Source organism: Gavia stellata, chromosome 19 (genome assembly GCF_030936135.1).
Source record: "Gavia stellata isolate bGavSte3 chromosome 19, bGavSte3.hap2, whole genome shotgun sequence".
NCBI classification, from domain to species: domain Eukaryota; kingdom Metazoa; phylum Chordata; class Aves; order Gaviiformes; family Gaviidae; genus Gavia; species Gavia stellata.
Genome location: NC_082612.1, coordinates 6,500,198 through 6,644,376, shown reverse-complemented (window position 1 = coordinate 6,644,376; position 144,179 = coordinate 6,500,198). Strand labels below are relative to the sequence as shown.

At 37.7% G+C, this 144,179-nt stretch overlaps 1 protein-coding gene across 2 annotated transcripts; it reads left to right on the top strand.

Moving 5' to 3' along the window:
• Window positions 1–24,775: 24,775 nt before the first annotated feature.
• On the top strand, window positions 24,776–112,141 carry PRDM5 (PR/SET domain 5). 2 transcript variants are annotated; one of them, XM_059826951.1, is made up of 15 exons: window positions 24,776–24,868; window positions 29,987–30,070; window positions 41,306–41,428; window positions 53,146–53,329; window positions 54,023–54,197; window positions 55,747–55,868; window positions 58,195–58,274; window positions 64,709–64,793; window positions 66,099–66,256; window positions 71,440–71,533; window positions 76,352–76,512; window positions 79,832–79,925; window positions 93,988–94,073; window positions 106,528–106,632; window positions 111,977–112,141. In XM_059826951.1, exons 1-15 carry the CDS (start codon window positions 24,776–24,778, stop codon window positions 112,139–112,141), a joined length of 1,809 nt encoding a protein of 602 aa, XP_059682934.1. The 2 variants fall into 2 exon arrangements, with proteins under 2 accessions (XP_059682934.1, XP_059682935.1); XM_059826952.1 differs by lacking the exon at window positions 106,528–106,632.
• Window positions 112,142–144,179: the final 32,038 nt, after the last annotated feature.

The window sequence follows — 144,179 nt, the reverse complement described above, 5'->3', positions numbered from 1 at the left end:
CACACAGAGATTGTCCCAGATCTGCACAGCACAGCCAGTAATTTGGTTTCTCAGTACTACATCTGTTAACTCAAATTACTGTGACTTCAGAGTTATTTAGAAGTAAAGACACATTTCAATAAAGTGTATCATTTACACTTGACTTGTACTGAGTAGAGAACATGAGGCTGAAGGCTGGTGTACACTATGAAAAGCTTTTACCATAGGTTAAAGACTGGCAGTCATCAAATGTTACTTACATACTAGTAAGCTGTTGGTCTTTGACAGAGCCTTAGGAAAAGTCAGTATTCACCCACCCCTGTTTGGCTCAGTTAGAAAAGCCGTCTCTTCCATTTTCTACAAGTGGTACTCATTTTTATCTTGTCTTGTAAAAAACATACAGCTACTAATAAAACTAGCAACAAACCATGTACTCGTGAGTGCAGTGTTTAGTTCCAAATGCCACTTGTTATGCAGTTCTGCTAATCTGGCCAGCGAGCCTTCTCAGGTTTTAAGGCCACTTTCAACAAGCACTTCAGGTCAAAGAGTTACTCCAGGGAGACCTTCTTTTTATGTCTCAGATAAAAGAATTCAAACCCACAGTTTCAGCGTGAATGCGTATTTTACCTTCTCGCTTGGCCAGCACCAGGAACATAATTCATGTTTGAAAAGTCCAGCATCTCCTCGCAGTGTTTTTGTCTGCTTCAGAAGTGCAAGCCCATTTCCCAGAGAAGTCAAACAAACTCACTCTTGGCATAATGAATGAAATTAGCAAACGAAGAAACTATGTTGGGAATGGTTACTTTGCTGAAAGCACTGCATACTGGCTTTTGGTCCAAGGGACTATTCTCAAAGCAGCCTGTCTGGCAATTTCTCCTGGTTTGTGTATCAACTTAATTAGTAGCTACCTGGTACAATTAATGTCAGTTGGGTCCCCGTCTTGTAACGTGATGCTCTGTGTCCACACAGGGACCTGCTGTGGCTGGAAGTCAGTGTAGGGGTTGCCCTAAGCAAATCTGATTTCAGGATTTGGGCTTTAAACTATGAGACCCTCTAGAGAGTAGAAGGACCGTGTGAATTGACAGCATTTGGTAAATAATGTGTGTAGACTTATTTAAATTGTTTCTTTGGCCAAGAATGTATTTGACTATTTGGGAAAGGGAGGTTGTTTGGCTTCTTTTTCCACCAATGGTAATCTATATTCTTCTTAACCACAAACTAATTGCTTACGGTGAAATAAAGTGGACAATTTAATTGTGTATTTCCACTCTCGTTCCCTTTTTCCAATTTCACTGTGCAAGCATTCCTGTAGGTCCAAGCTAAAATGAACAGATAAAGTCTTGGCATATGGAAAGAAAATATTTGATATGATTCTGGATGCCAAAGTACACATGAAGTTCTTGCCCTTGTGCGGGAAGTTAGGAAGGATTGGAGTACTCCTGAGGTATTAACATTTTCTTTTATGTCCTCTTCCATTTCATAATGTTTGCTATTACTGAAAAGGCCTCCTGGCATTCCAGCGATGTTAGAAGGAGGCTAGAGGAACGTGAATGTTTTTTTCTTGCCTGTTATACACTTGCTATTTTTCTGCCTGTTACTTCTTGCTGCTGGTTTTCACTCAAACATATCTGCTCAGAAGGTGCAGCAGAACAAGATGCACAGTTTGGCCCAATAAACAAACTCAGAGCAATTTCACTTCCTCTTCTGGGAGGCAAGTAACAACGATCGTGTTAAAAAACACGGGACTGTGGCATATCGGCAAAGCCACCTACTGAGACCTGAGAAAAACCCTATACAAAACCCTTTCTCTGCTGGCCTTCCCTCTTACATAGACTTTTTACGGCGATATGGGTACAAAATAAAACCACACGAAAGAAGATGGCTTTTTCCATCTGCTTTTACCTCGCTTTCACTGATTTGAGTGGCTACACAAAGGGCAAGTCAGTTCCACAGGGACCTGTCAGCCTGCTCTCCAGAGCGTTCGGCTGCCCCTCAGCCCTGCAGAGCCCGGGAGGATGCAGCTGGGCTTCATTACCAGCCCCACCACTGGGGCCAAGTGACCCTGCTTCCTTTAACAAGCCTTTTAACATGAACTATAAAAGATGCCTGTCCTGCCTTAGGAGGAGGAAAGATAAGAATGAGTTGTTAGAGGTAGGTGAGTCAGTCTGTCTTTGACTTTTTAAGTTTGTTTTTAAGTAAAAGGATCATTTTCAGGTCTGTAGGGCTTTGGTTTTGTTTTAGCTCTGCCAGGGAGAATTATTTTTCTTATTGTGATACTGGAATTTTAGCCAGTTGTTTGTGAGTGATTTGTAAATGTGGCCCTATTAAAGAAAATAGTTCCCTCTTCTTCCCTCCTTTGGTCTGAAAAATGTATGTATTTCTTACCTGTATTAGGTCTCCTGAGCCAGCAAACTTCATGTATAAGAGGTTTAATATAAACTATGATGTCTTCTTACTTCAGAAAACAAACAAATGCAAGAATCCTGGAAGTATTTCTCTGCTCTGAGTAAACAATGAATAAGTACTTCATATCATAAATGTGTGTTGACAATATAATGGCAAAGCTGTTAAAAGGCTGATACAGACGAAATAATTAATTGCTGGGTTTGGGGGGTTTTAATGCTGTGTTGATACACATGCTGATTCTCATTACCTGTTCTGTCCACCCTGCTATGCCTGTATTTTAATGCTGGGTTCAGATGGTAGTTCAGACTTTTCTTATGTGGCAGTAAGGGTAGGCTCTAGGCTGCTTAAGGCTACAGGTATTCAGAGGCTTAATTTGTTTTGATTTGAATAGGACTAAACATACCTGTGTGATCTGTATACATGTATTTGTATTGCTTGGTTGTTAAATTACAATGCTAACTATGTCCTTAGTGCTTGAAATAAGTCAGAAAAATGTAAAGTAAACTTTCTTAAACATATAAAATTTGTCTTAGCTTTTGCTGTATCAGGCAGAGGTGTGAGCATTTTCTCTGATGTTGTTACAGCTTCTAAGTATTACTGGGAAACAACCTTTTGCTCCAGACAGCTGAAGTGAAATCTTCAGCCTTTTGAAGTCAATGGACTGCCTTCTTGACTACATCAGTCTTGTACTTTTACAAATGGTTTCAGTGTAGGCAATCCAAAAAGGCCACATCCTAGATTCAGCAGATGCTAACGCATCTTCCCACTACAGCAAATCATGTTTGGTATGTGTGGACTAGTTTTACGTGAGGCTTTTCCAGAAGGCATTAGTTCTCATCAAACTTACTCCTACTAATCTTGATGATAGGAGGGTCCAGCCATCACTGAACTTTTTTGAAGAACCTGCTCTAGGTGCTCTCGATGCCAAGTAAGCGATGGCAGATACAGAATTTGACAGGGGAGGTTACACACTATTTGTGTCATGTTGCAAGTGAAACCTCTCAGTTATTAGTAATATGTAGTGTAACACCTGCTAGAAGTAAGCAGGCATGTGCTTAGTTGTTTCACTTTATTAAGAGAAATGTGTATTTGTAGCAACAGGCAGCTGAAATAGTTGTAAATTTTGGCTCCAATGGCTTAGCTTAAATAAATGTTGACAGGATTATTAACTATTAATCTTATAATGCACACCTTCCTAAAGGACCTGAATTCTCATTTTAATTGTGTCAAAATTATTTTTCTAAGTCTAGCAAGTCTGGTAGTGAAGGGTCTGACTGACCATGTGAAATCTGGTTGTAAGATGCGAGTAGGACTACTTCTTCATTAAATCACAAATGGGAAACACTGCTTTAGCTTGCTTTGTGTCTAGAATGAGAGAAGAGAAATTATTCTGCTTATTCTTGAAGTAAAAGTATGGGGGTTTTTGCACTGGGGGGAAAAAGATCAGAAAGTCTGGATTAGAAAATGATCTGATGTCTGGTGTTCAGTGGTTTAACTTAATTCCTAATTCATACCTATTTTGTGACCTGTGATGTTCCACACCTGGGATTGCACACTATTTCAGGTGGAACAGAGGGATATAGAACAAAACCTGAGATTTAAATGTTTTGTAAAGGAAAATATTTAATTATACTTTTTCTCCTGATTTCTTCAAGTGTTAACGTTTACAGCACACTCGTTTCTACTTGACTTCCCCACCCCCTGGCCTTTTCAAGCTGCTGTTTTACAAATGTTGCATTCTCCTATTGCACTGCAGCAGCTGTTTCTGGCTGTGTAATTAAACTATATGTAGAAGAGAAGCTGGGCTTTTCACATCACTTCTGTATTAAACCTTTTCCCCAGTAGCTCTGTGTTATGGAGGAAAGTCTTGCATTTGTTGTCTTTAGGTACTCTATGGATTTTAGAGCCTGAGATCGTCAGTGAATCTGTGAAAGGCTATGATAGCAACTGATACAACTCAGAGATGGCTTAGTCTTCTAAATAAGTATCTAGACCGGTTTATAAACCTGTGGTATTAATCCTGTCAGAGATAAAAGTTCTTACTTTGTTTCATCTGTTCAATGGTTCCAAAGCCTACTTTGGAAGAATGATTCTATTGCTTCTTGAAAGTCCATATAACTGGTTATAATAATCAGAATTCCCAGCTTGCCTGGACAACCAGTGCTGATACCAGAGTGTGTGGGACATACTCCCCCCCCCTCTTTTTTAAGCCATTTCTTTTAAAGATAAATGTTTATAAATGCAAGTTTAAGTGACCTGATAACACTGATTGATAGGTTTTTGAATGTGCCTAGTTATTACTTTCCAGCACAACTTGCTCTTTGATAGTAGGTATCTGTCCGTTTAACAAAAAAGGGACTTATCTACCTCATAATAGCCATGAGTGAATAATTGAATGTGTAGCTGGCATTCTGAGGCATTCTGATCTTGCAGCCATTATGTATTTTGGAAAGTCCACTGATAGACAATTTGACTTCTGCCTGCTAAAAAGCATAGAGTTGAGGTACCTTTTGATGAACTGTTAGATAAATGTTTATCATTCACTTCAAAAAGATATCCTCTCCTCCTCTGAAGATGTTCCTTACTGATCCTATCTGCCGTGAGGAAAACTGAAAAAGAACAGGTGGAAATGTTATTACTTGAATACTTGCTGTTTAGAGACATAAAATAGTATGCCTATTAAAAAGGATGTTACATCTCAAAGCCATATAACTTATCATCAGGGAGGGAGGGTGTTTCCTTTTGGGGAGTTAAGCATGGTTCTTATTCTGCTCCTTGGTGGAATCAGGACTTGTTCATCCTCTGTGTCCTGGGGAATTAATTAATTCTTTGAGGACACAAGGATGAAGACCCTGCTGAGCGTAGGCAGGGCTTGCACATAGGCTGTGGGCACTCTTGGTATTTTTCCTCCCACACACCCATGCATATGCCAGCTGCAGTCTGGCCCCATTATTATTACTGTGTTTATTGTCCTCAATTTCCCATCACACAACTGGGAAGTTGAATGAGAAATAGATAGATTTACTTAAAGTTGTTTTGCATAGCATTATAATTAGAAGCTGGAGACAACTCTCTCCCTTCGTCATTCAATAGCAAGGCATTGTTTCTCCTCTCTGTTTTTCTTTTCCCAAGTACTGTCTCTTCATAGCCATTCTTTCACAGACCAAAAGTTTAAATTTTTTTAAATGTTTGACATGTTTAAAACTAATGGGCAGGTACACTAAGCTAATGCATGTATTGTGCTGTTCTAGAGAACTGGTTTAGTCTGCCTTGAGACCAGGAGCAGCTGCAGGCCGCCCGCAGATGTTGAGTGGACGGACAGTTGCTCATGAGTGATTCCATTATGTTTCCTCAGATCCCTTTTTGAGTCGTGTTGGGCAACTGCTCCTAACCTCTAATGGCTTCCTTATGGTCTTTCACCCTCTGTTGTTCAAACTGTGCAGCTGGCTGCCAGGGAGGACAGCACAGTGACAATGGCTGGTGCAACACAGTTTGCAAGCAGATGATACGTGACAGTGTATAGAAAATACAGTGGTTCTGTTTTCTCTGTAATTGGTGGCTGCTGAGTGCTGGGTAATTTGTCTCATGCCCTCTCCAGAGAGGGTGGAGCAGACCTAAAGGACATGAAGAAAAGGCAGTGCCTGCTGCTTTGGTTTGAGCAGTAGGTTAAAGCAAGTTACAACTGTTTCTGGATCCTGTTTAGTCACAGGTTCCCTGTTGGTATTGACAAAGCCCCTTTTCTCATTGTGTTTTGGAGATGTTTGATCACTTTCCTCTGGCCTTGCTCAAGTAGCATTACAGCTGATTGTATAACTCAGTGTAGCGTTCATAGCATGCTTTGCAGGAGGCTCTGCCCAGAGGTTTTGATCAGTAGCTCCTCATTCGGATGAAGTATGGGAGAAATGGAAAAAGACTGGAAAGTTATGAAATCCTTTTTACCAGAGCCTCATGCTGACTTTATATCCAAGTGTGAAGGAATTGCTTCTGAGATCATAGCTGTTTCTGAGCTCAAATTGTGTCCTTGTGCATAACCCTTTTCTAAGAGGTACGGCTTGACAAAGCCACTACTTATATGCTGCACATAGTAGCTAAGTACTTGTCATCATTAAAATACCTCTCTCATTAAAAAAAATACCTCTGACCAGAGCTTTGAGGTAGGTCTGTCCAGACCTTCTCCCTCAAAGAGCTTTTAAACTCAAACCTCAGGTTTTCTTTGAACAAAGCCTACATCAGACAAACCTCTTACAACAGAGACAAGAGAGAAAAGACAGACTAGACATGGGGAAGGTTTTATAAACAAATCTCCTGCTGCTCACTTTGTCCTTGCTTCCAGTCTTAGTTTCAGTCAGCTCTGTGGCTTTCGGGGTTGAAGCAGACTGCAAGTTCACTCTTGTCCCTAGTGATTTTTTTTCCATTGTCACTGGGGCTTCTCTTGCTGCTCTCAGCTGTCTCCTGAGCCTGAACTGCATGCTTATGTCTCCTTGCTGTTTGCTTCTCCCCCCTCCAGCATGCCCAGTAGCTCTCAAATGAAGACACTGCATCCTTTCCCCTGCAGAGGGGCCCAGTTGGCTCTGTTGCTCTCTTTAAAGGAAGATAATATATCAAGAGAAACAAATGAATTGGATACTGTCTGTTCCAGTCCCTAAAAGAGACATTTTTCTGGAAAAAGAAGGGGATGTTGTGATAAATGTGAAATGTACAATATAGGTATCTAGCTACTGTTAACTAATCTGTTAACATTTCCTGGCTATCTTTTCAAAGTTGTTTGTGTGCTTCTTTGTATGATTTTTCTAATATTCTTTTCCATCTCAAAATACAAAAGGCAGGTTTTTGAGTTCTTATAATGGAGAAAACATAGTTATCCACACCTCCAGTTTGTGCAAAGGTTAATTAGGAGATCTCTTTGACTGCCTTGTACCTCAGCTGGAATTTGTGCTTTAGAGTCCTTAATTGCTGTTTTTTTGTTGTCTAGGCTGCTTATTTCTGCTAGTTCAGCAGATGTGTTCATAATGAAGACTGGAGGTTCAGTATTTGGTGTAATTTCTGCATGGGATGAATAACTTTTTTCTCACATTTGGTACTGTTGTAGTAACCTCCTGTGTGAATGCAAATGTAGGTGTCTGCTCAGTGTAGGTGCTTAGATCAGATTAAGAGGAAAGATCTGATGGGTAGCGACCTGATGAGGAATTCCTGAGAACTATAACAAGTCTTCGTCTGCTAAAGTAATGCAGCTCCCACATTGTTCTGTGCAATGAATATGGTTGCTTTTATCCTATTCCAGTCTAAAACTTCCTAATGAGTTCAGAGAAGTTGCTATGGCAGAAACATACTCATCTGTAAATTAACTGTTAGTGTCATGAAAAGTTATACAAATCTATATCTAACTAGTCCCATGACAACTAGAGGAACAGCAAGATACTTCACAATACGATGACAAACAATGATATTGAGGAGGAGGAACATACACGAAAGAAACAATCAAACAACAATAACAAGAATAGAGGCACATTTTCATTAAATGAAAACATCTTAAACAATGACCTTTCTGACAAACCACAGAAATAGCAAACATGCAGCCTTTTTAATAATGGTTTCATACTGGAGTTCTGCACACATACCCCCTGGAAGCTTAATGCAGTCCAAATGTCTATCCCTTGGACAAGACCTGTGGGTATATGCTCTTTGGCTGAATGAACAAGTGAAAGCTTGCAGGTTACTCAAACCTGCAGGGAATCCATGTCCTCGACTATCCTTCTTCCCATTTGAATGTGAGTTTTTCTCATTTGATGTGTTCTCCATCCCTGTTGTTTTTATGGGAGGGAAGTGAGGGGGAACAAAATTGTTAGTAAATGATCTGTCAGGAAAGGTATCCTTAGAGTCTACAAAAAATGACCTGTCTTTGAATTTAGTTCAAGCCAGCTCTAGTTCCTACTGATGTTGGGCTGCTGTAGCACTCATCAATGTTATATTGCATTTGAAATGGATAAATGTCTTGATTTATGATGATGGGGTTTTTGGTTGCTTTGTCCCATTAGGCAGATACTGTAAGCTGGAGAGGGGGGACAAAATATCATGTGGGATGATACCAAAATGAGTAGCTGTTCTTTCCTAGGCTTCTCAAAGCAGCAGATTTCTTATGAAGAAAGTATTTCAGATAGATTTTTATTTTTTTTTTAGTTTATTGAAACCTCTTTAATTCTCACTTATTGCTAACATCTTTCATTGATGGGATCTATCAGGTCACATAACACTCTGGTTCTTAATCAGGCAGTTATTATGTGACTTTAATCTGTCATAACAATATCTATTAATAACAAATTTTAAAAAGCCAATTCAAGAGCATTAGAGATTAATTGCGTTCAATTAAGTGTAGACTATTAAGAGTTAAAATCTCTGCAATGGACAAATGCTTCACCTACATCGATTTAATCTTTTGCTCCCAACCTTTTGGACTGCTCTAGTTTGAACTATCATAAAAGATACAGGAAAAATGTTATTTATTATAAACAGTCTCCAACCTTCAAAATTTCATTAGAAATAATGATTATGCCTACTGCCTGCAAGTCCGTAAAGATGCAAAACTCCATGAGATGAAAATAAACTACTGCCATTCTTACTTGATGGTGTTTTATCAGAATGAAAATGTATGGTATATAACCCAGTAAACTCCTACTGCAGTTTGCAAACAAAATGGAAATAATGCAGTGTCAAGAACTATTGCACAAATGATAAAATTCAGCAACTCCAAATAGAAAAAAGATGGTTTCTTTCTAAGAAAGCATGAGAAGGGAAGTGGAGACTATGCTTCTGTTGTTCTTTGCTGGGGGCTCTGTGTGCATAGATGTGTGCCTGTGCCTACATGAGGAGCAGGTTGGGTGGGTTCAAAAATCCCCTGGTTAGATGGACAGGACTGTAGCAGCAGCAGCATATTGAGTGCTCTGCATCCACTGTGCTTGCTTTTCTCCCACTTCTCTCTTAGGATCCCTTCATGCTGTAAGAATACCCTTGCTTAGGCACAGATCCGGCAAAACCATGTTAGTTGTGTTGTATCCTGTGACTCTGCGCAGGTTAATGCTTTTCATCCACATTAACAGAACAATGAAGTGTGTTCAGCATGCAGGTTGGCCACAGCCATGTTGAACAACAAGGGCTAACTATGACTACTTCTTAAGTGTAGACAGAGCTTCATTCAGCCTTCATTCATCATTCATGATGAATTATTATAGTTTGGGCAGACTTTCATATAGTTTCAGAAGGGGCATGTTAATGTCTTGTACCTCTTGCAAGACACACTTTTAAATAAGATGCAGCTGCATTGTATTTTCAGTCCATTCCCTTGCTGCTTTATGAGAAAAGATGACTAACTCATTTACGGCAATACTGAGCAGTAATAACTTTAAATTTATGGGGCACCCAGTGTCTAGATGCCTTAGGGCGCCTGACAGGCTATAACTTAAAACGTAACTTTAAAAAAAGCAGTGTTATTTAACACAATAGAACTGATGGAGAAACAGAAACCCTATTGTGTGATAAATAGAACAGCGTCCCACAAACAATATCAAACCCAAACTCTCTGCAGCCTGACCCAGAGGGGTGCCATTGTTTCCTCTGAAATGTCACAGAGGAGTACATGCTTGAGCCAAGAGGGAGCATTTATATAGGCAGGCTTTGCACATGGTAAAACAGAACCAGCTACAGCTTTAGACTGAGTGGTAGGATTTGTTCGTCTTGTTAACCAAGGATGAATACTTCAGAAAGGAAGCAACGTAGTGGCAGACATCTTTCAAATGTCTTTCTATAGCTGTTACTTTCTTCGAAAAGTGTCCTTTTCAAAGCACACTTGTCCTCTTATTAATCATTAATCTGTACATATATACACATACTTTTTTCTATTGGTCACTCTCCTCTACTAATTTCAGATAGTTACAGGACTCCTTGCTGACTTTAACCTGCTCTCCAAATCAACTTCGGCCCCAAAGTGTAGGTTTAACAGGCTTGTATCAAGCTTTTGTATCAGCCTCCGTTCTTGGTGAACAGTGAAAGTAGTTCCTGAGAGGGTGCCATGTGAGATCCTTTCCCCCAATTATTTCAGAGTCTCCAGACATCTCTGCTTTGTGAAGCTAAGTAGACCTGTAAAGTTTAAAAAGAAGGCTTTGTCTGATAGAGTGAACTTGTTTGAATCATTCTACCATTGCTTGTAAGGAAGAACATATTTCTTATTTCTGTCTCAATTTTGAAATCGTAAGAATAATGAAGGGAATAAAAAGAAAAATTATATTCTTGTCTGTAATACTTCTAGTGCTTTCAAAACTGAGTAAATTCACTAAGTGATGTTAAGCTGCACAAAATATTTGTAATAAGACAACTTCATCTTTGAAATAGCTATCGGTTTTCTTAATTTTTCTTTTATTGTTTGCTTGTTTTTCTCATGTACTTAAGTAATTTTACAGTTGATCCTTATAGACATTGGCAACAATATCTGAAAATCATTTGAGTCAGGGTTGTATATGTGATGATTGCAGCTTACATTTTTTTTTTTAGAGTTTAGTCTGACATCTTGTATAATACCGACTTGGAAATAAGACTCCTACAGTTAAATAAAATATCCTACTATGTATTGTGAAAAGACTATCATGTCTAACTTTTCTTCTAATAATGACAGAAGTACTATGTATGTACTTCTCTTATTGTGACTGTATCCATGGTGTGGGGGAATGGAGTTAGGCAGTCTCTAGAGTCTGGCATACAATTTCCAAACACAATCTTCTATCTACCTCATGGCACCCCAGTTAAATAATGCTAATGAGAAATACAGTGCCCAAGGAGTACAGTAGCCAGAAACTTGCATATTATGGCTTCAAAAAAATTTCTATTTGTCTGATGGATAGTGAAATTTTAGATAGTTGCAATCTAAAAACAAGTGTTATTTACAAAGATTAGAGGATATGAGAGGGCATAACTTAATTTTACAGAAATTGATGCTATTCAGTGGGTGGTCATAAATCAGAACAATAGTTACTGAAATCAGTTCTTCAGAATGACACTTGTGTTTTAAATATTGCCAATACACAACTGCAATTTTTAAGATGACTCTTCCCTGTTTATTTGAAGTTCTGCAAAACTATAGGCTATATGGCTGGATGTGTTGCTTTAAAAACAAAATGAACCCCACAAGCATTTTGTTAGGCTCAGTTCATTCTAAACAGATGCATATGGTACCCCTGATTGTGCAGGTCCTTAAGCCATATAAAGCAGCTTGTGACCATGGGTGTTGGAGAAGCTGGTTCTGCTGAGGCCTATAGGTGGAAAACTCTCAGAATTTTTAAAATTTTTACATGCAGGACTGACTGCTGGCTTCTTTTTCAGAATACAACATGTATTTGGATGGAGTGAAGGGAAGATCCACGGAAGAATTCAAGTCTCTGTCCTCTAGGCCTGTGTTAAAGCAGTAAGAATTTCCCATTCTTCTAGAGGCATTTCTTACAGCCTTGAGAAGTAAGCATTTTCTGGGGGAATATGTCAACTGAGAAAGTGACTTTAGTGGAGGACAGGCAGGTAGGAGACTGAAAACCAAGGAAAGCACTAAGGTGTGTTTAAGATAGTTCTTGCCCATCCGTAAGTAGTAGCTCTCATTTTGGTGTATGCTCTAAGGAAACGTTCTTTAAGAGTTCACATAACACTTCCAAAAAGGTTTAGAACAGTATTTGATTTTTTTATTTGGATTTTAAAAAAACCCACATAACTTGTCAAGAAAAAAAATCTGTATTCTTAAAATTAACTAGAAGATAGATTCTTGTTGATGCAACCTTCCCAAATCTCTTATTATAACCTTGCAATTTACAGATGGCACAGAATTACCAGAAACCTAACATAATTTAAAATAAAGTAATTACAGAATAACTAAGGAACGATATAGTAATGTGTTTCAGACTAGAGTCAAAGCAGAGCTTAATACAGAATAACCCTACTTCACAGAAGTAGTCACAGGACACAGTGCTCCTTGCAATTTTGTGCATAGGACTCAAAACCCAAAAAAACCCCAACATTCCATTTATGGGGCTGAATGTCGTACTGCCTCTTATGAGATACACCTCAAATTACACGGTGTGCTGATTTCAGCTGTTCTAAAAATAACCAAAACCCAGGAAAAAAAAATCCAACAGCCTTCTGAATAATACTCTCAGATACTATACCCCTGAAGTCAATGAGAATTCTCCTTGCATTTCAAATCTACTGCCTCTACCCCTAATGTTTTGGCCACCTGGGTTTTTGTCTAATATCTCAAGTCAAATACCATTGATAGCTGTGAATTCAACACTTCATAAAAGGGGACGAAAAAAATAATCAGGGTCTGTAAATACTGGAGGCATGTGCCAGTCCTTGAAACATGTGATCTCTCTGAATTCAAAGTCTACAAGATAAACTGAAGTGGTGCTGATGGCAACACCAGTGGTGCATTGAGGAAGATTCATGGAAAAAGAGTTTTAAATTCTTTGAAGGGGGGTGGGGGGATGTATTTGGTGGCTAAAAGGTGAGGGTGTTTTCCCAGCAGAAAGGAATACTAGAAATGCCAAAATGAAGCAGGAATGAAGACAAGATATGCGTAAAGAGGCTGGAAAGGTGTCAGAAGGGAAACTAGTAGGTATGCAGGCTGCAGTGCAAGAAGGTAATACTTGAACATGACACCTGGTCTAAGATGATTAAAGCTATGTAAGTATTGCCTCTTAGGTGGACCTGGGAGTTAGGGTTAGGTCCCCAACTAAGTGGTGTAGATCTGTTTGTGTTCCCATTTCCTGTAGGCCTTAGAGCAAACTGTTCTCTTCCGTGACCATGTTTCTTAACCAGGGGAATTAAATTACTCCAGCTTACAGTTCAGGAAGAAACTAACAAGTATGTAGTGTGGGTAATCAGGAGGTTTAAGCCCTCCACTGGTGGTTCAGACACAGCTAAACAGAATACTGCAAGGTAGAAGGTAGTGGGCATTTCATGCAGTTGAAAAGAGGGGTAACTCAAGTGCTGTTTTTCTGAGAGTGGAAGACAGTGAGACCAAAGAGCATAATAATTATTGGAAAGATGACCTGAGACAAGTCTCTGAGCAAAGGACAGGACAGATTTTGAAAAAGTGCTTAGAGTGCCAGAATGGATTTTCCATAGCTGGCAGTTCTGAGAAATATCTTCTTCATGTATGTAGCTGTTCTCCAACGACTTAAAAACATTCTGTGTAGCAGCTTTATGATACCCTACATAGTGGAGTGCTAAAGATTCATGGAGAAGTGAAAATATGAATACCAAACACCAAGTGGCAGACATGAAAGGCAGAGGTCAGTAATGAGTTGTCATCCATCTGCGACGATAATATTAACAAACCACTGTAAGTTCTTAGTACAGTAGTCAGCTGTCTTCCTGCTACAGGAAAACATAACATGGTGTTCCAGTTTCTGTGTCCTGTTCAGGAATGGTGGAAAAATACTTCACAGCATTAAAGCTCTTTCAAGGTTTTATAAAGAATTTATTGTGTGGTTGGGCTGCCAAATATGATGAGTTAAATGATAGGCACAGAGCAGGTACTGAAAGGGGCCTAATTTCTTTTTTCAACAAAGAAAAATAGTTGTAGAGAATAGGAATCAACTTGGTGATAAAGTTTGTGTTACATGAAGACCCCTCCCAAGATTAGGTTGCAAGTAGGAGAGGAAGTAGGTAAGTTTAAGACTTATTGCTCCCAGAAGAAGCATATGATCAACTCAATGCAAGGCCTAAGGGAAATGGGGCCTGAGAAGGTAGGACCTTTATGCAGTGGGACATGTATGTGAATGGTGAGGATTGAAGGAACTAGCTTACCAGGGAGAAGCTGGATCTGGAAAGTCACTTTCTATTAATGAAGGAAAAAAGGGTGAGCTGATCCTGAAGGGGCTGACAGGAAAATCAGGGTGGGTGAGATCAGTTTAGGAAGTCACTCTTAAGCTGAAATAGGATATCACCAAGCTGAGGAAGATGCTTTTAGAATGTGTAGGGATGTGGCAGCCTATTCCAATGTTTCACTAAACAGGAATAGGCTGGAATAGGCTGCCCAGGGAGGTGGTAGAGTCACCCTCCCTGGAGGTATTCAAGGAGCGTGTGGATGTGGCATTGTGGGATGTAGCTTGATGGACATGGTGCTGTGTGGTGTTGGATGGGTTGGTTTTTGGTGTGTTGTGCCTTGTTGTTGTTGTGTGGTGGTTGGCTTGCGTGGGTTGTTTTTGTTTTTTTTTTTTTCAGGTTGGACTTGATGATCTTACAGGTCTTTTCCAACCGTAGTGATTCTGTGATTCTGTGGCCCAGGAGTTCATTTGCTACTGCATAAAGTGATTCTGGCAGTTCCTGTCACTGAACAAAATAATGGAGATGGTTTACACTAAATGTTTTAAAATAAGTATTTTGGAGTTTTGTGCTCTAATTTCTGAATTTCCAAGATTCCCTAAGTTCATGTTTTTCTGGGTTCTTTTATATCAGCGCATAACATGTGAGTATACCAGCGGTCACTCCATGGCAGAGTCCTATAGCAGGTGTCTAGGAGAAATGATATGACTGGGTCAGGTGCCCCTGGGTACTTGTCCAGCCTCCAAGTATTTAAGGCGTGGAGACTTTCTTAGCTAGACACAGCTTCTATGAATGTAATAATCCTCACAGGCTTTTTTTACATCAGCCTGTTGAATAGTCCTTTGAACCTGAGCAAACCACCAGAGCTATGAAGGCTGGAGAGGTTTATATTTTTTCCAGTTAAAGCTGACCGACTGACACCAACAACAGGGTAGGAGTTAGAAAGAGCAACAATGTCAAATCAGAAAAGGTAAAAGCTGGGGCCTGAGGTCCTTGTTGGATATCAGAAAGCTACCTGAATTTTTTTCTCTAAGTACTGATACTTTATATATCAGTCTGCCATCACTTTTTCTGCCTCTCACTTTAAACTCATACAATCACAGGAAATGGGACTAGAAAAGAGCTCAGGAAATCATCTGGTGTAGGGCTATGTCAAGCACCAGCTGTGCCTGTGTCACTTCATGTGCTTGCCTAGCCTGTTCTCAAAGATCACTGTTGATGAAAGCTCAGTGACCTCACTAGGCAGTCTGTGCAAGTACTTTACTCTTTTAAAAGTATTTTCAATGTCCAAATTCTGAATTGCTTCAGTTTGTTTATTCATTCTTCTCATGTCCATAGCGGTCACTAAAAGAAAGTTTTTTTTTTCCCTAGTTTTCTTTTAAAGTAGTCTTAATGATCTGAAGACTCTTATTACATAGACAGAAATTTAGTCCAGAGAACACTGGAATGTCTTCAATCTTTCTTTTGAGGCTATATCTACTAGACTTTTGATCAATGTCTATGGTTATCATCAGGACTTTACTTCTCCTTTGTCTATAAAGCCTGTAACTGCTATAAAAAGAAATTAGATATACTTGACATGATTTTTCTTAACAAAAACATGCTAAACTTTGTCTGCTGTTCCACTTTTTCCTAGAAATGTGATGCCTCAAAATGAATCCAGTTCTACAGCTGAGGCTGAACCAATACTGAAGATTATTTTATCTTGCAGTCTTTCATGTTGAGGTGTATAAATAAGAGTATATATTATATTTTCACACCAGCATAATAACTTTGACTCAAGTGCAGCTTAAGACCCACTATTGCTTCTAGTACTTTTTCTAAAGAGTTGCTACTTATGCAATTGTATTCTCTATTCCTTTTGCTTATGTTTTGTAGCTACAAGATCTTCTCCCTATGGAACTTCAACCTGTTTTATCAGATCACACCTTCAAGTTGTCAAGATAAAAATGTAAATACTAGGGGGCTCAGAGCAGAGCCTGCTATTCTAAAAGTGAGTTACTGCTACTCAGCATTTTTAACCATTTTCTACTAGCTCTTTAGACTTTCTTCCTATATTGCTTACATGAAGTTGTCATGTGAGATAGCAGCAGAAATCTACTAATGTCAAATTATATTGTGCTTCTTTTGGATCCGTAGGATGTGGATTAACTAAGTGGTCATTACTTAATACATCATTATGAAACCTGAATTACTTGCTTAATCTGGTACTTACTCACTTAAAATTTTGTCTTAATTTTTTTAAACTGTGGTTTAAAGACCTCTGAAACAATAGGAGTGAACACTTAATATGCTATCAGCTTGGGAATAGAAATGCAAACACATGTATGTGCATTAATATTTTCAAAGGGGAAGGAGAAAACTCTTAATTCTGAAATCCTGGAGCTAACTTCCAGGACTTCAAATACCTGAGAGAGAAACTTTGACAGTAACGACTCTGTACACATAAGCAAAGACAGAGACATAAGTTAAAAACTAGTCTTACCATTTACTGGTTTGCATGACCTTGAGTATCACAACACAAGAAGTCTGTATTAGTTTACAGAAAAACCAAAAAGCCAACTGTGCATTGATTAGAAGAGAGATTTGGTGGAGAAATAATTTTTAGGTTGGAATGTTTACTGAATTCAAAAAGCTCTGAAAGAATCAGTGTAGAAAAAACAACAAGCCACAAAAAAGAAAGCAGTCCTTCAAAATAGCTCTGAAAGGAATTTTCCTCAGCAAATCAAAGTGCATTAGGGAAAGAATAACTTAAGTTTTTCAAATCACCAGAAAATACAGACAAAACAAACACTGTTAGAACTGGAAAAAAGCCCTGAGACACTGAGTAGATGGGGCTTATTGTCATATTTACAAAAGGCACATTTAATTGTTTAGGAAAGTAGATTGTCTTAGATCCAAGAGATTGAGTTTTTAGTTGGTAGTATAACATATGGTTTAAGTTGACTCCATGTCAACACAATTTGTTCCAGGTACTTAGAGTCACTGTGCCTGGTGATTACTAATAGCAAGGGTACCATTGTCCCCAAAGCAGGGCAGACTTTAAAGGCATACACAGCTCTTACTAAGCTCTGCTAGTTAATTTGCTGCTTCTGTTTCTAAATCTTTCATTTGAGAATATTACACTTCTTGGATTTGTTTTCAGAAACAATAGAAGAGTCCTTGTGTCTGCATGTGCTGGCATGTTGTATGGACCAAAGCAATACGGTTTCATATTCAGCTTGTCACCATTGTATAGCATGGTTGCTGCTATTTGCTTTAAAGAAGGGGAGGATTTTCCCATATATATTAGTTGGTTTCTTTGGGGAATGGAGTAGTCAAAAAAAAAAATAATTTTTTTTAGGCTGAACTCTGTACAACTCAGAAAAGAAAAAAACCTTGAGAGGTCTGTATGCTATTCCTTTTCCCATCTTCCCCTCAGATTCTGTCATTAGACAAGCTGAAACCTTTGCTTCCTGAAAACTTCAATGCAAAATGAGAAAGTGTAAAGCCCTTTTTCCATCCTGGTCCAGATACTGCAGTCTAGAAGGCCTGGGAAGTAATTTACAATGAAAAAAGAACAATGATCCCATACAAAGTTAATGACCTTGTACCTACTCAGAGAAATGGGCTTGGCAAATTCCAGGGAAATATCTGACTGAAACTTTTGCATACCTGGTCAAAGCTAAATGTTATTTGCACACTGGAAACATGCAGATGCAGATATACATGAACAAAGAGGAGATAGCCTGACAATATTGTAAGTGTCCTGCAAATGGGGTACAATGCAGGTAAGCCAAAGGCATTTTTTTAAAGTGCTGCTCCTGATCTCACCAGATTAATAGGAAGTGGATGGGGTTGGAAAGGAGATATGTAGCTCCAAGAAGGAAGTTTTCAAAACAGTAGCTGCAAACTCGATTAAGCTGCAGTGCAGAAATGTTTTGTGGACCAGTCAATGTACAAACTGGGAAGGGGGAGCCACTATCATGAACAACACCCTTTCTCAGTTCTGTCTCCTGCCAGAATCAAATTCTGGTATTGCTATGGATGCTGCAAGTGCTAATATTCTAATACTTAAGGATGCAAGGAACTTTTACAAGGATAAAAAAACATTTGCCTCTCTGATTTCAGTACAAATGCCTGAGGGGCAGGAGGAGGGAGGAAAGAAATGTGAAGTCCCTGAAAACCTTTAGGGATGATACTATACCATCTAAACAAGGGATTAGCTATGAAAAGCTATCCTTTCTTCTGGAGAACATGTTTTCCTTCTAAGCTACTGGATGCTTCAGTGGCTGGCATGTTTACTTCTGGAACCTTGAAGGCCATTTTTGTCTTAAATATTTTTGTTTCTTAGAATGTGACACGTTAACTTACTAATTAACTGTTCCTCGGGTGGAGGGAGTATCATACCATGCTTCTGGTATGATGTTGCAACAAGTGTTGTAACTCCAGACAAGCAACTCTTGTAATTATTTTGTTTTTTGCCACATGTGGATTCCTGCCATGGTGTTTCATTTGGGGCACAGCAGCTTGCATGACTACATAAGAGCTTTCTTCTGCAAATCTCTCTTTCTCTTTCCAAGGAAGTTATGTAAATAGCTCCTGACACCATTAGGCTTCAAATCTGAAGGCTGCTGGATGCCCTTGTTTCTCCTTAGTGTTCCATGTAGTTCTAAACAAGCAACTATGGAGCAACATGGAAACAGTGGGTCAACATGTTCAGTTTATCTGTGCTAGATTGCAAATGAGTTATAGCTCAATGTTTCCTCTTTGAGGAGGGGTGAGATTTTTCAACTGCTTGGCATTATGCAGGCTGTGCATATGCCCTAGGATAGGCCATGGAAAGCTCTATAGCCCCATATTAACCTAAGCACAACTAACTTAATGTATGACCAAGCAATTAAGAAAGTAAAAAGCAGAACTACAGGAAAGCAAGATGTATGAAGGGCATCCTCTGTTAAGTCAGTTTGAGGTAGTTTGCAAGGTAACATGTATATGACCTACTAAATAAATATTAAAGGTACCTTTATTTAAGAAGTAAGATGATGAAAGAGGGAATTAAGAATATCAAACTTAAAAGAATTAGCATTTCTCTATGTTAAGTTTACAACAGTTCAAATTGTACATTATGCCTCATAATTTTCTTTGCTACTTGTGCTTTATTATTATTTATGTTATTTGGTTAAGGTTACCACCAAAATGTGTTTTTTATTTAATGCATTACTTCAGAATAAATTATTTTACTTGAGATATATTCCTCAGATTTTTTTTATCCCCAAATATTCATCCGACTGTTCAGCTGAAATGAATGCTAGAACTATCAAAGCATTTTTCTTAAAAGAATTAGGCCAATAAAAATGGAACCCAGCTGTCCCTATGTATTTCTTTCCATATTTTTTGCTATTTTGTAAATAGCAACAGAAGTATGTGCAGCAAGTTAAGAATGCAAAACAAAAGAGATGAGGTTACCTTAACACTAGGAAACAAAACATTTCAATTGTGTACATGAAATAATTAAAACTGTAATGAAGCAGATGAAGCAGAACCCCTGCAAATTATAGTAGCAACTGGGAAAGAATGATGAAACTTACCTCTAAGACTTTTCCAAAAGCCCCATGCTGCCATGGTACAAGCAACTTTTAGCTTAAAGGGAGAATCAAAACCCCAAACTAAACACCCCCACGCCCTGAAAAAAAAACTCCACAACCTCTGTTTGAGGCTTGTTCAGTGACTGGTGTCAAGTTTGAAAAGTCCTTTATTCTACTCTCAAACCTCCTAGCTGTGTTAATTGAAATGTATTTTATGTATCTCAAATGGTCAATATGCTCATGTACATGCCAGTGTGCTTTATGATTAGAATCAAGTGCGTTATATGCAGTAGAACTGAAAATACAAATCTTGTCCACTTTCACATTTCCTTACAAACTCAATGTTCCCTCCAGAAGAGGAAAGGACTCACGGAGATTTCACACATCTGGGTGGTTTTAAGATTTCACAATGAAACAGTAGTATTTTTCACTCTTTCCATATAATTTTGTACTGTCATTTCAACAGTGTTTTTAATACTCTGTATTAATTCCAGTTTGAAACACAAGGTAACACCTGTGTGTTTTCATGTTCAGAATCTGCTCCACACTGGATCCTCTTTACAGTCCATCTTTCAGGACTCTGGCTAAAGAGAAAAGGGATATTTGAAAACTTGCAGGACCCTACTGAGTAAGCCTATAGGAACTAATAACTTTATCTTGTGTACATAATGAAAGCTACTTTCCTCCTATTTTTGGAACAACATCTACTGCTGTTTATCCTGGCTGTGGTAGATTAACTCTGTTGAATAACAACAATGTTGTCATTAATCTGGGCTAAAGACTCTCAGACAAGTAATTTGTGTTTTCTCTGGGTGACCGTGGTTTCTGCATGTGATCTTTTGTCTGAGTTGTACACACAATCCAGTTTCTCAGATGTTGTTTTAGAGCATGAGTGCCACCCATCAGTTCAGTTAAGCCACCTAGACAGCATTTTGGCAATGAAGTTGGCTGTTTCTGTGAGCACAAACATTCCTGGATTGATTGTTACCCTCCCCTCAATGGCACCTGGTTTAGTGCAAGTGCCAAGAAAAGAATACCTTAAATCAGAGCAAAGAAAGCTACCTGGGCAGGTGTTTCTGTTGCTTAGGAGTAGGGAACTTGAAGCAAGCAAGCCAGTAAGTGTGGGGAAGGGTGGTGATTTAACTGTACAGGGTGGATACTACCTGATGAAATATTTAGTGCAAAGATACCTTTTGTCTGGCAGTGTCCTTCTGAGAAGAAATAGATGTGTCAATGTGGATCACGATACAGGGACTAAAAGTCTCTTGATAAGAGTGCTTTTGGAAGATGCACACCAAGACATACTTCTCAGTCTCTGGCAAAATGAGCTGACAAAAGTTTTTCCTGTACTTTGTCCAACAGAGCCTCTACTAAGAAAGTAGAAAGCTATTCACTTGTTCTGTGCTATCTGGTGGCTACTTGTGTGTGTGAAGGGAGCCCTGGGAGTGCTGCTTTGTGCCTGAGTACTAGGGGTTCATGATTCACGAGTCTCAGACTTGGTCAGCACTGAGAAGTTCTGTCGGTGTAGTTGTCACACGGCTGACTTCTTCATGCTCCCAAGTTGCTGCCAGCTATGCCAGCAAACCCTGGTGTATTTGCTGCGATTGTAACAGAAGTGTGTATTAACTGGTTCAGTTGGTCACTTTAGAGATGACTTAGCTACATCAGTAAGAAAATACCTTTCACTGGTGTATGCTGCATCCTCAGCTGAAGGTGATGCTGGCATAGGTGTGTTCTGCCATCAGTTTTGTTCATGGCAGATGACTACAGGAGACTATATGCACCTATGCTATGTACGTACCAAATACAAAACAGAGTTATGTTGAAACTTACGGGGCTCCACTCTTCCCATTGACTAGTGATCAGCATACATTCAGCATGATGTGATGTCTTTCATCTTTGCTCTGTCCAATTTGATTCATTTGAACCTTTCAGACCTCACCCTCCTTGCAACTGCAGCTAGGACAAAATAGAACAGAGCTGTAACATACATGTCTGCTCAAGTAGCAGTTGTCAGCTTTATGCTCAACAAGGCTGACTTTATTCCCCCCAGTGGCCCTTGTATGAACCAGAAAGGACAAATACTGACAGTGCATCAGGCCCATTTATAAGGCATTAATTTAAATTAAAAAAATAAATGCTGGTACAGGTGGCCAGGCAGTTGTGAATAGCCGATTAATGTCACAACACCCATTACACTACAAAAGGAGAGACTGGCATCTGTTTTGTCCAATGCTATAGCATCTTTCCTAATTTGCTTAAACCAAATGAGACACAGGTAACTGCATTTCATGTTGGAATAATAATGGATGAAGTTTATAAATGAAAATAATTAGTTTTGCATACTTAAAGGGCTTAAAAACAAAGCATGTATATGCATTGCAAATTATGCTGTACTATTTCTTTTATGTGAAGTTAAATGTAATCTTTTAAGGTTCAAAATGAAGCACCGCCAAGTTTTTTTTTCTAGAAGAGAAAAATACTGAGGCCTTCATAAAGTGGAAAATGATTTTAAAATATTCCTAGCCCTTGGAAAAGGTCAGAGACACAGAAAATGATGCCAACATTTTAATCTGATATATATTAAGACAGACTGGTCTCCATTCAAGAAAGTGTTCTAGTCTACAAAAATATTAAATATGTTCAATTATGCATATAGAAGCTTTGGAGCTGGATCTTAATTAAAAGAATAGTTAAATTTTGCTTTTATTCTTAAAACTGAAGCAGTTGGCCCAGGCAACTTAATTCCTCTCTTTTCAATATATTTGTTTTTGAGGTGTTAGAATTCTTACTTACATAGATCTAGATACCCTATTTTCATTCTTTTTACTAAATTAACAGTCAGTGTCCAGGCTATCAATCTAGGTGTAAAACCTGTGTGTCTGATTTTTCTAATTCCCAAAGTCATTCTTCCAACCATATTGTTGGATTCTCTCTTCCTTTTGTTTTTCTTGTCAAAGTGAGGGCATCATCTAATTTACCAGAGCGCTTGCTTATATATTGAATGATATCATGCAGCACTACATACGCATTTGTGTATGTAAGTGTGTGTTGGCAAGCATATACATTACCTTTGTTAAGATTTTTTTAAAACCTTTATGGTATCTACCATATGACTCTGTAGATTAACTAAACACAAAATGGCATAATTGTGCGCAATATATAAGGGCACTAGAAAGTAATCAAAGGGAGTCTCATGTACAGCTAGCCCTGGGGTTTTTATTTATTTTTCCCTAGATGTCTGCCTATGGACTGGCAGAAATCCAACTGATCCAAAACAATACACACACTTTTATGATGATTCGTTCACTGTCATGTTGTAACTAAAATTCTGAACATTTTTTTATTCCTTCCAACTAAAACAAAGACAATTTTTTTCTAATACTTTGGTGGGAACTAGAAGCTTTTAATACTTAACTTCCACTGTTTATACATCTGTTAATGTCTCTGGAAGAATACTAAGTGAAAGAGGTTGTTAAACTCCAGTGGCCTAATTATTAATATCTGCAGCACAATTTTAAAATATGTCTAGAAATATAGCATTTTTTTCAGTTTTTTTTTTCCTTTTCCCTCTGCTCACCTCACATGCCTTTGTACTTGCTTTTAACTGCATAATCAGATGTAGCAAAATCCCTTTTTGAACTACAATGGTCACTTCAATTTTGAGAGCAACAATATGTGTGATGTGGGCTGAAATCCCAACAAAAATTCATCAGCATTCCAGAAAATGTTCAATGTTGGATATTGCAGTTTTATGAAAAAGACTACTGGTGTGATGTTAGCAATCTGCTGAAGTGCAAGTTCTTTCTCCCTGTTGAAACTAGATTGTGTGTGGTATTAGAATACAATGCCCCTGTTTGGGTACGTTGTAGGAATATATAGGATGTTATTACTGAGACAAAAACAGCATTATGTTTGGGTTCCCTTAGGGTTGCTAAATTTCTGGCATTCCATTTGAGTTCCCTCAAAAACAACCCCCAAATGTGAAGGATTATGTGATTTCAGAAGTGAAACTAAATCTGGATTCATCTCTTCCTGCAATACAAAACCAACGAGGATATATCTGAGCGACATCTGAGAAAACACAGCGCTCATGGAAAGTGTTACATAGCACTGAAGTGTGTTTGGGTATTGTTTCTGGTGAGAATACCCCTGTTCTCTTCAACCAGTCACAGCTGTACATACCAGCAGATACGTATTTCAGCGCTTATGTGAGACGTCCCCGTTCTTAAAAACACCTCTGGATTTTTGTGACAGGATGAAGCCCCTCTGCCTCTGTCGGTCTTCACAATCAACTCCATCTCTCAAATCTGAGGCCCAGCCCTGCCTCCGCTCCTCTCACGCCTGCCTTTAGCTTGCCCCGCTGCAGAAACCCGGCTGAGAAGCCAACCCGCTGAGGAAGGCCAGTCGCCAGAACGGCACCAGACTGTGAGTGAGTGATGAAGAGCCATTTGCTCCGGGAACGGAAGCCAACCTAGGGGTGAGGAACGCGCTCTTACACCTCGTTGCAGAGCACGATGCGGTGTGTTAGCCCACGGCGGCAGGTTAGGAGGCTGCCAGCGCTGTGTCCTGCTCCGGAGCGAGTCGTTGAGAGCAGGCCTCAGCAGCGGGAGCGTTGGGAACCCAAAGGCCTCGTATTTCCTGTCAGGATATTCACACGACGCCATTTAACAGACCCGCGCGGAGCGGCCGGGCGCCCCTCGACGGCGCGAAGCCCCCAGGCGCGGGCAGCCGGGTCCCGCCTCGCCCCCGCCTAAGGCCGCCGCCCCGCCCCGTCCCGCCGCTGCCCGGCCGCGGCGGGGGCCTCGCCGGCGGCCTGGCTCCTCCCCTCTTCCTCAGGAGCCGGGAAAGCCCCGCAACCAGCCCCTCTTCCTGCCCCCTCCCCCGGTCTCTCTCTCTCCCGGTGGGATGGAAGTCCCCGGTAATCCTCCTCCCCGGTAGCAGGCGGCGGCCCGAGTCGGTGCAAAATGCTGGGCATGTACGTGCCGGATAGGTTTGCCCTGAAGTCGTCAAAAGTGCAGGACGGGATGGGGCTCTACACGGCCCGCAGAGTCAAAAAGGTGGGTGATGGCCGGGCGAGCGGGGTAACGGCCTGTCCCGGCCCGGCGGGGAGCGGCTGCCACGTATCACAGGAGAGCGGGGCGGCTCCTCCGCCCCTCGCCGCCGGCCGGGCTGCCGCGCTCAAAGTTCACCTCCGCCCCGCTTTGCCGGTGCTGCCTCCGCTTCCGTCCGCCCGGGCTCCCTCTCCTCAGGGGCGGCACCGCCCGCCCGCCCCCCTCCATCACAGGGAGCCTCCCGGTGCCCGGGGCGCTGCCGCTTGGGGCGGGGAAGGGGCGCGGGGGCCGGCCGGGCCGGGCCGCGGCTACCCTGTGGGGTCGGCGGAGGGTTTTCTCTGTGGGTTTTTGTTTCCCCTGGTTCTTTTAACGGTGTGTGTGTTTCTGGCGCGGTTCTGAGGGCAGAGCTCCTCCGGACAGGACTGCCTCCTCGATTGCCGCCTGGCTTCACACCGCGGTGCGCCTCTGAGGTAAAGGCACCCGCCCGTCGCTCGCAGGCTCCTGTCGCCTCCCCACTCCTCTTGGAGCTCGGTGGGATGGAGGATTTAATTCATCGTTTCGGGATGATAAAGCCGGGCCTGTGCAAAATGTGGTTCAGCTGAACTGCAGGTCTCTCATACCCCAACCGGGTCATGTCCCTTGACACTTCATAATTGAATTGAAAGTCTTGATTATCTGAAATCCCAATTATAAACTATCCAGGTGGCTTGTTTGAACAGATAAAGGCATACCTAAGGTTATGAACCCTGCATTAGCATACACTTCTACGTACTTTGTATGTTTTACTTTCCATCTTTGTCCTGGTTTTGGCTCCGGTGGGTTGGCAGGGCTGCCTGATTTTTCAGTGGTTTCATCAACAAGGCTTAGACCCACGGGGTAGGGGTCTCTCATTTTTAAGGTCTCCCTGAGTGTTAATGAGGAGAGTAAGGGGAACAATTTAGTATCGGTTGTCTTAAGATTTTTTCCAATGAGGTTCTGAACTTAGATTTGAAAACGCTGGGAGTTCACACAGCAAGGAAGGTTGTACGCTACCAGCATGTATTTATCCCTAGACTCTGACATAGAGTGAGCTCTAGAGTGAAGCTCTAGAGTGAAGTTCATGGAAATCGTCATCCGTATGTCAGTATCAATTCTGAATGTCAGTATGTCTGAATGTCTGAATGTCAGTTCAGGGTCTGAGTCCCCTTCCTTTACACTGTTGTCAATTGAACCATTATTGCTGCATGCTAGGAAAAATAGAGCATTTTCTTGCCAGAGTTACTCCATGTTGCTTTTGAACTCTCTTTATACAGGCAAAGCAGCCTGCCAGCATGAGCACGTCATACAGGACATCCTAGCAAAACTGAAATATTGCAAGTGTGACGTGTATTGCATGTGGAATGCAGAAGGTAAAGGCAGAGGCAGTTGTAGTAAGATCTGTTTGTATTAGGAGTGTCTGGTGACAGTGTTTGTTACAGGCTTATCCTTTGTTTGGCAGTGAATCCTGTTCTGGTAGCGCAGACAGTTGTGGTATGCAAAGCCCTGATCAGAAGTACGTGTCTGACAGGCAGACTTTGCTCTTTGATGGGCTGAGGAACCAGCTCTTGAGTTGCTCAGTGGGCAGTGGTTGAAACAGGTATTCCTAAAAATGGTTGGAGACCTAAGCACTGTGTGTTGCCACAGCTATTCAGAGAAGGGTGGATGTGTAAATAACACAGATGATATGTTGGCTATGGCCAGGCTGTGTGTTACTCTTTTCTATGGAAAGAAAAACCACATCTGAAGTGCTCTTAACATGTTCTCCTGTCCAGTAATGAGGCAGCAGTACTACACTTCATGGCTATGATACAGAGTAGCTAATAGCTGTTACATTAATTCCTTGGAGTTTTGGGATTGGGAGGAGGTGTTGAATATGACACGTAATTGTGAACTAAGAGATCTTAGTAGCAAATACTGCACCGTTTTCTCTCTATTGCTATCACACAACTGCAGTTGTATTAACTGAAAGTAAAACACATTTCAGATGATCTTATAATCAGAAATTGCAGTACCAACTCTCCAAGTGCTAAGTAATCATGAAGTAGGCCTCTGAAATTCTGCTGTTAACAAAGTTTTGCTAATAATACATTTTGAACTGCTGTTGTCTGCCACCTGCTTTTGCACCTTCAGGCATTATGCTGTGCTTTCAAGCTTTCATTTGTAATCATAAAAGGTGGAAACTTTGTTTTGTTTTGTTACCTTGACAAAAGCTGTGATTCTCTTGTAATTTCTTTTCTCCAACAGCTGGCCTTTGGTTACAGCAGCAGTAAGACCCTTGGTATAATCCTCAGAGAGCCACTACATTTCTCAGTGTTTAGTTGTGACTGGAAGATTAATCACTGCTCCTTTCTTGAAAGCAACTGTTGAGAATAGCTTTTTTGACATTGGAATGGTGTGCCTTTCGTATCTTGAATTATTTCTGTGGTTGTCTTCAGACTGTGTTGTATGCCTGACTTTTATTGATCAGAGAGGAAGTTGAAGTCTTAGTATGTTTTTGTTCAATATATATTGGTATATGACAGCATGTTTATTAAGTAGGATTAATAAAAACATATATATATGAAGAAAAATGCTCTGAGAGGCTAAATGAATAATTACACTTATCCCCGTGGACCTTTGTTTTTCAAGACATCAGATTTTGCTGTCTCTAATTTCTGCTTTGTCTCCAAATTTGAGAAGCTATAAAAAGTGTTTGGAAGTCTGAATCACCTACTGTTCGTGTTACATTCACTTTACATTTAGAGGTGGACATCTTGCCTTTTGCTTTTGCTGTTGTTTTGAGCATCTAGAAGATCTTAAACATATTGCAGTAGCAGTTTATTGGTTTGGAGTAGCTGAGATAGGAATGATGTATGATGTTTCTTGTTTTGAGTCAGTATGCAGTATTAAGCGGTTGCTGTGCTTCATCCCAGGGGTGATGTGTGCTTCACTGATGGGTAAAATTAACCCTGTACGTGCTTTAGAAGGTATCTAGGGATCATTTGGATTGCAAGGATGAACGTATTACTGAGGTGAGGGTTGTGGAAGCCTCCAAAGTACGTAAAGAAGAAATTAATCTCTTTACACCTTCTTCAAAAGTGTTAGTGTGCTGCTGAAGTGAGTATGGGAAACTAGCCTCTTCAGGTTCCTTATTCACTGCGTCTTAAAATAATTTCTGTATTAAATTTATGGAGGTTTTTTCTTTTTCTTTTTATAGAACTAATCTAGATTATAGTCCAATAAGCTTCTTTTCATCTTGATAATTGCTATGAGTAATGAGAGATTCTGCAGATATAATTATGCCCTCTCTTAGAGCTTAGCAATTGTAGTGAGCTGCTTTCCTTGTTGCACCAAAACTACTTGTTGCTTTCTAAGCGAATGGGAAAAGCCAGTTCAGCCTGGAAGGAGGTGTCTGCTTCAGAAAAGGCCTACCTTATCTTTACTTATAGGACCATACATTTCCAGAGCAGGTTTCCTCAGCCACCATCTTGACTCTTCTTCCTCCTTAATCTAAGCAAACAACGCAATCTAAGCAAATTGCCTCCCATGTCATACCTGCATAGCCTCTATTAGACCGCAGTATGTTTGCTGAGGTGGCACTCAGCATAAGCTGAGAACGTTGATGGCTGCACACATATAATTGTATTGACCTATTTTCACCTTTGTTGCTGATGTAGGTAAAAGAAGAAGGAAATTTCAGTTTGTGTATTAAATCCCAGGATTTGTAAAGCTGGCGGGGAGGAACCCTGACCTCATTTGATTAGCAAAACGATGAAGGGTGGTATGGCGATCAGTGAGAAGTGGAGGAGATGAAGCCCCATAGTGCTAGTTTTTGCTATCACTGCCCATGTTTGTGTCTCGATTACTGCTCTGGGCTCCAGTTGTTTTCTGCTGTTCTTGTCTTTTTACTTTATGCTTTGCTGTTCTTTCTAATGAAATCTTTGTTGTGCACATTTTAAAATATTGCTCCTCAATTCTCTTGCCTTGTTATGCAATGCCAATTTTCTTTTCCTTTCTTTATTACCTCTTCAGGTTTAATATTAAATACCAGGATTTTTTTATTTGGTTGATTGTTTCTAAGAGGAATGATCCTGGAAGTTTTCCATTCCACTTCTTCCTCTGCACTCTACCTGCAGACAGTCTGTGAAAACTAAGCAAGAGGGAAAACATGTAGCAGGCTGTTTCTGGGATCATGGAATGTGCCTGGGGGAAGGGACATGTGGACAAGATCAATATTAGCCAAAATACTGTTATTTTTAAAGAAACACCAAAGTTGCTTTTCATTATACAGTTATAATCTCTAATACTTTAAAGTATATAGAACTTTTCGATCTGAATACTGCCTAAAGGAACATAGCAGTCTGCATTCTGGTTTGTAGGGCTTGTCACTGTAAATAAGGACAAGGTGTGGGGGGGCAGAAGTTAGACCTGTGTAAGAAGAAAGTCCTATATAAATAATTTACCTCGCTGCTAGTGTGATGTCTGTGAAGGAAAAAAAAACACCGATACCCAAAACTTTTAGAACAACGTATCAATGGATGCTTTCACAGCATGTGTTATGACTAGCAGGTGGTATAACATTTTAATTTTGTTTATGAAGGCTTGAATTAATTCATAGACACGTGCATACTCCCTACATTTTTAAATGAATCCCTCTGTATGATCAAAACCTCAGTTATTCGGTGTTTTGATTTGTGGCACTTCAAAAAGTAGTGTTGCAAATAATCTTGCAAATAAATCTAATGTAAACTTTGTGCTTGCCAAATACTTTACGTTTTAGCTGGATGTCTGTTGCAAGGTGCTTCCTGAAAATCTTACAAGAAATGTAAGAAATTTGACTTGTAAATATCAGCCTTATTTAAAATAAAGAAAAATGGTGTTTCCCAAAGGGGAAATAAGCATGTAGAGGAAAGGTATGGTTTTAAGAGATTCTCCAAGCTATGAAAAGAATGGGAATGAGCTTGAAGTTGAACCCTCAAGGATGTGCACCTTCTTGCATATAGTAGGATGGCAAAGGAAAACTGTCCTTTTCCATTTGAAGCTAAAAATGATACCTCTGCTGGAGTTTGGTAATTCACTTGCCTTTTTTTTTCCACTGATTCTTTTTCTTTTATAATTATTCCTTAGGGTGAAAAATTTGGCCCTTTTGCAGGGGAGAAGCGAATGCCACAGGAACTGGATGACAACACAGACTGCAGGCTCATGTGGGAAGTGAGTAGTCTAGAGTGACATCATCACAACCAGCAAAAAGTGTTCTCAGAATTAAGTTTTTACTGTAACAAATACTCCCCTCCCCAGGTTAAAGATACTGTAGTGAGATTTTGTACTTATTGATGCTTTTAAAATATGTTTTTTGGGCAGAGGGAGATTGACTTCTTTAAAACGATAAAGAAATAGCAAATTACAGTTTCTAATCAATAAAGTGTGAAAAATACCAAGTCAAGCAAAACATAAAAATATAACAACAATGTGAAAAAATATTGAAAAATGTGAATATGGAAAAAAAAGATTAAAGTAATTTGAATATGGGAAGATGATTGTAAATTATTAAGATACTGATTTATGCTGATAACAGGTGTCAGCTCATAGCTTCCTCCAACTGTAATATAAAACATTTCCTATTGTGACACTTGTGCTAGGGTTTGACAATTGTATGATAAGTGAAGTTTTTAAATTTTAGCAACTTTGTAATACAATGTGTAGTTGTGAGATCTTCAGCAAAATAAAAACCTGGTGCTGTGGGCAGATAAGGCATAATGAGTTTCAGGGCTCTTCTAAACTTTTTTTATCTGTATTAGGGAGCAACAGTAGTTTATACGCTAGATCTTGTAATTAGGTCTTTGACCCATCCTAGTTTCTGTCATAGCTGTGTTTGCCTGTCACAGAAATCCATCTGAGTTTACCAGTTGAGGAGATCACACTAACTGAAAAATACTTGCAATAACAACATTTCCAACTTGTTATAAACACCTGCTTTTCAGTGCTTCTGTTCCGTCTTTGTAATCTTTCTTTTCTGCTGTAGTTCTTTGAGCAGAATTCCTTTCCTTTTTTTCTCCCCCCACCCCCGCCACAAGCAGTTTCTATTGAATGCATATTTAGTCCTGTTTTACACTGAAAAGGGAACTAATTTCCTACTTTTTCACCTTTCTATGTTTAGAGTGGAAGGATGACTGTTATTTTTATGTTGTGTGGCACTGTACAGAAAAAGCTTATGTTTGACATCTGGATTAAAGGACTGTCTGTGCATTTATTACAAAATAAATATTTGTTTGAAAAAAATTCTAGCATTAGTATCGCGGAGTGGCTTATAAAGACAGCGTAGTATTGATATGATCTAGCAGAGCTATAAATAGATTCTGCACACTGGAACAAAGAGTGAGAGATGCTAAAAGCCCATCTCATTAAACCCAAACTCAATATAAATACAGTTAATGGCACAACAGTCCTAGATGAATGTTAACTCAAGTCTGTGAATCCCTGTGCCTTTGTTTTCCCCCTTCCCCTTTTCTTTCTTTTTCTTTCTTTCTGTTTTAATCTAGGGGTGTGCCCAAAATACTCTTTCCCAGAGAGGAGGTGTGGGCAATTCGTTCCCCTCTTTCCTTTGGTTATGCACTCAAAGCAACTGGTTTCATCTTCTTTGTTCTCAGCTGAAAACAAAACAATACAACGTGCTTTTATTACAAACATTTGCTGAATACGCTACATGTTAATGTGCCCTGGCTCACTTGCCTTTTCATGATGTTTCTGCAGGTTATTTTAAATCAATAAAATACTTGAGCTAGAACAAGGTTTTCAGAAGGGATGGTGGGTGGATTACAGCAATGAGAAGGTCTTTAAGTTTGTTGGAAAGCCATATGATTTTCCAGATGTCTCATTGCTGATGATTAAATGAGATTTATCTGTTTCTGTAAGACAGAAAATAAAAGGCAAATACATGTATTTACTGATGACACTAATGTGACCCCATCGACAGCAAATCAGAAAATGAGTTTTTTATGAGCTGTTCTAAAACCATTTCATAATATCTTATTGTAACCTAGTTTTGAGAGCCTTGAAAAGATTCCTGCATACCAAATTTTATGACTTCCTGAATGTTTGAATCCAAGTCGTTCATGTTTACTGAAGTTGATCTGAACGTGAGCTCTATAATATAATTTAAATCATGCTGAGAGTAGTCTTAAGTTGGAAATAGAGACCAGGAATGCAGAAAGTAAAAAGTTGAACCGTTCTAGTAGATGGTTATTCCAGAGACTGTGGGAGGCAGTCACAGCAACTAGCCAAGTTTGTGCATAGTCAGCTGAACCAAAGATATTAAAAATAATTAATTTGAAGACAATTGAATGAAGGCACACTAAAGCCTGACCTCACAGTCTGATGGTAGTCAAAAAAAAAACATTTTCAGAGAGGACACCTTTAGAAAGAAGGTTAAGTAGTAGAGGCTTTTTGTAAGTCAAGTAAAACTGAACATGAGTGAAACATTTCTTTTCTTGGTATGTGATGGTTGGGATCTGAGCTTCAATTTTGTGGAATAGTTTTCTGTGAGGAAGTTTACCACATGCATTTCTAGTTGTGTAGATTCATGGTCTGTGATGTGGTCTGTTTTGATCAAGCTGTCCCTTTTTCTCCGAGACCAGCATTGTGAGTTGGCATCTTTAAGACATCACATTGAGACAGAATTGTACACATTATGTTTTCCGTTGTTCTTTAGGAAAACATGGAACCCAAAAGAATTTATTGGGTCCAGTGATTTTGTTAAATAAAGTTCTGAGGATGTTAGAGTTTGTGTTTAAACTATAGCAAAATGCTATTAGTGTGCCTGTAACTTGCATAGTTTTGAAGAAATCAAAGGTTTACACTTGCTTGTTCAACAGATTCCAGAGGATTGGGGTGGTGGTGGGGGAAGAATCCTTGATCTTGCTCTTACCTTTGTAAAGAGGTAAATGCTGGAATGTTTTATTTACAAGTGATGTGAAAGGGAAAAAATCCAAACCTGTGGTAGCCATATAGTTAGGAGTAATAATAAAAAGCCAAGAAAATGTCCAAGTGGCTTTGTGCTTTTACTTTCTTTCTGTCCAAAAAACACCTCCCCATTATCCCCCAGCCTCCATTGTCATTATCTCTCAGACTGAATTGTGTGTTGTGCTAGTTAAGTATGCAGCTAGTTGCTGGTGATGAATTGAGAGTTTTGTTCTTATTCTTAGCATCCCACTAACACCTTGATTAAATACTGCTTTGTTGGTCTGTATTAGTATACTTAGCATAGCAATTTTAAATTAATGTGTATTTGCTGGAAGAGCAAGTGCTTTAATTCAAGAACAGAATAACCTTTAGGTATTAAAGTTCACAGAAGTTTTTGCCTCTGGAGGTTCAGATGTCCCTTTGCAAAGGGAAGATATCTGTTCAATTTATTTTCTTTATTGTCCCTAACCAAGAAAGTGGATTTCATTTCACTTCTATTGGATTGTGGTAAGCATATACTTTTGGTGATGACTTTGGCAAATGTTAAAACAGGGAGGGCTGGAAAGATGTAGTCCTTCTTCAAATACTCTGACATACCATGAAGAAATGTTGGTCAGGATTGGATGGCATATAATACGCTGTGTAATGCTGAATGTTATATAGTTCAGGTTTGGTTTCTGTCTATCTATCTGCCAAGATTATTTTTTTCTTCATTGTTATATTAAAACAGAGAAGAACAGAAACATACTGGAAATCAGTCTTTCAATGGAAGCTAATGTTCATGTTTATTTATATGAGAAAATGAAATGAACTTATGTTTCTCTTACTTAACTCTCATCACTTTTGCAGTGACAATTGTTTTTAGTTAAATAAGCCTGACTGAAAACTAGTGAAGGCAATGGAAAATCTGCTATTGGCTACAACCAGCTTTAGATCAGAGCTCTAATATTTAGGATTGAGGTGTGAGAAGTCAAGCACTTTAAGCTAATGGTGGTATATTGTTTTTTTTTCTTTGATATCTTGCTTGTAAAATGTGGTTCTGGCACAGAAAGGCTTTTACATACACGGCATTAAGTCGAATTATGTCCTGTGTTTCACAATCAAATAAATCTTAATTTGAGGAATTCTATGTTTGCTCTCAAGATGAATGTAATATTAGAAATCTAGTTCTTAGCAATGTAGTCTTTATTTTTTCTGTATGAAGACTACCTTCTCAGTCATTACTCCTCAGATAGTATTTACTTTTAAAATTATTTGCTTTTAATATCTTTGTGTGAATCTTTGTTTAATTTTCAGAAATGCTTTTGTTTTTCTCATTTCTTAGACAAATGCATCTGGATGCATTTTTACGCAAGTTGAATTTAAAATAACTTTTTCCACACGTAACAGTTAAACATCGATGTCCTATCTCAGTTGCAAGTTTGCATCCTAGATTTTCAATTTTCTTAAATTAATCCCCACTGGGATAGGTAGGTGTCCAAAGTAGTTATTAATATTCTTACCAATCTGTTTATTTAACTAAATTTCATTAATCAACTCTTTTAAAGGTTGATTTAGTCATCTTTATTAATGTTAAGTGTATGACTTTGTTTTAATTTTAGTGACTTTTGGAACAGGCACCTTAGTGATCTTCTGGTTTTCGCGATGAGAAGAATGTACTCCTGAAAATGACTGAGAATGTTAGCCTCGCATCTTCAGTTACATGATTTGTTTAAGGTGTTAGAAAGTACATGTTGATAGGTTGAGGTGCTAGTTTTCTAATCGGAACTTGTTATAGAAGATCACACACAATTTGCTTAAGGAGATTTGGGTATCCTTCCAGTGAACGTGAAGTTCAACCCTGCTGTTAAAGCTCCACAAAAGCAGAAGTCTAGGAACGAGTTTTCTGAACCATTCTGTCTCTGACAAGGTCAAGTAATGTCATCCAGCAGCAGGAGCTTAATTAATGTGGAAAACTGTTGTTCAGTATTTTGGCTGAAGAAAAGTGTAACATGCTGTCTATGTCCCAATACTTCTTAGTGAGTAAGCAAATGAACAGTTGCTGCCTCAGGTTTCTTTTGCAAGTGTTATTTTAATACTTCCTACGACAGTGTTAAAATGTGAGTTTCTACTCTGCAGCAAGTTCTGTGACGGAGGTCTGAAACTGAGGATGCAGAAGTATTGCATCTAGCTGTTTTATACTATTAACAATAAAAATCATGTTTTCAGCTAATCAAAAAAATGCAATTCAGAAAACAGTACTTTTCTTTACATCACTGTTTGAATTAACATAGATTTTTAGATTTATAAATGTTTAGAAAATAGTTTCCAGAAAGCAGACAATGTGTTTACTGCCTTCAGCAAAGATAACCATCTGCTTATTTTCAGTGAAGTTTTTTTTTAATTCTTTTCTTGCCAGGTGTGCATGGTACAGCGTTTGCAATTGCACTCATGAGCATTTTGAAGTAGTGTACGTGACAACTTTGGATGTATTTTGAAAATCTGGAGATAATTTCATTGCAGCATAAAAGGCTAGCAGATGGAGTAGTGCATGTTGTTGATGGGCATTACATTATTTAGGCCTGTGTTCATATGGTAGCTTATACAATGACTAGAGGCACTTTTTTTTCTGAATATTTGTATAGTGACACGGTGTTTGTTAATGTGCCATAATTCAATGATGTCCTGATTGATCTCGAGGTAAAACCCCCTGTGTCATAACAGCGAATGTCAGGTATTTCATCTTACTGTGAAGACATTTGACTAAATTAGTTCAGTGGCACCTTTTGTGTTGATTCTCAAGAAGATAATTCTTACACACCTCAATTTGAGGTGCTCTCGTGTCTGGTGCATGCTTTGGATATGTGTATGCATTTTAAGTGTTTGATCGTAGTGAGTCACCAAATATTGAGGGTGTTGTAGTAAAATGGAAAGATACCTTGCAATGGTTTATCAGCCATGGATTTGAATCAGCCTTGTTCTAGGCTCATGCCAAAGTCTGCCTATACTTAAATATGAAAGGAATTGCTACTTAATTATTTAGCCTGGGAAATCAAAGGTGACTGCATGTCTGGTCACATCATTCACAAGTAATAGAAATTCAAAGTTATCTCCATTAGTTACAGAAGTACAGGAACATCTTGGTCTCAGTGGTCAAAAGGGCCTCAGCAATAAGCGGGTCCTAGACCAAGATGGTCTGTTGAGCTACAGGAGGCAGCCTCAACTTTTGTGGATTTACCCCTTTATTTAGAGGAAATAGGGATAAGGTCCTGTTTCCTGTTTTTAAACAAAACAAAACATTGTAGTATGACATCATCTACTGGTGGCTAGGCTTTTGAGGTCTATTTCTAGCTCTGTCACTGATTCTCCATGTAAACTATAAGCATGTCATACAGTCCTTCTAGGTCTCTGTTGATCTATGAAGATGACTGAATCCTTTATTATTTAGCAGTGATCTCTTAAGAGCATTTTTAGTTTGGTGGCCTTAGAAAATCAATTAGAAATACTTGTGTACTTGAGTTCAGGTCCTGTTAAAATACTTCTTAAAATCCTTTCTGGATTAACCACTGTAGCTTGAGGATCTTAAGGAACGGACCTCAAGCTAACTGGATGATTTTGCTTAGTTCTGGTAATACCAACTGTACGGAAACTGGGAAAATAACATTCAAACATGTAATTATTCATGTAGATAGGTGACAGGTTCAAATGTCACAATTTTTAAATACAAATATGTTCACTAGCATTGTGAAATTGATACTACTACAAAAAATTATCAGGGAACCTCAGTTTTGTAAAAATCTTCTACCTCTATTTTAAGTACCTTATAACTATAAAAGATTGTAACAGTTCAGATGTGGAGGGGAAATGCAGTAGTTTGCTTGCAGGTACATTAAGAAAATCTTCCTTAAAGAATTTTCTACTTTAGTTTGTGATATACAAAAGTATTTTTCATTTCCTCTCCCCAAAAGACATCCTCAGTTTTCCAACAACTTCCTGCCAGCAATAGTTGTGATAGGCAGGTTGTCCTGAAGATCCTTGGAGTGGTTGGGTGGTAGGATGGTTGGAAGGGAGTCCCCTGGGAGCGGACTGGAAGCTTTGTTGCAGAATGAATCCTGCTTAGTTCTCCAGGTCTTGTGTGGAGTAAGTGGAAAGGATATATGGGAATATTTGTAGAAGAGGGTTCTCAGAGATAAAGAAAGCCAAGAAACCTTATTCAATATGGGAGGTTTTTTTGTTGTGCTCCAGAAATGTAGATGCTGAGTCCTCGTTCTGTGGTGTGGAGAGGTAAATTGCAGTATCTTTAAGTTTCTTGAGGAGCACATAAGCAGCTTGACACCGTCATCCCATTTTCTTCCCTTGCTGTTATAGCTGGTGCAACTGCCAGGGTTGCGGGGAGATACTGAAGCTACACATTACGTTTCTCATGCTTTCCAGTGTCACTGATGGAGGAGTGCAGGAGGGAAAATTCCTTGTTGCTGTGGCTAGCAGAATTGTGTGGGCCTACGGTGCAACACCTGTCTTAGTGACAGCCATCTCTGATCCTGTCTCCTTGGATATCAGAACAGATTTACAGGTAGACCCAGGTGTAAGCATTTTAGCTTGTATTTGTGGATATATCTTCTAATTAAACTGATTTTCTTGTTTGGTCATCATGCCACAAAGCAGAAGGATGACTGAGGACTTCAGTGGACTGTTACTGGAGGGAGCACCCTTTGGGACATACTCCAAACTTCATTTGATTCATTAATAATTCAATATGGATAATATTTAGTTGCACTTATTTTAAACTGAAAATGTAGAGTCTAACTGTTTGTTTCATTTAACTACCATGATGAGCTTATACTGGCTTTGAGTTTGAGAAATATATTTGCAAAGCAAGAGCTGGTCTTTTTGTTTGTTTGTTTTAAATATTGATAAAGTTTGGGATTGACTGCCATGGTGCTCAAAGATCGGTTGTTCATTTAAGAAACTCTCGTATCCATGCAACCAGTGAGAAAAGGAGTGGTAAATGTCACCAGTCTGGTCCGTGTTAAGTACAGTGTTTTGACTGTTTTTCTTGACTTCTCTTCCTCACATCTGTGCATTTGATGCAGCATTATTTCTTTACGAGGTGAAAAAAGCAATAGAAAATACAGCACATCTTTAAGGGATTTATTGTATTCTTTTATCAATAGTTTCCTTATGTGTTAAGTCTTTGCTTTGTGTTTGATATCTCTTTATGGATTGGCAGAGACTGGGAAAGCACAACTGAGATGATTGTGTATCACTGAAGTGAATATAAATTATTCTTATATAATTTAAGGATCAAGCAAATGAAGAAGAAGAATGAATGAAAAGGTAGATAGTGTAACATATGGTTTTTATAATAGGATCTTGATTGCTTCTCTTTCCAACTCAAGTCAAGATCTGATGGAAGCCTTTATAGGATCTACGTGGTGGGCTTCTATACTACCATACTTTGGTAGCTAAATCACAAAGCCATTAGCTTGACTTTAATTACTCCAAAGATGCTAATCTGCAACATTAACCATTTTGACTCAAAGTGAAGTTCTGCTCTGTGGATTACCTATTTAGAACTGGATGATTATTACAGTATAATCAGTGCGGCGCTTCTGCTGGGCAGGTGGCTTTTCAGGAGGTGAATACGCTGCTACCATGTATTTTTGTGTAAGTTTGGAGCTTGCTTTTACAGCTTGATTGCACTTATTCTGCCCATGTTCCTAATGAAAGCAATCGTTCCAATAATGAGCAGGCATTACTTCCCAAGGTGATCGCCACAGAATGACAGAATGGCTGAGGTTGGAAGGGACCTCTGGAGGTCATCTGGTTCAACCCCCTTGCTCAAGTAGGGCCACCTAGGGCCAGCTACCCAGGACAGCTTTTGAGTATCTCCATCTTTGAGGGTGGAGACTACACCCATTTCAGTGCTTGGTGTTAGATAATATTGTTTCCAGGTGCATTTAAATATGTAGGTTTGCTGCTTTTCACTGTGGTTAATCTGTGTGTTTTAAAGTAAAGCAACTTTTAAAGTTTGAAATATTGGCACTTTTTCATGATGTGTCCTTCTTAAGATATGATGTCTTCCTTTGGAAGAAGAGTAATAAATTTTGAACATTTTTTTTGTTGGCAGAACTACAGTAGGTTTTTTGTTTTAATCTGAGAACAGCATGCTGTCACCAGCTATTATTGTAATGGAATACATTTTTTTCTTTCTAATAATATCCTAAATGTTTATGTAATTTAAGCAGTCATACTGAAGAAATACGATATTGCATCTATTAGAAACAAATATAGCAAGAATGTGAGCAATTTAAATACAAAGCCATGAAGACAATCTAATTTTGATCTTACATAGCTGAAGTCCCTAGCTCTTAGGAAATACCTGCTCTAGATACTTCTTGTTGACAGATGAAAAAGAAAATATGTTCATTATATAAATAAATCACATGGAATAATAGTGTGGCTGTATGACCTTTTTGCATGGCTCTCTATCTTCTGTATCAGTGGAGATTCAAGTGATCTGTTATTTAAAACAAAACAGCCATTTTTTTCAGCAGTATGTCTTTGTGTTTCGAGGGGGAAGAATGACTTTGTTAGTATTAAGTTTCTATTTCTATTATTTTCATTTTTTCAGTGTAAGCTGGAATTTTGTCACAGTCATAGGAATTCTATGGATCTGTAATGATAGCCAGAAGCTCCAGATATGGAGATGACGTACGTTGTGTGCACAATTCTTTTTTTAAAGTGGCTTCTTCATTTAGCGGACAAAACCTGAACATCTTTGTTTCCTCTACTAAATAATTTACAGCCCTTCACCTACATAGTATACTAATTTGTTTGCTGAAAGAATCTCCTATTCTGATAAAATTTCAACCAAGCATAGTTTAAGACTGACTGCTATTCATTGAGGCTACGTATTTAAATTTCCTTTAGAGAGGCATATATAAAAGATGTTCAAGTCAACTGTAAAACAGGATATATGGAATGAATAAATGCAATTACATTTGTCCTTGATCTGAAGATAGATCTCCATCCAAGGGCAAGATGGATTTTGCCCTTGCTAAAGGAAAAAAGCAAACCAAACAAACCAAAACCAAAAAACCAAACCCCTAGAAGACTTGAAAGGGAAATGAGGAATATGGTTTTCAATAAGTGTTTTATAAGTTTCTGGGATATTTGGGATTGGTGTGGGGCAGTATGAGTTAACAGTAATTGAAAGCATATCTACTGGATTTGGAATCTGTATGAAGAAGAAAAGTTATATTTGGTGATAAAGAAGCAAAAAGAGGATTTTGTGATGGAGTAGTGGGATGGGAATGGAGACAGAACTGATAGTTGAAGTTGGAAGTTGGCTGAGCAACTGGTAAGATTACGGAAGAGGGAAGCGGCAAAGCTAGTGGAAAAGTTGAATTCAGATGTGGGCATATGCTGTTTGTAGTGGTTGCCAGTTAAGGTTGAGATGCTTCTGGAAATGTGAAAGTAGACGGAAATAGATGGATTTAGGAATTGGCTGTAGAGGGTGAATAGGATCTGGAAGAACATAATGAGTGAAGGGCAAGTGAGTCTAGTATCGAGTATGAAAAAAGAAAGTGAAGGGTGGAGAGCTATCGAGGCAAAGATCACTGAATGGACATGGGTAATTGCAGGAATATAGAATCTCACGAAAAAGAGCCTGAACTCAGTGGTGTTGGAACCAAATGGTGGTTGGAATAGCACAAGATTAGATAATGTCCTATCTCATTTGTCCAGAAGAAAGTTACTGTTCACCTTGTCTGTAGTGTCAGCAGAAGAGAAACGCTGCAAAGTGAGTGAGTTAGAGGACATGTATAGGTTACAGAAGAAAATGGTCCACTCTTGGACAGTGTGTTGGAGAAGGAAAGTAGGACAATAATAGTGAGTTGTGAGGAAAGGAAAAGGAATTACAGGGAGGAGAGCCTACAACCTTAATTTGGAGAAAGTGATGAGAGACAGGCTGAATGACAAAAGACAGGAATGTATAAGAAGAATTAGGTAGGCTGTACGAGCAAAATGCTGGCATTGGAACACGTGAAGGAGAAGAACTCAGAAAGGAAAACTGGAAAAGGGATGATAAGGTTGGAGTGGCAAAGGACCTCTCAGGTTGTATAGGTTTCTGGCAAGACCAAAAATAAAAAGAGGACTTGAAGGAACAAAGAGAGAGGAAAGAACATGAGCACCAGTGACTATACTGTCAGATTAGGGAGACCTAGGAGTCAGTCATAATACTTGTTTACTAAAGGAAAGGCTAAGAAAAGAGAGTGGGAGCTCAATAAAGGAAACTGACACCAGTTGCTGGATTTGAGTTGTTCCCTTGTTCTGAGGTGAATAAATATGCTTATAGAAAAAGGTGAATGTGCACCACAGCTGTGAGCACCCGTTGAATGCAAGATTCCTGTGCTGAGCACAAGTGTGCCTTAGTGTTTTACATGTTTGTGTGTGTTTGGTAAACCATTTTAATTTTGCTTGATTTTTATTTTTTTAATGTTTCAGGTTCGTGGGAATAAAGGTGAGGTCCTTTATATCTTGGATGCAAGCAATCCACGCCATTCTAATTGGTTGCGTTTTGTCCATGAGGCTCCATCACAGGAACAGAAGAACCTGGCAGCCATCCAGGTAGATTTGGTGGATTCCTACCATTTGCTTCCTGTTATTGATTTACTAATTTGATCTCCTGTTTGGTCTTTATCTCTTGCAATAAAATTGCAGGATCTTAGAAAAGTAGCAAACTGTTTTCCTTTTCCTACCTTTCTTTTTAGAACTGAACTCTTGTGCTTAAATATAATACCATAAACAAGACTGATAGGATGAAAGACCAGAGGGGTCCTTAGTTAGAATCTGATATTCTTTGAAAGGTTTATATTAATCCACCATGATGGAATTGCACTGAATCACTTAAATGAACTATTTCTCCTGGCTTAAAGTGAAGTGAAAGGTTTACATTAAAAAAAAAAAAATTCCAAAGTCGTTAACTCACTACTGTAACAACAGTTTAATTTCCTCTCTATAGCCTTATTCAGTCAAGTTAAGCTTTTGCCTGAATGTAGTTGTTTTCTTGCCATTGTGGAAATGAAAAAGATAACTAGCTAACTATATACCTGGCTGAATCAGGACTAATGATTTAGGGGCCTAGTTGTGTTTCATGCTGAACTCAGGTATGGGATTAGGTGTGTGGAAAGCAGAATCATGCATTTGCTTTATAGTTTAAAATTTAATATAAAGGTGTGACAAGTTTGAAGGCAAGCATGGTGCTTAAAATATTACAGTAGAAACCAGAGAACTGAAGGATCTAATTATCTGATAGGATGATTAGGCAGTGCTTGAGGATAAGTTAATATGAAGAGATCATTTTCTTTTTCTAGTCTTGGCCGTGGATCTGAATTTATCCAGCTTATTTTTACATTTTTATATTTGTCATTTGCGGTATTGTGGTAATGAGTTCCACTGTTTTAATTACACATTATGTTGAAACATGCTTCTGTTTTTCTTCTAGAAACTTCTTAATTTCACTTGATTCCCTAGTCCTTGTGTAACAGTGAATAGTTACTTTATGTTCATTTTTCTATGCCATCCTTGATTTTATAGAACCCTATTATATCCTTTCCCTCTTATTTGACAGCTCTTTTCTCAAGCTGAAAAGGCTTAGTCTGTTTAATCTCTCCTTTTTGGAAGCATTCTGTGACTTTGCAGAATGCAACAAAGACAGTGATATTTTTCTGGTTACAGCTATTGTCCTTTTGGAGATTATGAAAGAAATGAACTATCTGCATATTTTTTTTTTCAACAGTTCAGTTTTACAGTAAAATAATTTCCAATCCCACATAAGTAAGGATTACATAGCTGTGTTGAATTTTTTGCTCAAAATGTATACTTTCCAATATGTTGTTTCAGGCTAACCCAAGCTATTTGCAGATGTAATCCAAATTTGCAAAAAATTAGGAAAAGGAGAATTGTTTATCAGCATTTCTTAAAATTATTATTCTGCTTTTTCATTATGAGATGACTTTTTTCTAGGATTTGCCTGCACATCCTTGACAAAAGAATTTAAAAACATAGTTCATTTTGAGGCTAAATGAAAAAATTTTGTTGTTCCTTGCCAAGAAAACAAAGTTCATTTTTGATGAAATAAAACAGGGAAGAAAATTATTTTAAAACTACTGAGTAGAAAACGAATACTAGTAAAGCCCTAGCATGTAGTTCTGTGAAAGATGCACTACTGCTGTTCTCCGCCCTGCCACTTCCCCTCTCTTCATACTCAGTGGCGCTCAGCACTAGTAATTGCAATTTCTGTGTTGATGACTGTCCCAACTCCTTGAATCTCCTACTCACCAGAGGGACCGTTTGCTTATTTGGATCTTAAACAAGCACTGGCCAGTGAGATTGCTGCTGCTAGTTCCCCTGCAGATCTGGTATCAGCCTCCCTCTTCTGTTCCAGTTGTGAGCTTTCCTGTGATTTCCATTCTGCTGTTGCATCTCCTGCTACGCCTGGCTTTTTATTCCATTATCACAGTAGTTGAATGCTACTATTAGCAGTGTACCGAGTTGGGAAACCTAACTGGTTATCTGCCAGCCTTCACTTGATTTGCGCCTCCTACTTTCTAAAGCTCTAGTTTTACTGAATGTCAGTCTGTGACATTCTGTCACGTATTGCTGGCTGAACATGACTGCAGTTTTGCTGCTGATAGTGTTTCCTTGGACCTTGTTGCTGTTCCTGTTTTAGGTCACTGTGGGCAGCTTCATCATCTGCTTTTCCTCTGTGTCTGTACTCCAGGTTGTTGTGTTTGGTTCAGACCTCTTTAGGTCTTAACATCCAGACTACAATTGAATTTTGAGTAACAGATAAGAAAGAGTGTTCACTATTCATCCATTCAGCAAAAACTTTTGTCAGCACTGACTGAATGACTGCTTTTTTATGCTTTTCCTGATGTCTATGACAAGTCAGTGGTTAATTTAGTATGATCACTGCCTATGCAATTATTTCTGTATGTTTTCCTTCTGTCTTTGTCTCTCAGTTATACCAAATCTATCAAAAGATTTGTTGTCCTTTTTATAAGACCAAATATGAAAGGTCCTCACACATGAGAGGTCCTAGGCATTAGTCAGTGATTAGCATGTCATCAGTGCATAGGCAGCGTGATAGCAAATTACAGTCAATGTTAGAAAATGCAAAGTAAGGTTCACAAGAGGGAGCAGTGCAAACAATTAATGTTCATTATTGGGTTTTAAATAAAACTCAGTAAAATGACCTGAACTTCTGAATAGCAGTTTTAGTGAAATATCCAGTGGTTTTTTTGATAATGAGAATGATTATTTAACTAAAGAAATGGAAAGAAACTGTTATGCTGTATTGCATAATGTTATGCCTTGCTTAGAGTGTGCTTTAGTGCCTTTTGCATGCCTTTTTAAAGGATCATACTGGAGTTAAAGGATGGTTTAAAAAGAAAAAAAAGAGTGACAAGAATGTTAGTCCTATAAAAGTTTCCACAGAAAAACATATGGAAAAATAGAATAAACATAATCAGCATGTACAAAATGATGAAAAGTATGGGGAAGGCAAACTTACAAAAACAAACAAAAATTAACTAAATTATCTCATAGGTTTTTTAGTACCATCAGTAATCAGCTGCCAAAGTAACTTGTGTCTTCTGTGTGAGTGACCTTGAAGCTGTGTAGATATGTATATATGCATAAGTATTTAATTGCATATAGCATGAATAGGTACTAGTTGTGTTGAAAAAAGCTGAATATGCACGTATTTCTTTGCAGGGTTTGATCTCACTTTAGTAGGTGGAGAGGCAAATCCCAAAGCTCTGCTATTCCTTTAGGGAAAAAAACCCCAACAACACAGCCCACAAATCCTTCAGTATTTTAATTCCACAATCTTTGCCTTTAATGTTAAGCAGATTTAAGGCTCCACTAATTATCTTTCCCACTAGTTTTCTTTACAGTCTCCAAATACTCCAACAGGAGCTTTTTGGTCTACTCTGAGAACATTTCCAACCCTGATGGCGTCACCCTAGTGTAGTGGTAAATATTATACTCTCATATCCCAAATAAAGTGATTGATAATCAGTTTACTGTTTGCTGCCTAGTGCTCGGTATTCAGTTTAAAAGAAGATGAAGTGAATGCTTATGTCCCTGTATACAAATAAAGTAAACCACATCCTGGGTTGACTGTAAAATATGATTAGTGCATCATAGCTTAATTGTACCCAATGATCAAGTTTAGACTCTGTGCAAAACGCTTCCTGTGGTGAAAAAGCAACTTAGAGGGCATGGGATTTTTTTTAAGGGAGTTTGGTGGATTTTTTTTTTTTTTTTTTTGGTTTGGATATATTTTCTTTTTTTTGGGGGTGGTGTGGTGTGGGTTTGTGTTTTGTTTTGTTGTTTATTTTTTTTCTTCTCCCTGTAATGCTATTTTCTAAAACCCTGGTTCTGGTGGGAGCTCTTGCTAGTATTGTGGGGAATGTCCTGGGCACTGAGTTCTGCCTCCGCTCCCCCGGGGAGGGGGGGGCTGCTGTGGGGTCTGGGTTGTCTTTGACTGGGGAGGCACAGGAAGTAGTTTTAACAGCTGTGTGGTGAGTAATACCACTGTGTGGCTGCTAGAGAAGGACGGAAAGATTGGTGGGTACATGCGTATTTACCAATTGATTTTCTGAGCATTTTGCACAGCTGAATTGCTGGAGGCTTCTCTAACTTATTTCAAGTAGTAATTAAATGAGTTAATCCTCTACTATATTTAAAGTAGCTTTAGAATTACAACTTTTTCATTAACAGAAACTGTGTGAATTGTAATCTCTTTTGCCCTGGGCTATTCCTAGCTATTTACTTATAAATATGACTTCTGATATGTAGCAAAAATGCATTGTGATTCTCATAATCAAAAGGAAATGGCTGCTGTCAAAAATACCACAGTGTTGTTTTTTCAGTTTTTAGACTGGTAGAGTATTATATTTTCAATATTCCTTTATCCAGAATGGGTAAGTTTATCTGTTTATCAGTTGTAATTTTATTAAACACTCTCTGCTGGAGATTACTATGCAAAACAGATCCTGTTGTAAACATCGGAACTGTTTTATAAACAGAATTGCAGCCAGTTAGAGCTTTAAATTCAAATATTTTTTCATTAGCAAGCAGACACTGAGACGGTCTGCTGTAGCTTAGAAAACAGTGAGTTAGAATAATGAATAGCAAAAACTAATGTGAAGGAGGATATTTACTGTGAGGTGGTCGAGTGGTTTAAAGTTATATTTCACAAATGTGTGTTTGTTAGTGTGGCATAATTCAGTGATGTCTGTTTTATCTCGAGGTAAAAAAACCCCTCTGCAGTAACAGTAAATGTCTTCAGAGGAAGATTAGTATGTGAGAGCGCTATAAGAAGTGTAGTAAAACTGATCTAAAAAGCAAGAGTGAGAGGAGAAGACACAAGGAAAGCAATAGCAAACTGTGTTAGGCTGCTTAATAAATTTACATATTACAGGACAGTTTTCAGGACTACCTGAAACTTACTGGTGGTTTGAATGCTACAAAGGAAAGATTAATTTGTTATGCAACATAAGAAGTAACATGAGCATAGTTGTTGACTTCCTGCATGCTCAGAGGGGAGGACTAGAAATCTGCTCGATTCTTGAATTTTTTGTAGGAAAAAGGAGAATTTTTAATTCCAGGTTCATATGCATTTATCTGCTGTTGAATACATACTAGTGCTGTTCTGTTATTGAAGAATTCAAAATTAGAAGTTTCTGAAGAGTGAAATAAGTGCTTTTCTCCATGAGATTCCTTGAACTATACCTATTACATTTTTGATTTTTGCAATAGGAACCTCAGCAATACCAATCAGCTGTGAGTGTGAAAATCATTTAGACCCTTTTCAGCACTGAGGTTACAGAATTTTTTTTTAAATTAAATGTAACTAATTTCTGATTTTAGGCTCTCTTAATGCTGAGCTGGTGCATAGAGTGGTGATATCAAGGTTCAAAAAGATGTACCATTCTTATCTCTCCATGGATTTCTAAGGGCCTCTCTTCCCAAGTTTTGCTATTACTAAGTGCTTTTTCTTGCTGAGATACAGTGTTATGAGTTAAAAATTTGGAATATGGCATTTGTTATGAGCATTACAATTTTTTCTTAAATGTCTGGGAAGGAAAAAATAAGTGTTTTAGCATTATATGTTAAATAGTCACTTTTAAAGTAAATGTAGTTGTTGTCATCTACTTGTATTATTTTAGATGGGGAGCAGGGTGGGAGAGAGGCACGTGAAAGAAATCCCTGCAGGAATCAAGCTCTTGTTACTTCAGAGCATGGAACTGCAGGGCGTGTCGGGGAACGTAGGCAATAGTAAGAAAGACAGTGATAAGGAAGATGAACATGTTCGAGTATGTGCAGGAAGATGTGTGCTCATGTTATCTGCCAAGTCAAAAAGGTCTTTACTGTTTTCCAAAAAAGCCAAGGCCTTTAAGAGGCTGAGTTATTGGTAATCCAAAGCAGCCTGGTGATTAGATCCTCCTCATGCTTGCTAATTACTCTGGTCCTGCTACTTCCATTTGTAGCTTCAAATGTTTCTGTTCGCTGTGGGGAGTGATTTTATTACATTTGATATCAATGGAAGTCTTCACATTGCATTTGGAAGGTTTTAAATCTAAGTTGCTCAGTCAAAAACATGCAGAACAGCTCCTGGAGGTGTTGTGTGGACTTTACAAGTTAACAGTGTGTTTGGCATCTCTTACAGCGTATGGTGCTATACAGGATGGTTCACTTCTGTTGAAAGCCTGTTCAGTTGCTGAGCTCAGTGGTTACTTGTGGCAGTGAAAGTCACTTATGTGAACTTCTGTATATGTTTTACATGGTTTTAAGTTTTACTAAGCTAGCATTTCTTAAAACAGTGAAATGCCACTTTCGTTAAAGATAGTTTTGGAGTGGAACACTGACTCCGAACATCTGCAAACTTTGGGGCAAAATGGGATTTAGATCCAAAGTGGAAGCTAATGCCTATGGCTTTGGCTTCCTCCTCTTTTTAGTTGAAACAGGGAAAGAAATTAAAAATTCAGCTTTCTCAATAAGCATTAAAAATGCAGGGTCACTCCCGTGGTGCTCTGGAAATAAAGAATGGAATGAGAATTGGTATTACTGCTGGAGTGGTTAACATTCTCTGCAACAGATGCATGCTGAAAGCAGTATTCTCTAGTTCGATTTGCACAAAGATGTTGTGGAATAGTTGAAGAGATCATATATCAAAAGAGAAATGTTCTGGATGATGGGGCAGGGTGTACCCTCAGCGAGGTTGCTGATGACACAAAACTGGGAGTGGCTGATGCACCAGAGGGCTGTGCTGCCATCCAGAGGGACCTCAACAAGAAATGGGGAGAAATGGTCTGACAGGAACCTCATGCAGCTCCTCAGAGGGAAGTGCAAAGTCCTGCACCTGGGGAGGGGTGAGGCCAAGCAGCTGGAAAATAGTTTTGCAGAAAGGGATCTGGGGTTTTTGGTGCCCAGTGCCAGGACCAGAGGCAATGGTCGCAAACTGAAATTCAGGAGGTTCCCTCTGAACATCAAGAAATACTTTTATTTACTATGAGGGTGACTGAGCACTGGCACATGTTCCCCACAGAGGTTGTGGAGTCTCCCTCCTTAGAGATATTCAAAAGCCATATAGATATGGTCCTGGCCAGCCTGCTCTAGGTGACCCCGCTTGAGCAGGGGGGTTAGATGAGATGGCCTGCAGAGGTGCCTGCATTCTGTGATTCTGAGAGAAGGTATACCTAAAGTTGCGAAACTGTAGATTTCCTCCATAAAAAGAAGGATGTAAACGTATCGCTCAAATCTAAACAAATGGATTATTTTTTTGTAATTGATTTTTTGTAGATTCCACAGAGCCTCTAAAGGAGAATTCCAAGAGTAAGTCACAGTGTCTCAGTTCAGGATCCTATAGGTTCATTAATATCTACCAGTACTGGAAGGGGTGCCATATTGGGCACGTACAGAGCACATGCCATTAAAATACTGCTGACATCAACCTTCCCAAGGCAGGGGAAAAAAGTGTTTTACTTTTCACAACAAAAGCTTTCAGCGAGATGAATAATCAAAAATTTCAGTGCTTCTCTGTAAAGCCACCAGAATTTTGATGTTGCCGGAATTAGTTTTTTAAACTAATTAGTTTTTTGTTGTCCTCACAGAGAAACAAGAATATTTTATTTTTAAGCTGAAAGATTGGAAAATGTGTACTGAATTGAAACGTACAGTGAAGGGTGGGAGGAATCCCTTTTGGCGGGGGGGGGGGGGGGGGGGGGGGGGGGAACCTTCCAGCTCTCATTTGTATTGCTATTGTACACACCATTCAAATTCCTGAGGAGTTTAACTGCAAGATTTGGGTATGTATTATCATTAGTGTAGTAAAGCATGTTTTTCTGCAGATGGGAAACTAAAAGCAATGGCTTCTAATTTAATGCATGGTAATAACTGTAACCAAAGAATAAAGAAGAAAAAAGTCTATCATAATACAAAATATTCAGCTGGAAAAATATTCTAACCTTCCCCGGGAGCTATCACTGAAAACTGCGGTATGGTGTAAGAATGCAGGGGAAATGTAGGAATTGCTGTACTAGATTAACATTGTGCTCTGTTTAACCTCATATTCATGTCTCAAAGGTTGTCTACCTTAACATGCAATACAGCACAACAGGAATAGACCAGTAGATAGAGCTGAGGCTTCTGTGTCTCTTTTGTGTGTGGTTCAGGTGGTATACCTCGGATTAGATATAGTCTTGGTCCCTGGGCTGAATGTCTCCATTACACACGTGAGCTATAGGTGGAGGGCTTTTTTGTGTTGTTTTTTGGTTTGTTTATTTTTAAGAGTAGTCTCTCTGGGATCTATCTGATTCTTGGCTGACGAGAGCCACAAACATGCTGAGTGGGACAGGAATATGTGCCTTAACAGTCAGGCATTTTCCAGTGTATGAACTAGTGTGAAAAGAAGAAAAGCTTCCCCCAGTCTCTGTGTCATCCATTTCCCCTTCCTTGCTTGAGAGGGGCAAGGGACTGTTGGTCCCCAGCAGCACCTCTGGACAGCTGCCTTGCTTCACCCGTTCTCCCCTAGGGGTACCTGATCTACTTTCCCTCTTGGGAAGGCATCGTTACTCTGATTGTGTCTTTCCTGGCATCGCATGCCCTTTTTGACCTTCCTTGTGCCTGAGCTTGTGGCTTTGTCTTCTCCTGCCACAGCCCCCAAGAAATCACCTCCGCACGTTTCCTGGACTGGGGTTTCTGCCCTCATATGCCTTGCCAAGGTTGGCTTTACTCTGGCAAACATGACACCCTGGAGGTGTAGGCAAAGATCAGGAAGGGGAGTGTGCTTGTTTGGAGAGGTAGCAAAGGAGAACTGGCAGAACAGGTAAGCTGAAGAGCTGGCTTGCTACCAGGAAATCGGGTGTAGAGGGAAGCCAGGTAGCGCTTTAAGAGGAGTGGCTGTGGGCACAGGGGGAAACTTGGTAAGGATTAGGAGGACTGGGTTGGAGCCATCTGGTAAAGCTCTGGAGGATGGAAAAGGCCTACACTCCCTCAGGTAACGCTATCTGCTTCCTCCTCCTGTGTTTTCAGCTTTCGGGAGTGATGACATGTATCTGACTAACGCTCTTGGATGAAAGTGTCATGGGCTGTCAGTGCTTCTTGGCCCACCTTCCCTGTCAGCCTCCCCTCTTACAAAGCACATGTGAAGGTGTGTAACTGGATGGAAAAGCCAAGAATTTGAATGCGATAGGTGCCTGTAGTGGAGCAAAAATGGGACAGCAAGAGCTGTTGCAACAAGAAAACTGTGTTTGCCAGGCAGGTCAGTGTGGCCCATAGCCTAAAAGATGATGGTCAAGGCAGGGGGTGGGAGAAGCAAAGGGGAATAATAAACCAGGAATAGAGTGAAAGGAGGTTGTGATGCCACCATGACCAGCACTTGGAGTTTTCTCGCCAGGACTGTTGTGGCCTGCTGCAGATGAACATTGTTAACAAAACAACCAGCATGGCCTAAGCAGATGGGCAGGTGGAACAACTGCAGATGTGTTCGTAGTAAATGGGAGGATTATTAAAATTATCTGAAAGATTTCTTACTACATTCACTGTGCCTATGTCTGCATGCATGTAGATAAATATGCTTCATGCAGATGCTGCTGGTGGAGGCGGAGACTTAAATACCTTCGTGGTTCTGGAGAACTTCCATTGGTTTCACTGAAAATGCTGCCTGAGGAGCTACTACAGTGTGGGTATATGTGGATTAATTAGTGCTCCGAATACCTGACTATTAGCATTTGCTTGGCTGGAAAATCCAAACAAATTAGCCTTGGAGGAAGAATGAGTTTGAGCTGTGTTTTAGTTTTGGTTGGCACTGAAGCTAATTTCTTTTCAATGCAAATGCAACCAAGATAACTCAAGCATTGACAGTCCTTAGTACTTCTTCCATTAATCTTTTTACTAACCAAAAGCACACAAATGGGAAAGAACCAGGACGTTTTTAGAAACAAAGAGCTATAAAATAAGCCCCAGATGCACATGAGGAAAGTGAGGATGGTGAGGATGCAGCAGTATTCATAAGAACTTGGTTGATGGGATTCATGCACTTAGTCTAGGTTAACCTGAATAATTAGTTCTGCTTCCTGTTCTCCCAGATATACTGTATGGTGTAAGATGTGTCATGTATGATCTAATTGAAAGGTGTGCTATTTGATTCTTTAATGAGTAAGTTTGATACTTCATTTTTGCCTGGGATACATGGCTTTTTCTTTCTCTTTTTTTTTTTTTGCGGGGGGGGGGAAGCCAGTAATAGGTATGTGCTTCCATTTATAAGGTTGTCTTGCTTTTAGAATAAGGTTGTCGTAAACAGTGATATGTTGGAGGTTTCACCCAGTGGTTTTATCCTGTCTGAGTGGAGGCTGAGTGTAGAAAGACCTTTTACTTTTCTTCATGTCAAGAGTTTCAGTACATGATTTGAATTTAGACTGTAATAAATTAAAGGTCTCTGCAACTTGACAGAGGCATATGAAAACGAGCAATTTCTAGATGTATGCAAAAGTTAGGGTGGCATGCTGATGGATATCTGGACTACAGAATAGATATTGAAAAAAAATGCATAGTTTGTTTTGTTTTCAAATGCTGCTGTTGAGATAAGGACAGAAAAGTGGTGCATCCTTGAAAGCTGCAGCTGTATCAAGTCTATTGAATTAAATAGGTTTCACTCTTGTGTGACAATATCTTGCGTAATATACAACAGACCTTCTAAAGCTCGAGGAATACTACATCCCTCTTGACAGTTTAAATTAATCTTAGTATATTACAAAAATTAAAAATAATTATCTTGTCCTTGTGCTATGAAACTTGTTACAAAATATATGGCTAGATGTAGTCTAAAGAAGCTTCAGTTAGCTTTTCTGGATGTTGATCACATACGCTTTAAGATTTATGATAGAACTTGGAAGTCTTAATTGCGTAAAAATGAGTCTCCTTTGGTGCTTTGGGTAGTACCTAAAGCAGTTGGTTCTCACATGGCAAAAAAAAGCAGCTCTGTATATCAGTTTAGGAGACAGCTGGTTTTGCAATAGCTCCCTGCTGCAGCCAGCCTTGGTAACTTTAGAGAAACACTGTCAAAGACCGAAGTTGTTAGCTTATGTATCTATTTGGAAGCTTGTGTATTCATTGTGGAGAAGGTTTTGGAGCTTATTATTATGTAGTTTGTCTTCTCATGCAGAATCTGGGCTGGATCTTTGTCCTTCTGTGGATCTGTGTATCTACACTGATTTTAAACCAGCACGATGTTTTGATGTAGTGGTTTAAAGTGTATTTTAGAGATGTGCCTGCTAACTTGATAGTGAAGATAACCGGCCATGGTTGAAAGCCTGTTCATGAAGAAGGCTGGGAATCTTAGAGAGAGAAAATAACACTATGTAAACATGCTGCTGAAAGCTGGATTATAATTCATGCAGCCCACAGGGGACAGAGCTAAAGCTGTATTGGTTATTTAAATTTTGTTATTTTTTCTAGTACTTGAATGTTTCATTTTTAAACTCTGAAGTTCTTGTCAGGCAGAGTGTGGCAGGAGAGTACTTTAACACCACCTTCACCTTGGTCTAGGCTACAGTGCAAATTGGAAAAGCCTCACAGGTGAGGCAGGGGCATATTTCGAAAATATCAAAGTATAAGGGCACTTTATCCATGCAGCCTCACTAGGAGCTCCCTGAGGAATGGAGCCAGCCCTTCCATAGTTGAGGGCTAATATTAGTTCAGGGTCCCATACTTGTCTCTAGATTTCACTAATTCTGATGTAATTATTCATTGCTTCTACTTACCATTTGCAACAGGAAGGGGAAAATATTTTCTATCTGGCTGTTGAAGATATTGAAACAGACACAGAACTTCTCATTGGGTACTTGGACAGTGACATGGAAGAAGAGGAGGAGGAAGAAGAAGAAGTAGCTGATATCCAGGAAGATGAAGACAGTGGCAACAATAAAGAAGTGCAACCAGCTGGTGAAAAAATTGCAGGTGAGCAGTATATAAAAAAAAGGATAACTTGAGAGCTTAAAAGTAGTAACAAAGAAGAAAGAGAACACTAATGGTACAGGATTGGGGAACTGGAAGGCTCCCCGGGTTTAGTCTGAGCTCTTGTATGATTTTTATCTCTTTATTTTGGTTTGAGTTGAGGTTCTTTTCTTTGCCTAATAAGAAGCAGCCAGTCCTGTGAATTAATGAATGAATGAGTGAGCCTACATTTCATGAGAAGTTACTATTAAGTTCATTTCACCTGACATAATAGTCTTATGAAAGCTAAGTTTTTCCTCTGAGAGGGGTAGTTTCCCTCTTACTTAGATGGGAGAGAGAGAAACATTTTCATAAAGCTGTTCAGCCAATCCTCAGGTAAGATGCCTAAGAAAAGGTAGGTGACGTGAGCTGTCTGGTGAATTCTCAGCATCTTTATCAAAGTAGAGACAACCTGGATGACTAATGTAGACTAACAGCCTAAGTCACGCCCAACTTAATACTTTGCATCCGTTTTCAATAATGCTGATGGTAATCCACTCAAGATAGGCTGTCTATAATCCATTGAGAGACAATGTGTTTTGTGAATTTTGTGATGCCGTTTTGCATAATCTGTTTCTGGCAGAGGGTCTCTCTTAACGTAACCAAAATATTCCCTGAAAACTATTACTTTACTGGTTTTTGCCTCCAATCATGCAGATCCCCTCACCTGTAAAGAGGACCATGCATGCCCAAACTGTGAATCCAGTTTTGCCAGCCAGGAGATTCTAGCTGAACATCTTCAGACTTTGCACCAAAAACCCAGTGAGGAAAAGGAATTTAAGTGCCGAAACTGTGGAAAGAAATTCCCTGTTAAACAAGCTCTACAAAGACAGTGAGTAGAAACAGGAGTGTTTTTTCAGGGATCATTTAAATCAATTTAATTCAATCATTTATTTCTCTTGGCTTAATCGCAAATTAAGCTTTAATTTTTTTGCTTATGTATTTGTACCCTTATCCTTCATATAAGTCTTCTAATATGTTAATTTCTTGTATTTGTTAGAGACTTCAATTTGAATTGAAAAAATGGCGCTAATTTTTTGTTTTCAAATCATACACTGTAGACCAGATCAGAGCTGCTGTTTGGTGCAAAACCCTTGGTCTCCATCAGTGGACTACTTAGTAGTTTAGGAGATGTAATTTTTAACCTGCGGATGTAATTACAGAATTAAAGTAAGATTTAGAAGAAAGTAAATGGTGATCTAGAAGGTCAAAAAACTGGAAAAGCAATGCTTCACATTTGCTTAATTAAATATTTGGGTGATTGGAAAAAAAAGCAAATAGAAACATGAAAGATGTGAGATTTAAGAACACATCATTACTGTCCTTGGTTGTCTAAATATGCAGTTTTGTCACTAAAGTTTACAATTATACTTTTGTGCAAAAACATAACTGTTTTTGTCTTCTGTTGTTTATATTTTTTTGCTTGCAATTAAATAGATATATTACTTTTTATTACATGTTTAATTGCAGATAGTACATTAGATGGTTAAGTGATTATAGGTAGTATATTTAATCTAACTCTCTTGTACTGGAAAGAAACAGACTCATATTGCATAGAACACACTTAAAGCTGCTCTTGTAATAAATTGATCTTTCTTACACCTGAATAATGTGAACATTCCTAGAACTGGTGGTTCTGTATGAGCTCTGTGTCCTTTCATGGAAATAATTAAAATTATATAGCAGAGAAGTATTTGGTGGAGGCAAATAAATAGTTTCTCTTGAACTTGTTCCTTCTAGTCTATAGTGGAAGTTGGATTTGTGTTGTATAGCTAGTTAAGTAAATTTTTACATCATGCAAAGTAAGATTAATCTATGTGAGGATACAGCAGCATGATCCTGACTCTCGCTCTTTATGCATTTGATTAGTCCCACTAAATTCCAGGAGACCACATATGAAATAGATTACTCATCTATTGCAAGATTTGTAGAGCTATATATATGTTTTTAGCTGCTGCAAGCCTGTGTAAGTTGTAGAATGTTCCCCTTATTTTTTTTTATTTTTTTATTTTTCTTCAGTGTACTTCAGTGCACAGAGAATATCAGCCCAGGAGACTCTTCAAGAAGTTTTCAGTGCTCTGTTTGCAATACTTCCTTCAGCTCAGAATCGAGGTTTTGTGTCTGAGTTACTGGACTGCTGTCATGTCATTGCTGGCCTCCCTTTGCATGTTAGCTTTCAAGCTTGTTAGTTTATGTGAATCCTAACAGTGAAAGAAGTCAAATGCTTTCATTCCTATTTGCTGTAAGTAATGCATGAGGTGGCCTTGGAACTCTGCAGTGCAGCATGTGTTAAGCTCAGAGTACTTGCTATGTGTCTGGTTTCTGTAGATACTGCTTTATGTTTTGCTTTTTTTTTTTTTTTAACTGGTTATCCCATATAGCTACGAACAGCACAAGGAGGCGTGCAGAGGGGATGCCAGATTCATATGCAAGGCAGATAGCTGTGGCAAGAGGTTCAAGAGTAAGGATGCCCTGAAAAAACATAAAGAAAACGTTCACAGTGGTAAGAAAGAGTTTAATGTTTCTTCGGAAAAAGACCCTCTAACATGTTCCTAGCCTTATATTTGCAAATCAGAGTAAACATTGTCTTTGGTTTCTTTTTAATGGATTCATTTGTATCAAAAAGAAAACCAAGAAGTAACTAATTGCAAGAGTAACTATTCCTCCTCCCCCAGGGAGAAATTACAGTATAGCAGATGAATCATTAGTCTACGGCAGAGAATGTAATAGGAATCTGGGGAAGTTTAAACTAGGCAAATAATAGATAAAGCGAAAACGTTTCAGTAGTGAGGAAAACCAACCACTGGCACAAACTGCTACAGGAAGTGGTGAGTTCTTGATCTTTTGGTATTTTCAGGACACAATGGGATGTCTTTCTGGAAGACATGCTTCACAAACGATTAGGCTTGATGAGGGTATTGCATAAAATTCTATAGCCTCTGTTGTGCAGGAAGCCAGACCAGACAATCCGCTAGTCTGTTAGGCCCTAGCGTTTTTATATCTGTGCACTGTGAATCAATAGTTTTCAATCAAACTTCACTCTGTTTTCATGAAAAGGCAAAATACTGCTCTCAGGTCCACAATGCAGATCTCAGTTCTGGCATTCTGTTTCTCTGCATGTCCTCTCTCAATGTCAATGGAAGATCAGTATGTGTGGGGACAGCAGAATACCAGAGTGCAAAGAAAACAGTCTTTAGTTGATGATGACAGCACTGAGATGCTTTGTAAGATTTTCATTACATGAAATCTTTCTTCTGCCAAACTCTTACAGCATATGGAAACCCTTCCGTAAACATTCTTATAACAGATTATGTCCTTTTTTCAGTATGAGTAAGAATTTTTTTCATCCATGAGCATTGTTATGTTTAGGCTTAGCTTTGGTCAGTTATGTAGTAGTATGCAAATTCCACAATTCTCTTGAATGATCACTCCAGATATGACTGAGAGCAGACTCCTGGAGGATATTTTTGCTCTGCCTGCATAATGAGCAGAGCTTTTATTTTACCACTTAAATCACACTGGTGTCAGTGCAGGAAGGAAAATAAACTACTACTGTTGAGGGACACTTCTAGAATTGCTTCCTGCCTTGTGTTACCTAGAGGCAAGGGAAAGTAGAAAGGATTGTCACATGTGTTGCCCGTTATGCAAAGCTATGAACAGATAGTCACTATCACCTTTCTCTCCTCTGAAAAGGTCTCATTAATGTTCTTGTAAGTTGAACTACTAAGTGTATTCCTGTATTTATGTGTATATCAGTATATATAAATACTTATCATAAGTTTTATAACAGCAAATGCATATGTGAGATTAAGTACTTTTTTTATACTACAAATTAAAGTATTGAGCCAATCGATTGACAGGGTACATTGTATTAAGAAGGATGAACACCATATGAATTCTTTAGGACAGCGAGAGCAGGAAAGATACAGGATGCTGAGAGTCTGAAAAATTGAGCTGGAAGCTACCTAATGAGTTTGTTTATGATCCATACTTCCTCTGTGCTTGACTAAGCAGTACTCCCCTCCTCTTTCATTTTGTGTCTGTTCTTCATAGTGTTCGATGTAATACGAACATTTTTTACATACGCTAGGAAATATCTTGCATGGGGATGTAATTATAAACAAAGAATTAGGTTTGTGGTGGCTTTGTCTTGCAATAAAATAGCTTTGTGGGTTAATAAAATGAATTTCAAAAGGTAAATAATAGATAAACCTAATTAAATGCTCTGTTATTTTTTAAAGCAACTGTGAACAGGGAAGGAAAATGCATCTGGTAGCTGACCTGTAGCTTGTTTTGTAATTTACATTTTAGATGAAATTTGAATTCATGATTTGGTGCTAATACGATTTCCCTGTCTCGTTCAGTTAAAGACTATTAATGGTATATTATTTTATATAATAGAATGCTTAATGCTTTCTGAATAAAGAAAAATGGGAAATGGTGGTTTTGACTTCAGTTTGGGATCTTTTTTCTCATTGCTGCACTAACTCCTGTATTGACTTCTGGAAGAAATCAACTGTTCAGTTGTAAAGTGAGTTGTTCTTAGTTGTGAACTGTGCTCTTCATATTGGATTGGTGATGTGTGATAACATCTATTTGAAGGGTTTTTTTCTTTATTGTTCTAGTTTTCTTGATTTACATTCCATCAGTAACTGGTTTGTTGGACACCCACAGAGAATGATATGGAACACTTTGAAGATGGGATACAAATGTAAAAATCTTATGTCAGTCAAATGACCTGTGAAAAGTCACAGACTCAGTGGAAGTATTTAGGTTCTTTCTTAGCACTTCCTTTTTAAGATGTTGGTGGTATTTTGTTTCTGTTTCAGGAAATTCTAGGAAGAAGCTGATGTGTTCAGTGTGCAGTAAGAAATGTTCCTCAGCAACAAATCTCCAAGAGCATCGAAAGGTCAGTAAGATGAAGGCTAACCCACAGCAGGCTTTGACTTCACTAGGATGTGAGACTGTGGTGCTTAGGTCACTTGAAAGCTTCTGTAATGCAAACCTTTGGGTAATCTCTTTCATGGTTACAAAACCAATGTATTTTATTGTGGGTATTTATTTTTGTAATCACAATTGGTTAAACAAAAAAATCTTCCTAAAGTTTTAATGCATCTTTTACCAAATACCAAGATATTTTTTCTTGTATCATTTATGCATTCCAACATTAAGTCAAAGTTGCCTGCTGTTCTTCAGCATTCTTAAAGACTAAGCTAAATGTAAAAGTATGTTATGTAATGATAGGATACATACAGACCATAAAATAGGTTCATGAGCCTTCAGTTTTTGTACAAAATACAATCAATCTTTCTTATTACTTTGTGACATACCAGCAAGGCTGTTATTTGTAATTTAGTTACGCAGTAGTAAAAAAAAAGTCTTCCTCAAAAACAAATTTTTAATGTCTTTTTGTTTATGCACATAATCTTTTATAACCAGAACAGGAGGGGTTAATGGTTTGAAAAGCATCTATTGGAAGTAAGGGGGTTCATATAGAAATACAGATGGACTATGAATATGAGATTCTGAATCCATTATACCCAAAGGAAGTCCCTGCAAGATTAATTTGATAAATCGCTAAAACCCAGGAGATTCTGTTTTTACAAAAAGCTACATTGTACTGTTTATCAGATTAACTGTAAGTCTTTAATAATGCCCTGGTTATAACCTGAATCCATTGAGGATATAGATGATATCAATTAAAATATGTTGTTGCAAAGGAAATGGTGGGGCCCCTCCTTTTTAATTTGTTTTTCTCCTTGCCTTGTATTAATATGCCCTGCATTTCTTGTCTAATGGGGGGGCTATACTTTGTTACTCCTCAGACCAAATCGTGGTATGCCTTGCTGCATGTAATTACAATTTTTACACATCAGTGCACCTTATGTTGGCCCTGAAAATGCAGAATATCATGGTTAGTGTGTGCATTTTATTAAAATGTTTGTTTTGTTTCAGTAGTTGTAATTCTGTGCAGACACTATGACACTTGCAAACAAGCTTTTCAAGTAGCAGTGATGGTAGGTCAGTTGAACACTTATTCATCTTAAGAATCACCATGAAGATTTGGTGCATAAAACTTTATTTCCTCTTCTTGATTGGCTCCTCTTATAAGACATCCAGAAAATAGATATTCCGGATTCACACACCTACATCAGATAGTGAAGGAGATTGCATGTAGGACTTATGCGTTCTGTTTGCTTGAATTACTTTGCTTTTGTGGGAAGTGGGGTGGGATCTATTACCAACATTGCCAAGAATATTTAGACAGGCAATAAAAACAGTAAGAAAATAATAGATGAAACAGGGAGGAAAAGAGATTTTTCCCCACCCATTTCCTGTCAATGTAAAGAAATAAAAGTAGAGAATAGAAAGGTAGGGTATAGGAGATAACGGAAAATAAGCCCAAACAACAGGAAGAGAGAAGTCTGACAAACACAGAGAAAGAATGTAAAGAGGGTGGCTATAGGTGAGTTTAAGAGGTCTGTTTACTCTCTGAAGACATGGTCGTTCAGATCTGTAGCTTTCATGTCATCTTTGATTTAAACCCATTTTTAGCTTTGTGTGTCTTGCGGATTGCTTGTGCCTTAAATGTCTAAAGATAAGCCCTTTCTTAGCCATGCACAATTAAACTTTGCTGTCCCTTAGTCTTACTTACCCTCTCGTTTTCCAGACTGTTGCTGGTACCATGCTAATTTTTGGTGGCACAGCTTTTTCTTTTTTTCCTTTTAGTTTATCTCAATAAATTCAAGGAAATGCAGGGCTGGAAGAGACCTCAGGAGGTTTTCTAGCCCATTCTATTTCACAGAGAGGCATGAGCATGTACCTAAGTCATGCTAGATATGCTCTGTCTCATCTCCTGAAAAGTTTCACTGAAGAAAATTCTACCACCTCCATAGATGTCTCTTTGTATTCTGACTTTCAGCTTTAGTGCCATCAACTTTTTTGAATGTGTTCATTAGCCCAGTTTGGTTTTTCTGATGTCCTACTTAAATCATCTTCTTTACTGCAAATTGAGTTAATTGCTCTTTCTCTTATCTGAGAGAATGCCAAGAAAAATTCACCACTCTTTTCTTTGTAACAATTAGCATATTGCAAAGTTGTTATGAACTCCATTTGCAATTCCTAGGCTGTACAAACACAGTTATCTCAACCTTTCTTCATGCATCTGTTTTTCCAAACTACTTTTTCTTTTAGTAAGCTTTTTCTTCTTGTGGATTCTGTCTTTTTCACATATATGCTTCTTGAAGTCAGCTGCCCAAACAAGAAGAGCAGTGATGCTTAGTGGAGCCCTTGGTAGTGCTAAGTATAGTGGAATGATTGTCCTGAGTTTATTAATATAGAGAATGTATCTATTAATACATCTCAGAATGACAGTGCTTTCTAACAACAGCATCAGTCTCGTTATTCATATTTTCTTTGGAATTCGTTAATGTTTTCTGTAGTGGTGCTATGTAAACTGTTGGTCATCATGTAGCATTTGTGCATTTGATTTCTTCTTCCTAAATATTGAGTGTTTTGGAGCTTCATTCAGAGTGTGGAAATAATTTTGGATTATGATCTTGTCTTCCTTAGTGATTATAGTCCTACCCAGAATAGTCTCATCTACATTTTTTTTATTTTACATTTGAATTCTAAAACTACTTACTATAATACAACCCTCCTCCTGCGTGATGCCTACAAAACTTTAACAACAGGTACGATGTTGATCCACTGATATTACTGCTTTTTGTGGTGATAGGTATCTTTTTGTTTTCCATTCTCTCTATATCCACCTGTTCTCTTTTGTCTTATCCTCCAATTGTAAAGTGACATCCTTCTATCTGATATTTATAGTAGTCCATGATTTGGGCTGCGAAGTGATGTGGTAGTATGAAAAAAATAAATTCCCAGCAAACACCACTCAGGAAATGCTGTACAGGAGCTTACAGAACACGGTAATATAATGAAAAAGTTTGTTGTAAAATCTCCTTTCTGCAGGTTTGTGATGTCTACTGCAAGAGCAAATGAAACACCATCTGAATTATATTCTTATACTAAGTTCTGAAGTTTAAGTAAAATGCAAAATTCAGTCATTCAATGATGATAATAGTGAGGAAGCAAGCAAGAGGAGTGCTGTCTTCATCGATGCAGATTCTTGCTAAAGGGTTCCTTTTGTACCTTTGAATATAGGTGTCTCATGTTTTGGATTTGAATTGCTCACAGGATCTTAAATTTAAAAGTGAGCATAGACATGTGAATAGGCTGCCAGGCCTCTCCACTGAGGCTCTACTCTTCTGTAAGTGGAAAGGGAAGAAAAATTCAAACAAATCCCAGCATTGCTGGTTTCTGTTCCCAGGATGATGCCCTCAGAATTGATAGTACTATGCTTTCAGTACTTGTAGGTGGATTGGGGGGGCTATGTCTCTTTCTGGCTGTACACCTGTGGGGTCAGTTTCTGACTCTTGTTGTAGGCAGGTGTTTTCAATGGTAAAGTAGCTAATTCTCATGTTAAGAAAAGATTAAGGACATCTTTGAGTGTAAGGCAGTAAACCTTTTGACTTTGGAAAAGGTCATAAACCAAATGCCTGTATGAAATGCAGGATTGTGCTTCACTGGTAAGACTAGGTTGTGCTGTTGCCCTTCTGGATTTCTTAGCAGATTTCTTAGATGAATCTGTAAGATTTCATCAAGAGGCATACTGTAGCACAGTCTACTGGAGAGAAAATGACAGGACCAAGAAGGATCCTACTCATCATTTGTTCTAAGATATTGAGAGTGTTTTATTGTTTATGAAAAATCCTTGATTCCTTCTTAACTTTCTTTGTTGTTGAGCAGGACTTCCTGCAAAATTATGGTGAGGAGAGTCACTCTTAAACATCATGTGATTTCCACCCCCCCCCACCCCCTCTCCTTTTTTTTTTCACCTGCCAGTTCCAAGCATCTATGTTGGGTTTTTTCCCTGCCCTTTTTGTTCAACACTGGGCAGTGTTTTATTCTACTGTGCAATCTTTATTTTTCATGATTAATATGAAAGCCTTAGAAAGGTAGAGGAAACCAAATTTTGAACATCACTTTAAAATTATCATTTAATAATTTCAATTGGATGCAATATTCTTGTATCCTTGCTCTGTCAAAGCACTGTCTCATCCAGTTCTTGGAGTGGTAGCTTGACATTCAGATTAGTTTATTGAAAAGCTGATCATGGATTACTTGTATCTTCAAAGTTTTAGCTCAATTTCACCCCCAGAACTCTGTTGAATGACCTTTTGCTTTTCAATAGACCTCGTGAAAATTTTAAAATTGTCAGTCCTGTAAGTGAAGGAGTCTGTCTATCTGAGCATATATTAATCTTGTTCAGATTCTTGCTGTTTTGTATAGCACTTAGCAAGTTGTTATCTGAAGGTATAGCTCTTCAAATGCCTATGAAACAACTGTAAGTATGTTCTGACTTTAATGTAACAGAGGTTTATGTTCATAGTTGTTACAGCCCCCTAATGAGACTAATTTTGTTACACGAGTAAATCATTGCATGAGCACTTGTCTGTGGTATTACAGCCTGTGTACTCATAGAGCATGTTACTTGACAAGTTTTCTTAAAATGAAAATCCGTTTTAATATCATTATTCATAAAAATATTTGCTATGTTTTATTACTGTTGTTTTATCATGTAATTGTGCACTTTTCTAAAGAACTGATTAAAGAGTGCCAGCTATAGAATTGATAGCTACAGCTATTTAATACAGGTGCATACAAGTCTGTGTCTGATTCTTTTCTAAACAATGGATTAAAGAGTACCAGCTATAGAATATATATTTGATAGCTGTAGCTTTTTAATGCACATGCACGTAAGTCTCTTTTGATGCAAATGTGTTCAGTGAGACTATTTATCGAACAATGCTCATCAGTTGAAATCAGACATTTGTATAGTGTTAAAGCACAGTCTGAGTTCTGATGTATTAAATACTATGTTTTAGAATACCTTAAAACTTATTTCAAATAATTGTGTTGGGGGGCATTCTGATAGCACTTGGTTGCAGGATTATGTAAACTTCAGTCAACAATCTAAGTAAAAGTTTAGATCTTTTGGGAAAGGGTAGAGTAGTAGATTGTGTGTGTATGTAAGAGAAATTAATCTGAAATGCAGCTGGGTAAACAGGATATTTAGAACGAATGATCTTCATTTGAGCTTACCACTTGATACTGTCTGAGCATTTTGTTAAGCATCACTGTCCAAAGTGTGCAAGTTTGCAGAGATAGTAGGAAATGGCATAATCACTTTTTAGTTTATTAAAACATTTAATTTGCTCTAAAGTTAGTTTGTGAGTAGCAGCATAAAAACATGGTGAGGCAGAATACTTATGGAGAATCTCTTTTTGGGTTGTTTTGGTTTGTTGTAAGTGGAAGTCTTAGTTGAGCTTCTTTACTGTGCTGTCCGCAAATGTTTTTCATTAGAGTATTGTGCTGAACCTTTGATATTTGTTATTTTTAGCTTCCAGATTCTCCTTCAGAAAGTCTGTAGAGTTCTCCAAAAAAGCTTTAATAAATGTGATCTCTGCCCAGAAGTTTTGCTGTCTAAGGCTGCAGTTCCAAAAAGCTGAAATGTATCTTCAGTTGCACTGTGACTAGGTTGAGGGGAGGCTGCCGACAGCAAACATAATACAGAGCATAAGGTTGAATGGTAATCATGACAGGTGGAGAACTAGTATGTGTTGTGATTTTTGGGGAACAATAAATAACACAGGATTTTTTTTTTTTAATTGAGTATCAGAAGTTGCAGCTCTCAACTGCCTCTTCTGTTTTTCCAACATTTAGTCCTTGATGACGTTATGTGCTGTGATGTTGAAAATCCTGCTAATGCTTACTGCACTTACAGTTTTAAGAGACACAGCTGCCCCTCCACTGTCTTGCCTCTAAAAGCTTTTAAGGCAAACAGTCCTGAAAGAGTTTGATAGTACTTGTTTTTTTAAATGCTTACAGTAGTTATAAAGTAATTACTGTGTTATTTTTACTTACATCTTCTTGACTAGAAGAAAATGTTCTGAAAATGTATTCTGCATCTGTTTTTTTAATGCTTTTATAATAATGATATTTTAAATGGATCTGATATTGCAAATTTGCATAGCCTGTGCTTCTAAATATAGTTTTAGTGATAATTTTTTGTTTGCAATTATGAATATTTATTTTTTGAGAGATACTGTTTTACACCAAGGGACTAGCAAGGGGGAAATCACAGAATATTCATGAGTATTAGTATAGCTACTGGCTAAGAAATAGTTATGGTCTATTAGAGAATTTCTGTGTATGCAAGATGTGTGATCTTGTTTGAGACACATACTTAATTATCATTAAACACTCATTTTGCAGGTCCATGAGATCTTTGAGTGTCAGGAATGTGACAAGAAATTTATTTCAGCGAACCAGTTAAAACGCCATATGATAACTCATTCAGGTAACGTACAAAAATAATACAAACCTATATGTATGTGTATATGTATGTGTATTTAATATATATTGAGTTTTACCTGAATTAGTTTCTTATAGAAGGCTTGATGAATTCTGTGTTGCCCCGAGTTGTTCAAGCAAATCTCAGGTTCCAAGGAAACCATCTAAGCTATCCTTTCTAAGCCATTCAAAAATCCAAGTGTAATGCTATAGTCTTCTCCCTGTTGCTGCTTTGTCAATCTATTTTTTCATGCTAGCTGGGGTAGATGATGCCCGTTAGCTTTAATGGGTCAAAAGATTGCTACTTGGCTTATAGAGGAGACGAAGAACCGCTGGGTGGAATTTCATGTCGAAGAGAAGAGGATGGGAGCTGGGGTATGCTGTCAGCTAGAGATCTGTGATAAAAGGGGAAACTTTCATTCATATATATATATATCTTTTTTTAGTGGACTCACTTGCATATAGTTTCCAGTCAGAGGCAAGCAGCTCATACTCCACACCGTTTTGCAGACCACACACCAATGATTTATTGTGCCTGTCCTCTGCCAGAACAGGTCACTGTGAGCGGGGAGTGGCCTGTCCTTAGGTTTGGCAGTATGACACAAATTTGCTCTGCCAGGATTTCAGATCACTGCGGTCTAGTGTTTCTATGCCTTTCACCAGTGATTAGAAACACCAGCCAACACAATGGAAACACAAACTTTGTTCTCTCAAATACATTAGCATTTAAAAAATGCAGGTTTTCACAGCGGCACAGGCTTATAATTGAACTATTTTCTTGGTATCGGTCCACACCAAAAGCTCGTTTCTTGTAACATAATATATATCTCAGAGGCTCCTAGCTTTCTTTTGACAGTTTTGGATGAGCATTAATGTAGTGAAGTTGCAGTCACCAGTTGAAGCATAAAGGCTTTTTGCATAGGAACTTTTGGTTTTGGAAGCTAATATGTATATTGTTAATTAAGTTTTAAAACATTTAAACTGTCATGCCCTCTTTCACATTTGTAATCTGGAAACAGAGTTTTCCTCTTTGAAGTCATTCTCTTTTGATTTAAGCTAATTAATCAGAATTTAGTTTTAGCAATGATTATTGCAAAGAATGTGCCAATTTCTTGAGATACACCATGGCTCATCTTTTGTGAAGTGACTTAACTGTCTAACATAAAGGGCATTAGATGTCTTTCTAATTGGTTTAATCTTAATTGGGTTGACTTAATTGCAAAAATCTCTCTGAGGAGATGAATGTCTCTGCCTTTCATCTTCTCGCCCTGTATAAACAGGAGATTAAATGTCCCCCACTCATTTTCTGCAGAAAAACGCCCCTACACCTGCGAGGTTTGCAATAAGTCCTTCAAACGACTTGATCAAGTGACTGCACACAAAATAATACACAGTGAAGATAAACCTTATAAATGCAAGCTTTGTGGAAAGGGATTTGCCCACAGAAATGTTTACAAGAATCACAAGAAGGTAAAGCACTCTGCTGTTGTTGTTTACAGGTCTGCCAGCCTCAGATTTGCAGATTTTTTTTCTTTTAAGTGGTTCATCATTAAGCTCTGGCATGCTTATAAACATGGGATTAGAGTATTGGAGAATGTATTTTTTAGTGTTCTTTGTTATATTGAAAATCTCAAAATACTAAATGAATTCTAGTAAAAAATAAAAAGTTAAATAAGCAGAAGGAAATGACAGTTGCTTGTTTAAAAACATCAAATAAATCCCCGTTTTCACTGTTCCCTTTTTTGTTATTTTTTTAATATTAGGTTATCAAGTTAAAAATGTCACTCATCTAAAATGTCTTCAAATATATATATATTTTTTAAATACCATATTTGACTAACACTAAGTGTAGTCCTGATGCAGTCATTGTTGGACGTAGCAGCAGATGCTTTCAGGCTACACTGGATTTGCACTGGGTAGTGTTCACACATTAAAACATCATCAGAAGAAATGTTAGCTTAAAAATAGGCTCATGAAGAGATGCTCCGCTTCTGTTGATTTAAGCTCAAATCTGTTTGGCCTAATTTCTGTAATGCCTGTTGTTATTTTTAACCTGGGGTTACATTTTTTAATGGCAATGCTATGTCCATGGCTGCTGTTTCAGAATTACAAGACTGTAAAAAAGAAAGAAAAAAAATTACCTGTCTGGTTTTGTGCCCAGTATTTGGAACTGTTTGCTCTTTTTTCTTTTTTTTTTTTTCCCCTTTAAATTTTTTAAATACTACTCCTTTCTTTCCCCCTTTTGATGAAACTGATATACCCATACTTACAAGTCTTTTGCAGTTTGGCTCATGTTATATGCCATCTGGGAATTTGGCACAGGATCTTTGCACCATCTCGTGCACTTTGAGCCATAAATCATGTAAGAGTAATAATAATGCCTCTCACAGGATGAAATGGTGATGACTGTCTAAAACAGAAAGCATGCAGAAGCCTGCTGAAGGACAAGATTAGCTCCCAAATATGCTGTGATTGTATCTTATGTTTTAGACTTTATTAAGAAAATGGGGCAGAATCTCACAAATTGGATATATTCTAAGGAAAATGTACAAAATACTATCTGGAAAGATACTTCTGTGTCTTACATGAATACTTTTTACATGTTTCCTTATGTTAATTTGCAGTTGATGACTGGTAGGGAGTTTGGGCTGAAAATGGACTCCAGGGTTAAGTATGAATGAGTAAACACTTTGGCCCAATACTGTGTTTAAAGCAGCAGCATCACTAGCATAAGCAAGGATTAGATGCTCCACTTAATGGGAAAAATATTAAAATTTAGACAGTTTCAGTGAGTATCTAATTTTAACATAATTCCTTAAAGCATGTTGGAATACTTATTTCCTGAACCTGTTTGCACATAGTACTGGCTGTAAATCAACCCTGTCCTATAATGAAAGAAACTTAGTCCTGTGTTTACATAAAGCTTACTCAGAACAGCTGTGAATGTTCACCCATCCACATTTAGGTCTCTAATTTCACTTGCTAAATGAAGAGATGAGCATGAGAGACAGGAGACTGACATAGGTGTCCTGAATTGCTTTTTTAGACACGCCTCTCCATTGAGTAAATAATGTAAACAAGGAGAGGTAGTAGATAATGGAGGGGAGTATGGATATGTATACACAAAACCAATTGTAAGGTGTAAGTCAAGGATGTGGTAGTTTGGGATGCTAAAATAGTTTTAAGTGCCATGATTTTGGGAGGGCTGCACTACTACTAGGGGAAGAGGACAATAGTTGTTCTGCTTGTTCACAGGAATATCGAGCCAGTAACAGTGGAAATTCAAACATTTATTGTGTGTCATACTTCTGTGTATTTCTTCAGCTCCGGTTTTTAATGATTCTTTAGGTGTGTATTCCTTTAAGATGTCCTCCTAGGCTTCATTTTCTTTTGGAAGAAGAAAAGTTGGACTCTGAATAATTTCACAGTGTTTTTTTGAGTTCCAGGATGCAGTTACTGTGCTAGTAGCAGGGAGCTTAGAAACCTGCAGTAGGAATGATGGGTATAGTAGTTAAAAACACTCAAATCAACAGCATTTAACAGAAAACATGCTTTCAAGTTTGATAGCAACACACTTGAAAAAACTCTTTGGGTTTTACAGCAAAGCTACATACTTCTTATTTATAATAAGAAACAGGTTACACACACATTTTGTGCCTTTGAATTCTTGTTTTGTGTTTTTAGATGGAAACTTGTTGCGTTTTTGTGATTCCTTCATGGGGGTTATTTAATTTGATTTTGTGTTGGAAGTATCAGAATAAAAATGGCTCCCACAACATGTGCTTTTAAACATCTTTCAGATGTGGGTGAATGTTGGGTCATTTCAAAGGTGCAGAAGGAGATTAGTTCCTCACGTTTCACAGGATTTCACTGGGGCATATACTCTTAGCAACTCCACTGTCTATCTGCTCTGTTCAGTGGAGCATTGTGACGTGAACCCTAACTTAGCACTCATTACGCCCTTATAGCTACAGATCTGAGAGGCAGGAACCGTTAGTCTTCCTGTGGTACCGCTCTGATGTGCTGCTTCTGCATACAAGTACTACACTGCTTTGTGTAGGTGCATGTGCAAGCTTGCTTTGTCACTTGCTCGGAGGTGTCGGCACTGCGAAGTGTTATGCGATGTGGAACTAGCTCAGATGTCTTTTGAAAAAGCTCAGGCTATATGACTAAGTGATCATACGAAGAATACGGTTCCATTTTTGTGACAACGGAAGAGAATTGTATCTGAAATTGAGGCAAATGCAGTATTGGATTGTGCTACAGATAAAAGTAGTCACCTTTCATCCAGGTTAGATTTGGATGAAGGTGCCATATGATGCAGATTACTTCCATACAGGAGAAAGCAAAGTTTTTGTTCCATCTGCTCCTTTGTTGCTAGGTATAGAGGATAAATTCAGAGAATAAAACACGAGGATATGACAGTGAGCAGAAATAGGTCAGCAGACACAGGATTTTAAAGGGTTTATGGCTAATCCAGGGTTATTTGGTCATGGGGAGCATAATGAATTGAAACAACTGTATTCTGTCAGTTTCTCTACTGGGAATAAGTAGCCTTGGGAAGGGTTTAAGCCTCCACAAATGCTATGGTAGCAAAGGTTGCCATGAAATACTCCATAAGAGCCCATCCTCAGTTGCTTTGATTGCATGACTGTCCCCTGCTCTGACTGAACGGAAGCCATCTCTGATCTGGAACCTATTAGTAGGACAAAAAAAGGCAGTATTAGAACTAATATGCTTGTTTGCAGGAATACCTCTCCTCATTAAGATTTGCATGGCTTTTCATAATAGACCTAGCTTGTTTCTGGACCATTCACAAAAGAGGCAGATGATCTGTGTACCCTTGCATGTGTGTATGCCTAGTTAGGTGTTTTTCTTTGTAGTGAAGTTAAGATATGCAGATGAATACTTGTATTTTGGTCAAAAGACTAGGAGAACTGTCAAGGAGATGCTAAGAAGGAATTCTATACAAATCACTGTGCTCTTCAGAACTATCACTCAAGTGGTGAGTGTTCTAAAACAGGGCATTTTTTAAATAAACAAAATGAATTTTGCGCTCGTGAAAGGTGCCAGATTGACAGCCCTAGAGACTGAACCCTTCTATTTATCCACAGAACAGGTACAGCACAGACAGCAGCACTGCGAGCTTCCCCACAGTGTCTCATCAATATGTCTCAACCCTGTTCTGGAGGAACCACCTATTGAGGTGAGAAGGTAGTTCAGTCTCTTCATGTCCTGTCAATCCTTGGCCTGACTGCTGAGACTGCGAAGCAGGCTGTCAACTAATGCAAACTGTGATGTAAACCTGTAGAAACTGGACTGAAACATTCAGCACGTTTTATGTAATGTGTGATATATTCCACACATTTGATGGTGCTCCAGTTGCCTTTTTGCTTTAAGTGACATAGGCTGAGGTCAAGGAATTGACTTGGAATCCAAAGCCTCCGTATCCCGTTGCAAGTACTTTAATGTTTTGGTACTGTTGTGTATGTAAGAGGACATATATGTTAAAGTCAATCTAGGTTCAAGGCCCTCAGTCCACATCTAAATAATTATGCTGACTCCCCACAGTTCCTGTTTTCTCTGTAGTTTAAGGGATAGCTGTAAATGTCATATGGTTTTATGAATGGCAGAAATAGATTATATAAATATGTACTATGCTAATATTTAGCCTTAGTCTACAAAATTAACTGATTTATCTAATTTCATGCATATTATAAAACACTTACTGTCCATCCCCTTTTCCTCTTCGCACTGCAGCTTCTACTTAAGGTCCTTGTGAGCTAATACAATGTTTAGATACTGATGCTTTATAAACTTGCTTTCCGTTGCAAAAATACTAGGAAATGGGGTAGATAAATTGAATGGAATAATTTACTATCTACAGTTGGACAACACTTAATAACACAAGGAAACAGGGAAAGTGCTTTGAAATTTACAAAAGTAAATGAAGCTGGATGTTTCCTAAGCTCCAGAAAAGAAACCTGCTTCAGTAACTCTGCAGTTTGAGGGATTCAGCCAAGCTTAGCCTTTTATTTTGTTTATGGCTTTGAGGCTGTCTCTCAGCTTCAATTAATTTTTCTACAGCAAACAAGAATCTCTGTACTGATGCTCCTATGGTTTTTTTAATTTTGTTTTTTTTTCCTTTTTTTAATAGAAGAAGCTGAAATAAGGATATGTAAAACTAGTCTCAGGATTTGAAAGATTTTCTTTGCCAAATTTTACATGCTATCTTGAGATAATCAGATCAGTTTTACCTTCCAACTTAACTGAGAAAAAGGGTTTTGTGTACATGTGTTTAAAGCATTTGTTCATATTAGTAAGTACTTAAGGCCAGTGTTAGTACGGCTGAAACAATGCAACTGAGCTTGTAGGTTTTTTCCTGGTTATTGTTTATTTTTGTTTCTGTTTACATGCACACCTCATAACACTTCTGTGGTCTGGGAAGGTACATTTATTAGGTAGCTGCCCTGCTGACTTTCAGGATTCTGGATAATGGCAGAATGATTGTTTTAATTCTTTATCCCCTGATGTTTCAAATTGCTATGATATCCCCTCCTGAATCCAGTGTAGAAAATTAGCTATAATTACTGTAATGACAGCTAATTGATTTCCCTGAGCCTTTCCTCTGACACGTTGTCTTTCATCTGCAGACCCATTCTGAAGAGAGACCATTCCAGTGTGAGGAATGCAAAGCTTTGTTCCGAACCCCATTCTCTCTACAAAGACATCTGTTAATCCATAACAGTAAGTGCTAAGTCAGAGAGGAAAAACAACTTCCTCAGTTCTCACATTCGACTGAGAAAAACAGACATACAGTACCTTGCTCCAATATGCAACTTGCTATGTTAAATTAGTATTAAGATTCAACTCTAACCCCACGTAGTTAGAAAATTCAGAGCCAAATTCGAACCTTGTCTTTAAATACACTTAAATGCAAATCCAAATATGCTGTAGAAAATCTAGCAATGATTTGAGGTATAATGACAAGAGATTTCTTTCTGTATTAAGTGTGATACTGTTACCTCCATTTTAAGAAAGGAGAAATGGAAGCAGAGATTTCTTGGTGGCTTAGTCAGCTTTGGTAGGTAATCCGGTTTAGAGCTTGAAACTGAGGTTCTTTCTCCTGTGCCAGTCTAGGCTAATGCTTCCTGCCTCTGGCATAGAACTAGCAGCCCAGAGGAATGCTGTGGCCTTTCTCCCTCATGAGTAACTTGTTCTTGGCATTCTGTACTGCTTTTTAACTGACTGTATAAAAATATATTTTTGGTGGAATTTTCTCCATCTTTAATATTTACAGAGCCCTAGACTACCATTCAAACATGTGAATGTCAGCAATTTAGATTTTAGAAAATATTCATGGTCTAAAATCCTTGTAGCTTAGAAGACAGTACTTTGATTTGGGGAATATTTACATTGGTATAATTAAAAAACCCCAAACCTTTCCTTTTTTAATCCAGTATAACAGTGTTTCTGTTAGATGAATTATTAGACTGGCATGTTTAGTTTGTTCTTTTACAATTACCTTTCAAAGCTTCTGCAATTTCACAAAGCATTGGATTTTGTAAAATCTTTTTCCAATATTAAATTTTAAAAATGTTGGGGGGGAAAAGTTAAAAACCTGTGTATTCTAATGAACCAAACATTTGCAGGATATCCAAAAAACAGTAATTCACAGTACGCAGAATTGTAGACCTTGGTAAAGATCTCTCTAAAAACATATACTTTGACTTTTTTTCAAGAGTATGGGAGCTCAGGAAATTTGAGGTCTTTGAGTTAGGCTTGTGGTTTGTGGCCGGTTTAGGCATTCCTGAACCACCACTATTTAAGCAAGTATTAAATATATCAGACTGTGAACTGCAGTGGCACAGACATTGTCTAGTCAGTCTTCCTTGTGCAAAAGGAGACATGTCTTGCTGAGGGACAGAGTAGGTGTTTGAAGGTGGTAACTTCTGTCATCTTAGCTAAAACTTTGTCCAAAATTAGTCAGTCTTAAATCAATATTATTTGGTATTTTTATTAATCACAGGGAAGATTTTTAACCCTTTTTTTTTCTATGGAAAAAATTACCAACTTAACAAGGAGGTCTTAATACAGGAGAATATAAGCAAAGCTTTTTTAGTCATACTGCATCTCTTTTGCCTGTAGTCCTATAAAAGAAGTGTTGACAGACCAATAGCAAAGTGAAAAGTGAAAGTCATTACTAGGATGAACTGAAGAATAAACAGTTTTCAGTTCAAGGCTGTGATTAAAACAAGGGGCTCTGCTGTTTTCTGAGAAGAGCTTGTGTTCCCAGTGAAGAAATGTAGAACTCTTCCTCTCATGACCTAACTCTGAGACTGACAAGTCGTGCTGCCACGATAATGAGTTTCTCATACTTGAAATAACTCAGAATTACAGGCATTGTCCTGCTACAGCTGGATGATAGTCCCTCTCATAGCACTAAAATATACCTGTTACTATAAAGAAAGGAGAGAAACAAAACAGAATCTCTGAATGTATTTGGCTGACTTTACTGTTCTGTGCTGTAGGAAAGAAAAAATTGTCTGTGAAGCTTGAAACTTCTAGGAAAAATTGAAGTTCAGCCTACATTGTATATTCTTTTAAATTCAGTATCCCCTTGTTGGTTTAGAAGCAGGCACTCTGCAGAATGATGTAGAATAACTTAATTTTTATTTTACAAACTTAATTTACTTGAAAAAATGATATGTCATAAACTTACTTCTCAGGTGTTCCTGTCCTGAAATTGGAAAAGGCGTCATAAATATAACTTTCAAAATTCAAGATCAAATATGTCTAACTAACAAATAATTAAAATAAGTCCAAACTCTTCTTTTTTTTTTCCCCAGGTCCTAGCGGTGTAAACAAAACTTGTCTTCTGAGAGTCAGACAAACTTTTTCTCTTAGGCATGCTGCTGATAATACTTTTAGTATCTGTGTTTTCATTACGTCATTGGCAAGGCTGGAGCTAACCCTTTATTCTCAGCTGTAGTGTTTAGGAAGGATGTATGATGCATAAGTGTATGGTAGCTCATACTTGGCTAATATGGGCCCACAAGGCCGTAAGAGACCTGGCTAACAAGAATGAGTAACCCGAAGCATTTTTGCTTGCATCATTCAGTTGTCTAGGATTGCGGAGACAAGCATTGAACAGGATTGCATTTGTTAAGAAGGACATCATCCTTTTTATATTTTTGCTTTCCAGAATAATAATGTACATGCAGAATATTTGTTAGTAAGAGAAATACTAATTAGGTCCTTCTACAGGGGTCAGCAGAAGTGGGCATTTCATCCAGGATAATATTTGAAAAAAAACCCAATTCTAGGCTTCCCATTACTTTGCATGTTGAAAAAATTTGCTAAACTGAAGCCAGGACTTGGCTAAATACATACTTGGCATTGAAACTATATGTAGTTGAAGACTATTATAATGTGTACACACAGAGGAGATATGGTTGAACAGTATGTTAGTTCTGAAATTCCCTGACTGTGGAGTTTTTTTATTTGAAAATTGCTTGATCTTTTACTACCTTATTATTTTTTATTGTTGTTTGAAAGTCATTTATCCTTTTGAATCATAATAGAAGTGCAGTACTGAAAATGATAGGAATGATTGCAAATAAAACTTTAGAATAAAAAGGACAAATCCTCCTGAAACTCAACAAATGTCGAATCTTGTCTTTAAACCACAATGATATCATGTAAATTTATGGAAATCATACAAATATTTCTTACTTCAGAAGACATGGCAATTTGTTAAAATTATGTCTGGTATTGCTTCATTTTTTTTTCAATTTGTTTTCAGACTTGGAGCTAAGTTATTAAGAGACAGAAAGAAACAAATGACTACCTAAAAAAAAAATTTAAAAAAAATCCATGAAGCCTAGAAGTTCTTATAAGAAGTAACTTTTAAAAGAAATTACTTGAATATTTTTCCTTTGTTGAAGCAGTAGAAAATTGCATGTTACTTTAGTAAAAATAGTAATGACTTCACTCTGTTAGCAGTGTAGTCTCATGTTCCCAAGATGAGGACTGAAGAGTTTCACTGAACAGTTAGAAGCAGTATCAGTGTTAAACCTCCACGTAACAGCATATTGAATTGCATCCCTGTTGACCTCGAAAATTTTTCTGAAGAGCTACACTGAAAGTATTTTAGGATAAGACAACTTACACTCTAATACCTTTTAGCATATTCTTCTTGTCTCATCCAGGACAAAACCGCGTTTGTTTCCAAACCAACAGAGTATGAGAGGTTTGGGATGGGAGGGGGGGCAGTTATGGTTGATTTATGGGAAAGAGAAACAGGTTATCTAGTCTTTGGAATGTCTGAGGGTACTTGAGGCACCACTGTATTGATAAGCTTCACTTAAATGTATTACATGTATATTATATAATAAAGAAAAAAGTTTGTGCCCCAATATGTAGCATCAAATGGGCTTTAATATGCAGCATACTGAAATCAATTTCCATTCATATTAGCCTTTGTACTGGGACCAAGGCTGGGATGATTTTAACCTTTAATAACTTATAGCAAGGAAATAAGTGCACCTCTACATGTACATCATTGCTACTGGAAAAAGTAGCTTGTGCTTATACTAGTCTATATCCTATTCATATGGATCAGGAGGCTGCAGATCAGACCTCTGTCCTGGAGAAAAAAAAAGTGGAGGATAGTCCCTAGATGATGGTGATCTTTCTTCGTGATGTAACTGCCTGGAAAGTTTTTTGGGATGTGGGCACCTGATTTCCAGTTTAGACTGCAGATTTGTGAATGAATGGCATGTTGCAGATGTTTAACTTGTAATTTTAATCAAGAAGTTAACAAATAGTAGAGAATATTTCTCTGCATTCACAGTAGTGATGAAGAGAAGGTTCATAGTAATGATTTCTCTGAAGAATCACATCCTTTTTTTTTTTTTCCCCCCTCTCTCTCAAAAGATGTATGCAGATTTTCAGAATACAATGTCTCTTCCCCTCTCTTAGGTAATTCACTGAATTTTAAACTTATTAGTAGTATTAGCCTGGCCTCTGCCATAACCTTCAACCACATCACCACAGTTTGAATAGTAATACTGCTATAACATTTGAAAGTTACTTCATCTTTGTTGTACGAGTTGTATTGATGTGAATGAGATAGGTTACTCAAAGCAAGTATTTCTTGTTTTGAGAATTTTTTTAAATTCAGGAAGATGCCTTTTACCATTTAAGTTTCAAAATATGAAGCCTATTTCATCTTTCTGCTTGTTACCATAAAAAGAGTCTGTTACTGGAGGTGCTGATAAAACCTGTGGTCCGTTTCACTGGAACCCATTTCCACTGGTTGCCATTTCACATTTGGCTATAGAATTTAATCACATTTCTGGCTATGTTGCTGTGATGACTACTTTATACTTTCTTAATTTCCCAATGACATTTTCACCTGATGTGATATTTCTTTTCTGTCTGTTCTCAGGACCCAGCTTTTCATTTGTCTTTGTTGTTTTTATTAATTTTTCTGAAACAATAAGCATTAGTGTATTTCCACAAAAATCTGGTATCTTTAAAGCTTGTTTTTCTCTTTATAAGGTGAGAGGACCTTCAAGTGTGATCACTGTGATGCTACTTTCAAAAGGAAGGACACATTAAATGTTCATATACAAGTTGTACACGATGGACATAAGAAATACAAGTGTGATCTCTGTGACAAAGCTTTTGTGACACCCTCAGTCCTCAAGAGTCATAAAAAAGTGAGTAGAATCAGTTCTATCATACTCATTCCTTCTGTGCCCTTAAGGCTGAGACTAAACATAAAATCCCCAAATGCTTCTGTATTTCTGGCTTTTTAGTAGAAAGCTGTGATAGTGCTTAACATTCTAAAATGCTTATTGCAACAGTGGGGCTATTGGTGGCATGCAGAATCTGCAGCGGGTGCATATGTATCAATCCAGTGTAGGTACTCCAGCATCAGGTGTATAGCAGGATGGGACTTGCTGCATTGCTCTTACCATACTCCTTTCCACTGATCTCTGCAATGGAATTGAGGTAAACTTCAGAAGAAAGCTTGCTCACTAGTTTGGCCTGAGGTAAGATTTACATTACAGGGAAGAAATGTGAAGAAAATAATTGAATCAAGAACAAATCAGCTGAGGAAAATCAGCTCAGGTGTTGCCACCAAATGCAGATTGTGAGAGTTTGTTGAAAAACCTCATGCATCTATTATCTGCCATATAGTCTGCACTTCATATATGCATGTAAAATTGTGATAACAAAACTGAGTGTAACTGAGTTACTGGGTACAATATTTTCAGCACATGATTATGGTGAGTACTGTGCATTACAACACAAATCTGTATTTAAAATTGAGGAAAAAATGTAAGGGAGTCTTTCAATGTCTCTTCAACACTACTATGTCTTACAGTTGTGGGAACTAGCATGCATCTTTGGAGCCTAAATCAAGTTATTGGCAGATAGCAGACTATTGAATTCTCTAATGTAATGGACAGCACTGCCTCCTTAATGTGTGTTTGATTTTTAACATGTTTACAGATTGCAAAATGTAATGAAACCAACTAGGAACAAAGTCTCCTCGGTTTCTTTTGTGGCCTTTTAAAGGTCTTGATCTTCCATTAAATGTATGTTAATGCATTTGCTGTCTGTCTTTGTGTTCAGTCTGTTTTAAATGCTGCTTGTCTCATATTTAATATGCATTAAGTTACTTAGTAATCATAGTTGCTGGAAAATAAAGTTTCTTGTGATTGAGTGACATAACTGTATAACCAAGATGTATTTCTCCCAGATACACTTAGTGGAACATTTTCACCTGTACTTTAGAAGAACTGGAATGACATGGGATTGCCTTGTTTGTAGATTTCAGTACATGTACTATAAGATGATTGAGATTCAATGGTTTATCAGTTCTTCTGCAGTTTGTGAAATCAGTTGAAATTTGCTGTAATAGAGAAAGAACTTTATAATATAGAATACTCTTCCTCTCTTCTCTTATATTACCTTTAGAATAAGGAGTATTAAAGCACATTTGTTTTTCAAGCCTGAATACATTGATCTAAGGAACTCCAAAAATAAAGGGTATACAAAATAGACTTGCAATTTGTTTCTGATCATGCTCTTGGGGAGCAAGACTTTAGGAAGGCATAGTATCTATCATCAGACAAACTGATTGGTTTGGAAAAAGACTGCTTTTCAGACACACAATCCTTTTCATCCTTATCTACTTGTTTTAATCACTTGAGTAACAGACCTAGCCTATAATACTGATAAATTGATTTGACATTAACTTTTAGTGAAGGATCTTGCAAAGATGGATCGTAAGATCCAAAAATCAAAAATGTTACCTGGAATCATTGATGAGCTCTGCATAAATTTTTAAACTTCTGTTCCTCAGATTCCTTTCTAAAGAATTCAGTATGACTTACTATTTCATGTTAAAAATGGCCATATACTTATATGTATTTGTATTTTAATGGAAAGCAGCCTCTGTCTATCATTTATCCCTATTCTTTCTTTGACATTCTTTCTCAATTGTAATTACTGTTGCTTTGTGCTGCTGTCAGACTAAGGCTAGCTGTATGTTTGTGAGCCTTGTAGTTGTAATGTATTGCTCCTGGAAATCCTTTTTCTTTTTTTTTTTTTGGTTGTTTGGAGTGAATTAATAGCTGTCTGTCTGGTATCCCCCAATGTTGCTGTTAGAGATATAATTGATTTCTAAAAAACTCTATCCTAATCAAGAGGGATTTAATGTTCATATCCCTAATGTCAGGGAATGAAAACTGTGCAAGTCTGTCCAGTATTGACCTGATATCTCATTTACTCTTCCTTCAGCTGCAGCATAGTATGTACTATGTGAGATAAGGTTTTTATGATGTCATGAAGAATTTTATATCACTTCAATGTCTTTCATAAAAATAAGAATTAATTTCCCTATCTGAAGAGAGTCATGTGCAAAGCTTGAAACCCAAATTGGCAGCTGTACGTATAATTGTGTTATCTTTCCTGTCCCATTTAAATTAACACTTATAAATGAAGTAATCCAAAATTCTCCACTAAAAGAGCAATCACAGTTACAAGGAAAATTTATTCAATAGGCTGATAAATCTTCAGTTCAGAACTGGGCTTTCAAAGTACAGTGTGAAAAATTATGAGAACCTGTGTATGTAACTTACTTCAAGGTGGTATTGCTGTTGACCACAGAGGTTGGATGGGAGAATTTGTGATTATTTTTTTTTCCATTTTGAAATAATTCTTCTTATATCAGCAAGGCATTCTAGCCTTAAAAGCTTGATTTCAAAAGACAAGCTCAGTGTATTATTTAGTGTTAGTGAAAATTACAGTATACTTCTCGTGATCAATTCTCTAAATGCAATCTGGTTCTAGCATTTATTACAAACTAGATAGGTTCCAGTATACAGTTTGTGTGGACTGAAATCACTGAGAACTTGCACTTTGAAAGATCATTGTCTGTCAACTGATGGCTGTGTTCCATTCATATGAGGCAGTCAGAAATCATATGCACAAATCTCCATAAACACCTTTTAAAGGTCCAGTTCAAGTTTGCACCAGGAAAAGTTATACTAGGTTGGGGAAACTATTTTTACTGCACTTCATAATGTAATAAAATTCTGTGAAATTATAAGCTTTTAAAAAATAGACCCATTTATGAGATTAATTTTAGTAGGTAACCAAGTTATATGTTTTAGAAACCACTATCACAGATATCAAACTGAAAAATAGGTGTCTTATTCTTGCAATCATGAAGATATGCAAAGGTAGATTGGGCATTTTTAAGAGTAACTATGTTGGAAATAGTAAACTTAGGAACTGAAAAGGTAGTTTATTTTGCCATTGATAATGAGATTTGTTTAGAAATTTTAGAAGAAAATTAAAACAACACCAGTAGCTAATTGCGTAGAATCTTCGTCTGATGTGATGAAATAAAGTAGTTAATGGAGACAATAGTGGTCAATGTCAATACAGTTAAAATATTCTATATTTCACTTCTTTTAAAGCTATACTGAAGCTTTCATTCTTGTCTTTCCCCACCCCATGTAGACTCATACAGGAGAAAAAGAGAAGATTTGCCCATATTGCGGACAGAAGTTTGCAAGCAATGGAACACTGAGAGTTCATATTCGAAGCCATACAGGTACAGTGTTGTTTACTGTAATGAACAGAGAAGGCTTTCTAGATCTATATAACAAGGTATCTCTAAGTATGTCCACAATTTGTCTATCTACAGACAGAAATGAAAATTTACAGGTAGGCCTAACACAGCATCTTTTTCAGACATTTTACCTGCTTAATGTGTTAAAACCAGATTCTATTCTCAACTAATTATGTATGAATGTGTGTGTATATATATATATGAATAGTTATATATACATACAATATGAGTTCATTCATTGCTGTGGCTGCTAAGGTGTTTTGAAACTCTGTCATATTAATGTAACTTCTGACCTTATCACAACCTGCATGTTACCCAAATTAGAATGTTCTACCTTGAGTATGCTTTAACTCAAAATTTATTTTGTATTGCAACATCTGACTCATTCTGCTGATCTCCTAATATTCCTGGGTCTGAGTTATGTAACTTATTTTATATTGCCATGCAGATTGCATTACTGTTTCCCGATCATGTTATATATGTGCTTCTGTAAATACACTGAAAATAAATTAGTCATGCTGTGATGCCGATAGGTTTCATTTTGTGAGCTTACGCTTTCATTCAGATAAGTGGCAGGCAACTGAAAGGGGTTTCTTTGTGATAATTTGTTTCCAACATAAAATAGTGTAGGTTTGCCTTTGGCAGTCAAAGCATCAGTTAACAATTAGCCTTCCTATGACATTCCATTCACTTCGCATAAGCAAATTGCGTTTGCAGGAAGATGACAGAATTGGTGTTTTTAGTCATTTCTACTATGTTTGGAAAAGTTTTAATCACTTCCGTCTATCAAGACCACCTGTTAAGATTACAGGTTTTACTAGTTTTTGATATATTGCAATTTTTGGATTTGACTGCTGTAGACACTAGCAAATTCTTATCCTGGTCCTGCAGTCAGGATAAAAGGCTAAAACTGACTTTTATCTTTAGCTCTTATTCTTTACTAAATTCCACGTTTGGAACATTTATCCTTCATAGCAGCTGTATAAAAACATATACATATATGCATTCTGCTCAGGTGGTTCACATATACTGTGTAATCATAGACACGAAAGACACTGAAGGTCAAAGCTGGCAAGACCCAGAATCGCAGTGCAGCAGTTCTGTCCAATCCTCTTCTTTCTTCTTGTCCTTTCATCTACCACTCCACCTTATCAACTCCTTTCAAAGTCCTTCCTGCACAATCCCACCTGTTCTGTCTTTCTCTTCAGTCTTCTGTACTGTAAGCTGTGGATTTCTCTTCTTTTTTTTTGACTTCCTGAAGATGCAGAGAAGAGGAAGAAGAAAACCCCCAACACTCATGAAGCATGTGGTATGAGGATTTAGAGAACCCTTGGGGACTGTGCCTTTGGGAAGGACCAGCCACTTGCCCACCTGGGCTGTAATTTAATGTATCAGATAGACAGGAGTAAAAGGAAGCATTTCAATAGTATCGTTAGTCACTCAGCACATCAGTCCAGGCTTCTAGGAATATGACTGCCTTGATTTCTAATCTGTGTTAACTTTTTCCATGAAGTTATTTTGCTGTTTTAATTATGCATATTTCTTTACTTTCACCTTGCCATCCCATGAGGAACTACATTACCCTTTAATTTTCTGGTATTTTAGCGTACTAGACTTTCATGAAAATTAGGACTTTTATAGATCCTCCCCCCCCCTCGGCTTAAAGGAGTATCAAAATGTTACTCTAATTCTTCATTAAAATCTCTGGATTCACATTCCAATGTTTTTTGCAGGCAAGTCTGCTTTATTACCTTTACTAGTGTGGTGCTTATGTTTTTTCTTACTTCACAAGCCCTTACTTTAGGTATGTTTTCTGTGTACATCAGTTTGCAGAGTAGAAAGGCCCTAGTTTTTCAGGTTGATAGTGCAGATAGCTCTTGGGAAAATGCTTTATAGCTGTCTGAGTGAAAATGCTTTTCATACATGTGCTGCTACCAGTTACACTTAATGTTTCAGCTCTCTCAAGCAGGCTTTCCTAAATTTAGGAGTTAGGCTAAGATGAGTTTCATGAAACCACACACCAGAGACCTCTAACCTTGCCTATAGAGCCTTGCAAAATTTGTAGCCACTATTATACAAGAAACAGTAAACTACGACATTTTGAACTTAGTTGAAGTAGAAAGGCACTGAAGATTTCCAGTAAATTTGTAAATTAAACACGGTGGGAGAAACTACCTTGCCAGGACATGATACAGGTTGGAATTATGGGAATAAACAGTGTGAAAACAATTTATGAAAGCATAACACTGCAGAAGGAGGGAAACTTTCAAGATCTCTTTCTTTACCTAAAAAGATAGCACTCATTTTAAAGAGACTTAGTAATTCAGGAAAAATGCCTTGCTAAATTAATTTATAATGACCTGTGATAAATAAACTCTGATCCTTTCCTCTTCCAGTCTAGCTGCTATTGTCATCTCCATCACATTTTTGGTGGGTAATTTTGTGATTCACATCCTTCATTGTGAGAATCAACTGAAAAACATTTTCATGGTTTTTTTTGATGTCATTCTATTATGATTCCTGACTATTTCTTGATTACCCTGATGAAATGGGAGAGGAAAAAAAAAAGGGGGGGGGGGAGTTGCCACTAAGTTGTGACTTGTGGTTTAAAAAAAAATATATAAGTTATATGGTAAAATATCTTAAGTGAGATTTAGTGAGAAAATGCCATAGTTATATTCATGTTGTACTTCTGGAGAGGTGGTTTTGACTTGCGCTGTAGCTGAAGACTTCAGCCAAGTTGTTCACGATCGTAATGCATGCAGACTAATCACAAGAGGAAATTGTTGTCCAGTGTTCGGTGGGTCTGAGGAAGCATAGCTTTCTGAGGAATAGCTTGCATCATTTTCAAAGAAAGTAAGGGTAGTTGGTGAAGGGAATCCATGCCACCTGCAGACAGTACAAAAAAGTTGAGTACTCATTTGATGGCTTTTTATTAATAAAGTTCACTGCATCTTGAAAGTCCTTGACAACTTTTCAGGGATTTTCTGAGCAGTAAGAAATTTTTAGTTCATCAAACAGTGGAGCCACAAACTTATTTTATTCAGTGATGCATATTTAGTTTCTAAATGTTGCAGTGTTGAATACTTCATGCTCTTGGTATCTATTAAATTCTGTGGTTTTGAATTAATCAATTCAAAACTGTGCCCTCCTTTTTTTTTTTTTTTTTGGTCAGACTTCAAAGTATCACTTTTCATTCTGAGGTAGAAGTGAAACAGCCAGCCATTGTCCATTTTCAAGAGATGATTCATCTTTGTGAATAAGCCTTCAGCTGCGGCTAAGCTTTTGGTGCAACTAAGCAGTACACTGTAAGTGAAAAAATTGCAAAGACCTTCATGTCTTTGTGATTACGGCTGATTAGGTTTGAGGTCCTGGTGCAGATGTTTGTGTTATCCCATTTTCTGTGCACGTGGTAAGGTAGACTTTGTTTTATTAGCTACTTTGTATAAGAGGCTTTGTTCTGTATTTCCAAAATAAAGCCAGGCAGAGTTCTTTTAAAGAGAGTTGTGGATCAATTTTTATCCTTTTTTTTTTATTTATAAAGCTGTTCTTTATAAAAGTCGAGGTTCTTGGGTACCATCCTGGTTCTGCTCTGGAATTGTATTTTTGTTATGCTTAATAATCCATATACAAAAAGAGAAGCTCAGTGGGGTTTTGGCTTTTATTTAATACGCAGTATGTGTTCTTAAATATTGTTACTCACAGATGTATGCATGCTTCCTCGATAAGCAGTTTTCTTCCCTCTTTTATCTTAGAGTGAGGCTCTGTAAATGAGCCCTAACACTACTTGGCCTTTTACATAAATCGAGCTGGTTTGGGGTGAGTGAACATGTCCGCATGTGCATGTATAGAGGGAAGGGGTTGATGTTTGCATCTGAACCTAGCATATTGCTCTGTAATTCATCATCTGGGTTTCCAGCCTTGGCGTGACAGAGACAGCGCTCTGTAGGTCGGCTGAAACACTATAGCACATTCTCCCTCTGCTGTATCCTGTTGGTTTATGACTTCTTAAGGTCAGAGGGAGCTGGGGTTAATTCAGCAAAAGAATCCTCTGACTGTAATATAAATTCCTTGGCTTGTTCATAAATTGTAAAAGAAATTCTATGGTCTGCTCCTTGGGCTTGAAAACTGGGGGCGAGGAGGTTAATTACTTCCCTAAAGTTTCAAGCAACTTTCAGTGTTAATAGGTACTGGCTGTGGCTGTGGTTTGTGGAGCTTCACAGTTGCCTTATACATAGGTATTTAAATATGTTAACTGCTGTCTTGTGTGTATGTATTTGTGTGTGCCTATGTAATATATATATATACACACACATGCATTTTATCTGTCTGATATTTACACTGTTGCTTTTCTAATTACTTGTCTCCTAATCCCTTCCATTTTTGGGATGTAGTGCATCAAGTTGTGGAACAATGAAAGTTATTATGAGGTAGTTTATATTTGCAGGTTAATTTATTTTTGAGTTAAGAGAATTGAGCATTTTAACTGTAATTCCATACTTCCTGTGCCGTCTTTTACCTACTCCAGTACATAGGGACTGGTGAGGGACAACTGATGACCATACATGTGTTGTAGAAAATGCTTACACATGCAAAAATAGGTTAAATCGTAACCTTATTTTGCTTTTTCCGTCACATTTAGTCGAAGTGCTGATAAAAAGCCATTAAGATACCTATGACTTTACGTATGTCTTAAATCTTTTCTGAAAAGATTAATGTTTCTATTCTATACCATTTAAAAGCCACGACTTAATGTGGCATTCCTACATGTTATATTCTCTGGTATGTGGAAAAAGCGGCTTTATTTTGTAAGTACGTTTGTAAGTACGAGTTGAGAAGGTTCTTTGTAATTTTGCTTCTATATATGTGAATAAAAGGTAATACCAAGAGATTACATTAAAACAGCAAAAAGCATTCAGACCATGGACTTCCATATCCTTTGTGTCAACAGAGTTAAGCTTACCTTCTCAATTTCCATTTCCATAACTAAAAACTGTTTTATAAGCTCATGAAAACATTTCATCATCCTTGTCGCCTATAGCTTTAGATGCTGATTGCCTTCTTGAGATGTCTCTCATCCTCTGCATTGAGAGCCTGATGTTACATCATGGTCCTAACTTTGCCATTGTAGTCATGTTTCTACAATTTGATTAGCTAGGCATTTGAGCGTATTTAAATTCATATTTAAGGTCCAACTATATGAAAAATGTAGGTCCACATTTTGCACTGTCATGTAAAAATTCCTGAGTAACCAAACAAAATATTAGTTGTGGAGTTATAATAAAAATCTTTGGTTATTAACAGTAGTTCAATCATCTATGAACGTAAGAATTCAAAGTAGTTGAAGGAATTAATGAATTGAAGTATAGTATAATTCTTGTTTATTACTGTGTAAAATATGTCTCCAAAGTTTTATTAGCTAAACAGGCAACTGTTTGGTTATGTACATAACAAATAATGTAGAGCCAGGATCCTCATTCTGGCAAATTACCTTATAAGTAATTTATATTTTCTTACATTTAAAAAAAAAAGATAAAAGGGAAGCTTGAAGGAACTTCCTCTCATATCACAATGAAGTATGTGAAAAAATGTATCTGTATCTAGTCAGTGAACAGCTTGCAAATGTCTACAGATAGATTGTTTCTATTCAATAACTTATAAATGATCTCTCTTTTATCTACCAAATTTAAAAAGGAGCTTGCAGAAGGCCTCAAAGGTAATGATTCTGCATTTCTAAACTTTTCAGTTTATACATCATTGTCCTATTTATCTCCAGACAACAGTTAAATCTTTAAAAGTACCTGTAAAGTTTCATGCAGCTGTCAGCTTCTTGTTGTCTGCTTCCATGAATGAAGAAATGTTCTTATAAGGGATAGATTATTTGAATGCTAGTGACATCTTTAGATCAAATGAATTACTGATTGATTAATGCATATACTTTAAAAGATTTGGTTGACCATGGGATTCACTGAAGTCATAGATGTTAATGCTCCATTCATAGGGAAACCAAATTGCTTAATTCCACTGATAGATGCAAAGAATGAAACTTTTTTATTCGTTAAAGTAAGTGTGTCGGGGTTTTTTTGTAACTAAAATGTTAATGCCACTGGAGAACTGATGAGAGTCTGTAAGTAATGATGGTAGTTCATGCTTTACTGTATAGATAGCCTTCTTATTTTGTAGGGTCCTTTATTAGTCTTTATAATTCATTTAGTTACAAATAGCTAAAACCTCAATTATATCATGATAATTTTTATGGACCAGATAGGACAAACATTTTGACTATTGGTCTTAACTACAGGTAATCTGAATTCTCTGAATAAACCCAAAATTTTGCAGAAAACAAACGTTCTCAGCTGTGAAAATACTGCTTCTGTGTCTCAAAGAATAAGACATGGCTAAGTACTTACAAGAAAAAGTATTAACAGAAAAAAAATGGTTAAAGCAATCTGGTTTTCCCTTATTTTGAAAAGAATAGCATTCAAGTTTTTTTCTTATTAAATATGTGGCCATTTTTAGTGAACGGGAAATGCATTTGGTTGACTTACATAAAAGCAATTCTAGTTTTCCCTTGTGCCTGGAAAATACACAAGTATTTGGAGCTTGGTTAGAAAGCATTCAAAAATACACAGGCTTAGTGTTAATCAGTGAAGGAAAAAAAAAAAGCAGAAATATTTAATCTCTTGTCTTCAGAGTCTGCCAAGTTTGAATGTTGGTGAAAATGAAGAATGTGTAAGAAACGTCTCTAAGTGACCCATGCCTGAGCACTGGTTTTCCATTTCTCTCAGGCAACAGGACTGTTCTCCTCAGGGCAGTCAAAGAGCTATCCTTTTCTTTATCTGGCTGACTATGAGTGTAGAATTACATGTATATTTGGTGTTTCTGGGTCTTGTCTCAGCTGACGTCCGCAAGTATTTTATCTTTCAAATCATGAAGTTGTTTGGTTCTTGGCATGAGAAAGCTACTCCTGCGTGTGTACTTCTGTACCTTCTAGAGTGCTAAATTTTGAGTGTTTAATGGTTGAAAATCAGGCAGACCAGAATTTTGTATAGGCCAGATTAAGAGTAGTCCAGGTGTCGTAAGGAGAGCAGCTAGCTGCTGCAGTTGGCCAAGCTTCTTGATTACTGTCCTATTATTTTTCTTTCCTAGAATCCCGTGTCAAAATTATAAAAATGCTTAAGAGACCTAGGGTATTAAATGCTTTTGAAAATGCTACTCAGTATCTAGAAAACTGCTGCCTCTACGCAAGAGGAAATTTATTATTTTGAAGAAGTGTTTGTTTTCTCAAGGGTCATTTCACATGCTGTATAACACCAAGGTGGTGAAACTTACGGAATATTTTCTTAAAATGTGAATATTTAATCCTCATTCAATAATTGGTTTGCTGGCATTTTCTAATTTAAGTTCTTTTTGAAATCACTTGGTTCCTTGAGTTCCTATTTAACTTAATTTTAATTCCTAATGAAGTTCCTTTCATGTGGGAGAAATTCAGTTCTGTGTATCTTAGGTTTCTTTGTGTTTACATATTTGTATAATACATTAACTGGATTCTGTACAGTTAAGGACACAAACTTCCTTTTTAATTTGATGGAAACACCATATACAGAGCAACAGCAGCTGAGGATAAATGTGTAAAGCTGTCAAGTGCTCTATATGAACAGATAATGTTCTAAAGCATATGTCACAGATTATAATTATGTTATATCTGTTAACCTTTTGCCCATCCTTACTTGCTGTTGAATGCTGTCATCACCCCAGATTATCTCTGACCAAAAAAGCCCTCTTGCAATTCCCATTCTGGGCTGCCCTATTGATCACCTGGTATGGAGTGTTGCATGTGTGATCCAGATGGCCCCCTTGCCTCCAAATTCCTCCCCAGGTGAACTGCCTTCTTTCCAGTTGGGTGATGGTGGAGTCTCTCTTCTTCCCCTCTCCCCAACCCCAGTCTTAAGTTAGGCCTTTAAAAAGGGTTGTACTTTACCATAACTGTTCTGGAAATTGACATTTTGAACTAATACGTTCATATATATTTTTAAGAAATAATCTTCTAATCCTTATAATACGTAGTTCAACATCTGAAAAGGAACTATATTTAGAAGATGATAAATGGTCTGTGGAAGATTCTGACGGACAACATTGCCATAATTAGTTGTTGATTTTTAAAGAAAACCAAAGAAAACAATTCATTTTAAGTTACTTACACTGCACATGATCTGATGTTCAGTGCAATGTCATAAGTCTTTTTCTGATGTTAGTGAGTGTTGATCTAGACCAGTGGTGCTGAATACCCCTACTGACCAAGTATAGACATATTAAAAAGTATAAAAAAACCCCTTGATAATTTTGCTGTACGATTCAAATTCTTCATTCCTTAATACAGCAGTTTAGTTCCCATTAAGACAGAAAGCCAGGGAATTCGTACATGAAGGCTAATATACACACCTGAGAATTGCATACAAGTGACTAAGCAAGCCACATGGGACTGGGGATGGTAAATATGACTCTAGATTTAACAGAATTAAATGGGTGTAATGCCCATATATGGTTTGAAAGAACTCAATGAGGCTCTTCCCAAAACTGAATGTAATAGTTCATCAAATGCATACTTTTGCATGCTATTGACCATCTTCTCCATGCCTCTGTTTCTCTGTTTCGTTCTGTTGGTATCTTCAGACACTTTCGTTTCAGTCTCTTCAGATTAGGACTATTTATTTGTTGCGTGTTTCATGTGTCTCATTTGATGGGAATATATTTGTCACCTGTAAAGTACATATTTGGTTGATCTTACCTGAGGTCATTATTTCAAAGTAATCACTAACATTGGTGTTTATATCAGGTTTCTGCCTGATTTTGTAATTAGCTTTTTTTTGTGGCTAAGTTGACTACAGGGAATGCAAAATACAGTGTGAAAATAGCAACCCATATGACTAATTTGGATTATATGTGTCTCAAAGTCTTTTATTAAATGTCTAGCTGTAGCCACTGAATTCTTGAAGAACTAATGTGTATTTGGTTTTGTTTCTTAATTGTTTTGCTCCCAGGGCTATCTGAGTTTGGGAAATCTGGGTGCTAAACTCACTGTAAATACTGTCTTATGGCACCTTTGATTGCAAATGTCTCATAGGAAACTGTCCTGAGTTGAACTGGAATGGAAGAATCTGGTGTTAACTTTTTATGCTACATTAAGGTCCAGTAGGTATTGTGATCTCAAGCTAGAGATGTACACACTTTAGAAAAAAGGATATCAATTCTATCATGACATGTTTTCAGATCAAAGTCCCATATGGTTTTCAATCATGGAATTGTTTTTCATAATCCTTGTATTAGGGTTCAATTTATTTTTATTATGTTAAAAGCTTTGTTTTTATTCGTACAAAATCTGGAAGTAGAATGTCTAGACTTTGAATTATATTAAATCCCCTGCAATTTATCCAAGGATTATTAATTTGGGGTTATTTGTACAGAAGTGCCATTAATGTGTTGAGCAGTTTGTTCTTGAACAGCAGGGACATGACAGTCAGCTGTAACTCGAGGGTAAACATAGCATTTATTACTTCTGTCTTACTTGAATGTTTTGCTATTTTAATGATAGCAATTGTTCTTAGTTATTATTACATTCACAACATTACTTCTGGGCATGTTGACTGGACAAGCTGTCAAATTAAGAAGTATTTAATATGCCTACTGGATTTTGATACTGTACTAAAGTAGAAAGCCTGGTGAAATGTTTTAGTGAAAAGTACAGATCATAGTCTCAGTTGTGGTTTAACGGCAGAGTTGCAAACAATAACATAGAAGGTCAGGCCTTTTTTCAGATATTTTTCAAATGTGAAGAGCTAGGATTAAGGCTTGGTAGTGTATTTGGAAGTTAAAAGATTTTTTTCCCCCACATTATCCATATTTTTTTATATAAATCAAATTTTAAAAAAACCAACCAACCACCCTCACTCACTTTGTGAAATTATACCTTTGAAAACTTACTCTACTACTGATTGCAATAAAAAAGCATTATAGTAAAAAACTGGTGCACTGATTTACTTCAGTACAATACCCCTGGTCAGGATTTTTCATTTCCTCCAAACATAAAGATATTTCTATATTTTATAAATTGTTACATAGAAAAATAGATTTACCTAAAAATGCAGATTGCAAATGGCATAATTGTTAATCAGCATCAACAACTTTACCTACAGGTGCACTCCCTCTTAGTATGATGTTATCACACATTGACACTATATCTCATAAGCATGCTTCTAGCAGTATATCCAAGATGAAATTGTAGTTTGTCGTAAGGGAAGTAGCTTTCTTTCATTTTGATGCTTAGTAACTCCTTTTTGTGAGGACAAGAGAAATAGATAGAGATACATGACTTGCAACAACATTTCATTTGGTGGTCTTAGTCATTCTTACTTTTAATCTCCTCGTAACAGATCCATTCCTTTTCTTATCAGAGAAGTTTTCCATCTGGAAATCTGCAAGTATTTATTGTGCATGAGTTGATCTGAAGTTTAATATTGCAGGTGTTATAATTGATTTTTGTTGGTCTTTGCTTGATTGCAGACGAATGTGAAAGCATTGATGGATAATGTCACCTTCCCAGGAGCTTTTATCACATCGCACTCGCTCTCCAGTTTTTCTTAGCGCCAATTCTAAACTTTGTCAAAGCACAAAACCCTGTCATTTGTGGACACTTGCAATAGTTCTGTATGAAACATTGCACTTCAGCAAACCCTCATGTGTGGGAGGAATATATTTAGCAGTCATTTCAAATCTGTTTTTCTCTGTTGTCATCTTATGCCATTTGTATCTCACAGTATTAGAGAAAGGATCCACTGCTCCTGTTTATCTTACAGGGCTTAAAGGAGGTTAGACTGTGTAAGACTTCTCTTGGGGATCACCTGCTTCCCCAGTAGTATCACTGATGAATCTGTTATTGGGATCATTCTTATGAGCAACTGACTGGTGGCATGAATAATGTTTGCCTAGTCTAGTTCTGAAGCAAGGAGGGAGATTAATTTTTACCAGAGATAGAGACGTTTATAAGTAGGGTTGTAATAATCTTGCCAAAATCTGCTGTCCGTAAGTTCCGACATCTAATCTGAATTAGCTGCCTAGGCTCCTGATAGAGTAAATAGAGAAAAAGATGTATTGACCCAGGGCAGTTTATTCAGTTCTTATACAGGCAACAAAGTTAGGCCCTTTCCAGACAGCAATTAATCCTAACATTCTTTTATCCTTAATTTCACCGGGGTTCAGAAAAACTACTTAAATTTAGACATTATATTTTCACATGACTGATGTCAAATGAGGAGAATCTTACTCCTGTTCACAGATCAAATAATTTAAAAATACAAGTTATTTTTTATTAAAAACAATTATAAATATCCATACATCTCTTACACAGTGGCACAAACTTGTCTTTGGACTGGTTACAGACAGACAAAGAAATTTATTCTAAGGAACTTGGCTGTTGCAAGCACAGATTTGTTTTAAGTGGCCCACAGTTACTTTTGTAAAATCCTAAAACTCTTTGAGGTAGAATATAAGTTACACATTTAAAAGATGTGTATGTACAGGGGAAACAGTTACTCATATAAGCACAAGGGCACTTGTATCTATTTTGGGCATACAGACTACAAAGATTAGGCGAAAGGAAATCACATAAAAAATAAGAGCAATAGTAAAATTACTTGGGGTCATCTTTTAAGTTGTTTTACTGACAGTTATTAATGACAAAAATGTATGAGAAGTTGTTTATATAATTTAGAAAAATAGGATGTCACCAAACATCAGTGTCAAGACAGAGCTTGCAGTCTGTGTTACGTAGTGAACTCGAGTTTTGGAACAATTTTTGAAAATTTACAGTATGTAACAGCTGCTCGAATTCAGTCTTTTTCAGGTGTAACATGTTGATGTGGAGTCATACTGTTGCCCTCTACTGGCATCTGCTGAAAGGTCTTAAGGCCTTACTCATCAAGTACCATGGTCTCCATGGTTAATTTCTGAAGGACACTGTTAATCCATTTCAGACAAGCTCAAATCCATCCTTTGAAAGCAAAAGTCTTTCTCTTTAAACAGACTCTGGGATGGGGGGAGAGAGGGAGGAGGGGTACAACTCCTACCTGTCAACGCTCATCTGCTTACAAACTGCTGAAAGCTTTAACTTCTACATTCAAAAGCCCTAAAACATAAAAATGTCGGCTGAATTAATTAAATATTTGAGTACTGACAACTGTTGGAGTGTTTGAATTTCAGAGGCATGGATTAAAGACATCGAGGGCCATGAGAGAGAGTATCGTATTTCAAACTGCTCAATGAAAACACAGCTATAACACAGTGATTGTTGTCATCATCCTAAAAAAAAAAAAAAGAGCCAAATTCACACAATTGTGCTTTCTGAGAGAAGGCAGAATACAAGAGAGAAAAATATTTGTATTTCACAAGTACTTTGCTACACAGTTTTTTGCTGCTGTCATTAACAGAGTTATCTAAACAGTAATAAAAGACAGAAAAGAACAGAATAGTCTATCTAGTAAATAGTTTTTTTTTTTAATCCCCTTGCTTAAATAATCATCTAATCTCAGGTGCCCTCAAATCTCTACACAACCTGTTAGGTTTTATGTACAACAGTAACTATCCATTGATCAGCTGTACTGTATTCACAGTTGGTCCTTCTGAAGAGTTGTTTCTCTAAGCTGTCTTCATTACATACTTCTTTTGATCCTTTGACATCTTGTTCTCAAGAAAGAAAACATCCAGTATCTTCCCTCTGAGCAATCATGGAGAAACACCTCATGCGAAGTAAAGATGAGAAGAGGACTGAGGCTTCCTTTCTCCAAGTCAAGATGAATATCCCTGTTATTAGGGACTGTGGAACTTTAAACGCTTATCTCTGTTACTGCCACTCTCTTACACTCTGATCTTTGGCATATCAGTGAAATATGTCTTAATTTTTTTTTAACTGTACAATGTAGTTAATCTTACTTGCCTATTTTCCAGGATTGAGTATGAGTGTTAATAAGTGTTTGACATTTGGACTATGTTAAATCTCTGTATACATGCAAAGATTCTTTCATGAGCAGAAAGCTGTGCATTGACTTAGAATAGGCTTTGCTTAACCTTTATTTTCAAATAAAGGTTTGTTACACCTTCAGCATTATGTTTGTGTAGAAACAATTCCATTTTGTTAATAGAAAAATAGTTACTGTATCTTAATTTGTTAAACTGTGTTTTTGTACTAGAAACAACCTGGTATTTGCTCTTAAAGCATTGTTTACAGAAAGAGGAGGCAATCGACTCAGATTCCAGTGCATTGCCTAAAGAGTTAAAAATTAAAATGTCCTTGGGAAATTACAAAGCTTTATCCCTTCTTCCAAATTATGGAGCTAGCTTAGAAACTCTTCACTCTGATTCTCAACAGCTCAGTATCCACATTACACTTATGTGAGTTTGGGAAAATCGATGCTAAATGGCACCAGTTTAATGGAGCATTAAACTAAATACCTTTAAGATATGGGATGCTGGAAGGGAGATGCTGAGATCCTTCTGCTTCCATGTCAATCATAAATTGCGACACAAAAATTGCAGGAAGTTTTGATTAACTAGCTTCTAACAGTTAATTCAGATACAGTATTAAAAAAGAGTAGACTTTATATTTCACTGGGATTCTGACACCCAGAGGGCTCTAAAAATGACCAGATGTGAAACGGAAGAAATATTTGGGAGCAGTTAATGCCTAACTATAAAAGTGACCATGTGTAAGTCACTGTAGAATGTGGTTTGGGCAAGGGCAGTAGGTGTTTTCTTTTTTTTTTTTTTTTTTTGTTGTTCTTTCAGCAAAGAGTAATATTTTGATCTAGCCTTGCATCCTGCCTGGGTAGACCTTTATTTGTAATTTTCCTAATGCTTAGATATCTTCTTGTTTGAACTGAGTGTGAACAAAAGGCCAGAAAAAGAAATTACTTCTGTTTGACAAATAACCGTGCTGCAAGGCCTTCATATACTGAGGCCATATTTATAGCTCTAATGCTATTCTTGTTTTCAGGTGAACGTCCTTACCAGTGTCCGTACTGTGACAAAGCTTTCAGCAAGAATGATGGGTTGAAGATGCATATTCGCACCCACACAAGGGTAAGTTCCACACAAGGGTAAGTGTAGTTTAGATTTGATGGTTACTTGAGGATTGTCTATGAATCATGTGTGGCGAAAAGTAAATAATTACTGTTTGTGTAGAGATTAGGCTATACCAACTAAGCTATTTTATGCTTACCAAAATAAGGAGCAAAGATTTAAGTCATTAACTGTTAAAGTCTAATTATGACTCCCTTACTGACCTTCCATTTTTTCTGTGCTCGATTTGTTATATGTTGAAATAATAGCAGTACTTACTTCTTCCTTTAATCAGTGGTTATTTAGAGATATAAATCAATGTTTATGATTGTTTACTGAGTAAACAATTCTGTAAAGGCTTCGCTATTCTTGAAACTCAGTATCCAGTGCTTTGATTCTTACTGTCTCCTCCAGTTCTCCAGTCACTGTGAGCTTTTGCAGAGACTCTACTTTTACCAACTGATGACAAATATTAAGCTGCAAAATGACTTTAACTTTTATTTAACTGAAGGCAAAATAAAAGGCAAATTGCAGATGTCTCCAAGATTATTTTTGAAGCTTGAGTCTCAGTTAGCACAAAGGTTCCCTGTTTTAGGGAAAAGTTTTGTCATGTATGTATATTTATTAGAGGACAAGGGTGAGATCTTGGCCCCACGCAGCCAGCAAAGAGATGGAGAGCCGTCTTCAAACAGCCAGAAGTTAATTCCCTTAGTAAAGGGAGAGCTCCAGGTGAAGTTAAGCTGGTCTAGCATTCCATATACTACCTGCCTCTGGCCTCCCCATCCACCATAAGAAAACAAACAAAAAGTTAGAAGTAAACTGTAGCTTTTACTAGTAATCCCTTGGGAGCTGTTACTGCTTACAGAAGTCAAGGCAGCCTTGAGGCCAAACTGAGAAAGTTCTTTATCTATTAGATAATAGGGAGGGTGATAGTTAAGTTAGTAGTCTCCATACGCAAATCTGTGCACAGAATAGCTTTCTAAATAAGTAAAGATAAGATCAAAACTGTTTAATTTTTTAAAATTCTACCTAGGTCTTGAGCGTATTAACTGGAGGTCCTAATTAGGTTTTAGCTTATGTGCCCTAAACTTTAGTTTAGAAGTCATCAGTAGTTTGTGCAATGCTTCCTGGTGGTTCATTGGGAGCAGGCTAGTCCCATATTGTTAGTTGTTTCTCCTTCTTTCCAGCTGTTAAATCACTTTAAGAAGTGCTATAAAATCTTTTCTGTTGTTATTGTCCCATATTACTGTTTTTGCACCAGGAGACATTTCATTACCATATATGTTCTACATGGCTGTGAGTGGGAGGAGCGGTAAACAAGACCAGCTCTGAAATAGTGCCAGTTTTAATTTTTTCCTGATTTGTCATACAGTTTGAGTAAAAACAAGAACCTCCCTAGCCTCTGTAGAAAAAAAATAGAGAAAAAAAGAGTAAGAATAGGCCTTTAGAGCCTGTAATGATGTATCTCTGTTGTAAATGATAGTACAGGTATAGGGGAATAATTGCGTATTTTAGGTGGTGTGATTCAGATGTAAGTGAAAGAGAACAGAGTGATGAAGGGAGTTTGGGTATTTGGAAGGAATAAGAAGGAAGAGGGAGAGAGAAAATACTGAGAGGTAAATTGAAGAGAGGCCATTATTTACAAGAACATTTGTGTGCTTAGCAAGAATATGAAGATTTATTTAATGTTTGTAGTAAGTTGAAGTTTGTCAGGAATGTAGTGATTGACACTCAGAATCTCATTAAGAGACATTGAAAAACTTGAATGATTGATCCTTGTGTATTTGGTGTTGTTTATGCATGATTTTTAACTTAGTAGTGTGTTGAGAGAAAAAAAACTAGAAAAATATTATCCAAGAAACAAACAAAACCCCCCCTTTTAGTAGAGAAAACAGCTGTTTAGTATCTATGTTATATAATAGTTTTGTAATATCAAGATCACCTGCCTTGAGGTTTCTCTGAACACAGGGATGCTAGCAAAGCTGAAATCTGTGCATGGTCGGAGATGCAGAACTCTTGACAGTTTCTGCCTGTACTTTAAGACCAGGCAGGTCTGTCATTACTGCCTGAGGTGTTGTCTCTTTTCCTCTTTCCTACCGTTTCATTCTCAAGTAGGTACATGCTACTTGCTGGAGGAAAAGGTGGGGATTCTCCAGTACTCTTGCTCATTTAGTCAGATTCTCTCTTTACTCTGTTTTGTAGAGGTGATGAAGAGTTATGGATAAGATGATGGTTTCCTTCATGAGGTTGATAGCCTAACATATTTGTATGTAGTACTGGTAGTTGAATTTCCAGCTTTGAGCATTTCAGATCTTTAACCAAGAGCAATATAAGCTGAACCGAAAATTCCGAACTATTCACGTCTAAGTCTTTTTTGAAGTGAATGCATGCAGTCACGTTGTAGCACCTCTCTGGGGCTCAGAGTAGTCGTGGTCTAATTCTTCATTCTGGAAATCAAAGACTACGTATATGTTAACAAGTAGTACCATGCAGTAGTAGGTATGTAAAGTGAAACAGTTGGTGCTGAGGACCTGTTGTTCATCTTGCATGTGTTTCAAGGATTTTACTGCAGATTATGTGTAGTCTGGTCCTATGGACTGAATGCACAATAGCACTCCCTGGACTGCATTAAGCCTTCTGGTTTAATTTTTTCCAAAAGGAATCCAGGTCATGCAGTCCAAAACATTTTGGAAGTGTGCACCAAAGCACAGTAACGGGACATTTGGGAAGTATGCTTCAAAAGCACACACCTGATCTGAATATAAACACTAAAGGAGATGTATTCTAACTGTACTATGTAAGAACTTTCCCAGTGAAGAAAGATTATACCTGTGCAGAAATAGCTTGAAACTCCTCAGCATGATACTAATTAACTATAACTTGTTCTGTGATTCTAGGCCATTTAAACAAAGACAAAACTAAAGATTAGGAAATAAAAAATGTAGTGTGTTTTCCAATGTTTATTTTTGTCAGTTCTAAGAACAAAAAAAGCTAGGAATTCACACTTGAAATTTCTCTCTTCAGGCATCCGATGTGTTGACTTTTGAAAAGATTGTAAGGATGTTGGCTATTCCTTTTCTTACCCTTTCTTACACATACATTTTATTTTGAAAGAATAAATAACAAGTTGTATAAATCCAGAAGGTATTTTTGTATCAGCTAAGCCTAGCAATGTGGCAATAAACATAATCGTAGCGCCCTTCCTCAAGGGCTATTCTTGTAAATATGTTGAAAAAAAGAGTCTGGTCTTTTAGCCAGAAAAATTGTGAAGTAGCTTAAAAGTAATAATATGACATTCAGCAAGGAAAATATCATTGTAGAGATTAAATCTAGATATATTTTACCAGTGGGATTAAATGCCAAGCCTGATCCTGTGGATCAGGGAAGGCTGCTGGAAAAATCATTGTAGAAATTTGATTAAGGTCTGGCAGCTGCTAAACTGAGTACAGCCTGGGTGGCCACAGGTGTCAGCTCAAACTCTGGAGTAAACAGAGAAGGTAAGCCAAAACCCCTACTGAAAATGTAAGGAGAAGAAAATACCAACAACCTAATATTAAAATGTCACCTGAGTACTGATTTGTTTCTATGAAAGTAGATGTGTTTGGTTTATGGTTTGGTTTTTTGTTTTTTTGGGTTTTTTTTCTTTAAGAAGAGGAAATATAACAGCCTAAGAAAACATGAACGAGGAACTCATTGAAGTTCTTGATGAAATGAATTTACAGACCATATCAGCTTTGAGGAAATACATGCATACTTCCAACCTTCAGAGTGCAGTAAACTTCAGCTCCTTCCTAAGTCTTATTCAGCACCTGACATAATATTACATAGTCTGAGCTTAAACATGTAGAGAAATTATTGTACGTTACTGCAATATAATTGTTAATGTTTGGAAATACGATCATTGATAGGTGCCCAGAGTTACTGTCATGTCACATGGATGTTTTCATTACTTCTGAGAATGGTAGTTTTATTACAGTTTGTTTCAGTTAAATACATGGCAGTGATGGAAAACAGAAAGAGTAGAAGCCATTTACAAATGCTTTTTTGTCACTTGGTTTCAATATTTAATATTTATCCTTTGAAGGTATAACAGATACATGTAATTTTTATAGCTTGTTTAAAAATCTGATTTCTGGTGGTTGGAAGGCTGCTGGCTGTAATGCTCAAATTATATGTTTCTGAGGTAATATTTAAAAATTAGAGAAATTACAGTGTATTAGTAGGTACATTTCTTTGTTTCATGCATAAGTGCCTACTATTTAAAAATGCATTAATCTTGAAGTTTGTTTTAAAAAGCACCTGATGTTCAGAGATTATACTGTAAGAAATAGAGCAAGTTAAGTGATAAGCATATTGTAACTCTGCAACTGACTTTACTTTTCCACACTTGAAATGCTTGGCTGGTGTGTATATTTTTTTATATGTAAATACATATATATATATATGTATGTATGTATATACACACACAAACATATATATGGAACTGGTCAATATCTTGCAGTTGATGTTATGTAGCTTCTGGACACTTAAGCTATCAGTACTCACAAAACTGTTCAGGCAGCTTTGTCTCCTATTCTTTCTTGTTCATTTGAAGCTGGGCAGCTTGGATACTGTTAGCAGTGTAGCCTCAAAATTGCAAGGGTTGGTGTGATCTAATGGTCTGAGTATTGGGTATGTTTTGAAGTCAACTCTTGAACTCCTTAATCTCACAGTTGATTTGTTAGTGGTGGCTGAGAGTATTAGTCTGAAGCTTTTATGAATATGTCTGCATGGGCTGCAGTCATGTAAGTGACTGCAGTGTAAGGATCTACTTAGAAGCTAAGGACTCAAGGCCTGACGCAGTATGTTGGAGAGTTAGACAACCTTGAGTTAATTTTTAGTTTTATTTATGAATTTCATGGGAATAGGTATAAGTCATGATAAGTATGGAAGCTAGGCAGTCTCCTGTCGAAGTGTTTCAGCTTGCTGCTGGGACAGTACAAGAAGAAAACTGTCCTCGTCCAGGTCCGGAGTTAAACAGTCTTTCTAGGGCACTCATTTGGAACTTTACACAACCCTCTCTATTCTTTTTTTAATCCAGAAGAATATTAAAATAAATTAAAAAAAATATGCAAGAACAATATTAACAATTGTGACATAAGTTCACTTGTTCTGTATTTCCCAGGAAATATTTGGGCTTAAGAAAGTTTTAAAAAAGGTCATGTGTTCTAGAAAGAGCATACCATGCTATTGCAAAAAAAAAAAAAAAAAAAAAAAAAAAAAAAAAAAAAAATTACATTGGGTACTAAATAGTCTTCTATGTACGTGACAGTGTGTAATGAAATAATATGAGGTGTTGATTGAATTTTGAAATTTTTTCAATATTAGATTTTCTCTATATTTCCCTATTGGTGAGGCATGAATGAGTTCCCAAACATCTGTCTGAGGATGATGACTTCGCCAGTGCTGTGGTTTCCTTGCCTGTGGAATCTGTGTTTGTATACAGAATATAGAAGGTTTGAATCCCACTGCACCTATATTTTCACACTCTTTTATGTAATGTTGACTGATGATCATCTTTTTCTCATAGAGTGAAAATGTATTTTTTTATATTGATACTGTTCTTTTGCCAAGAGCAGATCAACATCTATTGAATTTTCATCATGGCTGATTAAATAAACCCTCTTTCACTAAATCTTAGGGGCAGAAATTACTTTAGCGGTTTAAAAAAACCAAAGAAACAAAACCTTTACAGATTGTAGGTAGCAAATAGGCAGAACTACTGTGGAAAATGGGAAGTTAATGGTAAAGTCGAACTAATTGCATATACTACAGCTTTTGAAGAAATACACCTTTTTTCTTCTGGCAGGCATTTCAGTGAAGATACATGTTTTTATTTTCATTATAAATTTTATTGCAAGAATTTCAGATTTTTTTCCCAACCCCCTCAAAACTGAATTAATTGAGAACTTTTCTAACAAAAACAGTCATTTCTAATAAAAGTGACTTTTTTGTTTAATTTTGCCAAAATCCTTTCACAGTTGCTTCAACAGGAGAGTTTCTGTGCCTGCTTTAGTTATTGGAAATATTTTTTTAAAGGGTTTTACTTCTCAACTGAGGAAATGTGTACTTGTAAAGTGATTGTTTATTGAGTTTTAATCATTGTAAGATTCAAACCACTACTTCTTCTGTAGAGTTGTAAATTCTCATGAGCCTTTGTCTTCCTGCGTCAACATTACTTTAGTAATTTAATGCAAGTCTGATAGTTTTAAGTAGGCCTCTGTCTGTGGGTGAGCCACTTGCTATGACTTCCAAAAACCGTCCAGTTACTAAGAGAGCATCTTGTTAGTTCTTGCACATTTTTCACACTTAAACACAAAACTGGACTCCATTAACTCACACCATCTGTGATCTTAAGTGTCTTAGCCTCTCTTCTCAATGGGGGACATGTTGCTAGTGGTGGTGACCTAGCAGAAAAGTATCACTGATTTTTTTTTTTTATGACATTAATCAGCTTAGTCTTTTTTTTATGGCTGACATGCAACTAAACATCAGCTACATAAGCCACCCTTGTTTCAGTAGGCACTTTACTGTCTTCCGTACTGCACTATACCTCATTCCCAGCCCTTTGATTAAGATGAAAGCTGGTCTTTTAAAAAGAATTGAGCACTACCTTGCATGTCACCACTTCATTGATAGTGAAACTACCCATCACTCTTCTTAAATGTAGAAAAAAACCTGTGCTTTGACATTGGAATTTGCTGAGGCTCAAAGGTCTATTACCACAGCTGCTGTCTAACAGGTTTTCTGGTAAAGAACGATTCGCTTGGCCTGGCCCTCAGCATGGTCTGATGCTATCTGTGGGGAGTTTCTAGACCAAGCAGAAAGATGCATTGGATTCCTTAGGACTTCTGTTACTCATTCATTGCTCTTCTGCTTAACTTTTGGTAGAAGTTTGCTGTTAGTGAGGCTGCAAGGTAGGTTGTGGGTTGCTTATGGATATGCATCGTGAACCCTGTGTTAGGCTGCCTCTGGTTGGACTCTTTTCCAGGCCCCTGAGATCATGCTTTTCAGGCTGTGGTAGCCCTGAACCTTCACTTTGCATTGAGGTGGGGTTTTTGACAGGATGATACCTGTTCTGGTCACCATCTTCAATACATGCTGTGTACAACTGGCTGAAGAGCTCCTGAGTGTGGTTTGAGGGACACATCAATGTTAATAATTAGTAATAATTGAAACCAAGTGTTACTGGTATTAGGAAAAGGTTTAAAACACACAAAGCAAAGGGTTTATGTGAAATATGCAGGTGTCTTAAACTTAACCTCATTCCCTCAATGCCTAAGGTACCCTTTAGATAATGCTTCCTCAAGTCTGGATTTGTCACTGTCCTCCTGGTTTGTAAGCAGGTAACACCAGTCTCTTCTGCATTTTCAGGTTGGCAAAGCTATAGGATTTCCAGGATTCTGTTTGAGAGGTCAGCTCTTGGTAGCTGCAAGCCTGACTAGTATATTTTAATGTTGTCTGGTTGGTCATGTTTATTTGTCATAGGCCACGTTTTTCCATTCTTGCTGATTTTTTCAAAACAATTTTTTTACTAACCCTGTGTTCAAGTGATAATGCAAATACCTGTAGCAGCAAATTATATTTATTAAAGGTAATATAAATATTTTCAAATTCTCCATATAAGGTTTGAAAGCAGATAGTGTTACTATATCTACATCTCATGTGTAGGCATTATAAGACTTTCTCTTTTAGGATCAAAGGAAAGCTCCTTGTTTTAGAATAATGAAAGCAATTAAAAACAAGAGGAAAAAAAATTAGGTGACCTAAAGGATGATCTACATGTTTTAAAATATTTTGCTGTTGAAAATACAAGCTGATATTTTTCTTTAGCTGTGTGTTTCCTGTTGTGAGAATAAATCTCACCCAAAAAAGTTGCGTACCCACTGTTTCCCCAGGAGCTTAGGTTGAGATGTTTTCAGGCTTATTCAGGTTTTACCAAGAATCTTCTCATATGTGCAGGGCCTTACTGTTCATTTTTCCAAAGTACATCATGTTTGTCTCCAGATTTGTCTGTTATAGAGATCTCAATTTTGTATGTCTCCAGAGAAGAAAAAAGATTTTTTATTTTTTTTTTTTGTCCTGTATCATCGCCATTATTCATGTCTGGCAATTTTCACACTGATGTCACAAGTGTAACTATTTACATGTAATATAAGATTACGTTTAAATGTTTGCAAGTAATATAAGATCTGATATGCCTTTAGTTGTTTCTCTGAACTTCTCTGAATGTTCAGTTTTCAGCACACAGAAAATGCAGATCCAGCAAGTTGATAGTCATGTGAAACTTTACATGGTCAGTATGTCTTGCCCCAAGATGCTAGTAATTCTAATGTGTGCTTAGATGTATGAACATGATCTACAAGAAGAAATGTGCAATATGTGAAATTCTGAAGTAAATCAGAAGTAAATTTGCTGAATTCAGTAGGATATAAAAAAAAGAGCATAACAGAGGTTAAATCCTAGATAGTTCTGGGATTTTAAGTATACTCTGTATGTCAATTAAAACCTAAGTGTTAAAAAGGATTATTGAGTAACATTTCTGTAGTCAACAAGTTTACTCTCTGAGTAGTATAAATATGCAATCAGTGTAGTATTTTAATTTAACCAAAAAAGTAAAGAATAATGTCTACTGAGTGTGGGTTCAGCCCAGTTTTAACTTGCTCCTGCCACCTTGGAAAGAGTTACTCAAACTGTTCTTAACTCTCATTTGTTTGAATCTTGAGCTATGATTTATTTGGATATAGTATTGTTCTAGATTATGTTTTTCTTGCTCTTGCTGTTGAGCTCATGTATTAGTTCTAAATTCATATTTTAAAAGTTATTTGGAGATACTTCTACCAAAGTAATTCATGTTTTATCTGTGTAGTCAATTTTACCAGGTTTACAGAAACAACCACATGCACTAGTGCTAAGCTAATATACATAATGTATTTATATTTCTTAAGGGAGATACAGTCAACTACAGCAGCAGTTAGCAGTTCAAATACTCTGCATTTAAGTATTTCCATCTGCCGTGGTTGCAGGACGCTCTGTACACATGTTCTATCAATCTGTTAAAGGTGGTGTCAAATGGCCTTGAGAATTTGTCATGTTCTGATGTCTTTCTAATGCAAAGCACAATTTGCATAGACTTCAAGGTAGTCGTTTATGATTCAGCTATCCACAGACAGATGAAGTGTGCATTGCAGGCACTGTTTTATTTGTCATAGTTGTGAAAATCTTGAATTCCTCTCAGTTTTAACATAGTGAAGTGAAAATGATCAGAGATGGGAGCTTTTAACTTAGCATACCAGTCTTACAGCGAAGCACCTTCCAGAATACCAAGTCCCATTTCGGCTCTCCTTGGCCTTTCTTTGCTTAGAGGCAGGAAGGTTATAAATTGTGATCTATATATTTCTATTTATACCTGGTATGCTTAAAATTGTAATATTAAATCACTGCAGTATCAGCTACATCCTGTCTCTCTCACTCTCCCTGCTCCCTTCCTCATTTATATCATCAATAAAAGAAAACACATGTAATCCTTTGGCTTTGCTGCCACCATAGTCATGGCCTGGCAGATGCTTTTTGAACAGAGGATAGATTTATAGTGCTAGCAGTTGCTAACTCCTCTGAAGTCAGACTTATATGATCTTCCCAATGACCTCCTGTTTTGTTGACAGTTAGCAGGTTTTTCCCTTTGCTTGATGTTTTAAATTTGTCCAACTTTCTTCTAATCTCATTGTTGGCCCCTATTGTCCTTTTGTGGTGGCTTTAACTTTCTTTGAGACTTACTGCTGTGGTTTTATCTATTTTTTTTCTGTTCATGTTTAGAGCAGTGGTGGTTATGCCAAGCCAACATCATCTTTTCCATGTTACAAATGTTGTCTTCTCCAAGTATTGTGCAATGGAAATTTGATACGAGGGGAATAAGGGGAAAAGAGAAAAGGAAAAGCACAGAATGTTTTGTTTTGAAGAAATTAGTCTCTGAGAAGGATGTCTTCTTCAAAACTGACAAAAAAATCTTTTTCTCTGGAGAGAAACTTAGGGCCAAGTTTTGCTCTGGACAGCACTAACGATTTTACTGAAACGGACACAAATGTGAATGAAGGGCAACTTAGCTTAGTGGAGAGAGGGGGCTGGTGTGAATCAAAATTGTCTGCTGAAGTCACTGGAATATACAGATGTAAGGAATCTAAAATTAGATCAAAGACAGCTTTGGATGTGTTTCATGCATTACATATGTGAATTTGAATACAAATGCCAAGGGTATGGTTAGATATGCCCTTTTTTGCCATAGAGAATAATACAAATAGCCAAGCATAACCTTGGGCAAGATATTACAGCCCAGGTTTGTGACTTCATCTTCCCACAGTTTATAATGGCTTTTTCTCCAAAATGGAATCCTGAAGTCCATTTAACTCTGAAATGAATAAGATGATCATAATCAAGTTAACTCTTCAGGTACCTGAAGAACAAGATGATAAAAAGGGAGCAAGTACACCTGGTACAGTTTGCAATAATGAATGTTTTCATAGGTGTTTAAGATGTACGCATCATATACTTTACTTTGCACTTTCTGTGGAACAACCTACACAGAGAAAGGCTGTTTTCAGAGAACTCAGAGAAAATGTGGTTTATGTTAACCACAATGCAAAACCAATTAGGGGGGTGTTGGAGAAACCTGCTTTTCATATGGCTTATTCGTACACTTCCTTAAAAATTACAGACCTGCTCCATGAAGTCTTCAGTCAGTCCAGCAAAACTCCCTGTGACATGAAGTTTTTGGTCTAGATGATGATTTTTTTTTAAGATCAGCTCAGATCTTTTTTAGGTAATTTGTTATGTTTTACTCTGTCCTGAAGAATCATGGAAAGTACAAAATTAAGGTAATGATGAAAAAACACAAAGACAATAAACCTGTGTAAGGAGAATCTTGCACAGAAAACCTCATTTAGTGTCTTCCCTTTAGGCCAATTTGATTATATGCATCTGGGCACTGTGTGCTCAGCTTATGACCTGGTTTTGGTGAGCTAGAGGATTCTTGCCACTACAGATTGAGACGTTTCTGTCTATGACACTGACTTTTCTAGTAAACCTCATGGGAGAGTACTCCAAAATGAAGAACCCCATCTTTACCCCTGCTGAGATCTCTGGACCTGCAAAGAACTGCCCTAAAGAGAGAGCTTGGGACGTTCCCAGAACAACACTGATTTATAGTCCATTGTATTACATGTACAGTTTATGCTGAGTACCTGGCAGGATTCAGCAATATATGGAGACCTGGTTGTCCCCTACATACTGAGAACAGGAATTCAATAACCAGAGAATTTCTTCACTTTGTAGCTTCAACACCTAAGCTGAGTTGTTCCTTCTTACTTATCCTTGGTTCCCATGTTAGCTCCCAAAAGACTGTTAAGATTACTACCTATTATTTGTTAATTCATAGACTTAGCATTTTTATTGCCTATTGATTTTCAGTCTTTGTTTTCAATTTAATTTAGTAAAAAATGTTTACTTTGTTGCCTAAAATACCCATCTTTAGAACTTAAGCAATACAAAATTAGGGACCACAGAAAAAAGCAGAATGAGAGTGGAAGAAGTATAATTGTTTGATTAAAAAATAAAGGTGGCTCTAGAGTATCAAAATTTTAATGAGGCAATGTGCAGTGCCATAATACTAACTTTTACATTTAATAGGTGTATTTAAATGTTGTTTTACATACAGTTCTTTTGTAACTTCAGTGGAATAGAGGAGGAATTACACCTTGTAGGTTTCTATAGTAAGGAAGAACTTCAAAGAAGAAAATCTTTATATAAGTGGTTTTCCATACATATCTCTAATTATTTATTTGAGGTCAGTAAGCTTGCAACTTTTATAACATCATGTGTTACAGTAGCTGCTAACCAATAGTTCTAATAACAATACAGATGGCTTGGTTGCCATCTGCACTTCCTTTGAGATTCTGCAATGAATATGTGATTAACCTTCTGTCACCACTTTTCAAAATAAGTTTTTTCTCTACCACAAGCTTTCCTTGTACCACCTCTTCCCCTGCTTGGAAACATGCTAACAAACCTGAGGTTTTTATAGACATCTTACTTGTCTTTATGCTTCAAGCTTTTGTGGAGGATAAAGGAAAGTACATAGGAATTTTGTGTTTCTGTACCTTTCACATTACAAAAAACAGACTCCCAAAATGGCTGGGTTTGAAAGACTGGAACAGATAATTAATTCATAAGTGGGTGTTGAAGTGGAAACTGTCAGGCCACAGCTTTCCCAGCTTTCACTTAATCATTTGAAAGTCGTTTTCTGTTGTTTTCACTGACTGTAATCCCTTAGAGAGAACATAAAACTTGCACCATCCAGCATGGAATTCCACTCCTTTAATGACTTGGGCTCTGTGTTGACTCACTTTCACTCACTTTCACTCACTGTTGTCATTTCATACAGGAAAAGCCGTACCAATGTTCAGAGTGTAACAAGGCTTTCAGTCAAAAGCGAGGCCTAGATGAGCACATGAGAACCCACACCGGAGAGAAGCCGTTTCAGTGTGATGTGAGTTGATCTATCCCTTTGTCTTCTTGACCTCAGTGCAGCAGCAGGACTTAATTGCAGTGAGACTATGGTCTTGCACCTATTGGCTGTGGCATAAAGTTACACTTTATATGGTCTTTGATTGCCTAACTAATGAAAGACCATTCAGGGAATTTTATGTACCCTCTTCAGTTGCCAAGAGCGTTGCACACCCTTTTATTTTATGGTTTTGGATCCCTTAAGAGTTATTTTCACCATTATTAATGCAATTGGGATGTTGCAAGTTACAAATTCATGCTGGTTGGGTTCCCGTATAAATTGTATGACAGGTTAATAGTTGGACATTAGCTTATACAGGAAAAGGTATTTAATTCATTACATGGAATCTGAATGCTTCTGATGTTGAATGACACAAATATGAATTCAGAATTTCCAATTTCTGTTTAGTGAAATCTGATCTGATATTTTCAACATCTGTTTATAGTTGTGCGGTTTTTTTATTGTTCAATGAAGAAATCATGGATGCTGTGTATGCTTGCAGCGCTGAAATGCAGCATATCATATTACAATTCATAGATCACTGTCAAGTACCTTTCATTTAGCATACCCCATTCAGTATACAACATATCTCACAGCTTTTGGAAGGCAGGTGGGGAGGCTGAATGTGAAGAAACTGTTGGAAAATAATGTCCTTCAGATTTATCAAATGCCAGAATTCAAGTTGTTGCTTGAGGATTTAGCGAAGGCCATCGGAATAGGGTATAGAATTAGTATAGGTGCTTTGTTTTGTGATACTAGCTCTTAATGAACTAGTCACAAGGGAACCTCCAGCTTTCAGTTATATCCTAGATGGCTCAGTCTGAACAGTTGTAAACTTGTTCACAAATTTCTAAAAATAGATGCAAAATTAGAATAACTACTTGGCATGAAAGTAGCAAGATCTGTTAATTGATCTGACTTTTAATAAATAATCTGGTGACATTTCATTGAGAATAAAATGTATTAATTTAATGAAAAACTTCAGCTACAGTATTTTGCTGAAGTCTACAAGTCAGGAGATTTGCTGTATTCTTTTGGGATAATCTCAGCGTGGCTCTAGATAGTACCTTGAGGATTTCTCTAATTCCAAATCATTGTCAATAACTTTTTCAGATTTCAGATTGCTATACTGTTTATCAGCTGTTGGCTAGCTTGCAGTGTAAATGCCATTTTTCACACACTGTGGATCCAAGATTCACTGGTCTTGGATTCACAGTGTGCTTTTTCAGACCAGTTTGGGGTGGTGGTTATATTTTATTCTTTTTTCTTTCTTTAATTGAAAATAGGAGCTGTATGAAAACACACTTTCCTGCTTCAACTTCAGTTTTCCTCATTAATTAGATAGAACTGTATTTTCCCAAATCTAGTATTTCTAGAAACAGCTGTAATCTGTGTCTAGTCCTAGTCCTTCTCTGAGAATTTTTATGTACCTTCATTTACTGGAGATTTTTTTTTTGTAAATTACTGCCATGTTTCACCAAAACTGTTCTTCCGCACTAGTCTTTTGCCACCTGCACATTGCAGAGATTACTGACTTTTCGGGGTTTGGACATAAACAGCAGTTGCCTTTACTATTCATTCATACAATCTTCGGTTGCCCAGGTGCCTACCATGGTTTGCTGCTTAATGCACACTTGGAGAGTGTTGAAAGTTTTGTTTTCGATAGTTACTCCTTATTTCATCTAGACTCCGCTTCTGCAGATGCTGGGGACATAGTAAATGTCACCCAGAGCAGACCATTCCTCCAGGGCTGTCTCACACATTGCATGTTACCAGGTGTTTCAGCAGAAGTTACAGGAAAACCAGTAGTGGACAGTTACAGAAAAATGTAACCTATGGGAGATATTTATTGTTGGCTACCCAATACTAAAGTTTGCTTTTTACACTCAGATATTCTCACCTGCAATTTTTTATCCTGCTAAAGATAGCTGTAGATGTTCTCATTATTTTTCTTATAATGACTTGAGTGGTAATTTATGGCAACAACTTCCACAAATTCTTAACTGTGGAAAGAGATTTTGAGGAGGGGATAGTGTGTCAGGTTACTGCAATGGAATTTCAGTAACTGTCTTTTAGTTCTTTCATTAACAGAAAGAGTTAATAGCTATTCCATTCATTGTTTTCTGTACACGTGCCATGTTCTTTTTTAGTCAACTTCTCTGAAGTTGTTTCTCTTTCCAACATTTTGCATGACAACTTCCCATGTTCATAATCGTCTTTGTTACTATTTTCTGGATTTTTTTCCCCATTTCCGTTGTGTGTCTTAAGGGGTGAAGGCATACTACTGGCATGCCTTTAGTCATTAAAGTAATTGGAAAACTCCATAAGTCCCATGTCCAGACCTACTAAGAATCCTGTAAAGGTGAAAAACAGGCTATTTTTCAATGATTAGCATATTCATAAATGTAATCATGTATGAAGCCACATTGAAAGACAAAAGTCTTAAGAGGATTGAGGGTTTTGGTCTTGTTTCTACCTGGCATTAGAAGCAGTCATAGAAACTATTCAGCTTTCTTCTAAATAACATTACTAACATTTGCTCTCAGAATTTTCTTTGTTTCTTAGTACTGCTAGCATTTACAAACAGGAATTGCCTCCAGTGCAAAAGAACTGAAGAAAGAAAACTTTGGGCTATTGGAAAAAAATGTGTATTTTATGGGCTCAAGAACAGGCTTCACTTGACAACGCACCTCTCCCCACCCAATATAGACTGTTACACACCAATTTTTAGACTGTATTTTTGCTTTAAATAGAATTTTCTTCCTCTGTCACTCTTCTCTCTCTCAGGCATGTGGAACAGACATTACAGTACAGGATTGTGCTGCATGTAAAAGCAATCCTTGTACCCTGTTTGATGAAGGTGCTGCTGTTTATTTATGTGGCTATTTCTGTGTCTCATCAGTCAAAAAAAGCATTTTCAGGACTTACTGTTAATGACTCAAAGCTCTTACATCCCACTGATAGTAATGGAAATTGAATATTCCCATTTTAAGGTGAAAATTCTATTATATATCACATAGGAAAGTGAAAATAACTGAACTATGGAAATGAAAAATATGGTTTTTCCTAGCGTATTAGATTTCTGTCCTCTGAAGACCAACCTGCTTTTTACTGGAAGGCCAATTGAACTTCAGTTGCCTCAGAGACAACAGATTATTCTTTGGGGGCAGAAAGGTCAGGTACTGCCTGTCCTGGTTTCTTTCCAGTACAGTATTTCCCTCCACTCTGCCTTTAGTTGACCCTACACTTACTTTCAAATGTCAGTCTTTTCCATCCTCCCTACACGATCAAAACTTTGATCATTTTGAAGAGATTGATTAGAGTTCAAGTGCACATTAGCAAGCATGGTTGTAAATCTATAAAATGTCAGTCTAGCTTATAAAATTGAAATACGAAGCAAACTCTTAAAAAACCCCACCCCTAAACTTGTATGCATAAGCACAGCACAAGATGTATCATATCTTTAATGATCCTGTGCATTCCATGTTCCTTTTGAAAAAGGTAGTAGACCATGCTTGAAGGAACAGCAGGAGACATTACACTAGTTACATGAGCATTATAAATGAAAAAATATACTTTAAGACTGTGTTATAAGCTGCTAACTTTAAAAATGAAGAGGTGTGTGTAAGATACACAGAACATATGCATATCTTGTATGTGTGTATATCCTTGATCAGCTTCCTGGCTTCCAAGAAACATGTTGTGTTTACAAGTATATGATACTTTTAACATGTTGAGACTTGTGAGCAAGCATGATGGTTATGATTAGATAAATGTTATGAGTTCACTTTGTGTGTTCTGTGGAAGAGGAATAGAAAATGGTACTTGGCAAAAGCAATATTAAGACCTGACCAGTGGATGCTGTAAGTGACATTCACTGTCGCATAACAAAAGGGTGACTGTTGCTTCGGTCTGAAAGAGGTAATTATGCATTGAGGGAAAAAAGTTGGAGAGTTACAGTTGCTGTATAAAAGTCCTCGATATTACGTCATGTCATAAATTAAAAAATGTTCCATTGCAACAGCACATACAGTGTTCTCGTCTGGCGAAAAATTATTTTGGGTACAGAACTTGCCTCTGGCAATTACCCTTTTTATGGTCATTGTATGGTTTTGCTTTAATTGGCATAAAATACGTATACTGCAGGTCAAGATTATCTACTTGGATAGTCAGCTCTTTTTGTCTGTCTTGGTTTCAGTAATCATTCAGCATTTTCATTACTAATTTGATACCAATATGAATTTAAAACTTCATTTTCCTAAAGAGGGGTTGTGCTGGGTTCCCTGAGTTTCCTCTGCATGGAAGACATTTTTGTCTGGAATTCTAAGATTGCAAGCCTATGGTTGTTCATTCTTATTTAATTATATAACTCTTGCCTGTTTCATCTGTCAAATCAGGAGCATGCTTTCTAATTTTTTTTTTTTTTTCTGGGAAATTCATGCATACAGTATGTACCTGGATGGAAGGTGAATGTGACAATATAACTGCACAATTTCAATTGACTTAATGTCTTGCCTACAGTTTCTTAACTTTTCATTCTAACTTCTCTTGGCTGAACTTGTTCTTAACCTTAAATTTTGACTTCAGTACAGGAATTTTTATAAGAAGGGATGGTTTTAGCATGGCAGAGTCCCTCATGCCTCTACGTATTTATTCAGATGGCAGAATGAACTGGACTGCTTGGAGTACAGTGGAGGAAGGGAAGCAGCACACCAGATAATTGCACCTTCATTTGCCAGATGTCTTCTGTTTTCTTGGCCAGGCAGAGGAAGACTAGAGCAATGAGGTTTCCTCTATAATAATTATTAACCTTTCTTGCAGTCTTCAGAGCCTCTTTTTCTCACTCCTCCCTCCTTGTAACTGAGCAATTTGAACTGATTTTTTAGGAACCTGCAGATGTCATTCTGCAGGTCAGGAAGGAAATATTTCATTTGAGGTCGAATTGACAGAGGCTTGTGATGTTTTGTCATAATTTTTGCTCTGTCCCAACTAGAATAGGTTTAAAAAAAACCAACCCACAGTGTAACTGGTACACCTCAGTGTGTTGATATTTTGAAGATTGGGTACTTTTTCCCTTCCTGCCACTTCCCACCCCCCCCACCCCCCTGCCAGTGGTACCCCTGTTAATGTACAACATTGAAAGATACCAGACAGAGTAATAATCTTTAAGGTGCTCTCTGAAGTAGTTATTCTTCCAAAGACCAGCTCATTTATTAAGTATTGCAGGTATGTGTGGCTGTGGCCTCAGTGATGTAACATAGGGAGCATTATACATGCTTGAAGTTTTAAGACTTCTTTTCTCTTTGTCTTGTCTTCACTGCCTTAGGTTTGTGATCTGTCCTTCAGCCTGAAGAAAATGCTGATCCGACACAAGCTGACTCACAACCCCAATCGACCGATGGCAGAATGCCAGCTTTGCCACAAAAAGTTTACAAGAAATGACTACCTCAAAGTGCACATGGAAAATGTCCATGGTGAAACTGACAGCTAATTACGGCGTGTGTGAGAAGAATGGATCTCACATTGCAAAGTGCTCTATTTGTACATGTACAAACTCCAGACTTCTCACCTGACTAGTAAGCATAGTCAGGAGAAACAACTGTAATGTGTTCACATGTTATTCTTCCCACTTTTTTTTTTTAATATACTAGTAGGATAAAAACCAAAGACAGACATTCACCTGAAGTAAAACATAGCTTCAAAATAAAAAGTTGAAGATAAAAGAACTTTAGGAAATTTTATCCTCATTAAAAAAAAAAAAAGAAAAGCAAAAAAACCCCAAAACTTTAAGCAAACTTCACCTTCTCAATTACAGCCTTTAGAAACTTAGATATTGGTAGCGTTACCTGGAAATCCTGGATATTTGGAACTGAACCCTTGGCTGTCTGCAACTGTATTTCTGTATCTAAGCTTCAAGACTCCATTAAAATTTTTTAATTTGAAACCACATGGAATTTGTCATTCTAATTGACTGCTGATTGCATCCAGGCATATTTTATTCAGATCTTAATTCTGCATTTTGTTGTAACGCTATTTTGTCTCTTTTTATTTACAGCTTTCTCATTACTAGATGAAACTCATTAACTTGAATTGGTTCTTGAGATGCCACAATGTATGGGTACAGAAACCGTGCAAATCTGTCATGTTAAGTATTTCTGTATGAGCATTGAGGAGGATGTATTTCTGCTGGTTACATGAAACAAGACTGAAGTGAAAACTTTGAGCAATTTCGTTTAAGTACTATATTCATACTCATCGTTGTGACTGGCAAGGCACTCAACGGAGTGGCTTGAGCAGTTACAGTTGCCTATTTAACATGTATTTGATTTCCGGGTGAACAGCTGGTTCCCAGAGTGTTTCTTCCTACTGAATCAGATGCCCTGGATTTCTTCATCCCACTTAACTACCTTTGTTTTCTTAATTCTGTTAATGAGCACTGGGAAAAATACTGCTTTACAACTAAGTAACAATCAAATTCTTCACGTTCTCAGATTGAGTTGTTTTCTGCAGTAAAACTCTTGAAAAGAGTTCCCACAGGTCCTCATGTACCACAGCTAGATAACCAAGAAATTTTTATCTTATAAGGACAGTAAAACTGTAACTTCAGAGGGTGATTGCATGTGAAATTCCTGAGTTATCAGCAGTTAATATTAAGGCTCTGTCATTAGTAAACTGTTGATATTCATTTTGGACCTGTCAGTGTTTTGTAAAATGAACTTGCATTGGGACATCATGCTTCTAGTTTTCATGGGAAAAGAATTCAGCTACTTTCTGAACTGCAGCAGGGACAATTATGCTGAAATGAACAGCATAATTCTTTATCTTTGTCTCACGGTAGACTCTCTATTCAAATCTGTTTATCACATGGTAGATTTTCTACTCAGAAGAGCAAAAAAGAAATAGCAATAGTAGTATTGCTAGCAATGGAAATAGCTACCAATAGAAGATGTTGATATATTTACTGATTAACACTTCCTTCCTTCTCTACTAATAGTTTGGATCCCACTCTTCTGCATGGTCATCTGTATGTTACATGTTCAGTTTTGAGACCCAGCAGTGGATCCCAAGAGTAATCTTTTCCAAAGCCATTACTTTTCTCCAGAAAATAAGCAGAAGACACTTCATGTTTTTCTCAGAAGCTGAAGAAGGCACTCCACTAATAGGGGTAATTATAATTACAGGGTCTATATCAGAGGGTCTTAGTTTTTTCTAGGAAGCCTCCTGTTTTGTTATGAGACTGTTTGTCTTCAATCTCCTTTCTTCTCTTTTGGAAACCTATAACACTCCATGACAACAAACTAACAAGTTTACAGGTGTCCTTCCCATTTACAAGGAAGTTGTACACTCAAGTTTACAGGTTTCCTTTCTTAACGAAACCAGGTCACTTACTGCTAACAATTCTAACAAAGTTGATCAGGGACAAGCAGGAACTGTTGCTTTTTTCAGCATTATAGAAAAGGATGTCTTCCTGTTTATTTCAAGGGTCCTTGGCTCAAGTTACATATGACTAGTTAGGCTTGAATGAGCCACCTACGAGGTTTCTGAGGCAAAGCAGTAACCTTCAGCTGTATCTGCAGATTTGAAAATGGAATCCAGTGTCTCCTAGGCTGATCTGAATTGAAAAAAGAATAAAGCATAGTAAAGCAACAGACATATGTTCCGGACTGTGATGTAATTATATAAAATAGACCCCAGCAGTTACACTGATGTAGATTCATATGAAGAGGATCCTGGAGGAGACCTGCATATGGAGAACCCGATTTCATATAATGTTGTTCTGTAATGTATCGGATCACATGGAACAAGTGACTTAGGTGTTACACTGGTATGTGACAGAAAAGTGTAATGCTACATGTATGTGTTATGTAATTTTGCATTATGTTGTAACCTCTATGGTGTTATGTAAGAACCTTTATGCTCTTTTCAATTTTAATTAAATACAGAACTTATTTTCCTATAATTTTAGTAGATTTTTGCAGTATTAGTTTTGAAGGCAAACTGCATGGTCGGTGTTTCATGAATTATAATTATTCAGTAACACTTGAATATTTTATTGCATTCAGTTTGCCTGTTGAAATGCATATACTTAATTGTTTCTAAATTGTTTAGGATTCCTGCAGATTTTGATGGAGAAGTGTGATCATGAATATTTCACTTGTTTGTGACAACCACCTGTGTGAAAAACATAGTAAGTCTTCTTCGTGCCCTTTTTGTTTCCTGAGAGGTACGTGAAACTTGGAGTCTTTGCCAGTTCTATGCAAATCATTTGTTAATATAAATCAAATATATTGTATGTGTGTAAGACAAATATAGTAGAAATAGGCATTATAAAGTTGAGTAAAGAATTACTTCCTCTCCTTATTTGGAGAGCTTTTGTATGGTAGTTTATCAGACTAGTATATTTCTAGGTCCAGAGAACTTAAATTTTTATAATAACTGTAGCAATAAGTTACAGTGTTCAGGTAGCAAAATCAATCAGTACCATATACTGAGATGTTTGATGGTGTTTTAACAATACGTTCTTAATTATCTGCAAGGAGAATTAGGCTGGTGACTTTATTTGAAATGTCTGGTGTGGGACAACATTTCAAAGGTGACTTCCTTATTTTTTTTTGATTGTTTGCCTTTTGGACATCAATAAAATAAAGAATTTAGTCATACAGAAATTGAGATTACAATTTTTATATTTTTCTTCCTTTGTATTTTTCCTTCTTCCATTTGGTGAATGCAAACTAAAGCACAGAGAACAGCAGAACTAAAAAAAAAAACCCCAACCCCCCCCACCCCCCCCAAAAAAGAAGAAAGTTCAAAAGTGAAGATTTTCTAAGCAGTTTTTGAGGGACAATGCTATTAAAACACAAAGAAGAAAATCCTTTTGGGGGAAAAAGGATAATTTAATATATTTGGCATGGATCCAGAGATCTTTGCTGCAAAGTTGTATTAAATGTTTAGGATTAATAACCGTATTTGAGAAAAATAGCTAGTTGCTGAAAGTCAGGACATGAAGAGGAGAATGTACGTTTTTTGGTTTTAATTATTGCTGAAGAAATTACAATATACCTGTTAATCTTAATAATGCTGTATGTAATCAATAGTAGCAGTTAACTAACTGAAGCTTTTATCTTGTTAATGGCTTGAATAGAACAAGGGATAGAGAGAATCAATGTGCGAGTAAAAGACCTTCATGGGAAACAGAAGAAGTAGGTGCAGGAGGTTGAAGCCAAGCTCCAGGTGATGACTCTTGGATCATGTCCTCCAGGAACTTTTCTTGTGGGCTAAAGGAGCTGCAGATCTGCCGGAGCTCCTACAGAGCCAGTACCTGGCACAGCAGCTGCAGGTGTTTCCATGGCAAGAACTGCCCTGTTCTTTCCATGAGGTGCTTGAATTTCTCACAGTCGGAGGTAATATGATTCAGATTACTGAATTCATGGTGGTAAACTGTATAATTGAGTTTATATGCAATGCAGATTTACCATTATGCCATGTATTTTTATTAGGTCATAGCTTTCTTAGAAAAAAAACAACCCCGAACAAACACAAAAACAAAGGAAAAAAGCAGATCAACAAACCCTTCTCCTTTGAGTAAAAATTTCCATTGACAGTCTCCCACTTGGTATTATCTATGGAAAAGATAGATAACATTCCCTTCAGCTGATTTTGAGAAGTGAGAAATTGAAACCTGTTGGTTTAAAGGTAATTGTTAATTTTTTAGAGTGTGTGTGTGTTTTTAGGTGTGTTTTGCTTTACTGTCTACTATGACAAACTGACAAAACTCATCATTAGTTAAAATACTGATTTTTTTTCCGTGGCAAGTTGTGCCATGCAGAGTAACGTGAAGAGCTAGAAATATTCCTGAAATAACATGTAGTCACTGAAATGTTAGAAGGCTGTGATTTTTATCGCACCCCCCCCCCCCCCCCCCCCGCATTTTATAATTTTCTGCAGATCATAACATAAAATTTGTTCTCTTTATTTTTCCATTACAGTTAACCCCTCTTGGAGATAACTTCATCTCTGATGTTAGGAGCAAACTCGCTTGTTGCTTTTGCTTTCCATTCTGATCAGATGTATTGCCGAAAGCTGATACAAATCATTAATATGATAATATTAGCAGGTGCAAAGGATATTTATAATTCTGTTTGTCTTATATGATTGTGAAGGATTTGATGCATCCTTTAGTTCACACTAGCAAGTTCTAAGTAGAAATCAGACAAAGGAGGACATAGTGTAAGTTAACTTGTGTGCCAGGCATTTTATGTCGTTATATTTGAATGTACAGCCATGGTGTAGTCAAAGCAATTTTTATGTTCTGTGAGTTAATCTGTGATGTTGTTATAAGAATGTGTTTCTGGTCTGTGTTTTAAACTGCAACCTTTAATGCTCTGCATTTGTGTCAGTATGTACCAATACCATTATTCTTCAAAGACCTCCGACTATAGTTTCGGTTTAAAAGACATGGCATAATAATCCCTCAAAAGCATCACTTTTAGAGGTGGAGGAGCTCAGTGTGCTGTCGTCAGTGTATGATCAGGTTATAATAAAACGTTTTAAGTTCAGTTACATAAATACTCGTTGCACAAAAGTGTAGGGATTCCCTTCACAGTGAGATTTGAAATCTGCCTATTTGTTTTTTTTTAGGCTAGTTCTAGCTCAGAATATGATAGCAATTACAGCTGTAAAGCTATATTCTTGAACACGTTTGAATTCTGACAGCTTATTTGTATCTCTTGTACATACTGTGGTACCTCAAGAAGATGGAGTAATTTAAGGATGCGCAGTAACAGCTGAAAAGTTGTCGCTGATAAACAGTTTCCTTGCTCTAGAAGTTTATTAGTTGAATGTTTCAACCTGGGACTGCCAGTCTTATTTAATAGTTATTGTCTATTTTTTTAGTCTATTTTATCTCCCGTCCACATTCTCTTGTAAGCTGGTACTGAATCCGTAATATCCTGTGAACAAGGGCAGACAGTATACTAGCAAACTCGGTGTTTGCAAAGCATTTGCTGCTATGGTGTGTCACTTTCACCAAGCCCTATTTGTTATGTTCAAGTAGCATGTCTCTGAGTTTGCTAACCTCAGCTACCTCTCATGTTACAACAGGAGTGTGATCAGAGGCTGTGCATGATATATAAACTGTCATCACCCTCCAGTGACGAAAGAAACCAGGGGGAAACACCCGCCCATGTCACAAGTGGAGGAGAGACTTGATGGTCCATTTGTCTCCGTGGACTCCAGCTGAGGTAGGCAAGAAAATATTCTTGGATCTCCATCACTGCACATGTCCTGGGCCTGATCACCTCAGAAAAATCTAGACAGTAAGATGGAGGAACAAAACCAAAGCTACTTAGTGTTTCACCTATCGGTAGAAATGTATGCGGTAATATGTTTGATGCCTGCCTTGGAAGTGGTGACAAGTGCTTTGTAGCTTAAACAAAAACAAACCCCCTTTGATTTGAGTGTGTGGCAGGAGTGGGCAAGAAGTGTGTTATTGAGAAGTATATTCTTGAGAAGTGTATTCATTTTAAAGTGGAACTTTCACCACTTTTGTTGGAATTTTGGTTAACGCAGTCATTCTGCACTGACTACACAATGATCGGTTGTAGCTGGAGTCAGCTGAGTCCTGAGAGGGTTTCTCACTGCTCTCAGTCTTTGTGTCTCCTGAGTGGAATAGGTTTTTGATAAATTACTTAAGCAGTATATCTTAGAAATGTATGTATAAATGCATTGTACATACAAACTGAATCTGTTCAGTTCAAGTAAATAATTTAGATGCCTGCTACCTTTCTACTGTATACAACTGAAATCTCAAATGGGATGTTTTTGAAGGAAGAAGATGAAACCTCCTGGTGTTAGTCTATAAGACTGTGAGGTCCTTCCAACAACTAACTGCAGGAAAACCTGGAGGTAGGCATTATTCTTTAAGAAAAAGAAAAGTAGTAAGTGTTGCCACCTAGGTTTTTGAAATGGTGTGATCAAAAATAGGTTTTTGAAATGGTGTGATCGCACAAGCGTTTCACAGGCAGGTATGCATGCATATGCATAAACTGTTATATAGGTCAGATATATAAAAGACAGTCGAGCCTGAAAAGTTGAGATCACAGTTTTGTAGAGCTCTGAAGCCTGATTCTATGTGTGCTTCTGAAAATCAGTGGAATTTAAGTAAATTTTGGAATTTGGTTGCATTCTTAAGGTTTTTCTTAACAGGATGTCCTGGTAAGCAAGAACTCAGTTCTGTACAAATACAAGCATAGATGGATAGTTGCTCTTTGAGTCAATAGAATCATTTGAGTGCAAGTGAGCAGAGAATTGAAACCTTTGTCTTTAAAAATAAAACAAATTATGTTTAGCTGAGAAGACATTTTAATAGAGCCATGGCTTCCGAGACCTTTACACTCTCTGGAACAAGCATGAGGCCCAGGACAGAAGGTGACTGAGGAACTCCGAAGCATGCGGGTGTTCTGTTCTGGGATCTGCTTGTTGACTGTCTGCCACTTGGACAAACTGCTGTATCTCTGTTTTTCTCTCTCACCACTGTTTTCTCCCTGATTAGCCTCTGAGCAATTCAAGACAAAATATCTCTTTTCTGCTTATATTGCCATTTGCACTTGCCTTTGCTTAGTTACTGTACTGAATGTAGTAGTAATAATAGGAGCATTGCTTGATAATTAGCGATGGGGTAGTAGGATCTGATGGGTAAACCAGCATATGAGGACTGTGAATTTAATGTGGCTACAAATAACCAGAAAATGTCCCTAGTTTAATTCAATGTTTCTTTTGTTTAAAAAAAATATTAGAACAGCAATCGGACAAAACTGTAGCCTTTTATTAATACGTCATGTCTGTTCTATGTAAGAGAAATTTCTCATGAGATGTACACATCTTGCATCACAAGCAAATACATGGTTAGCTCTGGTGTTTCAGCTGTTGAGCAATACGGTTACCTTAAGCAGCTATACTTCAAATATCGTTGATCATGTGTTCATACCCTTTAGCTATAAAATCCCTGAGGTAATGGAAGTGTCTCTCAGTGCGTTTGTACAGCAGCTAGCATCAGGTAGATTTAGCAAGTAGTCAACTGGTTCACAATTTTCTCATTCCATTTGTTGCATGGTGAAGAACATGTTTGCTGAACAATAATTGAAGAGAGGTTGTTTTCATTTCTGTTTTTCTTTGAGAAGGGCATTCAGCAAAAAAAACCCAATTAATAAAAGTTGTTTGGGGTTTGTGTGGGGTTTGGGTTTTTTTTTTTTTGGTTATCCTTCTACAAGGAAAAGACTATAAGCCCTTAAATCCACAAGTTCATTTCCAGTTTAACAGCTGTTCAAACAAAATTGGGAGGAAGTGCTACAACAGGTAATGTTGCTGCTGGATTAGAGACCTTCACTGCAGCATTATCCAGGTTAACTCTTTGGTACTAATATTGTGGTCATTTTCTGTGTCATGCCTCAGACTTTAAAATATTATTTAACAAACTTTATCTGCCAAATTCAAGGTAGATTATAAATCCACTTCACAAGTCAAGCACAAAAGTTGTTTCATGAAATGTCATCTTTTTTCTAAATGTTTTAGAACATGGAAGTCCATTTGTCTGGTATGTGCTGACTTTTTTAACATAGGTTGTTTATATTGTGATAAAACTTGGAAGGATTCGTCTCTACGTTATCTTCTACATCTGTATGCAATTTGTTCAGTTTCACAGTAGGTAGACTGGGGATTGAATCTGCTGAGATGAAATAATAAAAGCCCTTTGGGTATGGAAGAAAAAATTTGTGATTACAGATCTCGCTTTTGCTTTTTCTTCCTTTATCACTATCACTTAGAACTAAATTATTAAAAACTTTGAATAATGAAACTAAGGCTGAAAAATCTATTTAATCAAATTCAATCTAGAAAATGCAAACAGAGGATGAATTATTAAATTAAAACTACACTAATCTTTAAAAAAGACAAGATGCACTTTTTTGTGTTTGTTTTTTGGAGCTTGCTGTTTCTAACAAGGGCTACTTGCTGTCTTTCCTTCTGGTTTTAAGCACAGAGTTTAGTTTATGATAACTAAATCTTGCCAGATGACACTGACAGCTTATGCAGAGGACATTTTCTACTGTTTTGCTCTTACAGAAAGAAAACGTTGAATTACTCAGTTATTCTGGGCAAAGGGTGCCAAGGCCTGAGCTTTCATATCCTTTCTTGTGATTTGAGCAGCCTTGAGTCACGTAAGAGCACCTTCTGTTAAATCTCTTCTGATGTTTTTGTTTTTTTAACTCGCTCTGTGTGTCTGAGAGAAAATCCTGCAGTTGGAAAGGATGAAAACCTGCTCTGTGTATTAGGCTGAGAACAGTCTGTCTCTACCTTGTGTCTGTGAGGAAAAATGGATAGTAGTCAGAAGGCCTCTCATTGATGAGGTTCATTGAACAACCTGTTAATGAACCACAGGCTTCCATGTCTGCAGACTACCAGAAGCATCCCTGTGTATGAACAGACTTCTCCAAAGTGAGAGTTACACACTTCTAATTTATATTGACCCTGTGGCTTGGATTCCCAAAATAGCTACACTGGAGTCCTTACTCTAATGGAGAAGAGTGAAAACCGAAAACGAATTTTTCATCTTCTAGAAAATGATAACATTAGTAGAGAGGCTGAAGTGGGCAGGTTTCTCTCATGTCTAATTGTGTCCTTACTTGGGCACCGCAGAGAACAGGATTTAGAGTAGACAATCCCTGATCAGGTAGGTGCTTACCTGCTTTGAAATGAAGTGCCTAATCATTCTTCTGACTTTATACTGATTACATGAGCCAACTTCCCTCTTGTGCTTTGTTTTCATATACTTGCCATGTGTTTTACAAGATGGATCTGGGCATCTAATTTGGGACTGTAGGTTCTGCTGCATGAAAGAATGTCTGGGAGAAAGTGTATTTACAGCTGTAGCCCTGAATACTTGAACGTCTTTTGAAGATTAGTTTTAGGCTTCCAAGTCAGTTAGTACAATTTTGTCCTGTCCTGTCAGCAAACAGCATGAGATACTGTATGTGAGAAACCAAACTCTCCAGTTGCAGCTCTGTTTGAATTGGGCTAGCTGTTGTACAAACTGATCATGTCACTGCCAAGCTGAGGATGCAGGCTTCCTCTGTATGTTTTTAAAAGTCATTATATCACTGGCAGCGACTAATGACTTTCCAGCTGAAATCAGTGAACAAATGTGAATGACTAAATTGTGGTCATTTTGATTATCTGTGGAACCAAAGCAGACCAGTTTCAGAACAAATGAAGAATTGCCTGAACCTGGTTAAAAGCATTCATATTTTCACCATATGGCAAGGTTATATGTTTAAGTAAATGCAATCAGGAATCTAAATGCAATTATGAATCTAATTTCCCCTACCAAATGGTCAAATTCTCCTTAAAAAAACCCCAACAAACCACACATATTTCAGAACACCAGGGTCTTGAGCTTCTTTTATCTGCTGTCTATGTGTGTGTCTTTTTTACAGTCAAGAGTTTACCTGTGCTTCTGCCCTCTTGTGGACTTTAAATGTATTAAATCCTGTAGATTTATATTATCCAGGTTTTAAGACTACAAATCTTTGTAATGATCTTCTGACTAATTTACATTATCTAGGAAAAAACAGGAGTGTGTATTCTAGGATTCTGCTGCATTTCTTCTGAGTGCATTATTTGACTAAATGAATTGTTCTACTTAACCTCTGGTTTGGGAAGTTCTTTTGTTCTGTTTTTAAACCATATCTGTCAAACTGGCGTAGCTGCCAGATCTTTTACATGTTGTTCTCATTTTTTATCCCCCCACTGTCACACAATTGCTCTTCCAATTTGACTGTGTCGGGAAACTATGAATTGAAAGATAATAACAAGGCATTTGAAATACCACTGATTTATTCAAAGCTTTGGGAACTTTTTCTAAGGTCATAAGGTGAACAGATCAGAGCCTTCTACAGTGTGACACTTTGCCAATACTACCTATAATTTCTATCTAAAATATTGCTGTGTGTGCAGAAGTAGTAAATTGCTTCAAAGCTGGAGGCCAGGGATCACTCCCTGTGCTGAATACGTCTGGGAGGATTAGTTTATGTAAACCTGCAAGGTAGAATATAGCAAGTAATGCATAAAAATGGAAATCCAGGCCTAGATATTCAAAACATTATGTGTACATTCTGTGGTTTTCTGACTCATTCAAATTATCTGATGTTTTCATTGTGTTTCTGTTTTTTTAAGCCAATGCAGTTTTGAATTTTGCTACAGAACTAGGAGAAAGAAGTGTGTTATGTTCATAGTGTGCAGCTGGGAATAGGAAAAACTCAGCTAATGTAAAATGACCTATCAGACAGTATCGTTGTGGCAATATAATGGTCAACACAAAATAATTTAGAAAGCCTCTTGGCTTACATCTTTAAAATATAACAGTCAAAGGACAAGAAAGGAGAAATAAATAGCATAGGGTCAAAGTCAGGAATTAAAAAATGAGTGTGAAAAGTGAATTCTTGGAGAGAAATTTGAAATAGGTTGCTGGTTTCCTAGAAGGAGGAGATGTTCTAGCACCAGGGAGCATTCTGAAGGGCTTTATAACAAAATGGTGGTTAAAGACAAAATTCCAGTCTAATCTTGCTTTTTTCCTCTCCAGTTTTCTACCACTGCCGTTATCAGCAGTTCAACCAGCACAGCAGCCAGTGATACTAGAAAACGGTCTCTGGCAAGAGCTTGCATCGATTGCACTATTTTATTGGAATCCTGTTCTCTTCTGGATGCACACAAACTGGCCTACTGGAAAAAATCAACATATTTCTGGTAGAAGCCATGAAAATTTGCACCAAAAGCCATTGTAGAGATGTCCCTAAGGCGTCGTGGAGTGCGAGTGGGTGACCACGGAGGCTGTTTTGTTTGCATTTTGCGTGTGGGCAGGGGCATGTGCCACTTGTTAGGCCCAGGCTCACACTGTCCAAGGTGCTGATGGCACCTGAGAGACACTGACAACCTCTGCACCACAAAAATGGGGACCTGCCTTCTGGGACCAGTCAACCCCCAGATAAAGGACAGATCTCTTAGAGCCAGGCTTTGTTCTGTTCTGCACAACAGCATGGGATGAGTAACTGTCAGAGCCTATTTTACCAACAGTGTCGGTATTGTGATAATCTCTATGCAGGCATAGTATGTAGCCATCACAAAAGCATGGCTATCTGCAGTTTGGCCCAGATGTCCCGTTATCTTAACATTATTCCTCCGAGCTTACATTTGCATCATTTGCATGATGTTGCAGAACAATTTTTCTGTTTATTTTTGAGAAAGTAGCAAAAATATTCAAAGCCTGTAAAAACTCAATTCTTGTTGGTAACTAAGCTTTTATCATGCAGTGTTGCTGCCTCATGTAGACCTGGTTCGTAATCTCTGTAATTTCTTAGGTCAAAACCTGTTTTTATTGTTTTTTCTTTGCTTTTTTTTTTTTTATGGTGTCTGCAGTCATTTTCATGCCTGCAGTATTACAGCAGAGGCTTTAGAGGTCACTTTGGTGAAGGTGGAAGTAGTAACTTGCTGTTATGAGTAGTGAAACAACAGATAGAAACTGAGAGAGACAAAGGCATTAAAGTAAGCTTATGCTATTTCTTTGGCAGAGATCACATAGACCACAACTCCTGGACCCAGGAAGATGCTGTTATCATGCTGTGACATGTATGGAAACGGAAGTAAATTATATTTGATGTTATTTGTATTTGACATTACAGACCATTTACATCTCTTGAAACTGGAAACTCAGTTTTGACTGGTAAGGCTAGTAGTCCTCTTTTCTGTGCTTTTGTTTCTTCTCTGTTTAGCACCAGAATTTTGAGGTGAAGAAGCACAAAGCTTATCAGAAGGCTCTGTTTCTATAAAAGCACTTGCAGATTGAGGGGGGACTTGTTATCGGGAGGAATTTATTTATCCCAGCTAATAATGGAGCAGTGACTCTCCCAGTGGGAAACTTTAAATACCTGACAATGTTGTTAGGGGGAAAGCGTAATGTGGAATATTCAGTTTCCTAAAAGGTCATCTCATTTTCCCTTCTTCCCTGCATTATTTCTTTGACACAGGAATACAAAACAAGAATTTTTAGGAGAAAAAGAGTAAGTGATCATCTTAACTCACTCAAAAGAACTCCAATTCAAGCTCAGAGAGAATGTTCCAGAGCTGTGGGGAAAACGAAGGATATACAGGTGTTTTAATGTTTGGCCTGGACTGTCAGTCACTTCTGCTAACTAATGGGTAAGCAACGAAAGTATATTAAAATGTAGTTCCTTTGAAAGAAAAATAATGCTTTTGAATTGAGGTTGTATATATTGAGAGTGAAAATATGCAAGTTTAGGGTCACTTACCAGCTTCTTTTTCCCATTGTACTACAAGCAAGTGTCATCCTTGCAGAATTACTAACGCATGGTTCAATAATTATGAGACTTCTAACTACCCACTCTACTACTTCCATGATTCTGATCTTGGAAGCCAACGCAACCAAAAAGCCAGAAGATGATGGTACTGCAAATATTTGCTGAGTGTTTCAGATGATCAGAAAGGCAAGAAGTGTGGAAAGGCAAGCATAATTTCCATGTAAGTGCAATAGTGTCCCTCACAGAATCTTCTGAAATGGATATTGTGGCTCTAAGGAGGTGGATTATAAAAATCAATGGATTCTGGAGGCTGAACATGAAGATTTCAGATATTTTACCGTTTCTCCAGCTAGGAGAGAGAGAAGTGTATATTAAAAGAACAAAAGTTGGAATCTCAAAATGGCACAATTTCTGAGTAGAAGCTCTCAGAAAGATGACAGGTATCACAAGACAAAAAATCTTGATGGCTGTCAAGGCTAGAATGGAAGTAACATTTGTTTAATTACTTCTTTTTTAAAGCACGTTCATCTCTATACATGAAAACGACCACATAAATGTTGAATGGTGTTTTGACAATTAAGCTTTTATTACAGTTATAACCATAAGTTTGTGTGTTATCATATGCTGTCCTGCTGTGCTGCTCTTTAGTATAAGTATGGGTTTTTTTGCTCACTACCTAGCACATACATGTGTGTATGTGTTCACTAAGCCTCCAAGGAAACATTTAAATGCATGTTGGACTTCTGTGAAAGTCCATAGGACGCAGATCTTTTGCAGAAAATAAGGAAGAGTCATTCAAACACCATCCTAAATAGGACAGTAAAGTTGTGAGGAACTGAAACTTAAGGCTGTTTTTGACATACTTGTTCTTGCTAAGTAAGTAATTACTTTGTAAATTACTTGGGGTTTTTTGTAAAGTGCTACTTACTCTGAATTAACGATAAAAACTTCTCCACATATTTTGGTACCGACAACAAATTCTCTTGTTCTGCCAACATAACATTCTCATTTTGCTGAAGAAAGCTTAAAGTCTGTCGCTCTTTTTTGCATCTCAACTTTCAATTCCACTAAATCTTTCAGTCACTTCTCTTTACATCTTTATTTTCAGCACATTTAGGTGATCTGTAGGGTTTTAAGTTGTTTTAGCTTGGGTCCATGGTGAGACATTAATATAGCTTTGACAAGGTACATGATGTGGAACGTTTTGGTCTATAACACCAATAAAAACAGATGGGGGAGCAGAGCCATGTATGACGTAAGGCATGCAAAAATGTGGATCTCACCAATTAATCATGGCATACTGCTGACAAATAAGTGACAATAATTGATGCAGCCCTTTGAGAGACAATCTGGAACTACTGCAACCTGGGAAAGCTCATTCATTTCTTTTCCTTTGCTAAGTTAGTGGTGAATAACAGCCCTAGTTAATTGCTGCCCAGTGTTGCTTTATAAGGTAACAAGCCAGGAAGTAAAAGAGTCTAGCAGTCAGAGAATTATCTGGCTAAGTCTTGTCTGTGTTCTGTTTCTGCAAACTAGTGATGTTTTCTTTTCAGTATATTGGCCGCCAAAGGGCTGATGCACATGCATCTGAAGTGCATTTGAGTATCTAAATGTGTTCTGTCAGGTTTTCTGCTTGACAGTCTAATTATCAAAATTTTTTTGTTATTTATATTCATCTTATACTCTTAGGCTGTAGTGTCAGGATTTTTAAAATGCCCAGTAGATTCCAGCAATAAAATGTGTGCACTCTGACTAGATCTCATTTGCAGTCAGTGCTTTGTTTTAGGTGAACTTGTCTGACTCAGAGTAAAGCCAGAAGGTCTTCTGGCTGTAGGAAGATGTCTAAGTGTTTTAATAGGCAGTATGCCAGACCAGGGCAACGTATATTCAAACCACTGTCTGCTGCTAAGGTCCTGTTCGCAGAGTATTCCTTTTTTTGACAGCAGGGAGAGAAATCAAGGCTCAGTCCATAATACTAGAACAAAGAGATATTTCTGCTGAGTTTTCTCTCCAGTAGGCAGTGGCTGCTTCCATCACATTGAGCAAAATTTCCTTCCAGAGCAACAATAGCCTGCCTTGGTTATTACTGGAGTGAGGCCAAAATATTTCATTTCAATGCAATAATATTTTTGCAGCAAAAGAGCTGCTGAATGGGGCCTGCTAGAGCTATCATATTTGCTGGCAGGGCCATCTCCTACCCAATCATGATTTAGATCTGTTGCCATTTCCTTGTAATTATCAGGCTGGGTAAGATAGTATTCAAATCCCTGTTACTCTTGAATAAGCTCTCTGACAGTTTCCTTTTTTGCTTTCTTACCTCTTTTCTGCTGCAGCAGAACAGGTGTTCCCAGCTCTGAGAAAACGAGGAGGTTGCCAGATAGGGGTGGCATCAATAGCTGTGTGGGAAGATGGGCGAGTAGGAAGAGAGTGTTGAGGACTTCCAGCTCATTGCTCTGGTTGTTTCATTAAACAGAAGGGCAGCTAGTCACGCGGTAACACTGTATAAAGGAACTGGCATAATGACAGACCACCGTGGTCTATAGGAAAGAGGAAGTTTTCAGCAGTTTTCTTGTAAGATTCTGCTGGCACTTTAGAAAGAAGGAATAATTGCTCCCATTTTATGGATGTGGGAACTGAAGCGCAAGCAGTTAATTGCCCTGTTTGCTGATAATCCAAACACTTGTGTCTTCCATTGACTGGAACATGAGCTGCAGAAACTTATGACCTCTGTGAACCAAGTTGGTTACATCTGATTTGCCCAGTGATTCAGCAACAGAACAGAATGGAGGTCTAGGTATTGATGTAAGGAGGGGAAACAAGGAAAGGTGCTAATGAATCAGGTGTTTCCTTACACTAAAATCCCTTGCAGTGGCACTGGCAATTTGGATCTTCCTAGCTAAGCACTGCAGTTCCTCTATGGCCACAAATGACTGATGTGAAGAGCCGGAGAGAACTGAAAATGCCGCACAGAGCTGAGAAATGCAGATGTAGTCACCTGCATGTGAAGTAACCTGGGAAGAAAGGCAGCTCCCACATTGTCAGAGGGGCTGCACCTACCTCCAGCCTAATTCTCCAGAGCCTTGCAACACGTCAGAGGACAATGCATATTTCACACAGGTATAAATAAGCATGCACTGAAAGGCTGCCTGTACCAACCTGACCATTTGCATCATTGTCCCCAGGTTTGTGGCCTGGCCTCAGAGCTACTGAAATCACAGCACAGCAGTATTTCTGGACACTTGACAGGTTGGCAACATCAGTGAAAATATCCTGTAGATTCAACCCTTCCCGCAAGTTCTTTCCAGGTGATGTACCAATCTCCCTTTCTGGAACAAGGACTTCAGTAATAAATGTCCATTACTTAAAATACTTCATGATTTTTTGCTGACACTGTCATCAATCCATAAGCACTATCATCTGTGTCCTGTCTGAAGGGTTTGGAAGCATGGGTATGCCAAGAAAGGAGCAGTCTCAGGGACCTTTTTCAGCCTTGAAAATCTCGAATTATTCTGCTGAATAGTGGACTTATAGTATTGGCATACTTACAAATAAACCTGTAGTTAACACAGCAATGTACAGAATTGCACATCTGGGAGTGGCTATGGAGATGGTTTGTTCAATGCAACGTTGTGGGGGCTGGTCAGTGGTAATTCCTGTCTTGCTGACAGTGTATGAAAGGTAGATGATCTCTTTTGGACGCGCTACAAACTTTTCTGGATTTAGGTTCAGATTGGCAGAGAGCATAGTAAAGACATTGGGTCTTTTAGCATGCATCATATCATCTAAGCAGAAAACTGAATGAACCATGCTTTATTTTTCCATGCAACTCGTCGTCCAGCCTTTTCTTCCGGAAACACTCTAAATGATGCTTTACTTCCTTTTGTGAAATCTCCAGCTCCTGATTTTTGCTTTTTTTTTTTTTCCTCAGCTTGTGAGGATTTTTTCCTTTTTTTAAGCTTCTCTCCTGAGTTTCAAAGTGCTGTAAGCATTGGTGACTGAGCAGCAGATTTTTTCTTACTTTCATTTGGCCATATTTGGTTTTTGAACACAAATTTACCTCTTTAAAGCCTGAATTTTTTCTTCACATCATTCTTGTTGCTGTGCAGTGCTGTTGCTAGAATAACTAGTGAGAATGTGCTAGCAAGAGTCTGCAAGAATGTTATTCTTCTCTAGAAGAAATAGTCAACATGTGGGGCTTTGCAGGGAATTTCCAGTAAGAGAGGAAACTGATGGCAATTTAAAGAAAATCTTCAATGAAGTCTTACTTGTTTACAAGGAAGGTACAAAACTCTGTTTTTCTAAATACAGAAAAATTAAAAAACCCTAAAAAAGTGTAAAAAGTCTTTGAGTGCAATTTCAAGAATTTCTTGGTAGCAGTCAGTATAAAACCCTCTCCTTCCATCAAAGGGTTTTTTTAGTTATATGCACGCAATTCTTGCTCTGGCTTCCTGAGTGGCTTTGGTTTTCTATTCTCTTTTCTGTACTGTTTTGCCTTATCATTTCAGATGTACTCATACACAGTTCTGCCAAATATCCAGTGAAACATCTCCACCTACGCAGTTCAGGTTTTGAGGTGGCCTTGTGTGCGGTTTTGCTTCATGTGAAAGCATATATAATATTTCATCTATTTGACAGTCTAAAGCAGCTTTAATGCCTTTCATTTAAGATCATTTTATAAAGCCCAGTGTTACTCCAACCCATCTTAATGAAGTTGAATCCAGTCTGCCGCCTAATGGCAAGATCCTTTTGACCCCACATTTTACATTGGAGTTAGTAGAAGTAAAGATGTACAATAACAGAATGGCTTTTCTTCTCCTTGCAGCTCAGGTTATTTGCACCATCTGCTGTTGTTACTGCATTAACGGCTGAAAATTGCAGATTTTATTGAAAGATCTTTCGCTGTCTGGTACCAAAGAGACCTCAAGTGTTTATGTGGTTGTGGGAAAACAGCAGCAATTCACAATTTCTATGGGACATTTTGGATTTGGTGTGCTTACTCTTAGTAAAAGTACATCTTTGTGTGTACATGGTGAAGGACTCTGAGGTAGGTGTAGGCTACAAGCAGAAAGGCTACAGAAAAGAGATGTTTGTGGAACCTTAGGTAGATTTCCATAGCTTTGTATGTAAACTTATGAGAGAGTATCTCGGAGACTAGGAGTAGGGTAAGTGAGATGCGGAAGGAACTCACCATTTCATCTAAGTTGAGGTGGTTTTGCATGTGAAATAGAGGGAGCTGGAATTTTAGCTGTTGCAAAAGTCCTGGCAAATGGCAGGAGTGTTTCCCTGGAAGATTTTACCATTGTGTTCTCTGTTCCACTGAACCTTTTCTCTTATTTTAGTAGAATTCTTGGAGCAGATTAGGTATGACACAAAACCTGTTTCCCTCTAAGTTTTTTTCCCTCTTTGCCTTTTCCCTTCAGGTTATTGTTGCTGTTACACATGTCAGCTTCTCAACCCTTCCTTTCCTGGCTGTCTTTCTCTGTGTTTAGATCTTTCTCCAAGAAATCTGGAAAGATGCACTCATCTATTTTCCTTCCAAGCAGAAGAACAAAAGCTTAAAATGAGTGGTGTATTCCCTGCTGATTGCACAACTTGAACCAATATTTTTCACAGTGTTTTCGCAGCCTTCCTCCAGAGGCACCTGCCAGATCTTGATCCCTGCTCAAACTTTCACTGCTGTGGCTATGCAGTGCTGTGGATTACTAGGATAAGATGTGACCTAGGAAAATGTGACTGCAAGTGGTAAAAGCAGTAATGTTTTTCTGTAGAGAATAGTTAACACTTCCTTTGCATCTGAGTTTGTTACAACATAAGTAATTATGCAGAGTTCAAGGTCCCTAGAAAACTGTTCTGGTATCTTTGACACACCTTATAACGTATTTTTAACTTTGATGCAATGTAGCTGTCACTATTTTCTGCACGCTGTAGCTGTTTTACTGAACTGCTAAAGTACTGTTCTTTTTAAACCATGTTTCTCTTAACATTTTCAGAGCTGCATTGAATAGAGGCATTTAGCATTGTTAGGTTCATTCAGAAGAGCACTTGAGATTGGCTGCTTGTGATTATGTGTCCAAGCAGTGACTGGGAATATAGAAACCAAGATACTTAGTTCCTTTAATAAATTTGTATTTATCTAACATTTCAGTATTTCCAAAAGAAGAAGCCGAATAAGACCCACAAGTATTCATGAGCAAAAGAGGCATTGTGTCAGATGATTAGGTGTCCTGTCCCTCTGGGAGTGCTTCTCTGCTGCCTACCTTACACAACTATGAGGAGCCCATTGCGTGGCTGTCCCTCTGTAGGCTGCAGCTAGTGGCAGCATTTTCTTGACATGACTTGTTGCCTCAGGAAACTAGCAAAGGCGATTACAAGATTAAATGTGGCATATTTATTGAAAACATTTGTTAGTAATGTCATGGTTTATGTTTAGCTTCTTTTTTTTTTTAAAAAAAAATCTTACTTGTTTATTGCAGATATTTATTCATTATATCTTATGGTGGTATTTCTCTAAAGCATCTCCAGTTTGCATAAATGCTGCTTTTCTGAGTGTCGGTCAGAGTCTGCGTTTGGGGAGGGCATTGGGTGGATTTTTTGTGCATGTTTTTCAGTTCAGTAAAGTTAGTACTAACACTGTAAAAGAACATTTGTTCTGAAAAACTTGTTTTCAGCTTGGAATAGTGTTTGGGTGTTACATGAATGGTCAGCATTTTCCTGCCAGTTTGTACCTGAAACTAAGTGTGACTCTTAAGTATAGTGTGATTTTTTTTTTTTTTTTTCCCTTGATATGATAATAATTCATTACTGTGAAAAAAGATTTTGATTTGGAAAAAGACATTTGCTGAGTGATTTGTCAACTGAAACCTCACTGACTGTCAATTGAAAATGTTACTCTAAGAATTACAGTTTTGTTTGATGTGTGCACTGTGGTCTTCTGCTTGTTCTCAGTTACAGCCTGGGATGCTATTTTACTTTGTACTCTTTTGCACCTACCTAGTTAGTTATTCCTAACTAGCGACTTTACAGTTTAGATCAATAGTTAAGAAAAAGGAAGAAAAATACTGTTTCTAGTTTGTGGTTGATAAATGAGGAATGAAATAATGAATTGGCCTGGCCATGCTCTGAAGTCTGTGGCAAAGCTAGAATTTGTAACTATATTCTGAGTCAGCTATTAGATCCAGCTCCTTGGCTGGGAAGAGTTTCAGCTGTACAAAACCTTGTTTTATATGGAGTAGTTTGAATGTCACCTAACAAACCAAGTTCTCTTCTTGTTTTGACATGAACAAGCGAGATTTCCTTTTTTGCTGGCAGACTTCATTAACTATGTGGCTTTTTAAATCACCAGGCACTCACCCAAAATAGCCTACACATTGTTGGAGTGTCCTTACTGGTAGGAAGCATGACCTTCTCTCTGATACTGGGCCACCAAAAAAAAATGTAGTAAATTTTAATGTGATTGTAACTTAGCCAGCATTTACATAAAAGAAAACAATGATCTTCTTGTTATAGAGATCATTAATGAAACATCAGCACTGGTCTGCAAATGCTACCATGTTGTGATCCAGCTGAAAAAACAGCCTTGTGTAACTTGAGTACATTGCATAACACAGGAAGTGGAAAAACAAACTAAATTTTCAAGGGTTGTTTACATTTTAACTAGATTCGACTGAAAAGTCTACAGTCAATAGCTTTTTGAGTAGTTTAACTTATCCTCTGAAGGAATATCTATGAGGCTGCATATATTCTTTCTCGCCTGTTCAGTGCTGGTTTTTGTGGTTGCATTTTTCAGCGTGTTAATCTAATGTTTGAAACTCAAATAGCATTGCATTTCAGATAAGTCATGTGGCACTGTTTCTGTTTTCAATTGGAGAAGGGTATGAGTGCACTGCGGTTGGGATTTGTAGGTGATTCAAAATTCATCTTCCTTATGCAGTCAGGCATGTAACTTTGAAATTTGCTTACCAGTTAGTCTCTTGAAAGATAAAAGCAGTAAGTCACATGTTGTGATAGGCGAACTCATGTTCCAATAAACTCATGGAAACATAATAATTTCCAGAACTTGCTTGATATTTTTTGTCTAGCTATAGTTCAATGTGTTTCAATGCCAGTACATTCAAGACAAACTCATTTCCCTCAAATAGTATTCTTCAGTTGTATCTCACTGCAGAAAGGCAAAGTTGCAAAACTCAGCAAGATTTCTGGAGAAGGCAGTCAATCAAGAAACTCTGCAGCTATTTCTTTTATAAGGTCTGCCATTTTCAAAAGTGTTAAATTCCCATGAGGATCAAGTGTGTAAATAGTGATATGAACCTAGGTTTTGGCATTCAAGTCTGAAATGTTTGTTAACAGCTTTAAAAGTCCTCCCCTGATATTTTTTAACTTCCCAGATCAGAGATTTCTTTAGGATGAGTTACAGCCTGTGGAAGTTTATCGTGTTAGAACGGTTTTGAAGGAAATTGCATCCAGGCAAAAAAGGGTAAAAATTGAATTTAAAGACTGAAAAATCAGAAAACTGAACTGCAAAATGAAACTGTCAGCTCTTCTTATGGGTGGTGTGTAAACTAACACATGCACAGAGTTCAAGAGACTTATGTTGACTTTTCATTAGCTGAAGATCTGTTTCTGTGACCCAGCTGAAGGGACACAGACATTGCTGACCAAAAAAAGATTGCTCAGCATCGACCAGCAGATTGATACTGGCCCACGTGTGAATTATTAATGGATAGGACAGCCACATTGTGAATTGTATTTTGTCTTTTATTAGCGGGAGAGGAGGGGAGGGTGCTGTGCTGGCTTCTTTTAGTAAATAGTGTGGAGTTGTAAACTTTAATTTTTTTTTTTTTTTATGTACTGGGCTGAACAGAATTGCAAGACATAGTCTCATTATAGTTTCTTTTGTTATCATTAAAATTAATAGCCATCTGCTGAGCATCAACTTCAGTATAAAAAGAGATGTTCTTTAGTTTGGTCAGCCTTCAGTGGATAAGTGAGAGGCACGTAAGATCTGAGTCTGCTCAGGCATTACTTGGCATTGGGTATTTTCTGCCAGGAGGACCTAAAGGTAGATGATGAGAAAGCACTTGACAATGGATATAATTGCTGTATACCATGGGGCTAAAATGACAATCTCAACCTACATTATCTGCTCAAGTAAACTATGTAATATTAAGTATGGATTAAGTATTGTGGTTTATTTGATCAACAGAACTCTCCCATCTCTCCCATCCCTGCCCCCCAAGCCACAGATGCAGCAGTGGCTTTTCAATTGAGTGAGGATGCCACATAATTTATGGTTGCCTGGGGATTATTCTTTGGATTTGGGTTAACTTAAAATTTGGCTATGATTTTATAATTATTTTTTCCTTTATTTTATTTTCCCAATGTGAAAAAGATCTGGTTTTGATGTATATTGTTACCCATGTATTTAAAATATGTAACAATATGCAAACTGTATTTCAAATGGCGCAGCGCTGGCCAGTTTCCAACCTGGGTTAGATTTATAGGATAACTGTATATTGTATTGGTTTGTGTCAAATTCTTGGACTGATGTGACACTTAGTTAATTTTAACGCTCAACACTCCCCCCACCCCTCCATCTTTCTATGTATAAAACAAATTTTATGAAATACAGCAAATATGTGAAAGATGCATGCTTCTTTAAAGGGCTGATTGTTTCAGGGAATATAGTCTATCTAGAGATTTGTTGAGATTAAACTATGTGTGTTCCATTATTTTATTTGTCCTCTGTATTTCAGTAAAGTCTAGCGGTCCTTGGCAGTTGTGCTAACCGCTGTACACACAGAATAAGAAAAGTGGTCTTACCTGCAGTTAGAGAAGAAGGGAGAAACAAGAGCTGGATGTGAAGAACAATTGTAGAAAGCATAGCATGTGCTTTGTAAACGTACGTTTTCTAGTTTTTTACCTTTTTTCGCATGTATGTTATACAAACTTTCCTGTTCTTGTTGCTTCATTTCTTACTTCTCTCTTGAGTTACAGTTCTCTCTCCCTGACGTTAATGCTTCCATCTGTATCAAGTAAACATGATGTAATGAATTAAAGATTTCATAAACTCAAGTGGGAAACCAGACATGACAACTGAGATACGCAGTTTCATCTTTGTGAAAATCTGACCCCATTCAGGTCAAAGTCTTTTTTTTTTTTTGTCTGCCATTGCTTTTGCAGCGTTGTAGCTGGGAAGATCTCTAAATCAAGTATTTTTCAAGCATGCCAAGAAATAAAAATGTGCTTTTAAATTTTATTCTTTCTGCACCTGTATCCTGATATAATGTACTTATATGAATCTGAGCAAGTCGTAATAGAATGTGTGTGAGGCAAAAATTATTTGGGTACTAAGTATTTTAAAGATTATTTGATTGTACGTGTGTTCAGAATGTATATACTCCGTACTTATGGGTGGATCCAAAAATTATTAAAAATGTGGGTCCAGCTCCGTGAAATAAAAGTTGTAAATAGAAGGGAAAGTAAAAAAAAGGTGAATAAAGGCAGAAATGTGGATATGTTTTAATTCCTTGTATTTTTTTAAAAAAGAACTGTATTAGATTTACTGTAATTTTCTAGAAAATGTGTACAAATGAAAGGGTCTTTGTAATGCTTAAAATGTAGGCCCAAAACGTGTTGTTTACTGAAGCCCTGTTTAATTACTTCCTAAACCTGGAAGGATGTTAGTTGTTAGTAATACCGTTCCAGAGATGAGTGAAGTCTTGCAACTCTTTCGTTGCTGAAGGTGCCTTACTCTTGGCAAGATCGATCTTTTCTCTTGTGCTTGCAGCCTATAGGGTGCATGTATTAGGCACATGACTTCCTAAATCTCTTGAAGGGTCATATCAGGAGGGGTCCTGGCAATATAACTAATCGAAAAATGTTCTACATTCAGCACAACAGTAGTTGCCACTTTCACTTAGAACAGGTCAAGGGGTTGACATCTGTTCCTTTATCCAGTATGTCAGTGGCTGGAGCGCACACACTGACCTTGGGAAACTTGGATTGTGTTTTGCCCTCTGGTTTTCCTATTTTGCAGAGCAATGGCCTGGAATAGAAGAGTTTCTTACAGTTTGGGATGTGCCACTCTGAGGAGAGAGGGAGGGAGGCAGGTGCATCACTGTCCTTAAAAGATGGGTTTTGTGGCTGTCTTTATCCCTGGAAAAGCTGGTTTTATAACCCAAGGCTCTGAATCCCAAAGTGGCAAAGGAATGACCCCTGAGTTTATGAACCTTTGCTACTGACACTACAGCAAAGATGGTGTGTTAACAGCCAGATGGGACAGAGGCAATTTTCAGGTAAAAAAAATGTACGTTGTTTTTGCACTGGCCTCTCTGTTTTATTTATTTTTTGTTTACTCCTCAGTTCATTCTTTTCATGTTTCTTCTTTTACAAATCTGAACAAGAAAACAAAACCCTAAAAATGTTTGCCCCACTGGGAAGTAACACATTAGAAATCTAGAATGAAAAATGGCTGCATGGTTTGTTTATCCTTTTAATTAAAGGTGTATTTTTCTCTAAAGTACAAAAACTGTGCTTTTTTTTTTTTTTTTTAGAAAGAAAGAAAAAGGTATTTTCAGTGCAAAACGTTGTTTGAGAACTGTAAACTGCTGAATGCCTTATATCCTCAAGTTCAGTGGGAATACTTTAGAAACAGCTATAACCTAGAATGCTGAATAATTCTGAATAATTTACTGTGGCTACTTTATTCTGTGATCTGTCAGAGCCAGGCTGCAGTAATTGAAGCTGAAGTAGCTTAGCCACTGGAACTGCATAAGACAATAGGGGTGAATGTATTTCAACAGACTATAAGGGTTTGATCAAAGTTCTGTGCGTTATCAAAAGTAATTCCTTGTTGTAACAGGAGATTTCCTGCTGATACACATGTTTTTAACAGATACCAAAACCTATTTTGTATTATTTTTGCAGGAGGATGAACTTCTGTTCAACAGCCCATCCTTCAGTAGAAGTAAGTTCAAAGCAATGTCGAGCAAATGTCGCTAATCCTTTTGAATTAGTGGTGCAAGTTCATGAGGTCACTTGTAAAAGTGATGTAATATGCAGAAAACCTCTAATAACTGAACATATGTTGTATGTAAAGCAAGAAGCAAAGTAAACTGAAACACTGACATGAAATTGAGCAGCTTGTATTCTGTATCCACATCAAAGCTCTGGACGGAAGGCATTTGAGACAAGGACATGGAGCTGGTAATGTCTCTCTCTTTTTCTGGCTATAGCATCAAACATGAATACATTGTATTCCAACAGTATCAACTTGAACCTCTTAAAACATGTTCAGACTTCAGGAGATTTAGCATTAATGGCACAGTTGCAAATAATCGGGGGTATTTTGCTTGCTTGTTTGGTTTTTTACCTCTGTGATCAAATTTATTACATTTATGGATCTGGTGATAGGCATTTAATGAAATCCCATGTGTTAAATACCATTCAACATTTCTCATTTTTTTCTCCTGAATGGGCTAAGAGGTTGCATGCAAGAATTCCGATGTTTGTTGCAGTTATATTAAATGAATTCGTGCATTTTAATATATGTTAGTTAACAGTACTACAAATTAGCATGCTATGAATTTATCCTCTTTTTTTTTTTGAACTGAGCAGAATGCATACCCATCGAGCCTGGCGCTTCATGACATTCAAACCTTTGTATTTTCTGCTTAGGTTTCTCTATAAACCTGTGCTCATAATTAGGACGAAAGTAAGTGGAAAAAGGAGTGCAAAGACCTCTAAGTTAGCTCTGATTTGGAGAGGCCATAAGGTGCAACTCAATACCATGTAGATAAACTAGCACTGATACTTGAAGCAGCAGGGCCTAGCTCTTGGCCTAAGTTAGCAAACCCACTTTTCAGGTCTTCTTAATTTGGGAGAGGGCTGTGCAGTCTCAACTATATGGTTTCCAGGTTTAAAGGTAGGGCAGTGCATCATAGCTTTGGGTGTTTGCTTTGCAGTCCATTCTGCAATGTAAATTCCTCTGTGATTTTCTTGGAGGAAGGACAAAACATTGTCTGCTCCTAGAAATAAAATGAGACTACGTTGACTGTAAGATAGGTCCTGTTGTTTGAGTGCATATGCAGCATGGAATGACTGATTCATTGCTTGCCTGTGCTGGATGTAACCATTTTATACCACTGCAAAATGAGTGTAAAACCCATGGCTTACACTGCGAGATTTTTAAGTGTGCTTAGCTTTTGTATTTATGGCTCTGCCTATGTTTTCGAGTTTAGTGGAGCTTCCAATGCAAAGCAGCTCTGGCAGGCAGCCTGGAGAGGCTGCCCAGTCTGGGCAATAGGTGGACTGGGATTCTTACTGCCTTGCGCTGTACCCCGGTATCTAGTCATGATGCACACTGTACATGTATGGGCAGAAGTGGTGAATGAAGACTCTAATATTCTGCCCTTGCTTAAAATGGAATGCTTTGGGGAACTTAGGGCATATATATGCATAAAACCTGTCTTCTCAGATGTAATTGGCAGTTTAACTGAGGACCTTTTACAATATAGTTTGATTTATTTTTACTATCAGCTGTGGTGATCTCAGAAAATCTCTCTGAAGTAACTCAGAAAATATTTCTCAGAAAATAAGTTTTTTGATATCTTCAAGGCATCAGTGTTATTCTCCATGCTCAGGGTGAATAAAGAAATACATTTTTTACGTTCACTGGGGTCACTTTCTTTTTTTCAAGTGCAGGAAGAGCACAGTGCCTCTAAAATGGCTAAGCATTGCTGTGCGCAGAATATGTGTTTGGAGAGCAGAGCTTTTCACCCACCAGCTGTCCCCAAATACATCAGCTGGAATTAGGTGGCTAAGGAGTCAGTAATATTAAAATTCGGAGGGAGACGCCAACATTGGCATAAGATGATTTCTGGCTCTGGAGCCTTCATGCAAAGTGTACAATATTCCTCCCCTCTAATCAGAAGCAGATCCTCCCCTCCCAGCTGTCCCCTGTACTCTTGCTTACATTCTGACATTAGTAGCGTGGGCCAGGCAGTGAAAACTTCATTTCCCATAATATCTTCAAGGAAATCCGTGGGATTATCACCACCTGTTACCACTGTGCAGCACTCAGATGCTCTTCTACTCTGAGAGGTGAGATAGAAAGTAAATGCAATTGTGAATGACAATTGCAGGAGCGGATGGCTGCAAGAGGGAGCCCTGCAGGTAGGATTTCCTGCCTCAGGATCCCTGTCTGGCTATCTCAGGACTCTACACTTCAGTCCATGTTCTTCCTCTCTTTATTTTCCCCCTTCATCTTTGTGTACCTTTTCTGGTCCCTCTGTGCCTCACTAATGCTTTTTGTTCTCTTGTTTTCAAATTGTTTTGATAACAAAAAACCAAAACCCAACCAACAAACAAACAAAAAGTTGAGTTTATTGTAACAGATCCGAACATGCAGACTGATACTGGGGAGGCATACACTGTGGGTGGGATTCAGTTGCCCAAGCATTAAGCCCTATTGTGCTCTGGAAGATGCCCTAGGGCAACTGACTTGGGCCTGCATTTGCCCAGAAGGGCACAAGGTCCTGTCTCATTTGTCAGCCTCATGGAGACATTTTCACATGCCCCGAAGCAGCTGAAACGCCACTGGACACCTATGTTTACACAACTGAATCTCACCCGCAGTGCAGCATTGCACTCTGTGCAAAGGTTGAGAGAAAGTTTCCTGATGAGTTTTTTGACAGAAAATTGGGGTTTTATTTATTCTTTTGTGTGGTATGTGCCTTTCCTGTGGGCAGAATTCCCAACGAAAGCTTCATTGTTCAGCTCACGGCACGCACGCACCCTGCCGAAGGGGAAAGAAACATTTTCCAACTGGTTTCATAGCAGCAGCAGCAGCTTACACCGGTGACTCCCGTGCTCTGTTGTACATTATCGCCACTTACAAAGCCTTGCATTTATAATGCAATAATGTGCTGTTTGGAGGATGGTTTCCACTGTTTATGAGTCTTACTTTTTGCCAGAAAAGAACAAAATAGGAACAATTAGCAGAATAACAAACAATAGTAGGAATGTTTGTCTTCCTATCATAACCCTAAATTGTTGTAATATGAGTTCATCTGGAAATTGAATAATTGTGTCTTGTTTTCTTAGTGATCTTAGAGCAAGTAATGAGAAGGTAAAGAAGACTTGAATGTTTTAAAACAAAGGAGGATATATTCCTGGAAGAATATGGAACAAACTGCTGTTCTGGCCCCTTCTTTTTGTTCTCTGCCTTGCCTTGTGCAGTCTTTGTGGAGAGTGCATAAGGATTTATTTAGAAATGCAACCCTCACTCCTGTGATCATCTCCGCATGGGGGCAGAGGTCTGTCTGTCTATCATTTTTGCTGGGTGGGGGTATTAATTTTGAAAAGATCTGGGTAACAGACAGCTTATATGTTTCTGGTATTTCTTAATGTGGTTATGGTGGCTTGTGCTTCCCTCCTGTCGCTGAGGAGGGGATTTTCAAAAGTGCTGTGTTGGCCAGACTCTGTTCCTATTAAAGACATCAGGGAGACTCTCCTGGGTGCAATGGAAGTTGAGATTGGACAATAATAATCGGTCGTTTTGAAAATCTCATAACTCATAATTTTGTAGACAGCAGGTGGAATAGTTGAAATGAAATACTTGGTATACAGGCAGCCTGTCAGTAGCTGCTAAGAAAACATGTTTGCCTGAATTCTGCACTGACAGATGTGCTGGGGTGTGCTGACCAAAAGTCTTGCTTGACAATTCTTGTTGCTGGGCAAGAATGGAAGGAAAAGGGAAACCGAAGGTAGAATATATGCTGAGAACATAGATGCTTATCTCAAACAAACCCAGATGAAAATTAGTCTTTGTTTTGTTATTTCTCTACAGGTATTCTCGTTTTCAGTATTCTCTCGTCATTATCCTATTATAATTCCCCCATCTTTTGCTATGATTTATTCCACAGTATGCTTAAGCAGCATCATGCATGGTTGTAAAATATTGGTATAATTTAGACAATATATGAATAAAGGATGTTTGTGGGGGAAATCCACCTAATTCAACTAGAATAGGTGAAATACAGAAAAGATCTGAAAGCATATTTTGTGTTTCCTCTCAGTTACGTCATATTAGCTATGACATTGATTGTAGCTATTCTGTTTGCTAGTGTGATCTTCAGGCAATATTTTACCTGTAGCATAGAATGTAATATGGACATAATATGCAAAAGTAGTGCCTGTCCCCAAGAGGAAGTTAAAAGGAGAGGAAGTAGACATCCTTGAAGCACTCATGGTTTTTGCTGAAAGGGGCAGGATTTATATCCATCTGTTCTGTCAGTGCACTTTATATAGTTATTTCAAGCCTTTTAGATATTGTTAGTCCCAAGCAGAATTTTTTTGAGATCTGCTACAAGATGTTATAAGGGCTGTTCAATACTATCAAATGCTTTTCTGGCAATCTGTGATAGGACAGTTGAAGAATATTCAGATGATCAGGCCTCGGGCATTAACCGTATTATTCCTTGAACGTAGCTTTTAACACCCGATTTATGAAACCTATTTGACCTTTCTGTACGTTAATGGAAATCTGGTAGTGCAGTCTGACAGCCATGAGATTTTGCTGCCTTTTGAAATGTAGTTAGAAAAGCTATTAGCTGGAAATCCCTGATATGGTTTCCTGGTTTATCTATTTTGGGATTAGTGTAATCAAATGAGTTTTCATATTGGCTTGGACAGTGCCAATATTGAAGTATTTCTCCTACAGCTATGCTAGTATCATCAGTATGTGTCAGTGATCGTTCCTCTTTAACACAATATTACATTTCTAGCTTATCTGGTTCTTTTTCTTAGCCTCTCTACATACATAACAATATATACCTCAGCTGTTTCATTCATGTTATTTTGCTAGGAAAATGGGTTATTTATCAGTCTATATTGGTGGATTTCCTAGTAAAAGGATAAGGGGGGGAGTTGTGCTTTTTTCAGCATTGGGCCTACAGATGTGTTTTTTAATCACGTTACTCTTCCAGGAACATTTTTTGTCTTATCTGCTGCCTTGGGAGGGAGGGAGAAGTGATGCTGAATTTCAGATTTGCTTAGTCACATTTATCTTGTAAAAAGTTTCTGCACTTGATTGAAGTTGCTGTGACAAGTGTGAATAAAAGAGGGAGAGATAATTGCTACTTTGCAATAATGAAAAATGTAATTGCAGAGTCAGTGCTACTGGCTAAATAAGCCAAAAGAAAGCCAAAAAATGTGCTAATGCTGCAGAGTTTGGTTCTGGATGCCAAAATTGAATTTGATCTTCCCCATTGGTATTCTAGTATAGTATTCTAATCCCATCTCATTTCAGAGGGAACTGTGGCATTTTGATTTATTTTTGATATATACAGTCTACATTGCCCTGAGCTAAGCATTGTTTCTGGGGAAGGATGCAGGGTCCTTGTCAGAGGACATTGTTCCCAAGTCCCAGACTGGTCCTCTGCTTACAAAAGTGAACAAGGCATGCTCTGGCACCTAGGTTTTTTTTTCATTAGGCTTTATGGTAGTGAAATATTACTTCTGTCAGGGAAAAAAAAAGAAATCCAAAATCCACATCTGACCACCTCTAGCCCCAGCTATAGGTTCTTGCTTAGGTTTACTAAGCCTGTTGCATCTGACTGAGGCCTGGAGCTGTTTAATGCAAAAGCTGTCAGGATTATCTTCTCCATAGCGTGGCTAAGCTGGGAAGTGGAGAACTAGTTCATCATCTGTCTCCTGGATGGCTTGCTTTGGGGAGCTCCCGAAGTCCCAGCTGGGATTTAAATCTTACTTGCTTTGGTGACAGCTCTGTCTGTTAGCAGTGGTGGCAGTCTCTGGGAGTCATTCCTTCATGCTTGCAAGGGCTGTTTCTTCCCTGTGGTTAATTGCATTGGAGTGAATTAAGTACTAAAGCAGAGTTCAGCAAGGAAACACACACCTTTTAAAAATGAACAGAACATTCACTCATCATTTATACTGAACCACTGTGAGAACTCCCCAAAAAAGTTAAATTAAAAAACCTATTATCTTAGAACCGTGCAATTCATGGCTCTTGTGATGAGTCGTAGGCATAGAGCATATTTGGGATGGGATTGTTGTGACAGGTGTGACTGGCAAGTGACCAACATTTGGGAAAAGAGATTTTTGTATTCTTTGACCCTGAACTAATTTACACACATACAGGGACTGCAGACCTACTTGTGCTGCAACAGATGGCTCAGAATATTCTCACAGGAGAGCGTGAAGAAATAAGGGAGATGGATAATTGTGTTCATGCTATTGGCCTTGAAGTCCAGAGTTGTTACAGACTGCGAAGCAATGCAAAGAAAGTAGTTGACTACAATGGATGCGTAGTAGTAGCAAGGTGAAACTGCATTGCCCTTTTCACAGAACTGATAGAGTGTTTTAAATATTCCACTCTAAATCATTTGCCTAGGAGTAGATGAAAAGTCAGAGAGTCCTTAGGTGTCCGGTAAAAATGTTGTTAATTCAACTACTTAGCTGGGGTTGAACAAGCCACACAAATGTGAGAAGGACTGTCTTGTGCTTCATTTGTTTGTGTTAAAAAGTTCATGCTTCCTCCCATTTGGTTTGGTCATTTTGTTGAATATATTCAAGAAAGAAATAGGAAGTGTGTGCAACTGGCAGCATTTTCAGGTGAGTTCTGTGTTACAAATGGGAATATACTCTGTGAGGTATTTGTGAGAAGGGATTTATGCCAATGTACAGAAATAAAGAGTGTACCTATGGTTTGAAAGTACATTTAGCATAGCTGCTCATAATAAATCCCCAGAATACACTTGAAGGAGTGGAATACGCTCTGAAAGTGATGCTTCATCATCGTCACATATCATTACTGCTAGTGCCTCCCTCCAAATAAAATTTTCAAGGAGGCGGGAAATGTGGAATGACAGTACACTAAGGAATGCCATGCCACCTCTCAAGCCACATGGCAAAATTTCTGCTGGAGAACTGATCTGTTTTGCTTCTAATCTTATATATGTAGAGCTGGGAAACACATATAAAGGGTATTACAGAACACAGCATCAAAAGAAAACCCTGATGTGTTGGCTCTACAAGCTTCCTCCAGGGGATTTTACAGAAACCATAGCTTCATATCTCATTGCACATGTCTAAATAAATATTAAAGACAAGCATTTTGCATAAGATATGCTACGGTACAACAGC

Bases quoted from the DNA above. Each gene is read 5' to 3' on its own strand.
- PRDM5 (XM_059826951.1), top strand. From the start codon at position 24,776: ATGCTGGGCATGTACGTGCCGGATAGGTTTGCCCTGAAGTCGTCAAAA. The intron at 66,257-71,439 runs GTAAAGCACTCT...TTTCATCTGCAG, and splicing joins TTTACAAGAATCACAAGAAG to ACCCATTCTGAAGAGAGACC. The intron at 79,926-93,987 runs GTACAGTGTTGT...TCTTGTTTTCAG, and splicing joins TCATATTCGAAGCCATACAG to GTGAACGTCCTTACCAGTGT.